The sequence below is a fragment of the Ursus americanus genome, chromosome 10, assembly GCF_024610735.1.
Source record: "Ursus americanus isolate L20-20 chromosome 10, mUrsAme1.1.p, whole genome shotgun sequence".
In the NCBI taxonomy this organism is placed as follows: Eukaryota; Metazoa; Chordata; class Mammalia; order Carnivora; family Ursidae; genus Ursus; species Ursus americanus.
This window is the reverse complement of record NC_142136.1, coordinates 68,917,927-69,062,105: the sequence shown is the minus strand read 5'-3', so window position 1 is coordinate 69,062,105 and position 144,179 is coordinate 68,917,927. Positions and strand designations below refer to the sequence as shown.

At 40.0% G+C, this 144,179-nt stretch overlaps 1 protein-coding gene across 7 annotated transcripts; it reads right to left on the bottom strand.

Annotated features, from left to right (window-relative positions):
- Positions 1 to 47,876: 47,876 nt before the first annotated feature.
- KATNAL1 (katanin catalytic subunit A1 like 1) lies at positions 47,877 to 125,536 on the bottom strand. 7 transcript variants are annotated; one of them, XM_045797020.2, is made up of 11 exons: positions 125,172 to 125,536; positions 107,102 to 107,277; positions 104,728 to 104,888; positions 85,581 to 85,749; positions 78,940 to 79,067; positions 78,243 to 78,348; positions 73,545 to 73,703; positions 72,692 to 72,818; positions 70,380 to 70,514; positions 54,656 to 54,782; positions 47,877 to 53,028 (listed from the first exon to the last, which is right to left on the bottom strand). In XM_045797020.2, the coding sequence occupies exons 2-11, from the start codon at positions 107,261 to 107,263 to the stop codon at positions 52,830 to 52,832; spliced, it is 1,473 nt and encodes a 490-aa protein (XP_045652976.1). In that variant the 5' UTR covers positions 107,264 to 107,277; positions 125,172 to 125,536; the 3' UTR covers positions 47,877 to 52,829. The 7 variants fall into 7 exon arrangements, with proteins under 7 accessions (XP_045652976.1, XP_045652977.1, XP_045652981.1 ...); XM_045797021.2 differs by lacking the exon at positions 125,172 to 125,536 and adding an exon at positions 124,801 to 124,965; XM_045797025.2 differs by lacking the exon at positions 125,172 to 125,536 and adding an exon at positions 124,535 to 124,735.
- Between the last annotated feature and the right edge of the window lie 18,643 nt (positions 125,537 to 144,179).

Below are 144,179 nucleotides of genomic sequence, written 5' to 3'. Positions count from 1 at the left end.
ATAAATAAAGGTGTAATGAGATGATAATAAGGGGTCTATCATTTCTGCCCTGGGAAAAGGGTCACAGCAACTCACACACATTTTTGGTAGGAGCGGCGCTGGCTGTCCTTGCAAAGGACCGGGCTGAGACATGCCGGCAAATCCTCTGGGATCAGTGCCAGCTCTGGGGTCCAGGACTGCTTGGATCATTGAAGAATCCCAATCTTGGCAGAGAGCTGGAGCTATGCAGGGATGCCTGGGGAGAACTTGGCATTGCATCTGGTAGGAAAACATGCAACGCGAAACCCATAGCTGGGCCCTGCTGTTTGGTGTCCTACAATCCCCAGCTCATTGGAGTAAAATAAACCCAAGTACCATCTGGTACAAGAAGGCAACGTTGGCCACATCTGTCACACCCTAAGACACACCTGACTGGTTTAACTGACTCAGGGCTGGATGGATGGAGGCTTTATTGTAATTGAGGAAAAGAACAAAACAATGGCTCTCAGTTGGAGATAGGTATAAAAAACTGCGAAGTCCTCTGCTTAGCCAAGAAATTGTCAATCTGGGATCAATCAACAATGACCATGCAATGACAGGCATGACGGACCCTCTGCTCCCCTGTCAGCACACAAAGGTCGTACCCTCCGCTGAGTTCAAAGGGAGAGAGCATGAGCGGTGGAGCCAAGACTGGGTTCAGATCCTTGTCCCTTGACCAAAACTATGTAACTCAGTCTTTCTGATCCTCAGCTTTTCCATCTGCAGAATGGGGATAAGGATACCGTTCTCGCGCCCGTGAAGAGTGAGATAATGCTGGTGAGCACTGAGTGCTCGGAATGCAGGTAGCACTTGCTTTCTCTGAGTTATGGAGTGGGCGCCTTCCGCTTGTGCCGTCACTGAACCTGCGATGCGGCACGCACAGAGTCACTTCTCCTGACACGTTGAAATTGTGATCAGGTCTGTGGAGTCTGGACGGGGCTCAAAAGAATAGAGAGACTATTTTCCCTTGGCTCGTGAAGACCAGAGGGCGGGTTTCATACAGGTTGTCAAAATGCCTAAGGTCCCCTCCAGCGATGAGGTGTGCGATTTTAATGAGGCTTGCTGAAAGCCCCCCTAACATGCCAAAATCCTGCTTGGTAACTCTGCCCTAGACGCTCAAGTCCATTGGCAAATAAACTAACGGAGGAGGCTTTGGTCAGTGAGCAAGGTTTACTGAGATCATATTCGAGAGCACCTACAGTCCCAAACCCTAATTAACAGGAAGGGAAGGTCAGCACATGGAGAGATACTCTTCTTTTAAAACAGAACTCATTCCTCCTCCATTCTAATTAAGCAACACAGAGAGTTTGTCCTAATGGGCGTTGGTGGTCTCTACATCAGAGCCCGAGATAAGGGCTGCTGAGAAGCTAATATCCCCTAATTCGTCTCCCACTGTTGTCAGGGCTAAAACGAGACAAAACCCAACATGCCTCGATATGAGCCACAAGAGATGGCTCTCACATGTCACGATCTGAGAAAGCCCCATAGGCTATCCTGCCCTCCGCTCTCTCTTCCACATTCGGTCAGGCACAGTCCCCAAGAGACTTGTGTCAGAATGTACAGAGATCACCAGGGAGAGGTGTTGGCCCACGACCACTGATTACCATGTCTCTCCTGCCAGCCCACCGTCATTAGAAGACAGCTCTACCAGAAGAATAGGGCAAAGACACTGAGGTAGGAAAGTCCAGGAAGGATGCTAGAAAATGGAGTCACCAGGTCTTGGTGGGATGCTTGACGGACCCCCAGTCTCCCCTTGGGTTCAATCACGCATTATACAGCCCTGTGGAGTCTTCCTCATTCTTAGAGTCTTTTGACCTCTTCAACATGGTAACTTCTCCCGAACTCCTCAGTCTGGCCTTTGCTCTTCTTTCAATGACAGTTCAGGCAATCCCTAAGGGTCACTTCATCTGCAGCAGCTCTGGGCCGAAGGTGAGGCTGGACGCCATTTTGCCAATACCCCTGTGCCACATGCTGGGAACACTAATCAAGGCAGATAGAATGGCTTTCATGTCTTTTTACTCCCCAAGGACTATCCAGAAGGGTGACTATTCATTTTTTAATTGTGTTAGAATGATATCCACCTTTATGCTTAATTGCAAGACTTGAATTTTTAAACTGACATGATAGTGAGTTGCAAATTTTCTATTTCACCATGTGATGTTGGGGAAAGTTATAATATCCACAGTCCATGAAGCGCCTGTGGTCTCAAGCACCATGCCTGTCCCCAGGAAAACAGATTTTAGACTCATCCACCTTCCCTCAGCCTTTACGGTTCAGGTGAGGAAATAGAAATTAAGTATAAGAAGGATGAACAGTGGATCAAAGAGAAAATGGTGAGGTGGCAAATGGAAAATGCAGATGGTGGCTCAGAGAGGACACAGACATGTGCCTCCAGGACCTAGCGCTGAGGGAAACCTGATTGCTGAGGTAAACTATAAGTCTACACAGAGCGGGTCAGGATGTAGGGAAAGTCTCCCTACAGAGAGAAAATGGCTCCTAAGGCAGGGAAACTTGATTATCACCTGAAAGAAGGTATTCGTATCTAAGGAATGAAATGTGTTAATCAGGAGTGTATATGGGTTCCCCGAGGAAGCCTTGGAAAAATAATAATCAGAGAGACAGACATGGTAACCGCAAAGGCCATGGTCCCCCAAAAGCAGGGTGTCCCTGCCCCAGTGTGTACCAGAATGACCCACTGGGTAATGAGGCAAAAAATGGAACGTCTACTTATGTCTTGTTTGTCCTTTACAATTTCTATGTTTGGGTGTGCTTTATAAGCTGCAAAGCTATTAGTCTGGCAGAATATGATTTATAAAGATTCAAGTAGGTTTATTTGGTATTCATGCTCGAGTGTTTTTTCTGGTGAAGTACATGTGATATTACGGGGGTCTGGAAACCACACTAATATCATTTGTTGGGCTGAATTGTGCCCCCAAAATTCCCGTGTTGAAGTCCTAAAGCCTAGGACCTCAGAATGTAACTGGATTTGGAGATAGGGCCTTGAAAGAGGCAATTAAGATAAAATAAGGTCGTATGGATGGGTTCTCATCCAGTATGACTGGTGTCCTTATAAGAAGAGGAAATGACCCAGAGGGATGACCATGTGAAGACACAGGAGAGAGACCTCTGAGGAACCCAACCCTGCTGACATCCTGATTTTGGACTTCGTAGCCTTCAGAAACATGAGGAAATAAATCTGTTATTTAAGACCCCCAGTCTGTAGAACTTTATTGGGGTACCCGCAGCAGACTATTACAACGACCCTCTTACTGAAATCTCTCCCATCCAAATCAGATCCTTCCCTCCTTAGAGTTCTGTGAGTTCTCAGACTCCTAGCCTCACTATTTCTAGGCTACCTCACGGTGGAGTCCTTCCTGAGCCGCAAAGACTGTATTAGGAAACGCGACTCCCCTCCCTGGTCCCAAATGAGCCCTGCCCAGCCTTCTGCTTACCCCCCTCCTCTCGTACACCTGGCTCTGGAGACCCATGTCCTAAGCCCTCCCAGGACCGAGGCTGTCAGTGACTTGTCCAATCTCACTAAGTAAGCTGGCAGCTAAGTCAAGAACCGTGTCAAAACCCATCCCTAATCATTCAATCTATAACCTTAGCAAGCGTGTGTCTCTAGTGTCTGCCAGTGACTTTAAAACATTGTCAGCCTGGGGCACCTGGCTGACTTGGTGGGTGGAGTGTGACTCTCGATCCCAGGCTTGTGAATTTGAGCCCTGCGTTGAGTGTGGAGATCACTTAGAAGTAGAATCTTAAAAAAAACAAAAACAAAAAACCATTTTTGACCAACTTCCTGTCTCCTAGAATAAGTATCCACCAGCAGCCTGAGAACAATCCAGATTTAATTGAAATGGTCAGTGGCGGGTGTGAATGTCTTTCTTTCACCTGAGACGGCTCCTGGAGTTCATTTGTCCTGCTACTGTCACCCAGATTTTATAATTGCTTGGTTGTTGCGCAATCGAAATCTTTCAAGTGGTACAAAATGTCTGCTGTCCATCGGGGTCCCCAGTTTGCAACATAAGCTGCTTAGAAGAAGTGGTGAGTCTAGCCACGCTGCGTAAACCTGTTTCTCTCGGTGTCGTTGGCCACATGCATGCGTCCCGTATTCTTCAACGTTGCCCCCCAGCGCGTTAAAATACTTTGGCAAAAATGAAGCAAGGAGATATTTTGATTCCAATTGTGGTTTCTGTACAAAATGCACAAACTCGAAGAATATGAAATTCTTCCTGGGAGCTGATCTCCCGAGGGGCAGCGGGCGCTGTGGTGAAGAACGCTCACGGGCTGGGTGTGTGGGCGGCCGGAAGCCAGAAATTTAAATCCTTTGGCCTCAGTGGCCTCTTCAATAAAACGGGACTTAAAAAGCTTCCTCACATGGTTGGTGTAAGCACTGTGTTTGATACTTAAAGCTCAGGAATGGTCAAGAAATCACTTTGGAAAGCAGCTGGAAGTTGCCCGACAGAGGGGTGTGAGCGCCTCGTCGCTGTCCTCAGCACCCGTGACACAGTGAGCCGGGGGATGGAAGGCTACCGTGGAGGCTGATTTTTCACTGAGGTGGGAAAAGTGGGTGGGCTTTGTCCACCACCCCCCCCCAATTCCAGAACTTCCTCTTTTCAGAGGAAAGAATGCGGATGATTTCAGCGAATAATAACCCAAATGTCTGAATAAAATTTGCAGAAACAATTGACCTTCCTCCCAAGGACTGGAAGTGGTGCGGGCAGTTGAGCAATAAAGGAGCAGCAGTAATTTTCTGCCCCATTTCTACAACGGCAACAAAAACATGATGGCAGGAAACAACGCCAAGTGACAATCTTCATTTCCTTCCTCGGGGATAGAAAAACACATCTGTTTATTAAGTCTTTAAAAACTGTAACCACAGATTGCAGCAACAAGACGCGGCGGAGAAGAGACGGGGTGCGTGAGCCAAGCGTATGTGGCAACCGGATGAGAAGGATGGGAAGGTGGCTCCCATGAGGAAGAGGAGGGAGAGTGGGGGGCCGGTCCCCAGGAAGTGCGGGAGGAGCAAAGAGCTTTCATTTACATTGGAAATGCTGACATGAAGTGTGTTCTCCTGGGCAGACCTGCAAGCTCCCTAGAAAGGGAAGCTTAATACAAGTGGGGAGGGTGAACTCTCTCTAGCAACCCATGTGCTCTTTCAGCCTGGGGAGAGCAAGGAGTGGTGCATGGCCCTTGGCTCTGGGTTGGGAGGACTGGAAGGAGTCGGTCCTGGTTCCTCCCGCACATTCCAGCTCTCTCCATCCTGACCAAACGTGTCGTGGAGTCTCATTCGCCCTGCGTCCCTGGGCAAGGGCCGCTCCACCTGAATTCATCTTACCAAACCTGAGGCTCGCCTGTTTAAACCTCACACATTTATTTGTGTCAAGTTTAACAGGGTTTTTTGGTGGAAATCTTCTTCAAAATTAATGTCAGACCTCCTGCCTTCTCGGCGTCTCGTGAACTTCGGTGAGTGCACCCAGAGCGCAGAGCTGTCTCACAGTGGGCACTGAGCGGGGTCCCGTGCTTGCTGCTTCATTCATTTATTGCTTTTTATAAATCAAGGTCACCAATGTGAACACTGCTGAGGGAGGGGTGCTTCGGCTCGGGCAGATGAGGTAGGCGACGAGGTTGGAGAGATACAAGGGGCTGTGCTTTCTGAGTGCATCTGGCCTCTGTCCACCTCCCTTTCACCATGGAGCTATTAATGGGCATTTTGTGGCCTCTTCTCTACACTGCCTTGCTCACCCAGGCCCGATGCTCTCCCTGAACAACAGACTGGTTCCTAAAACGGCCTACTAGAAAGCTCCACGAGGGTATTGAATAGGTCACTCAACTAAGCCCCCGAAGACACAGCACCTGCTTGAGTTCCCCAAACCTCTTCCTCCCACCTTTCCGCATCTCAGCAAGGGACATGTCATCGTCCCCGGTGGCTGCAGCTCCCAAACATGGAGTCATCCTTGACAGCTCTCTTTCCTCACTCCCACCGCCAGACCATCAGCAAATCCTGTAAGCTTAACCTTCAAGAGAAGCTGACCCCTCCTCACCTCCTCCAATGCCTCCCCCTCGTTTCAAGCTGCCACGGCCTCTCCTAAATTCCTGCAGAGCTTGCTCCCCGGCCTCCCAGTGGCTGGCCTTGTCTCTCTATTCTCAGCACATAAGCCAGGGGAATCCTTTCAGGGATGTCACTCCTCAAAGTCAGTCTGCATCCCCATTACCTCTCTGACCTTGTCTCCATATGCTCCCCCTCCTAGTTCACTTAGCTCCACCCACCCACTGGCCCCTTGCTTTTTCTCATGCAAGCCAGACACCTTCCTGCCTCAGGGTCTTTGCACCTGCTATCCCTTCTGTCCAGATGCTCTTCACTTAGGTATGCACATGCTGGGACACCTGGGTGGCTCAGTTGGTTGAGTGCCCGACTCTTGTTTTGGGTCAGATCGTGATCTCAGGGTCATGAGACTGAGTCCCCCATCGGGCTCCATGCTCAGCACAGGGTCTGCTTGGGACGCTCTCTCCCTTTCCCTCTGCCCCGCCCCTGCATGCCCCCAACCTGGTCTCTTTCAAATAAATAAATAAATAAATAAATAAATAAATAAATAAATAAATATGCACATGCTTCCCTCAGCCTCAGATCCTTACTCAAATATTACTTTCTAGCAAGGTCACTTCTCTCTCTCTCCTTCCTCTGCCTTATTTCAACATTTATTGTCATAACATAAGATACAGTTTGCTTATGTATCTTGTTTATTGTCTGACTCCCCCAACTAGAATGTAAGCTCCATGAAAACAGGGATTTTTTCCCTCTCTTTTGCACATAGCTGGTCATCAATAAATATTTGTTAAGTGAAGAATTTTTTTTTAACTGTAGTAATTGAGCCTACTTCCAGAAATATAGGGTAGTGATTATGAGCATGGATTTTAAAGTCAGATGAATGAAAGTTCAAAAACTGCTCTACCCTCCTTGTAGCTGTGTGCCCTCGGACAAGGTACTGAACTTCTCTAAATGTACTTTTATCATCTTTAAAACAGATATGATGATGTACAAAAACTATGTAAAGTACTGAGCACAGAACCTGGCAAAACATAGTCCTTCGATACATACGAGCCGTTCTGGGTGTTTTCCCACCTTCCACTGTCGTCACGTTACCCATTGACCGGGAAACCCCCAACCCCCTCCCTGACTCCAGTCGCACCCAAACCCCAACATCTTCTACACATTAGGGCCAGAGTCATCTTCCAAAGCAGAAAACTGATCGGTAAAATGGACTTCCAAAATTTTTCTCCTCCAAAAAAGGAGCAAAACTGACAATAAGTTGTCAAACTCAATTTTGGCAGAACTCGGGAATTAACCAAAGGCTTGCAGTAATCCGGGAAGCTTTTCTTCAGTGTAAGTGACTTAAGTCTTGGTAAGAACTGTGAGGTCTGTGGTACTTTAACTTGCCCTGTTCCACTCTGTCTCCAGCTCTGCTGTTGCCTTGAAAACCAAACATAGCAAAGCCAGCAGCCTGGCAGCCATCAGGCGGATGAAAGTAGGGCGGGGGCTCCCTAAAAGCCTCATTCCCAGGGACCTGCCATGATTCGGCCACCCTGGTAGTTCCCTGGAAGACCCCACTTGCAAGACCATCTTTATTTGACCTGACTTGAACTCACTCCATGCAAAAAGCCTGTTCTCCAGCGGTGTCTATCCCCCCCCCCATTAGAGGCAATTGTTTTACTTTGTGGCTGGGTGCTCTGTGGCTGCTGGAGGCACGGACTAACAGTTCGGGCACACAAGCAGCTAACCAGAAAGCTTAGAAGGAAAAGCTGAGGAATGCTTCTCTATCCGGGCTTTAAAAGCTTTGCCATGTTGCTGGGCATCTGGACGGCCCCGTGCGTGTGCAGGGCCATGTGTCTGCTCAGAGAGGACCCAAGAAGGCCCCGAGCTTTCACCCCCGGCTGCCCTGAGGCTTGGCACAAGCACGAAGTGAGAGCTAAGAAGGCACGATTGGCCGCTGTCCAGCTGAGTATCGAAGATGTGCCCCACCACGGGCACACGATGGGGACATGTATGGGTCACAGGAATTTAAGGAAGTCTCTGCCCATTCAGTAACGGACCCCGGAGCCAAATGAGCAGGGGGTTCAGTGGCGAAACATGACAAAGATTACAGACTTCACAGAAATCGTTCAGAAAGAGTATTAAACAGGGGCACCTGGGTGGCACAGTCGTTAAGCGTCTGCCTTCGGCTCAGGGCGTGATCCTGGCGTTCTGGGATCGAGCCCCACATCAGGCTCCTCCGCTATGAGCCTGCTTCTTCCTCTCCCACTCCCCCTGCTTGTGTTCCCTCTCTCGCTGGCTGTCTCTCTCTGTCAAAAAAATAAATAAAATCTTTAAAAAAAAAAAAAAAAAAGAAAGGGTATTAAACAAAACAGCCAACCCTGGTGAGAAGGATCCAGAATCTGACCTCCAGCGTTACCCACACTACATTTCGCTCTATTTCAGAGGCCGCCTGCCCTAAAGCCCGCTGGACAGAGTCCAAAGCCCTCAACAGGGCAGGAAGGCCTTCGACGTCTGGCCCCTGGCAACCCCATCTGCTTTCTCCCGCACGTTTTAGCCACCACCCCACCTCGCCTTTCCTGTCGTTTCTGTTGCCAACACCCACCCTCTCTCTGGCCTCCAGGTCCTGCTACTTGCAGCTCCTACAGCTCCGGCCTCGCTCCTCACCTCCTCCCCTTCCTCCCACTAACACCAGTGCATCAGCTGGTCCTCGATCAGATCACCCACGTTCCCCATACCATTTCCCTGGACCTCTCCTGACTGGGCTAGGTGTCCCTCCTGAGGACAGGCACAGTGCCCTGTGCTTCTGCTCCTTATGCTTTGACTCTGGGGGTAAACGTGCTCATTTATTTGTCTGCCTCTCTTCCCCATCCTGGAGGACAGCAGCTGCGATTCCAATGGCTTGCACGGTGCCTCTTCATAGCCCGGCCAGAACATTTGCTGAGTCCGTGACCTCGGGGTAAGACAAGGCACCCTTAAATTAGCACTATTTGCAGGGCTAATTTTGATCATTTTAGCCCAGTCCCAGTGAGGACTCCCCTTTAGTACAGACAGTATTAATAATAAAGTGGATCTTTCTTGAGACTTAAAAAAAAAAGTCGTTCCATTTTCATGCCTGCTTACAGGCGGAAAGGGCATGGCTTGTCCTTCCTGTCTGTGTGCATGACCTGTGTTCTGTGTCTTTGAGTCCCCTGCTCCCCTCGCCCCCAGCAGCCTGGCCGGAAGGCCGCACGGCTGTGTTGGTGCAGCAGATGCTGGGACCCGGGAGACACAGGCTCTCGTCCAGAGGGAGCTAGGTGCCCCGTGAAGAAGAATGGGGGAGGAAAATGGGAAGTGAGACCCCAATCACGGTGCTGGGATACAGGGCTGGGCTCACAGTGACAGAGGCCTCCTTGGAGGACAGAACTTTTGCCTAAAGAGAATCACGGAAAGGAAGTGCGAGCACCTCCCTGCAGGAGAATCTGGAAAACGCTGGAAGGAAGAACAATAGCAGTGTGTTGGGGATAGCAAGAGAGGAGCTGGGGAGCAGGGGAAGACACATGAGGCCCATTTGGGAGGGCTATAAACATCACGCTAACAAGTTAAATTTTTGTCCTGAAGTCAGGTGGGAGCCACGGAATACCTTTGAGCCGGGGAGAAAGTGATGAGGGTGCCAGGTGGTATATTCTGAAGATGAAGCAGGCAGGGGTGTGTGGGGCAGTCGGAGGGGTAGAGAGAGGGAGCCCATTGGCCCAGAGACACCAGGCATCTTGCCCCCATCAAGGAAGGTGTCAGCAGGAGGGGAACAAGGCAAGAGCTCGAGGCGGAGAGCGCGCGGGCGGGATGTGGGGGGGTGCGTCGCGTGTGCCAAGCGCGGAGCAAAATTCTCTCCACGTGCCAACTCGTGGAACCCTCACCCCCACCCGCTAAGGCACTATTCTTATTTTACAGGTTGTGAAAACAAGTCTCCGTAAGGTTAGGTAACCTGCTGGGGTCACGTAGCCAGGACCGGCGGGGAGGCCAGGGCCTCTGACTCTAGCCCCACAGCCACTGAACCTCGTCTTCCAGCCGCACCGGGTACCTCATAAACGCCGGTCCAACTGACAAGTCCTGTGGCCACCGGAAAGTGACCAGCGTGAAGTTACCAGATTCCACGGACTCTCATGCGTCCTCCCCATAGGTCTCCTTTTGGGGCCGCACGCCATTTGTTACCCTCCATCCTCCTGTACCTGCAGGCTCCAGGTGGCTGCTGATGGAGCCCTTGCATCCCACACAGGTAGGTGGGGCCCGAGTGGCCATGGTCAAAAATGGCTCAACTGTGAATTGTGTTGAACAACGTTTAAAAACTCCACTATGTTGTATAAGCCTACCCCTGTGGTCACACAGGTGGTTAAAAGACTTTCTCAAGCTAAGAAGTAGGATAGGATTAGAACCGTTGCATTTCATCACTTTCAGGTGGCATTCTGACCTGACTTTGGAATTAACAGACTTAAAACAGTATTTCCCAAGCAGCAGCAATTCTATTATATCCTAAATTTTAAGAGCTTTTAACTTTGTCTTTCTCCTCCTCTTGTTACGAAGAGTGTAGTTTGAGCCTGGGAATAAACTGGGGAGAGGAACAGCATTCTTTGTTTGCTAATGTGTTTTCCTTTGACTCATTATTGTGAAATGTAATTCCTTAATAGACGATGTTTAATGATCCACATTAACCTCTCTACAGGCTCTGTTGAGCATGACAAATGTGTAGATTATCACTTTTCAGTTTTCACTGAGAAGATAAAACATGAATATATTAAATTTGTATTTTAATCATGTTTTTCTACATGAGGCCCTTAATTTTTTAATGTTGTCATTGACAAAGACTAGTTACCCGTTTTCCAACCAACGCTGTCCTTCCCCTTTAGGGTGTCTGGATGCGGGGCACAGTCTGACTTCTCAGCTGTGGGCTCCCTGGGGCTGTCCCAGGTGGCAGCGTGAGTATCCCAAGCCACACTAGCGGGGCCCACTTCCACCTCTGAGAACCACAGAGCAGCGAGTGTGCTTCACGGTGCCGGGAATGAAAGGTTGCTTGCTGCTTTGGAATCGGATTCCTTGGTCTTGAATGAACTCCTCGGGACACGTCAAGGATTGCAAATTCACTTCCTGTCTCGACGACACATCATGGAAAGTTCTGAGCTGTGAAACAGCTTGTTCTTTTATCTTCAAAGCTTGAAAGCTCTTGGATCTAAGAAGGAAATAGCTTATTTGAGTTGAAAAAGACTGTTTGATTTGAGGGTGGGTAAACACAGGGTTACCAAAAAACTAAAACCAAACAACTTTTAGCCTAGTAAAAAAACCCACATCATTATAAGTCTGCTGGTAACTCATTCATGCCACCTCCAAACCAGGCATTCAACTGTCGGAAACTGCAAAACCGGGGTACGGAATAGCTGAGGGGGGACGACACCTCATGAGAGGTTCTGATAAAACGGGTGAGGAAAACATATTTTAACAGGACGGAGAACCATGAGATAATGACAACATGGTCCAAAATCATCTCACACGCACACACGTGTATGTGCAAACATGTACACGCAACCCACACACCTAGCAGTGTTTGCAAAGGTCACTTGCGACTAAGCCAACCGGCATCTTCACTAATCACCGGAGTTGAGCAGGACTCTGACTGATGAGGTTTGACCATAGTGAGTTAAGGCGCTATTATTATCCTCTGCCTATTAAATTACTAATTGTATGGCCTTAGGCAAGGTGTCCAAACTTTTTGAGCCTCGGTTTCTTAATCCATGAAATGGGTTAAATAATTCCTTTTATGCGGGATTGTTGATGAGGATTAGCGCTAACACAGGTGAGCCATCTAGCTCGGTCTGGAGCACAGAACCTAATAATACCGAGTACTAATCTCTATGGCTTTTGTTCTTATTTGTAAGAAGGTTAGGAAGATAAGGAATTTGAGGAAAATGAATGTCAGTGTTTTTTTAAAAGGCATGTCCCAGGACTACAGTAGTTTTACTTTAAAATGTTGCCCACAGGGTTCTATCCTTTTAGATTTTTAGGGCTGAGGCTCTATGTATGTGTGTATGTGTGTGTAATAAAACCCACATAAATAGCTATTTCAATATCTTTTAAAATGTGTTGAAATTGCATGTTTGGAGGCAAGGATAGGGCTTCTGGTTTCCTGTTCCAAGTGTAAGGAACTTGAAAGTTCCCATTCCCTCCTAACTACAAGTGAAAAGCTGAACAGACTGAAAAATCGGCCGTTCTTCTTGGGTCCATAGAGAGGCGAGTCGCAGGGCAGACTGCTGTCCCTGAGATTGGAGACACAGCCGGGCAGCCACCAGCTGACCAGAGCAGAGACCCAGGAGCAGGGACAGCCACAGTGGCCAGCGCCACGACTGGCTAATTGCTGGAGGCTCCGTGCACACGAGTCTGAGAGTGAAAACCTCCAGGGGAACCTGGTCACCGGGGGGGCACCCCACAATATTACTTCTGGTAAAATACCTAGGTTCCCACAGTAAATACTGGAGAAAAATTCCCTTGGGTTTCCAGGAAGTGGGAGGAGGCTCAGGAACCATTCCTAAATACCCCAGAGTGCTCGTTTTTCTTAAAAGGACCAGCCCTCAGGGGAAACCAGTTAACCCAAGCTTTCCAAGCTTATTATCCAAGCCTCACTGGTTCAGAGAAGGGGAATACCCAACTCCAGCCCACTCCTGCCACTCTGATCTACCTCAAGGGAAAGAAAAAACTGAGAAACTCTTGTGAAGCCCACAGTGCAGAGACACAGGCTCACTACGACACTGGGACCTGAGGACAGGATGACAGAACGCTCCCCCTCCCCCACACCTCACCGCCACAGCACCAGAGGCCACGTTGCAGCATTTTATACCCGGTACATCATGTTCAGCTATCAAGAAAAAAATCACGAGGCACAGCAAAAGGCAAAAAACCACAGTTTGAAGAGACAGAGCAAGCATCAGAACCAGACACGGCAGGGATGTTGAAAATATCAGACCGGGAATTTAAAACAACTATGATTAATAGGCTGAGGGGTCTAATGGATAAAGTAGACAGCATGCAGGAGCAGACTGGCGATGTAAGTAGAGAGACGGAAATCCTAAGAAAGAACCGAAAGGAAATGCTAGACATCAAAAACACTGATACAGAAATGAAGAATGCCTTTGATGGGCTTATTAGTAGACAGGACTGGTTGGGGAATGAATCTCTGAGCTGCAGTCTATGTCAATAGAATCCTTGAAAATGGAAAAGCAAAAAGAACAAAAGCTGAACAAAATAGAACAGAATATCCAAGGAGTATGGGAAATTCCAAAAGGTGGAACATATATGCAAGGGGAATGGGAATAGCAGAAGGAGAAGAGAGAAAGAAACAGAAGAAATATTTGAAATAATAATGACTGATAAATTTCCCCAAATTAATGTCAGACATTGAACAACAGATCCAGAAAGCTCAGAGAACACCAAGCAGATTAAATGCAAAAACAAAACAAACAAAAACAACAAAAAAACCTCCACCAGAACTCACTATAACATTTTCAAAGTACAGAAAGTCAAAGATAATTTTTTTAAATCCTAAAAGAAGCCAGAGGTAAAAAACAAAACAAAACACAACAAAAACAAAAACAAAAAAAACTTTACCTCCGGGATGCCTGGGTGGCTCAGTCAGTTAAGTGTCCGACTCTTGGTTTCGGCTCAGGTCATGATCTCGAGGTTGTAGCATCGAGCCCCATGTCGGGCTCTGTGCTCAGTGCGAGTCTGCTTCAGATTCTTTCTTCCTCTCACTCACTCTCTCTCAAATAAAGTCTTTTTTTAAAAATCTTACCTATAGAGGAACAAGGTTAAGAATTGCATCCAACTTCTCCTGAGAAACCAGGCAACCAAGAGAGTGGAGTGAAATATTTAAAGTGTTAAGAGAAAAAACCCACTGTAATTCTGTACCCTGAAAAAGTGTCCTTCAAAAGTGAAGGGGAAATGCAGACTTTCTCAGACAAATTAACATTTGGGCAATTTGTTGCTAGTAGACCTGCTTTATAAGAAATGTTAAGGGGCACCTGGGTGGCTCAGTCAGTTAAGCATGAGACTCTTGGTTTCAGCTCAGGTCATGATCTCAGGGTTGTGGGATTGAGCCCCGTGTTGGGCTCCACGCTGGGTCTGGAGCCTGCTTAAGATTCTCTCTCTCCCTCTCCCTCTGTCCCTCCTCCCACCTAAAAAAAAAGAAAAAGAAGAAGAAGAAGAAATGTTAAAAGAAGGAATGTTAAAAAAATGTTAAAAAGAAATGTTAAGGGGCACCTGGGTGGCACAGCGGTTACAGCGTCTGCCTTCGGCTCAGGGCGTGATCCCAGCGTTATGGGATCGAGCCCCACATCAGGCTCCTCTGCTATGAGCCTGCTTCTTCCTCTCCTGCTCCCCCTGCTTGTGTTCCCTCTCTAGCTGGCTGTCTCTATCTCTGTCGAATAAATAAATAAAATCTTAAAAAAAAAATGTCAAAAGAGAGAATGAAAATACTGTAGGTCAGAAACTCAGGTCTACATAAAGAAGGAAGAGCCTCAAAGAAAGAAAAATGAAGGTAAAATAAAAACTTTTTTTTCTATTCTTAATTGATCTAAAAGATAACTTTGTTCAAAATAATAATAGCAACAATGTATTTGATTATGTATGCTTATGTATGTATCTTGTATCTGTATATATGTATATATTCATATGTTTATGTTTGCTTATATGTAAGTGAAATGAATGACACCAATGACACAAGGGATAAGAGGAAAGAATTGGGATTATTTTGTTTTTACAAGGTACTCACACTATCTGTAAGGTGGTAGAGTGTTATTTGAAAGTGGACTTGGATTAGTTATAAATGTATTTTACAAACTCTAGGACAACCACTAAAACAAGTGTTTAAAAAGGTATAATTGATATTCTGAGAAAAGAAAGAAATAGAATCATACATAATGTTTGATTAAAACCACAGGTCAAAAAAAAAAAATGTGGAAGATAAAAATAGGAACAAAGAACCAGGGCAAAAAAATCAAAAACAGTCACAAACACTGTAGATATTAATCCAACCATAGGAATGATCATTTGAATATCAGTGGTCTAAATATGCCAATTAAAACACAGAGATTGTGAGAATGGGTCAAAAAATACAACCCAACTATATGTTGTCTACAAGAAATCCACTTTAATACAGACACATATAGATTAAAAGTAAATGGGTAGAGAAAAATATAGCACATTAACACTAGTCAAAAGAAAGCTGGAGTAGCTGTATGAATTTCAGAGCTGACTTCAAAGTAAAGAAAGTTATCAGGCATAAAGAAGGGCATTACATAATGATAAAGTGGTCAGTTCTCCAACAAGACACAAAACTTTTTAATGTCTATGTACTTAACAGAGCATCCAACTTACACGAGGCAAAAATTAATAGATCTCAAGGAGAAATAGATGAATCCACTATCATAGTTGGAGACTTGAACCCCTCTCTCTCAGAAATGCACGGATCCAGGAGACAGAAATCAGTAAGGACGTAGTTGAACTCAACAAACACCATCAACCAACAGGATATAATTCACATCTATAGACTTCTTCAGAATACACATTTTTCTCAAGCTCTAATGGAACATTCACCAAGAGAAACCACGTTCTGGGTCATAAAGCACACTTTAACAAATATAAAAGAATATAAACTATACAATATGTACTTTCGGGCTACAATGGAATTACATTAGAAATCAATAACAGAAAGATAACTGGAAAATCCTAAAATAAATAAAGATTAAACAATACACTTCTAATAATACATGGGTCAAAGAAAACATCTCAGGAGAAACTTAAAAATAAATTAAATACAAATAAAAGAAGAATAAGAGAAAAATAAGAATGAAAGCACACCTTAGGAAAATTTGGGGGATGCAGTGAACACAGTTCTTAGAGGGAAATTTATAGCACTGAATGACTATATTAAAAAGAAAAATCTTGGGGCAACTGGGTGGCTCAGTCAGTTAAGCATGAGACTCTTGGTTTCAGCTCAGGTCATGATCTCAGGGTTATGAGATAAAGACCCACATCGGGCTCTGCCGCTCAGTGCAGAGTATGCTTGAAATTCTTTCCCCCTTCCCCGCTCTGTTCCTTCCCTCCCCTCCCCTCTCTCTAAAATAAAATAAATATATAAATAAAATCTTTAAAAAAGAAGAAGAAGAAGAAAGCTCTCCAATAATCTAAATTTTCACCTTTGGAAAGTAGAAAAAAAAGAGCAAATTAAATCCAAAGTAGGCAGAAGAGAAGAAATATAACAAAGCAGAAATCAATGAAATTGAAAACAGGAAATCAATAGAAGAAACCAATGAAATTAAAGCTGGTTCTCTGAAAAGATCTAAAATTGATAAACCTCTAGCTAGACTAAGAAAAAAAGAGAGAAGACATAGATTACTAATATCAGAAATGAAAGAGGGACATCACTACAAATTCCATGGAAAGTAAAAGAATAATGAAAGAATACTGTGAACCACTCTATGCCCACAGATTTGATAACCTAGATGAAATGGACCAATTCCTTGGAAGACACAATCTGATAAAACTTAAATAAGAAGAAATAGACAATCTGAATAGGCCTCTATCTATTAAAGAAACTGAATCAAAGATTAATAACCTTCTGAAATAGAAATCACTAGCCCCACATGGGTTCACCAAACAATTAAGGAAGAAATTATGCTGATTCTTTACAATCTTTTTCAATGGATACAAATAGAGGGACTACTTCCTAATCATTCTATCAGACCAGTATTTCCCCAATACCAAAACCAGACAAAGACATTTTAAGAAAAGAAAACCACAGACCAATATCTCTCATGATCATAGATGCAAAACATTAGCAAATTGAATCCAAACAAGTAAAAAAAAGTTATATACCATGACCAAGTGGGATTTATCCCAGGTATACAAGGCTGGTTCAACATTCAAAAGTCAATTAATGTAATTTATCAAATCAAAAGGCTAAAAAAGTAAAGTCACGTGATCATATCAAATGCAGAAAAAGTATTTTACAAAATCCAATGCCCATTCATGATAAAACTCTCAGTAAACTAGGAATAGAGGGGAACTTCCTCAACTTGATAAAAACTACTTACAGGAAGCCTACAGCTAACATCATACCTAATGATGAGAAATTTGACACTTTCCTCTAAGATCAGGTAAAAGCCAAGGATGTCCCCTCTCACCACTCTTTCTAACATCCTGGAAGTCTTTGCTAATGCAATAAGGCAAGAAAAGAAAAGAGAAAGTATACAGATTGGGAAGGGAGGCATAAAACTTTCACAGATGACATGGTCATCTACAAAGAAAATCTGAAAGAATCAACAATAAAAAAGCCTCTTGGAACTAATAAATTATTATAGTAAGTTTTGAGGATACAAGGTTAATATACAAAAGTTAGTTGCTTTCCTATATACCAACAATGAAGAAGTGGAACTTGAAATTAAAACACAACAGCATTTACGTTAGCAACTAAAAAAATGAAACACTTAGGTATAAATCTAACAAAATATGTACAAGATGTATATGAGAAAAACTATAAAACTCTGATGAACAAAATCAAAGAACTAAATGGAGATGTATTTCATGGATAGGAAGATTTAACATTGTCATTATGTCAGTTTTTCCCAATATGACCTATAGATTCAATGCAACCTCAATCAAAATTTTAGGGAGTTTTTTTATGGATATCAACAAACCGAGCCTAAGTTGTATGGAGAGGCAAAAGACCCAGAATAGCCAACACAATACTGAAGTAGAAGAACCACGTTGGAGGACCGATGCTACTACCTACCTTTAAGACTTACTATAAACTTTAACAGAAATCAAAACAGTATGGTATTGGTGAAAAAGAAAATAAATAGATGACTGTAATAGAATAGAGAGTACAGAACTGATCTTTGACAAAGAAGCAAAAGCAATACAATGGAGAAAAAATAGTCTTGTTAACAAATGGTGCTGGAACAACGAAACATCTACGTGCAAAAAAAAAAAAGATCTAGACAGAGACATTAACACTCTTCACAAAAATTAACTGAAAATGGATCATAGAACTACATGTGAAACACAAAATTATAAAATTCTTAGAAGATACCATAGAATAAAACCTATATAGCCTTGGGTATGGTGATACCTTTTTAGGTGCAACACTAAAGACAGGATCTATGAAAGAAATATCTGAGCCTCATTAAAATTAAAACCTTCTACTCTGTGAAAGACAATATCAAGAAAATGAGAAGACAGGGGCGCCTGGGTGGCACAGCAGTTGAACGTCTGCCTTCAGCTCAGGGCGTGATCCCGGCATTATGGGATCGAGCCCCACATCAGGCTCCTCCACTGGGAGCCTGCTTCTTCCTCTCCCACTCGCCCTGCTTGTGTTTCCTCTCTCGCTGGCTGTCTCTATCTCTGTCGAATAAATAAATAAAAATCTTAAAAAAAAAGAAAATGAGAAGACAAGTCACAAACTGGAAAAAATATTTGCTAAAGACACTTCTGGTAAAGGACTATTATCTAAAATATACAAAGAACTCTTAAAACTCAACAATAAGACAACAAACGACCTGATTTAAAAATGGGCAAAAGAGGGGCACCTGTGTGGCTCAGTCGTTAAGCGTCTGCCTTTGGCTCAGGGCGTGGTCCCGGAGTTCTGGGATTGAGTCCTGCATCAGGCTCCTCCGCTGGGAGCCTGCTTCTTCCTCTCCCACTCCCCCTGCTTGTGTTCCCTCTCTCGCTGGCTGTCTCTCTCTGTCAAATAAATAAATAAAATCTTTTTTAAAAAATGGGCAAAAGACTTCAATAGACATCTCACTAAAGAAGATATATAGACAACAAATAAGTATATGAAAAGATGCCCCAAATCATATGTCATCAGGGAAATGCAAACTAAAACAACAAGATAGATACCACTATATACCTAGTAGAATGGCCAAAATCCAGAACACTGACAACACCAAATGCTGATGAGCATGTGGAGCAACAGGAACTCTCATTCATCACTGATGGGAATGCAAGATGATACAGCCACTTAAGAAGACAGTTTGGTGATTTCTTACAAAAGTAAACATATTCTTACTATACGATCCAGCAAACACACTCCTTGGTATTTGCCCAAGGGAACTGAAAACTCATATCCACACAAAAACCCACATACAGATGTTCATAGTTTATTTATAACTGACAAAACTTAGAATGTCCTTCAGTAGGTAAATGGATGAATAAATTGTGGTACATGAGGACAGTGGACATTACTCAGCACTAAGAAGAAATGAGCTTATAGGGGCACCTGGGTGGCTCTGTCAGTTAAGTGTCTGCCTTCAGGTCATGATCCCTGGGTTTTGGGATCGAGCCCTGCATCAGGCTCCCTACTCAGGGGGGAACTTGCTTCTCCCTCTTCTCCCTCTCCTCCCTGCTCGTGCTCACTCATACTCTCTGTCGCTATCTTTGTCTTTCTCGCTCTCTCAAATAGATATAAAGAAGAAGAAGAAGAAGAAGAAGAAGAAGAAGAAGAAGAAGAAGAAGAAGAAGAAGAAGAAGAAGAAGAAGAAGAAGAAGAAGAAGGAGAAATGAGCATACCAAGCCATGAGAAGACATGGAGGAATCTTAAATGCAAATTACTAAGTGAAAGAAACCAATCTGAAAAGGCTATATACTGTATAATTCAACTATCTGGCATTCTGAAAAGGCAAAACTATGGAGACAGTAAAAGGATCAATGGTTGCCAGGGGTAGGGGAATGAAGGGAGAGACAAATAGGCAAAGCACAAAGGATTTTTAGGACAGTGAACATACTCTGTATGATATTATAATGATGGACATATGTTGTTATGCATTTGTCCAACACGAAGAGTGAACAATAAGGTAATATGGGCTGTGGGTGAGTTTGATATATCAACGTAGGTTCATCCTTGGTAAAAACTCTACCATTCTGGTGAGCAATATTGACAATGGCGGAATATATACGTGTATGGGGAGAGGGAGTATATGTGAAATCTCTGTAACTTTCTCTCAATTTTATTACAAATCTATAACTGCTTTTTAAAAATTGTCTTTAAAATAAATAAATAAAAATAAAATTTTTAGGGGTGCCTGGGACTCAGTCAGTTTAAGTGTCTAACTCTTGATTTTGGCTCCGGTCATGATCTCAGGGTTTTGAGATCAAGCCCCGGGTGGGGCTCTGTGCTGGGCATGTAACCTGCTTAAGATTCTCTCTCCCTCCCTCTCTGCTCCCTCCTCCTCCCCCTCCAAAAATGAATAAATAAAATAAAATATTTAAAAAGGAAAGGATCCCTTTTGATAAGAGTTTATAATAAAAGCCACATCGTGAAATTATTTCTAGAGAAATGTTAACATGATATGCCACTTATTTCCATAAATAAAATGATAGTCAAAAAACATATAGGAATCCCTTTTAAAAGTTTTTCATTTGGTTGTTTTTAAAAGACTCACCACAAAGCAATGGAGACTGGAAGAGAGTTTGGTCCAAAACCCTAGGTCAACACAAGCTCTTACAACTAAAGCACAAAACTTAGCTACGAACTAAGGTAGAGCAAGACACACATGAGCTGAGCAGCTTCCATTATTTGGTAAAAGGAAGCCCATCAGTGTATAAGGACCGGAAGGAACTGATCATAGATAAGCCTTTATGTACTAGTGATCTGATATAACTTTCTTACACGGACCATCTTCAGAAGTCAAGGGTACAATGGATTTATCGTTCTTTGGTGGCATTTCTCTGGGGAACAAAAGCAATATAGCCCCAATGACATCAGCTTTCTGGTGATGGAGTTGACGTGACATGTAAGATATTTGTCAATAAGGCTGACCAAAGGAGAAGAATGTGAGGTGAGTACAAATAAATATTTTGGTAGTGTCTATTGGGTGCTAAGGATAGCCCACTGTGTTCACTGGCTTCCAGGCACAGGGCGCTCCTTGGTGTCTGACTTTGGCAATTGCTTTTAATGTTCCTTCCTGTGAATTTCTTTCACCTTCTTTCTTGACATTTTCTACTACAGCTTCTTAGCTGGTGAGTGACACTGGCCTTCAATTCCTGTAGTAGTTGGTACAAATGTGGCCCAAAGTGGAAAAAAGTTTCCAATGTTACCCACATGTTGCCCGGGCTCAGCATTTAGGAGCAGAGTTTAATTAGAGTGTTGAGAACCATCTCTGATAATCCTTGAAACATATGCCCTCACTCGTGGGGCAGGGATGAGGGATGAGCACCGTCCTTCCTTTACCTCCATCCCCCAGAAGAATGTGTAGAGCTTCACATTCTGTCGTCTCAATTTTAAAAACGAGAGGTCATTTTTCATTTTACAAAAATAAAATTATATTACAACTTTGAATATTCTTTTTCAAGCCACACCTCGTTCAGACTCCAACGTGGGGCAGGGAAAGGCACCTTCATCTCCAAAAACCACATGAGAAGAAGGGAAGGTTAGCAGGCCCTTTGGCTCTTTTTTGAAACTCACTTTATTTATTCATTTGTTTAGTCATTCAACACAGTGCAACACGTAGGTATTCTGACTAGCTTGTTTACAAGAAGGCTCAGAAGTTTTGGTGGCCATGACTGAAGGAAGCAAAGCTTCAAATTTCCCATGAAAATTACCCTTTCGTGGATGAAAGATCATCTCATCCCAGGTGGATTAGAAGAGAACCGGAAGGCAGGACTGAGTCTTTCCTCAGGAAATAGTTTCTTCCGTATGGAAGTGCACAGTTGAAACCCCACAGCTGTAAGGGTTAGCCTTACAAATAAAAGGCCTCAAAGAGTTTTAACATGATTTCTGTAAAATGTATTATCTTGGATGTCACCTGCTGTAACGCACCAAGATGAGTGGGTCATCAGATACACTCCGGGAAGTTTACCTGCTTACTGGACTTCAGTACAATCCGTCTGGATGCTGAAGAGTGTTGCCAGAACCAATAGTGTGTGGCAAAATGGCCCCTGGATCCGAACACCGAGCCCCTCTTTCCGATTATAGCTGGACTCAGGGGCTTCCTGAGAATGTTGCTGGCACAGCAGAGAACCATGCCATCATAAGTCATTTACCCTGGCAGAACTTTCGCTCATCTGAAGGTGACAGAACATTTAAAAAATGTCATCAAATCAGAAGTTTAAGAGGAGAGGACTGTAACATTGTGTTATGCCAATTAGAGTTGAAATTTGCCCTCTCATCTTGTGCCTTCAGGTAATTCTCCACACATCAGGTAATTCTTTTATAATTTTTCAAGAGGAGAATCATACACCCTTATACAGATAGTTTCTGAGGGAACTGCTACTATTGAATCAAAGATAGGTGCACTACTGGGTGTTTACCCCAAAGACACAGACATAGTGAAGAGAAGGGCCATATGCACCCCAATGTTCATAGCAGCATTGTCCACAATACCTAAATCGTGGAAGGAGCTGAGATGCCCTTCAACAGATGACTGGATTAAGAAGTTGTGGTCCATGTATACAACGGAATATTACTCAGCGATCAAAAAGAATGATTTCACAACATTTGCTGCAACATGGGCGGCACTGGAGGAGATAATGCTAAGTGAAATAAGTCAAGCAGAGAAAGACAATTATCATATGGTTTCTCTTATCTATGGAACATAAGAACTAGGAAAATCGGTAGGGGAAGAAAGGGATAAAGAAAGGGGGGGTAAACAGAAGGGGGAATGAAGCATGAGAGACTATGGACTCTGGGAAACAAACTGAGGGCCTCAGAAGGGAGGGGGGTGGGGGAATGGGGTAGGCCGGTGATGGGTAGTAAGGAGGGCATGTATTGTATGGTGCACTGGGTGTTATACGCAACTAATGAATCATCGAACTTTACATCAAAAACCAGGGATGTACTGTATGGTGACTAACAATATTATTATAAAAAAATAAAAATAAAAATAAATAAATAACAAAAAAAAAAGAATCAAAGATAGGCAGTGGACGGCATTATGTGCCTCGTCAAAATCCTTTAGCCTAAATTTAATTACGAGGAAATAATCAGACAAGTCCATACTGAGGGCCCCGCCAAAAGACAATTGATCTGGGCTCTCTAGGCGAAAGAGTGGCGACAACCCCAGGAAATCCGTGCTCTCTGACTGGCTTCTAGAGCGAAACTTCGTCACAAAGAACATTCTTGGGCCAACTGGAAGGAGCTGGATGTCATTTTATTGTATTAATGTTAAATTTCTTGCGTGTGATGGTGATATTATGGTTGTGGAGAAGGTGCTTGATCGTAGGAGGTACCTGCTAACGTATTTACGAGCCAGGAGTCCTGATGTTGGCGATGTTCACGTAGTTCGAGAAAAGTGTGTGTGTGTGTGTGTGTGTGTGTGTGTGTGTGTGTGTGGAGAGAGATGCACACATACACACACACACACAGAAAAAGCAAATGTTGCAAAACAAGTGGTGAATCTAGGCGAATGGGTTCGCTGTACTCTTCCCAGCTTTTCTGTGGGTTTGAGAGTTTTTATGATATGAAAGGTGTGGTGGGGTCGCAAGTTCACTCCACAAGAAGTGGGTTATGCTGGTTGCCTGCAGGTTAACTGGGTGGTTGGGGAAGGAGGGAAATTTTTTATTGTAGCACACACTTTTCTGTACCTTTTGAGTTTTGAACAAAAGAAAATTTATTATCTATACCAAAAAATAAATAACATTTCTATTTTAAAACTTTTAAAAAAATAGGTAGTTGATGGATAACAAGTTGCCAAAGTTGTAATGTTGCCAAAAGCCTTAAATTATTCTTAAGCTTTCTTAAATAAGTGAAACTAAGTGTAGCAATAGTTGATTTTAGAATAGTTAGGCCTTAGAGCACCTGCTTTTCCTGGCCTATATTAAACCGTGAGGCCCCGGCCTACCGTGTACGGAGAAGAGAGCTGGCGGCCATTGACAAGAGCATGAACACTCCCCCCACCTCAATTCTGGAGAACCTGCAGATGTGGGAGGGAAGCGTGCACAGACCTGAAGCACTAACAAGAAATGGTGAGAAAACCCTGGAGAGACGGAGGGCTGTTGCTAACTGTGGGCAGAGCTGGGTGTGGGGCCGGCAGCATGCTGCTGTGGGCGGTGTGGGACCGGAGCAGGGGAGGTTCTGGAAGTTTGAGGCTCAGCTGTTGCTGCTCTCCCACACTGCCTTGGCATGGTCAGAGCTCACCCACTGTCACAGAAATAGACAGCGACAGCCCCGGTCTCAAGAAAGTCTGCTCCCCAACCCTGCCGAGCTGAGGAGCACATGAAAGCAAGGCGGGGGTGGGGGGGCCCCTGACCCCAGCACTAGAGCCTTGCAACCTGGGGGCCCAGCCTTCTCCCAGGGCTGCATCTGCCTGAGGGCCTACAGATACAGCCCTGAGGAGGGGCATCGGTGGTGGGGTGGCAGCAAACAGGGAAAATCAGAAGCCACACTGGATCTGTGGTTCCTCTCTACGTGGCTCTCATTCCCTCCTCTCTGCTTAAACTCACTGGGAGCAGCACACGTGAGGGCCTGAATTTTGGCTTCTCCCTAACACACATTACCAGAGAGGGAAGCTAGTATGAGCTCCCAGGCCAAGGGAGGATGAAAGTCACATGACCCAGGAACGAGAAGTTACTGAACAGGAAGCCTGGAGCGGCCTTTGGCGCCTGACACCATCAAAGGGGGCAGGGAGCGATTGATTCCAAGGCCCAAGGAAATTCTCAGGACAGCAGTAGGAATTCGGGTCCCCTGAGCTACCTTCCCAGGGTGAGTGACAGAGATTCTGAGATGGTGTTAAATCTACCCTTCCTGACTGTTCTAAGGATGGCCTTTGCCACCCTCAACACTCACTTTAAAGAACTGGTTCTTTGCCACCCTTCTCACAATCGATAGCTACACGCCATGCCTCGCAGCACTGAGGTGGAGAACCGTGTCTACACGGGTTTGTGTTTGTCTCCAGCCTAAAAACTTTTAGTGGCTTTCTATCATCAACTGAAGGAATTCAGAATGACGTGCAAGGCTCTTGACATGCTGGTCCCAAACTACCTTCCCAACTTTGTCTCCTGACGTTCTTCTCTAAATGCCTCATAATCTGACAACACAAAAATTTTCATCCTAGGGTGGCAAATAGGCCACTTCTCAAGCGCCGTCCTGTGGATCTGTTATTACTGCCTGGAACCCTCTGGAGACGGGAACTGGGGAGAGCCTGCTGTGGGTGATTGGCTTGACTGCCATGCGCCCAGGAGGTGGGGAATGGCGTGATGTGCTGTGAATTAATGAGCCTTCCTGGGACATTCCCCATGAAGACCAAGGCTTTTTATAACTTCTTGCCTTTCGAAAAGCTGTTAGAACTGCCTAGAAGGTTCTTTCCCACTCTGCCCACCAATTAAACTCCTACTCATCCTTCAAGATTCAACTAAATAGTAATCTTTCTTAGCATCGTCTCTTTTCCCCTTCCGGTCTCCAGCCCCTTGGCAGTACGGCTGGTGCCTTCCTTCCTCCATGGCCGTTGGTTGTGATTACAGGCTCGTATCACATCGTACTGGTAGTATTTGTTTATTGATCTTTCTCTCCAGCCGTGAGCTCCTGGAGGGCAGAGACCATGTTTTGCTTTTCTTTGCATCCCCTATGGGAATGTGCAATGCCTGTCACATAAATACCATTTAATAAATGCTTAATTAATTAATTAAATGTGTCTAACTAGCTAATTAATTATCGTGGATAATTGTGTATTACTGAAAGATCTGTCCAGGGTGGTTCTTTGGAATTCCTGCCTGGAGGGAGGGTAAAATTAGTTTAGTCTGGCTTATCCTGGAGGTGGGTCAGCATGATTTAATTATAGAGCCTTGTTATGCCTCCCTCCAAACACCTGCCTGTTCTCCAGACCGAGGCTTTCCCCTGAAGGGTCCCTCAGTCTCCTTCTTGGCACAGAGGCTGCCTGCCTCGCAATGCTGGCCAGTGTCAAGCCGTAAATGAGTCAGACGCTAAAGGTATGCTTTTCAAATTTCCTCCTAAACCTAAAGGATGACCTTGTTCTGTGGAGGGAGATGTCATATTCCTCTGTAGGCAAAAAAAAAAAAAAAAAAAAAAAAAAAAAAAAAAAAAAAAAAAAAGTTGGGCTGTTGGACCTTCCAGAATGAAAGATTTCCGGTATAAAACTGAGCTTACTTGGGGTCTGGGGCTTCGTGCAGAGGCAGCCCAGGAGTCCAGACACCCTTTTCAAGCTCCGCCCTGGCTTGCACCTCCTCCAGCATGCATCCCCTACACTTCCTCACCTTCTCCCGGGGCGCTTCTTCCCCCTAGAATTCTTCATGCCACTCCCACTCACCCTGCAGCCTACTGGTGAACCCCCTTTCAAGTGAGCTCAGCTGTCCTCTTCTCCAGGACGCTCCTTTGATCCCTCCCAGCCCCCACCACTGCCAGGTCCTGAAAGCCCTCGCCCCTCCCTCTGTCTCTCACAGTCCCTAGCCCTTGATCCTGCTATTTCTGGGACTGAGTCTGCCCAGATCCCAGCTGGGAGGCCAGGACAAGTAGGGACAAAGAGCCGGGCCCTCTCATCATCACTGGCAACAGTCGTAGGCCGAAGCCAGAGACAGCAACCCCAGGGGCAGCACAGACAGGCATGTGCATGGGACACAGCAGAATTGTGAAGGGGCGCTGTGCTGGGTGCCGACCTGGTGTAGGGCCTGGCAGGCAGTGCTCTCCAAGCAGGGCGGCCACCAAATGTGGCTTTCAGGCCTCACTTGGGAGTCTGCTCTCCATGGCGATATGCAGCCTGGGAGTATTTCTTTCTTCCCTTTTCTGTACAGAAAAAACACTCACTTGGAGCACAGGAATATTGCAGAATAAATTAAGGTCCTCCTTGCAGGGAACGCAAACGTCCTTGGCAGGGTGGAGAGGCCACCTGTGGTTAAGAGAGAGGGATAGCTCGGCCCTGATCCGAGAGATCCGGAGCCCAGCGCTGTGACGGCCAGTCTGCAACACAGAAACTCCGTTCAGAAGAGCTTTTGAGCTAAGATCCTGAGTCAGCTGACTAACGGGAATAAGAACTAGAGAAAAGGGTACCAACTTTTTGTAGGCATTTCTTCCTTGGCTGTTGACTTCAAGAGGCATCCGCTTCGGGAGTTAATATTAAGTTCACATTTTTTAGAGAAGAGAACTCTTTTTTAAAAATCACAGAAAAGTGTCCCGAATTCCCTCCCCCTCCCTTAAACCTGGTTTTGATTTGAGCCTTCCCATTCAGGCTGGGTGGCCAAGGCACGCTAAGCACAACGCAATAGCCAAACTCAAAGTTACAGAAACAAGGTTTCCCAAGCTGGCTTAGCTTTTGAAGATTCACTTAGCAGAAGAGCAAGTACATAGCCCTTACGATGTGCTAGGCCCTGTTCTAAATGTGTTTGATGACTTAAGTCTTCCCAACTACCCTGTAAGGTAGCTACTCCGACGATGTCCATTCCAGCTAAGGAACCTGAGGCTGAGAAAGGTCACGGACCTGCCCCAGGTCTCACAGCCAGGAGAGACAAAGTCGGCATTTGCAGCCAGGCAGCAGCTAGGCCCCAGAACGCACACTTTCAACCACAGTGATATCCCACCCTCAGCATAAAGTCCATAGAATGAGGTGAGCAGGACACATAGGAGGGTCGCCCTATCACAGCAGGGCTACGTAGCATGGACGCGATGAATGAGGGGAAGGAATGAGAAGCTGGAGCACCCAGTGTGGGCTCTGGCCAAAGAAGCTATTGCCTAGGTGGGTGATGCCTGAGGGCTGCCAGGAACCCAGCATGGATGATCTGAGGGAATGGCAAGGGTCATAACTAGAGATCTCCAAAAGACAAGCAAAAGCTGAGATGAGCCCTAACTTTGAGGATATAAACAAGTGTAGAAGGCCAATTCGAGGCCAAGAGACCAGCATGGCTGAAGAGCAAGGAGATAAGGTCCCATGGGGACAGGCTGTGGGGTGACCCAGTTGGAGCCACCTGGCGTGTGGTTGAGGCAGCCACCTGAAGGCCACGGGGTCAGGCCGTGAGGAGGCAGCCTGGGTTTGAGAGTGCCATGATAAAATGACCACTGGCATTTGAAGTCTGGCCACCAGCAGTGAAAATGGTCCCAGAGAAAGAAGAACCAGGATTGACTCCTCAGGAGCACACAGTCAGGAAATGTCTGGGCTGGACCTCCAACTTCCGCTGGGCTGGGAGGCCATGGTTCTGGGCTTCTCCCTCAAAGGCCCCAAGGGAAAATCTCCCTTCGGCAGCCACAGTCTCACTTGCTCTGGCCTTACTTGCTGAGGGTGCTGACGACTTAGGGCAAACCTGCCACCATGTCACATCCTACAAATTCGGGGCACTAAGCAGATACTAAGCTACAAAACAAGAGCACCCGAGTCATTAGCAACATACCAGTGATCTCATAATGTTGCTATGGAGATCTGCCAAGCAAATAATTTCCTTTCCAACCACCGAATATCATAATGATACAACCAAGAAAGGTGTCTGTTTATTCCTGGCCAGTCTCCCTCAGATTTACATTCCAGTCATGAGATGGGACCTGTCACCACATTTCAGTGCATTACTTAATCAAATGGTATGCTGGTTGACCCCAGTGTGTCTTAAAGTTGGGATTATTTATGGATATGGTTTCTTGTGTAGGGTCACTGTGGGGTCTAATCTACATATGTCTCTCAGGAGAGCTGGGAAGTTATTTGCATAAGAACCCCTAGGTGTCTTGGAAGGGTCTACAAAGACAACGGTGGAGTAGCTGAAGGGCAGATGCCCCACATTTAGGACCCAACTACTCAAGGGGAGACTCTATCAAAAACCCCAAAGGGGAGCACTTTGGGAAAGCAAGTTCTCACACCACCTCAAGGCAAGAGTGAGCCAGCCAACACTTGCTCTGTTTCAGGGGGGCATTGCAGTCAGTACCATCTACCACAGTGCCACGAATAGCCATAGGCTCCTCAGTTCCTCTGAGGCCCTTCCTAGAGAAGGGGGTGTTCTTGTGAGCCAGACCGCAACTACAGTAGACTTCTACTACGTTTGGTTCAAAACATTTCTTAAGCACCTCCCGGCACAGGGGGAGGGAGGGGTGGGAAGGCAATCACACCAATAGGTGTGATTCTTGTCTTCAAAGGCCCTTATGGTGCAGTGAGGAAGAGAGAGAGGTGCCATCAAAACCAGAGCAGTGGTTTATCTTTTATCTTACTGCTTTATGCCTTCCCGGTGACTGGAGCCTTCCATCATTATGTAATTACCTTTTTGTCTCTAGTCATTTTCTTTACTTTGAAGTCTACTTTAACCAGAGGTTAATATAGCCATTCCCGTTTTTTATTGTTACTACTACTACTATTATTAATGTTTGCATGGAATCTCTGTTTCTATTCTTTTACTTTCAACCTACCTGCCAGTTATATTTGAAGTATGTTTCTTGTAAACAACATATGTTGGGCCATTTTTTTAATCTACTCCGTCAATTTTTGTCTTTTAATTGTTCTATTTAAACCACTTACGTTTTAGGTAACTGTTCATGCATTAGGGCTTAAATCAGCCACGTCATTCTGTTTGTTTCCTCTCTTTCTAATTCCACCATTTCTCTTTTCTTACCTTCCTCTGCATTACTTGAGCATGTTTTCGGATTCCACCTTGATATATTTATAACATTTTTGTGTATCTTGTCCTGCATAGTTTTCTTAGTGGTCGCTATAGATATTACAATAGCCATTCGTAACTTCTCACAGTCTACAGTATCAGCACCAACTACTTGTGAGTGATGGATAGAAACTTTATTTCTATTTTGGTCCCTCTACACTCCCCATTTTTAAAATATACTTTTTTCTTTTTTTCAGTAGGCTCCACAACCAGCAGGAGCCCCACATGGGGCTTGAACTCATGACCCCAAGACCAAGACCTGAGCTGAGATCAGACATTTAACTGACTGAGCCACCCAGGTGCCCCTAAAATTTAGAATTTTCTCCACATATATTGAACACTACATCAGATGGTGTTAGAATTTCTGCTTGAAACTTCTGATATGTTTAAGAAACTCAAGAGAAGTAGGATAGTCTATTTACCCCTATTTTTTTTTTTACCCATTCTAATGTTTTTTTTCCCTTTTCTGATCCAAGCCTTCTTCTGTTATCATTTCCTTATGTATGGGGAACTTTCATCAGTCATTCTGAAAGGGTAGGTTTCCTAGCAACAAAATCTCTTACTTTTTTGTTATCTGAGAATGTCTATTTTCCCTTCATTCTTGGAAGGTATTTTTGCTGGTTATAGAACTGATGGCTGATAGTTTTTTTCTTCCAGTTCTTGAAAAATGTTGTGTCATTTTCTTCTGGCCTTCATGGTTTCAGGTAAGAAATCTGCTGTTATTTGAGTTAGTGTTCCCCTATTCGTGATGCATTATTTCTTTCTGGCCGCTTTCAAGATTTTTTTTTTTTTTTTTGGTCTCTAGTTTGTACAAGTTTAATAATGATGTGTCTTATGGGTTTCACACCATTTGGGTTTATCCCATTTAGATTTCACTCAGATTCTTGGATCTATAGATTTATGGCTTAACCCCACTGATGCCTTCCCAGCAAAGTGGGGGACTAACTCCCACCGGCCCATTGCCTCCAAGGACCCCATAGACCCCTGGCAGTGGGGAAACTGAGGGCTCCCTCACATTCCTTTGTTGCTGCAGGACTGGGGCAGAAGCTCAGCAACTTGCCAGGCCCTGCTGACACTGGGGAAAAGGAAGAGGGGAATCAGCATGCCACCTAGCCTCCTACGTCACTCTGCCTCTCTAATACCAGTGTCAGGCTCAACTACCTACTGAACTCTACTGATATTACCCAGGGAAACGGGAGCAGGGCCTGCTTTCCCTGAGCAGAGACTAGACGATCAGCTACCCACTTGGCCCACAGACCCCTTCCTGCGGGGAATTAGGGCACCACCTGCTTCCACCAAGTCGGAGGTGGAAGATTATGAAGATCTCTGCTTAGCCCTACCGAGCAGGGGATTGGAGCGCTACTGCCTGCTTCTGTGGGGTGGGGGTTGTAGAAGATCAGCTCCCTGTTGAGCCCTGCTGAAACTCTGGGGGCAGGGTTTTCCTACTGATGTTTGGCTGGAGCAGGGCGAGTATCGCCAAAAAGGATTTCTGTTGCTAGGTGACCCCTTCTTGGTCTTTTGGCTATGGGAAGCAGGCTTTTCTTGAGATTCTCTTGGTCTGTACCTGTTGGAAATTCCAGGTTGAAAGCTTCTGTGGAGCCCTGTCCGGAATATATAGAAGGCAATAAAGAAACCCAGGGGACCCACCACTGTGCTGTTCCTCAAGTCCCGAGGGCCCTGGGAAGTCTGCCTTCTTTCTGCCTTTCAGAATCTTCTTACGCTTGTGTGTTGGGTTACGTCTGTGGTCCTTTAGCTGCGTGAGAGAGGAGCTGAAAGGAATGAGGCTACTTCATCTTGGCTGTAACGAGAAGTCGGACTATATCTGGCATGTTTAGGAGAGGTCAGAGAGGCTGCAAGAGACCTACAGTTCTCTTTTGGGTTACAGGCAATCACAAAGCTCCTTCTTGACCAAGTGGGGTGGGGAAGTAAAAGAAGCCGTGAGATTGCCAAAAGGTTGCTGTGACATGGAAGGACAAGCTTTTATTGCTTTAAACATAAAGCCTTTCCCACAAATTAAAACTAAGTAATGATCCAAGAACCCTGCACATTGAACCAGTTTCAAAACATGAACTACAGACTTTATGGAGCACAGCTCACTTTCCCAAGTTGGAAGGACACATTTGGTTACTATTATTTATTACCCAGTAGGCTACCCAAAGTACTTTAAAAAAACCACCATAAGCACCGTAAGTAAGCCAACATTTCTAGACCCTAAATTCTAACATTTCTTAACTGTGGCTTTTTAAGACATTGTCTTCAAAGGCCCTTTATGAAGCATAACGCACACAAGGCACTGTGGTTCCAGGCACGCCGGAGCAGCATGCGTTGTCAATTTAAATGGGCTTTCCGGGGAGTGTGGTGAAGAAACCAAATCAATGAGATGTCCACTGAAAAGGAAGACTTTGATATGCTGCAAGGAACAGTGACTTTCGTCCCCAATTTCTGACATCTCTTTTAACATGAAGTTTTAAAACATCTGTTTCTGAAGCAGAGCAGGAAATCTCTAAGCAGCCATAATTCTTTGGTTGTGTCACATGGCAACTACAGGCTGTCTGCATTTTTTTTTTTTTAATCCTACCAGGAAATCTTTCTTTTTCCTTTTAAACTAGTTCAAAGCAGAACATTTAATGGGCATTTATATGTAGGGAGAGTTTGAGAGGCCACTTGTACAAATGGTGTCATGAGATGAGTCATGGTCAAGGATGCGATTCTGCTTTTGGCAGGGTTATGAATGGGGCTGCTTTCTTAGCAAGCCGGGGGCAGGAGAGACCACCTGATTCTGCGTCAGTGTCACAGAAAAGGCGAATTGCAAATGTATTTGTCAGGTACCTCTCTTCTGGGCACCTCTTTGAAGCAAGAATGACTGTTCTGGCCCTTTGTCTGAATGAATGGCTTTTGGAACTGTGTTTCCAATCTCTGTGACAGTGGCTTATACCGGTTCAGCGGCCGTGCATTAGACAGAGAGGGTGTGTGGGTATGTGTGCTTGTGTTTGCCTACGCGGTAGGGGGAGGTCAAGGTAGTGGTTTTTTTTCCTTGATGAAATATATGAGGTGCCATATGGTGGAGCAACCTGAGAATACCAGGTGTGCACGCATCAGATTCTGATGTGTTGTTACCATGGAGACGTTAGCTCCCTCTGCAATGCAGGGCCTCTATTCCCACCCCCACCCCAAGGAGCTTACGTGTCTAACAGGAGCAGGTGCTTTGACATACAAAAGAAGTAAACCTTGAAGGCAAGCGTTTAGCGATTTTTGATTTCTTTTTCCTTGATTCTTCCTAGAGTTTTCTCCCTTTCTATTCATGGCTCCTGCTTGAGCCACGGCCTTGGCGAAATAGTAACAATAATAGTGACATTTATTGAGATGGTACTTTGTGTTATATGTATAGTATCTACCCTTTCAGGAGAGAAAACCAAGGCTTCAAAAAATAGGAGATTTTATACCAAAGTCATAAATCTCATAAATAAGCTGTCTAAGATAGAACGTGAACCCAGATCCATCTGACTTCACCATGTGCACTTAACTTCCTGCCAGTGATGAATTCATTACATCTGGAGTATACCTTTTTCAAAGAATCATCAAACTTTTTTGCCCTATCTGGGCTTTTCTGAGCAAATGCCCAATGTACTCAGAGATGAGACTAGACTAAGAACTGAGAAGCAAAAGAAAAAAGATGTGAAGCTCCTGAGGGTTTTAGAATAGCCAAGTAGTGCCTTACTAACAGGACATGCCACAACCACATTGAGAATGAATGGCTAAGACTTACATCTGTATGTGTCCTTCATTCTTTGATTAAATACGTATTGAGTCTTACCTTATGCCAAGCACTGTTCTGAGTCCCGTGGATGCAGCAGTGAACAAATGGACAAAAATCCCTGCCTGTGGGGACTTCCTGGGCTCCCTAGTCTGTGTCTGTGTTAGGCATTTGGCCCTGGGAACTTGGAATGGGGTAAACCATGGTCTTTACCCTGAAGTTTAAGAAGCCAAGACAGATGCACAAGAACTTAACTGTAATGTACTAAGTACGAAGAGAGGTGCAACATGCTGTGAATGGTGGATTATCGGGTGGGTATGGGCAATTCCAAGGTTTTTCTCACTAGCTTAGACAACCAAGGCCCTCAAGAGACCCCGATCCACTGACCTGCCTGGAGGTCCTCTGGGGGTCTCACGACAAACTTCTGGGAAGTTGGAGCCCCCTCAAGTAACACATACTGGCAAAGTCCTCTGTCATGTAGTGACCCTTATACCAGGCCTCCCCGTGGTGCAACACTCAATTGATTAAGTATAGGATTTTACATCTGTTTCTACCTCATTTCAACTCTTTACATTTCATTTTGCTCATTCCAGCTCTTCCTTCCACCTACTGAGCTCTTTTTAAATGGTGTTCAATAATCTTCAATATAATCTCTCCTTCCCAGCTTTGGGCTATCTAGAAATTTGATATCTTCATCCTCACCTTCTACCAAAACACTTGGGGAACAGGGTCATGTACAAGGTCCTTTGGCATGGTAGTAAGCCTTCTTTCCAGTGCAGCACAGACCGACTAATTAATACCCTTTGATACAGTCATTCTATTAGCCAAGAACCCATGTAACTATCATTCAGGTTACATCACTCTACCTTGTCCATAAGGACATGGTTGGAGATGTTGCCAAAAGTCTTGGCAAAGATCCCTCTTCCACCCTCAAAGGCATATACATACACACACATACACCCGTCTACCTTGGTAGAAAGTTGGGGAGATTGCAATTGCTTTAAAATTCCAAATGAAAGATGAGAATGCCCAACTATCTGGCTCTAGCCAGCCTAGGAAACTCAGGCCTGTTGTTCACACTTGGGTTTCATTGCAATGGTGCCAAACTGTCAGTCACATACAAATGAAATGTTACCAGACAACTGTCCCATTTTGTTTTATTAATTTTTGAGTAGACAGGCATGGTATCAGAGCAACACATAAACACAGTTCAGTGTTAGCATTAAATAAAATCTAAAACAAAGCAAATCTAATACATTTTAATGAAATGCATACCCATGATTGCCATGATTGTGCGAGTGGTAATTAAATAGGAGTGATAAGACATTTACAACAATTGAAATAACCTTCTTACACAGTAAAAAACTCCTGGGGTTAGAGGTAGGTAAAGAGAGGTCCTAAAAAAGGAAGAAGCGATAAGGGGAAGGGAATTTGGACCATCTAATAAGATCAGGTCTAAGAGTAGGTTTTGCCCTTCTTTAAATCAAGCAATTCCAAGCACTGTAGTGTTTCCAATCCCTGGAGGTGGATGAATTTACGAGCTAGGAATTTGGGCAGGGAGAAGAGAGTCTAAGAATATCTGTTTGGTTCTTCTAAAAGTAACCAAAGAATTTTAAAAATCAAAATCAACTAAAATCAACCAAAGCTGATTCTAGGAGGATTACTAAGATACTAAGGTGAAAGACAGTGCCTCCCTCAAGAATGGCAAGCAACAAGAGAAACCAGACTTCCCTATGTAAGAGTTCTTTACCAGGGAAGCAAAGAAATCGATGATTCAATTAAAATCATCCAGGAAACTTTTTAAAAATTCAGACACCTAGATCACTCCAAAGCCCGCAAAATCAGGGAGGGCGTACAGGCATGTGTATTTTTAAAAGCTCCCCAAATGGTTCTGATAATCACCCTGATTATCCAGAACCTTGATATATTCAAGGTTTATACCTAGGCGTGATTCAGAATTGCAGCCGAAGAAAGGAAAGATTGGGGAAAGCAAGCTGAGGAAGTAAATTACACGAAGTGCCACAATGTCAGGGCGCCTGGGTAGCGTAGTCGTTAAGCGTCTGCCTTTGGCTCAGGGCGCGATCCCGGTGTTGTGGGATCGAGCCCCACATCAGGCTCCTCCACCGGGAGCCTGCTTCTTCCTCTCCCATTCCCCCTGCTGTGTTCCCTCTCTTGCTGGCTGTCTCTCTGTCAAATAAATAAATAAAACCTTTAAAAAAAAAAAGTGCCACAATGTCAATACGTGTCATAAAATTTAGTCAGATTGCTTTCCTACCACCTAGCACCTAGGGAAAGGGCATTCTCACTGACACAGTGGATGGAGAGATTGTTTTGATGCAATGTGGAACAGGCTGAGTGGGATGTCAAAAGATGAGGTTCTGGAAAACACAAGAGAATTAGGCACTTGAGTCAAAGGGACAAAATGTTGTAGGAGGTGAAAAGAAGAGAAAAAAACAGAAATGGGCCTTTTCAAAATCAAATCGGATTAATCTTGCCTCCAGTCTCCACATGCCAGAGAAGTTTCCAATTAACTCCCTTTCGGTAGGTCCGTTCCTCCTCTTCCCTTTCCCTGTCATAGCCTACAGGGGAAACTGTGTGTTCGGGGAGGGGGTGCTCTTTCTACCCTATATGCCGCTTAACCTCCGCCGTGCTGAAGCTCTACAAGATACACCGGGCGCTTCGTGACCTGTGTTGTCTAACAAACACAAACACAAACACATTTGAATTGTTCTGTTCACAGTTCTAAGAGATTTTAGAACGGCTGGCCAAGATTTGTACCGTCATTCACCAATAGGTGCTGGCCTGCAAGCTTCCCCTCAGGGAAAGGAGTGCACTGTACCTGAAAGGCTCCCTGGGCCACACAAGCCATCATCCCATGTGCTCTCCTTTCGAATCTTGTCAGCCTCTTGTGAAATAAGCACTTCCGTCTCCCCCATAACCATCCCATCCCCAAAGAGTGGCAGCATCTATTTTGCCTCTTTCTGTTGTCCCTCAACTACGGTCCTCTGCCCGGGAGCTCCTCCAGTCACTTCCATCTATTTTATCACATTTTCATTGGTCATCGACCTCAGCATGTGAAATCTCTGAAGAGCAGAGGTGGGGTGCTGGGAAAGTCAGTGGCTGAAGAAAAGTCATCCACATTTCCCACCAGCAGTGCTGGGTTATTTTTATCAGTTGAGCACCACGAGGACATCAGAAGCCCAAGGAATACCCACTGCACAGCTCGCCCCCCGTTTCATGTCTCCAGCATCAGCAGTCCTCCACCTACTGTTCCCCCACACAAAGCCTGGAAGGAAACATACCGCGTACTACGTACAGGTTTAGTTTAAATCAAATAAGCACAGGGTGCAGACTATTTATAAAATAGAGACACGATCTGCCTTGGCAGGAACTGTGACTTACTATAGTACTGAACAACTCCTGGTGCTCTGTTGAGGCTACATAATAAATTTAAATAGGTTGCCTCTAACACAAATGTGGCTGGAAAGAAAATGGATAGAAAACTGAGTCAGTTTCCATTCCAAGATCGACCACTCAGGTTCTGTTGTATTTCTTGGTCTCTCAGACGGGGAATGATTTCAGGAACAATAAAGGGGTTTTCTTTTACAATTAGCAAAGCAGCGATTCCTATCTAACATTTTTCACAAGTGGGTGTTGTGAGGAGAGTACTGTAGTGAAGTCTGGCCATGTGATCTTGGGCCAATCACCTCAACAGGCCTCAGTTCCTTGACAAGAAAAAGAAGAGCACAAGACAAGGTCTCTCAGTGTCCACTCGGCCCTAAAGCTGGCGTCCCAATTCTAAAACCTTCAAATAAGAAAAAATGAGAATTAAAAACAGGAAGCCAAATTGAACTGTCCGGTCACCCAGCATGATGAGTAACTGCGAGGTGGACCATTGCATGGGTGGCTGGACGTCACTGATGGTGGAGTGTATTATTGTTCCCAATTATTCAACTTCTTCCCTGGAAGAGGATTATACATCTCCACCTACTGCCATGTGACACCTTGTGGAGAGAATAATATTTGCCAGTTTCACTGACAATGGCTTTGAGCACGTGACTTGCTTTGACCAATGAAACACAGCAGATGTAATGCATGAACCATCTGAAGTTAAGAACTTTTGAATGCTTCTGAGCCCTTTTCCTCTTTCCCTTATGTCATGAGGATAGGGGGGCTACTGAAGGCATCACAGATCACAAAATGAAGACAATGCAGGGAGCGGAATCATAGCCAAAGAAGAGCTGTCGATGATATAGCTATGTGAATAAGACATACAAGCCACCAACGTGTTGGGTTGCTTCATTATCTGTCTTACCTAGAGAAAGCTGACTGATCCACCACCCACCACTGGGCACATCTGATAAAGACTCAAAGAATGACAAGAATTGCTTGGCTATCATGGACTCTTAGAATGGAAGCTCCTGGCCACAGCCGCCTTATAATTCAGATAGCACCAGGGATGCCAGAAATATAAAACAATTCAAATATGTAACACCAGCTGCCTCCCACAGGAATTTGGGGATGGCATGACACTGTCATCTGAGCTATGCCCTCAATTCACTACATATTTAATAGGAGTCCAATGTGATGAAGAGAGACCCTGGTCTCGCCATCCAGAGGCCCCAGGATACTGCCTGATTGCTAAATTCCTTTAGGTCTACAGGAAACCTTGATCCTGGAGCCAAGTCATACAACCTTTGAAATCTCATGGTAGTTCTCCATTCAGAGAGGTCTGTGTGTATATTTTTTGTGGTTGTTCATCTAGTGAAAACACAGTATTTAAACATTTCTCAAAGAACAAATGGATTCTCCAGCTCAGTACGAGAAACACTGCACTCAGTGATCTGTAAGGTCCCTTCCAACCCTGAAATAGGTCAGTCTTAAAGCATTATCTAATCTGGACATAATTTTCCCCGCCATTTCACAGGTGAATACCATATCTATTAGTGGCACACATCAACCTGATGCAACAAATTAGGGCAGAAAAACAGGTGAATTTTCCAAATGAATTGACAGCATAATTTAGGTAAAATGAACATGGTTATAAGGCAAACCTGTCCCTACTTAACCAGACTTGGTTCAGAAAGTAATGTGTATGTTACTTTAAGAGAGGAAAAAAATCAGAACTAATTAGATTTACAATCTGTGAACATAGTCGAAATAAAGAGCTCAAATCTATTTTTTTCATTCCTATATAGCCTGAGGGCGATAGCCAAAAGAAATTACTATTAAGTGTGAGTAATGCAAAATAGATTGTGTGCGAATTTCAATCTGAAATGTGTGAATTTAATATACAACTGCAAATTAAGAAGTGCCTTTTGATTTACAAAGTAGGCTTGGTTCTTACAGGGAAAAAATCTATCCTACAGACGACTCCAAGACGGACTAAGAGACTGCACGTGAACCTGGAAAAACAAGGGGGAATTATGTAGCACCGGGAAGAGACTGTGACTGCAGAACTGTGTCATCATCCATGGCACATACGAATCAAACCACTGAGAGGAGCACTGTGGCCGTGGCCAGGACGGCCACCATCCCGGTAGAGCACGCAGGCCAAGCAGTTTATCAACAACACTATAACCAGGAATCACAATAAGGTGCCTTGAAGCGACTTGGACATAAAAGGAAATAAAATTTGTGTTTACTTAGACCATGTCCATAGACTAGATACCCAATTTTGCTCTAGGCTTTCTGCTTAGGAGCGGATTTCAAATCCAAGTCTTGCCATCATCCTGCAGTGAACACGTTTCTTCACATCAGTGTTCCTCAGAACGGTTTTGCTTACAGGGTCACAATGAGGAAAGGAGACCTTCTTGTATGATTATAGATTCTCCTCGCCCACTGGGGATGTGAGAGCCTACAACATACCAAGTACAAGAAGCAATGATTACACCGCTCCCTACCCACAAACAACAGTGTTTAAGAACTCGCTCTAATAAAAGGCAACCGTCCTCGGATACAAGTCACCAGGAAGATGACGGCTATCTCTACCTGGATTAGTGCTCCTTCCCCTGCCACCTGCCAAACTCCTCTTCATGCTTCAGAACATGGCTGACATCACGTCCTCTGCGAAGCCTTCTTTGTCCTTTTCCTCCTCCACACCGCTTCTCAATCACATGCTCACTGTTACCGATGCATAGTATTGTGAGAGGGTTTGTTTCCAGGCTTTCTCTAGCAGGACAAGTTCCTTAAAGCAGGGGTTCTATCTAGAATCTGCTGGGCATTCAGTAACTTGAGTGACTTAATAAAGGTCTAAATAGACCTACATACATAATCTTTGTATAAGATTCAAATTAGAATAGATGGAAAAAAAAAGTGTTGGCTAGATCTTCCAGACCCCCTTCCTACATAATCCCTCACGCATTGCACAGAAAACCTCCTATACACGGAAAACCTTGGAAAGCTCCACTCCATGGAACCTGAGACCCTCTGACATCATGTAACACTTTTTCCTCCTTGTGAAAAGCAAGTGGGGCTAACAAACTACAACTCCAGTGGGTGATTTTTAAGCAAGATACACAAGGATCTTGTGACCCTCCAGAAGGTGTGCATGTATTTGCAATTAGAAAAACAGCAAGTAGCTTGTAAATTCCCGATATAAAGAGCCTCTTTGTTGAGAAATCATGCTTGCTTTTCTGTTTCTATTGTAATAGGGAGAAATGTGATGGTGTGCTAACTGAGGCAAGAAGAGTTCTAATTGGGTGCTACCACTAAACTCCAGTTTTTGGATCAGGAAAGGTATTAAAAGAAGTGAGAACAGAATCCTCTCTTCCTCTTGCCCCTACCACGTTTGCTAGAAAATAGCCAAATAGTTCTCACAAATGCCTGGGAAAACACTTCTATGTATACATGTCTGCAACCACTAGGTAGGCCATGCCAATTCTGGGGTTCAGAACCTTCTGGACAATTAAAGAATCTCACTTTTAGCAAAGGGCTGAAAGCAGTGTGGGCATTGCCTAGATAGGGCTCAGGCTGTATTTGTCAGAGAATACAAGAGTAGTACAACACTTTGGTCTATTTCTGGTGTCCTCAGATTTCTACTACACTGCGATAAAAGTACTGGAGTAAAGTCTAGCTCAGAAAACAGAGTGGCCCTAATTTGGGAGGATCCCAAACAGCCATTCACCCCGAGTCACAAATGCCTCAATGCGAATCAATCTGACCCTATTCACTATGACTGGCAAGGGTTAGGAATATTATTCATCCCTGCATCTACTTATTTCAGAGGGACTGACAAAGGGCTAGACTAGGCATCCAGGGCTGCTTTACTTGCAGAGAAAAAAGAAAAAAATTCACACAAAATAAAAACAGCTAACCAGAGCTGTGCTGGTAAACTGGCTCTCTAAGGGGGTGTGCAGAGGCAGCCTCGACTTGGAGTGTTTGCTGACTTCCGTGGCATAAACACGCCCACTGAGGCCAATTCCAAGCTATCGATGGTTAGAACACTTGCAGCATTCCTTAATATTCAGCAACTGGCTCTGGGAAAGCCTGTCGTGTGCCAGCTTAGCACACATTTACCAAGGATTTCTCACAGTGCCAGAAACTAAGAAGCACTTCAAATTCACTATCTCATTTCATCTGCCCAACGGTCCTGTCTTCTTATCATCTCCATTTTCAGGCGGGATGACAAGAGGCACGGAGAGGATACAGGATACGTAACCTGTCCACAGTCACACGGTTTGGAAGTGGTAACGACTCTCGTGATCCAACCAACAGCCCCTTGTGTAAACGGCTGACCGATCTCTAGCGAGACAGCAGGAGTGAGGCTCTGTCCAGAGTACACGCAGTGAAAATAAGACCAAACATTTGTGGTTCGTGGCAGGCTTTGCTTAGTCACAGAATACATGAGGATTCCTTCCCTTTGAAAACTCCATATCCTGCTTCCTCTAGTCTCCCTTCTAGTCTGCCTCTCAGACCTTAACACTTTCCTGTTAGAAATGAAGGACCTCTGCTTGACTCTTGCTCTCCCTTTCACAGTTCCGTTCGCATTTAACTTTGAAGAGTCCTTCTCCTCCTCCAAGAGCAAGGAGAGGCCAGCCAGGAACGGCATCGCCTTAGGCGGCCGCGAGCCAATGGAAAGAGCAGGGCAACAACAGACCCATCTGCAGGGGAAGGTTTTAACAGAAGCCGCAGAAACAGTTGTGGACATCGGCACAGGGATCCCTGACAAGTGAAAAGGAAGAAATGGACGGTGACATTCACATCGTATCTACAAGTGAGGAATTACTGTAAGACTGGGAAGAGGAAAACTCACAACAGGAATTACACTTGTACCAAGGCATTCGAGGACGATCGCGACCAGACTGCGCAGAATTGGGGAAACCACCGGTGGGACTGACTGGGAACTGGAATTCCTGGGCACCTGCAGGTCAGGTACGCAGGCCGGTGGAAGACCCAGTTCCTAACCTCCTGTAGGTGTTTCTCCACTGTTCCAGGATTTCATTGCCAAAAACAGTGAGTCTCTTACTAAAAACTCTAATATCTGCAACTTAACCTTGAAATAAATTTCCTCTTTCTTTAAAAACCTTCCAAATGAAGAGGTTCACAGGTTTAGCCAAAGGTAAATGAAAACTTCTACATAATTAGTGAGCATGATCTTTAATCATTTTTAATGGAGCTCATGACTTTTAATTGCAGCCAATGATTTATTTCTTCCATTTGGATCTATACACTTTTGTGAAGTAACTTTTTCACCACAATAGTCATGAAACTAAGCACTGAAATACACTGAATCACTGTACCCACTGAGGCCATGGAGTAGATTTAATCTCATGGCTCTCAGTACAAATATTCGTCATAATTTTTAGAGGGCATTTTGTACCAATAAAATTATTTGTCAGTGTTTTCATATTTACAGTCTCTAAATTTTCTAACTTTGTGAATATGGTTATAAATTACATACAAATGCTACCATAAATTACAAATATTCTGCAAATTACCAATATAGTCAGAGTGGAAAATTCACAAATATCTTATTGATGGAGAGGCACCATCACAGCAGTTTGCAGAACACTGTTCCAGGTTACCAGTGACGATGACCAGCACAATTCTGCCCCAGGAGTCAAACGAAATGAGGCCGAGTCACGACTGACTTATAGGCCAAGGGCTTTTGGGAGCCAGAAGAGCAGGCGCTGACTTGATTTCTATAAACATTGCTTTTTAAAAACTACCTTAAAAATCTTATAAGCATATTTCCTTTGTAAAGTATAATTATCATATGGAAAAATACAAGGTAAAAGGTAAAGTATCCCCTCATACAAGAGGTTTTTCATTTTGGTTTGAATTTAAAAAAAGATTAGGTGTTAATTCTTAAAAGGAATTCATCAATCATAAAAATTTTTCCTAAAATATTAAGAGTTCATTTACAGCACTAACTAGCAAAATACATAAGCAACCAGTATGCTTTGAAAAGTACAGAAAAGATGTTTCGTTTTCATCCCACATTAAACAACTCAGGGGAAAAAATGACAGTCTCCACCAAGAACAGGAACTAAAGAGGTTATTTCTTGTGATTAGCAAATATGTATTGCACGCAATCCTCTAATGAGAGCCCAAGAAAATGGCGCCTTTCTTTTCCTGTGAGTACTTCTGAATGTGGCTGCTAGCTGCCTTGAGCACCCCGTTTCCTTTGTTGCTATGTTTCAGCAAATCTCTTCCAGAGTCACTCTGGTGTATGACATGCTGTCCAATTAGCTGGCAACGTATTTCCTTTTACCTTCACTGCAATGACCTTCCTTTTTCTAGGAAGATTTCATACAGTCACCCCGCGGAATTAAAACTACACAAAAAGCTGTGCTTGCAGAACGACTGCTAGGCAACACAAACCTGTTGAACTAAATCTCAGGTGAGAAACATTTCTGGAGAGAGATGAGAACAATTACAGTCGTTTCCCAATAAACTGTTAATTTTAATTCAGAACACAGTAATGTCTTGCTAGAGTTTGTAAGCACAGGTAAAAACAAAGAAGATAATCTATAAGAATGTAAGCATTTTATGAATGTATACATGCATATCTGAATACGTATGCATATCCATCATATACATGACGGACCCCCCAAATAGTTAATTTCATTTGATGTCTGATGGACCCACATTTGTCACCGGTGCTGTGAATTTGGGAAGGCAGTACAGAAAACGTCAGTGCACTGTGTTTTCAAGAGAGCACACTGTTATTTATTACAAGCTCTTTGCAGAGACCTGCTTTGAAGAGAAACAAATGAAGCAAGTTCTTTCAGTAAAGGCAGAATAACGTATTACACCAAATTCAGAACTAGCTTAGATTTTGAAATATGGGCTCTGCATTGTAAACCGAACTGAAATATTTCATCCACATTTATCTTTGGAGGAAAAAAGTTTAGATTGGGGAAAAGGCTTTTTAAAAAAAGGCTGATGGAATTCATGACAAGGGTTCCTAAGGCTGCTTGGAAACCAAATTGTTCTTAAAAAATAACTTTGATGAGTTAAGTGCAAATGAATCAGAAACATATGGATTAAATTTCCCTTAAAATACACAAGGGTTTAAAAATTAGAGGAAATATGCCTGGTAAAGTACATTTGAGAAATGTTACAAAACATATTTCAAAATGTTTGAAAAATAGCTTGAGGTATTTTACAAATTGCAAACGAAGCTTGATTCATCCATCTCTAATTACGTAATAATTACTAACACTATAGTTTAGGATTTATGTTCTGTAATACAGTAGTCATACCATGATTAGTTATTTGTCTAAAAAAGTTATTCAAGATGTGCTAATTGAAAGCATTTTGAACATTCAGAACTAAACTCAGCTCTGGGGCAGCGCTTCAAACACAGACAATGAACTGGGGCCAAGTACACAGAGGTGGCTCTCCTGGTACTTGACAGTGACCATACATACAGCTAATGACTCTGGAGCTGTCATCCAGTGGGCAGAGCACTGTCAGGGATCTTCTTAATAAAAATAACTGGTAGAGCCTTATGTCGCTTAAGTTGGTGGTCTAAATACAACTCATGGAAACTTTCAGAATGACTGGCTCATATAATAAAGTCTGTCCTGCAAAACAAGTAGCTGTACATTTACACTCTGACACAGCTCTGACAGTGACATTCCCCAATTCATGTTAATCCCACAACACGAGAGCCTAAAAGTCTCCTGGTAAAAAAAAAAAAAAAAAAAGCACTACAGGTGGGGCGCCTGGGTGGCTCAGTCAGTTGAGCATCTGGCTCCTGGTTTCAGCCCGGGTCATGATCTCAGGGTCCTAGGACAGAGCCCCACATCAGGCTCCATGCTCAGCAGGGAGTCTGCTTGGGGGTTCTCTCTCTCTCTCTGCCCCTCCTCCACTCTCTCTAAGTAAATAAATAAATCTTTCCCCAAAAAAAGCATTATAGTAAAGAGAAGGTAAGAATGAATTTTAATAGCCTCAGAAAAATGAGTGAATATAACATTTATTTCAAGAATTGAGTACTTTTGCATTTACACTGTTAAAAGGAATCTTGGAATACGGCAAACAAAGGAATAAGCTCTGGAACAAACTGACCTAATTCCATCCCTTCTTCCACTTCTTAGGGGCCAAATGATTAGAGCAAGTCACTCTACAAACCTCAGTTTCCTCTTCTGCAAAAAAAGAGTAATGGCATATCTTACAGCTAATTTACAGATTTAATAAAACAATACAGGCAACGTATCTAGCACATAGCAAACATTATAAATGTTAGTTCCAATCTCTGATGTCAATTTATCATCTATTTCTTATTAAGTATCACTAACTTGGGTAAATAATCGTATTGGCATCATGCTTCAGAGGCTTAAAGGTCCTTAAGGAACGTTTTTGCTGTCTGGCTTACTTTCTTTAAAGCTTATCTGCAGCATTCTTCAAGATCAAAAATAGATACAAGTCTCCTTTCCCAGTTCAAAATGTGATCTTGAAAATACATGGTAAAATTTCTCTGGGTTCGGGTCTTCACCTGTAAGATAAGAGGCCTGCACCAAGTCATTTGCTCCCAATTTCATTTGCCCTGGGTTGCTGCTGAGCGCCTCTCAAAACTTATATGAAAGGTCCAGAGAAGACCTTAGGAGAATTAAAATTAGAGAAGAGTTGGCCATCAACTTTTCCGATCATAAAGAGGATAGGAAGTAGCCACCGAACACACCAGTCCTCTCCCTTGATTCCTTTCCCACGTGTCCTGGTGTGGCAGGAGCAGCGGTGCCGAGTAAGGAACCGGACGCATCCCGGGTGAACCCCTGTGTCTGTCTGGGCCAGCTGCAGCTGCCTGAGGTCATGTCCAGTCAGGGAGGGAAGAAAGCACGCTGGCCCTAGCCTCCAGAATCCAAGCCTGAGTTGATAGCCCACGTTTGCCCTTTCTGGCTATCCATTTGCAAGGCAGCAGCTGACACTGGCCAAGCAATGCCTATACCTTCCCCCCCAGTTTCCAACTACCTCCCTGGCTTCTCTGGGCAAACACCCCAACATTCAAGTACACTCCACCATATCAGCTAGTCACCATGTCACATCACCAGGCAGCACTGGAGACCTGCACTGGAGAAAGTAGCAAGGACAGAAGTGAGTGGGAAGGCTGTGGCCACAAATGTTTCCTATTTTTTGTCCCATTTTCCTAGTTCTTTTCCTTGATAGGCTTTAACAGACCAAATCCTCAGTAATGGTCACAGCAAGACGGGTAGGGCCCTGGAATTAAATTGATGCTACGTGCTTTCCAGCTATAAATATTATAGAATGACATGACAATATAATCAAGCATAATCATCTACTTCACACTTGGGTCTACCAGGAACACTTCTGGGAACCAAAGATAAAGCTAAAAAGGCCACAGCCTAGAGAAATGACACAAAGCACCAAAGCTCAAAGACTGTGCGGCTTCCTACTCCTCCTCATCCCCAAATGGCCATACTCCTAATTTACCCACAATTCTAACAAGTGCTTTAAAGACTGTTTTACTGGGTTCACCACAGACTGGAGGTAGGAATTGGAAGAGGAATAAAGGTGGTCAGCCTGATCAACAGAAGAGTAAAAATGCTATAAGAGCAAACACCAAAACTCAAAGACCATTTAGTCACAGGCAGAAAAGCCCTGCTCCCCACCCCCCCTCCCCCACTTCCCCCACCCCTGCTAGCTGCTGAGGGTAGCGTATCTTAAAGATAACTCTGAATCACAATGAAAAGGTTAAGCTCAAGTTCTCTATTTTACAAAGTCAGAGAACAAGTATGATACATTCTAGCAAGGTTTCAATAAAAGCCAACTAAAAATAGATGAGCATATGAAAAGATGCTCAACATGTCATTACAGAACTGGAAATTAAAACAGCAATGTTATACCAGTACACACTTATTAGACTGGCAAAATCAGAACACTGACAACACCAAATGCTGGAGAGGAGGTGGGGCAACAGGAACACTCATTCATTGCTGATGGGAATGCAAAATGGTACAGCTACTGTGGAACACGGTTTGGCAGTTTCTTACAAAATGAAACACACTCTTGCCATATATTCCAGCAATCACACTCCTAGGTATTTACTCAAATGAAGTGAAAACTTAGGTCCATACAAACAACTGCACATGAACATTTACAGCAGTTTATAGCAATTTCTAAAACTTGTAAGCAACCAAGATGTCCTTCAAACAGACTTGAACATCCATGTAACAGACAAAAAGAAACGAACTATTAAGCCTCAAAAAGACATGGAGGAACCTTAAGTGCAAACTGTTAAGCAACTGTAGGATTCCAATTATATAACATTCTGGAAACAGCAAACTACAGTGTAAAAAAAAAAAAAAAATCACCGCTTGCGGGGTTCGGGGGAGGGGGAAAGATGAACAGCAGAGCCAGGAGGATTTTTAGGGCACTGGAACTACTCTGTATGATCCTGTAATGGCAGATCTACGACACTTTACTTGTATCAAAACGCACTGAACTGTACAACACAGAGTGAACCTTAATGTAAACTATGTACTTTGTAATAATGTAATAATGTACCAACAGTGATTCAAGTATCACAAGTGTACTACACTAAAGCAAGATATTAATAAAAAGGGCTTGAAGCGTTGTGGAGGGGAGAAGAGGAGGCAAGAAGAACGCTCCTCACTGTTGAATTTTTCTGTAAATCTAAATTGCTCAAAAAAATAAAGTCTATGAATTAAGAAAATAGTTTTGGGGGATTTGTAAAATAAGATACAGTCATCTGGAAAATTCACCATATGGAACATCCATTTTGCAATGGCGTTACACGAGTAAGGCAAGTATATTTATTAAACCCGTTAGAATTAATTAAAAAGCCACTCTTATCTTACCTGCATCAAACTTGAAATTATCAGTATAATGCACAGCACACACAAGAGCTCAGGTTTACAATATGTGATTTTTTAAGAATGGAAACTCTGGGAAAAGTCATTCCCTACTAGTGAGGGGTTTGTTACTCTCGCTGGTGGCAGTAAGTGGACCAGTGACAGCAGATTAAATAGGAACCACAAAGAAAACACCAACAAGTAACACTCTAGAAATTTATTACCAAATCATAACCTATGCACAAAGACACCTAAGCTCATGAGACTAGCAAAGTAGCAGCACAAAATATAAGGAAAAGTACGTTTAAGAAATACAATTTAGAAATGTCTTTTTCTTTGAATTAGGTTCAAAATACTGAGAGACAAACACTGAAACACAAATTTTAACCATACACAAACCATCTTAACATGTAATGATCCGTTGGAAACCGGACAAATGTTAACTGAAGGCAACTCCCTGTTGCCGTACCAACACATGAATAGACCTGTGCTCATTTCTGTGTGTTTTCATAGAATACGTGGGTTCTTAGAGAATGGACACAGGAACAGTTAGATTCCAAGATTTTTACTGTTATCACATTTAGTTTGCATTTATGAAGCTATGAGAAAAAAAGTGTTTGAAACTGCTCCTTGAAACGAAATACATTCAAATAATGAAGCCACACCAAAAGGAGAAAGAATCATCCAGGCATTTCATAGAAGCTTAATTTGGAATAGATGGTTTTGCAAAGGCAAATATTTTAAATAAAAATTTCAAGTTTAAAAAAAAAAGGTAGTGGGGGGGAGGGCAAGAGGAGAGAGAAGGAAGTACTTAAACAAATCAGCATAGATGATGAACAGAATTTAAATGTGGTTTCAGTTCAGTTCCTCCTAAAACTATGCCTGGTTAACTGAGGTAGACTCTGGAAAAAACAAGTGCAAAGATTCAGGTTTTCCAAAGGGCAATATTTAGTCATTTCAGAGGTTGTAAAACAAAAGCATCTTTTATGATCACAAAATCAAGTGGGAGCCCTTTTACAGGAAGAAAACCTCTACTCTAATTCCCTATTTGTTGTGCCAAACTTCCAAATGTATAAATCCTACACACTGCCGGTGACGAAGCAGCATCCTGGTTATTTATAGACATACATGAAGATATGAGAATGGTAAAATAAAAAGAATAAATGACATTACCTTATTAGTTTTCCTTTTTTTAAAATTTTTATTAAAAAGTCACTTGGAAATTTAGAAATACCACTGAGTTTAAAGAGAGGTCTGGAGCCAAAAAACCTAGTAAACATTTCAAGAATGACTGTTAATTTGTGAGTGTTTAAAAATGTATCTATTATCTTAGGGGTTTTATTTTTAAAGTACTCTACAGTTTCTGCATCAAGAAACAATATTAAAAGCAAATGTCCTTTAAAAATTAAATAAGAAAAGCCCAACCTGAAAGTATAAATAAGTAAATATAGTAATTATAACAGAGTTTTTAGCTTTTTCTGCAAAAATAATTAGTGGAGATGAGACTATAACATTTGGGGTTCAAATATTTTTATTCCCTAACAAGCCCTCCAACTGTAATTCCTATTCTCTATTGTGACAGATTTTTAGATTCACATAAATATTATGTGCATCACAGATTAAGTGATACGTAAAAAAATATATACAATCAAAACAGTTAAGGAACAAAAGACACAAAAAAATGTGTAAAAAAATGCTTCATTCAAGTTAATGTGGCCCTTTCTTGGAACAGGCCAGCAAATATCCTTAACATTCTATGCCTATCACACAGGACATAGGCTAAGGTGATTTCTCACTAAGATGAAAGAAAGAGTGGGGACCTACTACTACACAAAAAGGACTCAATAATCAAGATAATACTGAAGGAGCCAAAGCCCACACAACTGAAATACCTGCCTAAATCCTTCACTTTATCTCCAGTTAGGGTGGAGGAGAGCGAAACATAACTATGCCAACTGGCTACCATTTTACAACTCTCATCATAGATTCAACAGCATATAGTACAAAAAACTTCCAACGCAGGAGCTCACACAAACTCAAGCTGTGCAAACCCTAAAGACTATCAATAACTTCGTGTTCAACAGAGTCAGGCTACACCTAGCCAAGTGAAAGGGGGGCAATTATATTGTACATTGGGGCTGCATACACACATTTTTTTCTTGAAGTACCTGTATGTTTGTTCATAGCAGAGTCACCAGATATTTGCTTGCTCACTTTTTGAGTAATTAGTGGTTTCAGCCTATACTTTGACAGTCAAATATCACAGCATAAAAACTGCAATCTCAGGAGCTCAACTGAAGCCCCTAATTATGCAGCTAGACCACAACACATTTCCTCTTCCAAGCTGTCTTGCTTTTTCTGGAGAGAGCAGTCCAAGCCCAAAGTGTTTTGATCATGCTAGAATGTCTACACTGATACTGACTAGAAGATGAAAGTCTGTGATGCCATCGTCTATTTTCCTGCTTGGATTTCTAGTAGGTTTCAGCCTACATTTAAAAGCTATTTGTCCAGTATATTTCATCAACACTAAGTTCCTTTAAAAAAAATAAAGCGATTATAAGAGCAAAATGTTTACCATAATCATGTAACATGCGTACATGTTTAAAATGACGATGTACCATAATTATATGTGTACATGTTTACAATAAATATGAACTTTGGGAAATGGTTCATGAAAATCGCCAGATCTATAATAATTACATTGCTCAAACAAACTTATTTTTAAAGAGATTTAAAGGAGAAAAAGAGGAAAACCTGTATATATTATCTTTCCAAAGCACACACAGATTACTGTGCCTCTCCTTTTAAGATCTGGACTCGTGTCATTAGTTGGAGCCAGAAGCCACACAGTGTAATTATAGAAAGTGCCCAGTCAGAACTGCACAGCCTGGTCCAATTCTGTAAGCCACAGAGCTCCCACCTGAGGGTCTTGTACACGGTAAGCCACCAACACAAGTCCGCTAAAAGAAGGAACCGTCTCATCAGATATTTGCAAGACAGAATTGTACAACACTCAGTCCTAATCTCATTGTGTTGCAGAGCCCAAAATACTCATGTTTTCAGGCGAAGTAAAGGAACCAAATCTTCCTAATCTGATAATGCAAAACACAACAATTTTCTCACTCTGGGTAAGGCAACACACTGTCTTGCGATATAGACAGCGTACATACGATGTACAGTAAAGGCTGGAGAGAACACCTGAGCAATCTCCTCAGGATCCTTTAAGGGGGTTAAGAAATACAAAGCAGTCGCCATCCACTGACAAAGCAAAATGAGAAATGAGGGAAATAAAAAATTTAAAAAGCACACCCAATTCACCATCTTAGCCAAGATAAGCTCCTAGGAAGCTTGAGTGTCCAAATACTACTTAACTGATAATTTTTAAAAATCCCAATTACCATATTATTACCCATGAACAATTTTTAAAAGAAGTAGAAATACATGCCAACACAACAAAAAACCTAGAAAAACAGTCTAACAAGTTTTAGCAATCAAAACACACGTTTTAACAGCTGCCCCTAAGACTTCAGGGAAAAAAAATAGGTTACCGGGTGGCAACAGTTTGCAAGATTATCTTAGTGTGATCATTTATTTCTTTATTTAAAAAGTTAATGAATAAAAGTTATTTCAATTTTTAAATGAACTCATTCAATTAAAATAAAATCATGATGTCTTATGAGTTTAACTCTTATAAACAACGCCTCAGAGGAAAGGGGGGTAATTTATAGCATTATATAAAATACTGGAGTTTAGAATCAGACTTAAATTATCTGAAAATTATATAATTCTTAATAGGAAAAAAAAATCTCTTAAAGCAAGATACTAAGAGTTTTTTTGTTAAGTGTCTAAAAAGTTCTATTATTTTTAGTTTTAAACCAGTGGGTGTTCTCCAAAACTGAGAATTCAAGACAGCATCAAATACAAATTTTGAAAAGCATCACCATTAAAGCAAAGGTTGCCCGACCCAAATGGGATAAATGTAATTTAAACAAAACGAACACCAGCATATTCTACTTGTGATTAGATACACACCATCTACTTTCTCTGGCCTCTTTTTATTGTCTAATTCCTGCTGAACTCAATGTGCATGTCAGATTTCTATCCCTAATCATACTGCAGTGTACAAGTTCTCAACCTAGACAAGGAATAATTTTAAAATTTTCAAATGAACATCACTCATTATGTACAATGCTATTTTGTTAAACTAGCTGTCTGGAAAACTATAAAGATTTTGTTTTGTTTGTTTTGCATTAGCCACAAGAGAGTGGACTTCCTTAGAATACCGAAGTATTTAATTGAAAATATGAAAGTCAAGTTCAGCAAAATTCAAACGTTTATCATTAGAGCTGAGGAAAATAAAGGGCTTATCTATTTGATGTATTGAAAGAAAAGTGAAAACAAACCCAGAATTCAAGAATGAAGAAGTGCTTCTTACGCCATCATAATATTCTTCCCACCCTTCCAATATAAGTACCAGCAAAAAATACTGAAGACCAGAGAAACAACGTCACAAAACACTTCAAAGACCACAGGCATGAGGCAATCATAAAGGTGAATAAATGATTAGAGAGCTAACAGAAGAAATGGTGGGGGAACAGAGGGTAAAAATTCAACTGTGTGATAGACTGTGACACTAAGAGTTGAATTCTAAAGGTTTAACTAACAAATTCATTATTTAATTCAAAACTATCATTTTTAACAATAATGAATTTGACACAAACCCAGTTCTGATGTTAAAAGTCAACATACATGGGTCCCTCACGCTCAGAGCGAAGAACAGAAAAAAAACAAAAAAAACAACAAATGCAAGTGAGAAAGAGAGGTCCTTCTAACCCTTTAGTAAGCAAGTTTCTACGAGAGCATACTGACCGCTCTCCAGCCTCCCCGACACACCGCTTTGCGTGTGCAATATTAACGCGTGACTCCGTGGAGTCACCAGCACAAAGCCAGGTGACGGAGACTATCAGGCTCCCAAGTAAGCTTTTCTTCTTTCCCAACTACATTTATATTCTTTGTGGTTTTAGGTTTTTTGCCTTGAAGGGAACCATCTCTCCAATGAAAAGTTCTAAACCTGTTTAAAAAAAAAAAAAAACTGCAGGGAATTTCTTCACATTTTATAAATAAAAATACCAGAAATGGAAGAGCTGACAGAAATTCAAGCAGATCCAAATTCAACCATCCATTTTTCATACTTCTCCAAGTCTGCAGCAGAGACAGACTTAGCAATTTTCTTCAGAGCCAATTCAAAGTCTCCTTTGGTGACAGGCATCTGAAGTTCCTCTTTAGAAAGTGCACGGATCTCTTCCGGACCTAAGCCATTGATTCGCCGTCTCATTGCCATTAAAGAGGCATCCCTAAAAACATACAAAATCCATGAATCCACATTGAGGTAAATGTTTTAAACACTGTCAACTGTAACATAGTTAAGAGAAAACATTCAAAAGATCATTTTACGTGTTTTTATGACGCTACTCAGAATTTCCCATTTTAGAGATATCCTGAGGGTTCGGAAAAGGTTAAAACATGGGATGCAAATGACTTAAACATAAAATGTACTATTAATGAATCCTAAAAGTTGAGGTTGGGCTCAGATGGTACTGAATTTTCTTTTCACCACTTGCTCTTCAAATGCAGCCAAGAAAGTTAGGAAACAGAAGTAGAGTTTTGAAATACTGAATTGCACACTTGAAAATGAACACATGGCTAATGTTAAGATAATTCAAATCTTTTACCAGTTTGTCTACGACCTAATTAGAGGAGGTAAAGCTAGGAAACTCCTTCTCTGGAACATGAATATATCTACATAGACTGGATGTGGAATCCCCCACATCCAGCACTGGTGGGCAACTAAAGGGTTAAAACCTGGCTTCTCCAGATCCTATTTTCAGTTCCATTCTGATCAGCTGTACATAATTATGAAGGTTTGGAAGAACTGGACAATTAATGCTCACAAAAAAACTATTAGGAAGCCAACCCAGCCAAAACTTCAAATTTGTATATATTTTACTCCAGTGATACTAGAAACTATTGGGAGCTTCTTGTGTGCCACTAAACTTACATGCACGTAAGAAAAATACTAGTACAAAAAGTGAGAAACAACAGATTTTACTGTTTTAAAGAAAGGCTACTGCTGCCAATTTAAGTATAGTCAAGATGGTAAGAAAGAAAATCCTTATTGAGCATGTGAAATGTCTATAAAATACTATGTCACTAAATTGAAAGGGAAATATATGATATATTTTATACATATAAAATATCTATTTCCCAGCTTAAACTGATGCAACTTTGCTTGCTCATCTGCATGTGGTAAAATAATGCCAGCCAAAACTAATATTATTTTATGTTGATGCAACTAGGCTCCAATTTAGGGCTAAACCGACCTTAGCTTGTCAAAGCCATTATTACCAAATAAAGTACAATTTCTTAAAAATCAAAGGATAGATCACAGAAAGACAATTATCATTTGGTTTCACTCATATGTGGAATATAAGAAACAGTGCAAAAGATCATAGGGGAAGGGAGGGAAAACTGAATGGGAAGTAATAGAGAGGGAGACAAACCATGAGAGGCTCTGAACTACAGGAAACAAACGGTTGCTAGAGGGGAGGTGGGTGGGAGGATGGAGTAATTGGGGATGGGCATTAAGGAGGGCACGTGATGTGATGAGCACTGGGTGTTATATGCAACTGATGAATTGCTGAACTCTATATCTGAAACTAAGGATGTAATGTATGTTGGCTAATTGAATTTAAATTTTAAAAAAATCAAAGGAACAGAAAAGGTGACCATGTTGTTATACAATTATTCATCTAACAATGACCTATGAAGTTACGTAGAAAAGAAACAAGACAAATGAGAATCATTTCAAGGAAATGGGTCGCTGCTTTCACGTCAAGGGCTAATAACAACACTAACTTTAAGATAGATCCTCCTGCCAAACCTATACTTAATATCTAAGGTCACAGATCATTAACAAAATACCTGCAAACATTAGTTATATCAGCACCAGAATAGCCCTCAATCTTCTCTGCTATATCTTCCAGCTGAATGTCAGGATCCAGTTCAACCTCACGAAGATTGATCTTCAGCAGCTCAGTTCTTCCTTTTGCTGTAGAAGATTTTTTCTGTTACTGTTGGATGTTTTTACTTTAAAGATCATTTTGATAAGAAATCACGTATTAGCGTTCAGGAATAGAAAGAGGAATCAGTAACTTGAGTCCACCTAGTATTACCAACTCACTGCATGACTCAGAGTTACCGAATTTCCTAAGTGCCTTGGCTGCAGTAACTAAAAATTGAAGCAAAATTCAAGAGTTTTCCTTATAGATTGTGAAGATACTTGCCATGAAAACAAAGGGTCTGTGATCCTTTATGAAAAATAAAATCATTAATATTCAAATACTAAACATGCTTTTAGTAAAAAACAACATTAAGCCTACTTTTAAAAAACGAGATTACATGACGTTAACTCCTGTGAATCATTCTGCTCACCTTTTAGTGTGATATAGAAAAAGTTTCTCTAAGATACAGGAAATCAGCACTTGGCACAAAATACTTACTAATGTGTTTACTTGGAGAACCAGCCCACAGACATTTGCTCTTCCAATATGACTGAAATGTGTATTGTATTGTGTAAGCCCAAATGAATTACAGAATTATTTAAAATAACCAATCATGCCTGCCGTTTCACTATCAGTTTTAATGTCAAATTTCTATTTAATATAGCATAGTAAGATAATGCAAACTTAGGTTGCATCGGCTTTCCACTATTTCCTGATATATAAAATGTAATTTCTCCAACTTTTATTTTGAAAAATTTTAAATCTACAGGTTAAAAAAAAATCAGTGAACACCCATTTATCTCCCATCTAGACTCATCAATTGTCAGTATTTTGCCATTATCACTCCCTTCCCTTCCCCTCCCTCCTCTTTTTTGAATTGAAAGCTAACTGTAGGCACTGCAATACCTCACCTCAAATTCTTCAGTATTTACCTCCTAAGAACAAAGGTATCCGTACAATTATCACACTTATCAGCAAATTTAACCCTGTACATTAGAATCATCTAATACACAATCCAGATTAAAATGTCCCCATTTTCCCCAGGTCTTTATAACTTTCTTAAAAACCATCACACATTGCATGGTTACCATATCTCTTTAGTCTTCTTTAACCTAAAACAGTTCCCCACTGTTTGTTTTATCTTTCCTGATATTGACAATTCCCCAAATGATCATATAGAGTCAAAGCATTCCAGTAAAGATCCCAACAGGTCTGTCTGTGGATCTGAACAGGAATATATTAAAATGTTTATGGAAACGGAAAGAATCAAGGACAACCAAGACACACCGGAAAAACAACAGTAAGCTGGGAGGAACAGCTCTATCAGAATTTAAGACTTATTACAAAGCAATAGGATTCAAATCAGTGTAATACTCTTGCAGAGATAAACAAATAGATCAATGATACATAACAGGGAGCCTAGAAGCAGATCAAAGCATATACTATGGACACCTGATTTAAGACATACGTGGTTTCAAGCAGTGGCAGAAAATGCCAGAACAACTACTATCTGCAGGGTAAAAAAAATGATATTGCATCCTGCCTCAAACCATACATGAAAATCAGTGCCAGATATGTTACTAATCTAAACATAAGATGTAAAATTACAAGCATTTTAGAAGATAAAACAAGAAATATATTAATGACTTCAGAGTGAATATTCTTGAAATATATATATTTATTTATTTATTTATTTAAGAAGTTGCCCACAGAGGAAAAGACTTATAAACTGACCACATTAAAATTAGGAACTCCAATTCACCAAGACTCTGTACATAGAGTGAAAACACAAAAGCTACAGAGCTTGAGCAGATATTTACAACATACATAAGTAACAAAGTACTTATATCCAGAATATTTAAAGAACCCCTACAAATATAAAGAAAGTTCAGACCACCTAATAGAAAAATGGGCAAAAGACTTGAACAGATATTTGTTATATATCTTTTCCTTTACTAGACATTTGATTTTGTTATAATTCAAATGGCTACTAAAGGAAAAGATACTCAAATTATTTAATAAAGAAGGAAATAAAAATTAAACCACAATGAGGTAGCACTGCACACCAAGAGACTGGTATAAATTAAAAAGCCTGAAGTTCTGGAAAAATGTGAAGCAACGGGAACTCTCCTATCTTGCTGGCAGGAGTATAACGTGTAACAACCGCTTTGGCACAACCACTTGGGAAGACAAATTGGATTTATCTATTATTGTTCCAGCTATGCAACATGACCAGCGATTCACTGCAAGGATGGAACGCTCCATCTCAACCTAAAGAAACTGAGCATTTTCACCATTATACAAGTATAAAAATATTCATAGCAGTACTATTCATAATTGCCTAAAATTATAAAAACAATCATAATGTCCACCAAATAATATGATGGATAACTGTGGCATGATGACTTAATGGATGTTATAGACGGAATTGTGTCTCCCTCACCCCCTGAAGTTTTATGTTGAAGTTCTAACTTCCAATACTTCAGAATGTGACTGTATTTGAAGACAGGGCCTTTAAAAGAGGTGATTAAAGTAAAATGAGGTCATATGGGTGGGCCCTAATCCAGTCTGACTGGTATCTTTATAAGAAGAGGAGATTAGGACACACACAAGGAGGAAGACCACATAAAGACACTGGAAGAAAAATGGCTATCTATACGCCAAGGAAAGAGGCCCCTGAATGAAACAACACCTTGCTTGATCTTGGACTTCTAGACTGAGAAAATAAAGTTCCTTTGTTTCAGCCACCCAGTTCGTGGTACTCTGTAATGCAGCCCTAGCTGACTAATACGACGGAATGCTATACAGCAACAAAAATGAACAGCATCTGGATACCGTAATATGGATCAATCTTAAAAATGTACTTGAACAAAAGAAGCAAAATACAAATAAACACAATTAGTGTGACTCAATTTAAGTTTTAAAAAACATAAAACTTTGTTTGGGGATACATTATTAGGTGAGAAAATTAGAAGATAAAAATAAATTATTTCCATAAAAGGAGTAACAGTGATTACCACCAGGGGGCAGGAAGGGAGCTCTGCTAGGGAAAGAATATACTGGGAGCTTCTGAGGTCTGATAATGCTCCATTTCTTGTCCTAGAAAGTAGTTACATGGTTGTCTGCCAATTACCGGATAGACTGAACTAAATCTTAATACATGGTTCTATAATGAGTTCTATTTCTCACTCATACATACAAAGTAAGACAAAGCAAAGCAATGCAATGGGTAGCCACAGTGGAGAAGCAAGCAGGCATTATCTGGGATTGCCAGGAAAAAAGAAACAGTATGAGTCACAAATCTTTACCTCCAGAATTCCTTCATTTTGGGAGCTCCTTATCCGTGATCATCCCCAGCCAATAGGCCCACCTTACAGTTGACCATGGTATAGAGGCAGAGAAGTCCAGCACTCAGGTGGTCAGCAAGAGGAGTATGGGAAAAAAGAGGGAAGGGTAGGAAGCCCCTAGGTCTGCTGCTACAGAAAGTAGTTGTACTCCTGATGCCTCAGTAAGAACTCCGAATTTAACCTAAGTGTGATTTCATAGGGCTTCACGCGTTAACAGGTGAATGTTAGCGAACAAATATCACTTTCCTCTCTTAGTCCTCATGTTAGAGTATCACTGTATCTATAAATCAAAATGTTTTACTGCAGCCGGCCCTAAGAACTCAAATACCAAGGTCAATATAATGTATTATCCCACAGAAACCAAGTTCCAGTCAGTCACCTTAAACGAACTTCGGAGCGCAAGCCTGCTCAAAGTGAGGGCCTGGTGGCACTGAAGCCTAGTAGGAAGCAGCCTTCTCCCTAGTCACTATAATTTGGGGAAAATAACTTCTAATTCTGGTTGTATCAGTGATTTGTTAGAAGATTCCAAGTAGGATCTGTCAGCTCTATGAAATGGAATGATATTGTAGAAGAATTTAACAAGAAATTAATATGTCAATAATAAAGAACTGCGAATGCCACATAACCAAGTCAGTGTGTTCTAAATTTAAATCCACTTCGTTAAAAGGATCATACACTTCTTACACTAACAATTCTTCTTAAGCACACTTGGCAGTCCAGCACAGAAGATAGCGAGTACGTGCTCTGCGGTCAGACTGTCTGGGCTCACAGCCCTGCTCTGCCTCACTGGCTGGGATACTTAACCCCTCGATGCCTCAGTTTCCTCACATGTCAAATAGAGATAAGAACAGAATCTACTGCGTAAGACTGCTGTGAGGGTTAAATAAGTTAATACATGTAAAGCCTGGCTCACAGTCAGCACTCCCCCACCATCACCATTGGTTAGTCAACAAACAAGATTAGAGGGAGACACAGAAAACCCAGATCCCTTCTATTAAGGACCATCTGAGACACAGATAACCCAGGGAAGTAAATTCTACACAAGGAAGCTAGGCCAGGCCAAAGAAGCCTTCAAGAATTAGCATGCTTTAATGTCAACTTTGAAAAAAATCAATAAACTTTTCTTAAAAGTTTTATTCATTTAAGTAATCTCTATACCCAATGTGGGGCTCAAACTCACAACCCCAAGATCAAGAGTTGTATCCTCTTCTGACTGAGCCAGCCAGGCACCCTACTGGATTTGTTGTTCTTTTCCTTCTTTTTAAGTAAGCTCCACGCCCAACATGGGGCTCAAAGTCACAACCCCAAGATCAAGAGTCGCGTGCTCTACCGACTGAGCCAGCCAGGGCCCCAATAAAAGTTAAATAGAGGCAACGAGAGAGAACAATCTGGGAAATGGGAGTACCATAAATATTGACATAGAAGTGAGAAGAAGCATGCATATACGGGGGGGGGGGGGGGCGGTAAGTAGGAAAGTACAAAGGAGGGCTGAAAAATGCAGACAGACACAATTAAGACAGATAAGGTGTGAACCTACAGCTGGAAAAAAAAAAAAGCACTCTGCCCCTGATGTGATAGGAAATTAGACTCAGAGTCTAAGAGACTCTATGACACTTTGGTGATTTAGGGAGGTTATTCTAAAAGCAAAATATAATTAAATGAAAGGGGCTGAAAAAGGAGTTCATTAAGCTGCCCAGGTGCTTGCTGCCATAATTTAGATGCATAAAGAAAGAAGAGACTTAGTGTAAGGCCAAGCTCTAGCTGCACCCGTTATTTTGCCTTTTGGTAACTATGGCAGATTGTATTTACCAGGATGGCTGCAACAGTCTCTCTCATCCCACACGTGTTTCTACAACATGGTCCTGCCACTCTCCCACCCAGAGCTAGTCTAACTTGAAAATGGGTGGGGTTGTAAATGCTTCAACCCAGGGTACAGCAGAAGTGACACTACGTGACCTCTAAAGGCTAGGTTATAAAAAGTGATGCCCCTACCACCTTTTTCAGTGGAACATCTGGAGCCCTGAGCTACCTATGTATGAAATCTGACTATCTTGAAACCCACTATGCTTGAAGCAGCCCAGGCCGCATGGAATGGCCACAAGGTAAGAAGGAAGTGCCCCAGAAAGCCAAGCTCCAGCTGAGGCCTCAGGGGTGCCTTTCATTTTATCCATTTTCATTTTTATACTTCTTTCCTTTTCCAACTAAAAATTTATTTTTCATGGGTTGCTTTGGTTGATAAAATGTCCTTCACTTTTTTTTTAACTTTCATACAATCTTTCTTTCCATTAATTTTACCCTAGATTTCTTTTTTTTTTTTTAAGATTTTATTTATTAATTTGACAGAGACAGACAGCCAACGAGAGAGGGAACACAAGCAGGGGGAGTGGGAGAGGAAGAAGCAGACTCCTAGTGGAGGAGCCTGATGTGGGGCTCGATCCCAGTATGCTGGGATCACGCCCTGAGCCGAAGGCAGACGCTTAACGACTGCACCACCCAGGCACCCCTACCCTAGATTTCTAAATTATTCTTTCAGGTCTCTCATCTTTCCAAATGTTACTATTTTGTCTATTCCAGACCCTCCTATCCTACCAGATGCTCCAACCACAAGAGCTATCTGTCTATTCATTTTCAAGCAACCATACCTTTGTTTCTGTTTTTCTCTATGAAAATTAGTGGAAATGTAACTTCCTCCATGAAGTCTCCCAAAGCACTTTGGTCAGAATTTATTATTCCTCATTCACCACTCCAAAGTACCATGGACCGGGGCGGGGGTGGGGGTTAAATAGGTGATGGGAATTAAGGAGTGTACTTTCATGATGAGCACCAGGTGTTGTATGGACATGTTGAATCACTATGTTGTACACCTGAAACTAATTTTACACTGTACTGAATTTACACTGTACTGGAATAAACTAACTGGAATTTTAAACAAAAAACTTAAAAAGAAAAAGTGCCATGGAGAACACTAGCATCACGTTACACTGTTTTCCCTATGGTTAGGTTAAGTGTATGCCTACCTTCCAACTAACTACATCGTGAGTTCTCTAACGACAAGGCTTGTACATTGTTTATATTCCCACAGCACCTAATAAATGTCTAACAGCAAACAGCTGGATAAACACCTACTGACCTAATACAGATGAAAGAAAAAGCTAGAGAGAGTGAATTCTAATTATGACTACCTGTTTGGATACACTTTAGAGGAAAGCAATTTCTCAAGTGCTATGGTCACAAGGTATACACCTTCAGACTAATAATGAGCGAAGAGAAGCACCCAAAAGTGATTACCTATAATGGACATATGTTTTCATAAGGGAAAATAAGTTTAGAAGAAAACCCTTCAGTCAGCCAATTCTATTTTCTTCTCTAATATTTCAAAGAAAGCTAAATTCCTACCTTTGTACCACAACGCATGTCTTTCCCCCAAAACCTAAGCTCTCCTCAGCAGTTATAAAACTGCTATCATCAACTGTTTTTCCAGTTATATTTTTTTCCCTCCCTATTATGGTGAATTAAAGTTCAAAGTACCGAAGTTTAAATGATGTCTATTCAAGTAGTAAAACATTTTCCCCCATTAGTATTAATTTCTTATTTATAATCATTGTACACAGTAGTAAAATTAAAACCCATTTCATAAAAATACACTAGACAGAATACAGATATTTGATTTAGAAAACGAGAAAAAAGAGGGAAAAAGCAAAACAAAAGAAACATTAAATCGGAAGTGATAACAAGCCACTCAAATTTCAAACCTTCATGTGGCTAGTATGAGAGCAAGTCAGGCACTCAGGAGCTGCTTCTGGGAGGTGGACTATTCCAGGACAGCTTACAGCTTCTAAATTGAAACACTTACATTACTGCTTTAAATAAGTTTATTATTATTGTAAGTTCAATCAGTAATTTAAGCACTGTTTTAAGAAAAAGAACATTTTTCAAGTAATGAGATTATTAGAATTAATGGAGAGACAATACAAGACAGAATCTATGAGCTACAAATCTACCAATTAATTACTAAATACAGCCTTGAGATCTAGTCATGAAAGTAAGGAATATGTTATAAAAATTAAGTTTCGCAAATAAACAAATCAAAAAATGGGCAGAAGATATGAACAGACACTTTTCCAATGAAGACATACAAATGGCTAACAGACACATGAAAAAATGTTCAAAATAATGCATAGCCGTCAGGGAAATTCAAATCAAAACCACACTGAGATACCACCTTACGCCAGTTAGAATGGCAAAAATAGACAAGGCAAGAAACAATTGTTGGAGAGGATGTGGAGAAAGGGGATCCCTCCTACATTGTTGGTGGGAATGCAAGTTGGTACAGCCACTCTGGAAAACAGTGTGGAGGTCCCTTAAAAAGTTAAAAATTGAGCTACCCTATGATCCAGCCATTGCACTACTGGGTGTTTACCTCAAAGATACAGACATAGTGAAGAGAAGGGCCATATGCACCCCAATGTTCATAGCAGCATTGTCCACAATAGCTAAATCATGGAAGGAGCCGAGATGCCCTTCAACAGATGACTGGATTAAGAAGTTGTGGTCCATATATACAATGGAATATTACTCAGCTATCAGAAAGAACGAATTCTCAACATTTGCTGCAACATGGACGGCACTGGAGGAGATAATGCTAAGTGAAATAAGTCAAGCAGAGAAAGACAATTATATGATTTCTCTCATCTATGGAATATAAGAACTAGGATGATCGGTAGGGGAAGAAAGGGATAAAGAAAGGGGGGTAATCAGAAGGGGGAATGAAACATGAGAGACTATGGACTATGAGAAACAAACTGAGGGCCTCAGAGGGGAGGGGGGTGGGAGAATGGGATAGACTGGTGATGGGTAGTAAGGAGGGCACGTATTGCATGGTGCACTGGGTGTCAGATGCAACTAATGAATCATCAAACTTTACATCGGAAACTGGGGAGGTACTGTATGGTGACTAACATAATAAAAAATCATTTAAAAAAAATAAATAAATATTAAGCACTATTACCAGAAAAATAAATAAATAAATAAAAATTAAGTTTCGGGCGTGCCTGGATGGCTCAGTCAGTTGAGTGTCTGCCTTCAGCTCAGGTCACGATCCCAGGACCCTCAGATCAAGCCCTGCATCAGTCTCCCTGCTTAGCAGCGAGCGTGCTCCCACTCTCTCTCCCTCTGCCGCTCCCCCTGCTTGTGCTCTCTCTGTCAAATAAATAAATAAAATCTTAAAAAAAAAAAATTATAGGTGAGGCTTCCACTTCTGGCCATAATGAAAAAAGTGGTACCAGACTTGTCTTTCTATGGTAAACAAATATAAAACAAGAGATAAGAGGCAACTGTTTTCATGCATTAGCCATCAGACAGCAAATAACTGTAAAATAGCTTTTTCTTAAGTTCTGCCAATAATATGAGTGCCTGCCAGAACAAAATTCAATACCCTTCAAAGGAAAACAACATAATCCAGACGCCCTACAATGTAGAGCATACAATAAAAATTACTGGACATGTGAAGAAACAGAAAAATGTGACCCACAATTAAGAAAATTAAGAAGTAGCCAATAGCAACTGATATTCCAGATGTAAGAATCAGCTGACAAAAACTATAAAGTAGCATATCAATTATTTCTGAATAAAAAATTATACTAAAACTTACTGACTTAAAATAACAATTTATTATCTTCACAGTTACTGTGTATCAGGAATTTGGGAGAAGCTTAGCTAGAAAGCTCTCTTAGGGTCTATGATGGCTAATTTTATGTGAACTTGCTTGGGCCACAGTGCCCAGATATTTGGTCAAACATTACTCTAGATGTTTCTATGAGGATGTTTTTGTATGACATTAATATTTAAATTAGTGGACTCAGTAAAGCAGACAGCTCTCCATAAAGTGGGAGGCCTCATCCAATCAGTTGAAGGCCGAAGCAGAACGAAAGCCACACTTGCCCAGAGCAAGAGGGAATTCTGCCCAAAGAGGGCCCTCAGACTTGCACTGTGATATTAATTCTTCCCTGGGTCTCCAGCCTGCCAGCCTACCCTGCAGATTTTAGACTTGCCAGTCTCTATAATTGCATGAGCTAATTCATTAAAATAAATTTGTCCCTATATACATGTTCTATTGGTTCTGTTTCTCTGGAGAACCCTGACTAATGCAGGGTCTGTCATGAAATTTTAGTCAACGTAAAGGCCAGGCCTATAGTCCTCCAAAAGCAGATAACTCACATAACAGGTAAGCTCGTTCTGGCTGTTGGTGGGAGACTTTAGTTTCTTCCCATGTCAGCTTCGCCATAGGCTATTTTTTGGTTATGGTATGGCAGCTGGTTTCCCCAAAAGCATATAATCTGAGAGAGGGAGAGCCAGGCAGAAACTATTCTTTTCATGATTTAGCCTCGCAAGTCACTTAAACCATCATTCTCCCACATTCTATTCCTTAGAAACAAAAATCACTAAGTCCAGTACATTGTCAGAGAGAGGGGAACTAAGCTGCACCTTTTGAAGGGAAAAATCTCAAAGAATTAGCAGAAAAGACAGACAAAATGGATAAAGAGCTGGGGAATCCCAGCAAAGCAATGGAAACTATAATAAAAAACCACGTGGAAATGCTAGATTTGCAAAATAGATTTTGAAAAGAAAAATTCTCTGGATGAGATTAAAAGCAGATTAGCAATGGCAGAAGAAAGTGTCAATGAACACGAAGATAAATGAACAGAGATTATCCAACCTGAAGAATTAGAAAAAAGACTGAAAAAAAAAAATGTAATGGAGTCCCAGTGACCTGTGCAACAGTATCAAAGTCCAACATACATGAAGGATAAATAAAAGGAAAACCCCACAGAGCACATCAAAGTAAAACTGATGAAAACAAAAAGATAAACAGAATATCTTAACAACCATAAAGAGGGGTGCCTGGGTAGCTCAGTCAGTTAAGCATCCAACTCTTGATTTCAGTTTAGGTCATGATCTCAGGGTTGTGAGATTGAGTCCCGCATTGGGCTTCGCACTGGGTGTGGAGCCTGCTTAAGATTTTCTCTCTCCCTCTCCCTCTGACCCTCTCTGCCTCAAAAAACAAACAAACAAAAACAAAACAAAACCACGAGGATAACCGCTCAAGAAAATTCCAACCTGCTTTCTATAAACATATACTACCACATGACCCAGTTATTTCACTCCTAGGTATTTATCCAAGAGAACGGAAAACATAGGTTCACACAAAGAATTGAACATGAATGTTGACGGCAGCTTTATTTACAACAGTCCCAAAACAGAAATCCCCTAAATATCCATCAAAAAGAGAATGGATAAATAATCTGTAATATGGCCATATAATGAAATCCTACCCACCAGCAAAAAAATAACATTAATAAATCTCAAAATAATTATGCTGAATGAAAGAAGACAGTCCCAAAATAATTCCTACTCTATGATCCTACTTATGAAATTCAAAATAATCTATGGTGGCAAAGATCAGATTAATGGTTGCCTGAGGTAGAAGGTGTTGGGAAGAGAGAAGAATGGGCTGCAAAGGGACACAAGAAATCACTTCAGGATGAAAAGATACATCCTGCATCCTGATTGTGGTATGGTTGCATGGCTGTTATACAACTGTCAAAATTATCAAATTTTAAGTGGATAAAGTTTATTATAGATAAATCATTACTCAATAAAGTTGATTTTAAAAAACAATAGCCTTAAGGAAAAGATACAATGGTGTGAATGACAGCAGACCTCACATCAGAAACCAGTGGAGGCTGGAAGATGACAAAACAACACCTTTATAAGTAATGAAAGAAAAAACAAAACAAAAAACTCTTTCCAATCCAGAATTATTTATCAATTAAAAATATCCTTCAGAAATAAGGGTGAAAGAAAGACATTTCAGATAACAAAAACTGAACTTGATGCTGGCAGACCTTAACTAGAAGAAATATTAAAGGAAGTTTTCTAGACAAATAGGAGATGAACCTAGATGGAAATCTGGGCCTTAAAATAGAAAAGCAGAGCAGTGGGGGTGTTGAATATGTAGGCAAATAGAAAACACTACTTTTTTGTGCTCCTCTTAATTGAAGTTTAAACTGACAACTTAAATCTTATTATACTGTGGGATCTATAATGAACATAGGTATAAAATACATGACAAAATAGCACAAAGGCTGGGGGGGGGAGGCAAACAGTTCTTACATTTTACATGAAATAGTACAATATTAGCTCTAAGTCAACTGTGAAAAGTTACATGTGCATATTGTAATCCCTAGATTAACTGCTAAAAAAAAGAAAACAGGTATAGGTAAAAATCTAATAAAGGAATTAAAATGGATATTTAAAAACAGTCAATTATCAAAAGAAATTAGGAAAAGAGGGGCAGAGAAACAAACAAAAGGGAAAACAGCAAGACGGTACACTTAAACACAGCCATATCAATGATTACATTATATTTAAATGGACTAAATACTCCAATTAAAAAGCAGAAATAAACTAGCTAAATAGCCAGACCCAATTATACGAAAACTAAAGGAAGAAAGCAGATACATCATGCAAACAATTAGCAAAAGAAAGATGGTGAGGCTGTATTATTTTCAAAGTACACATCAAGTCAAAGGGTCTAAGCAGAGATAGAGACATTTCATAATGGTAGAAGGACAAAGAAGATATACCAATGATAACTGTTTATGTACCTAATGATAGAACTCTAAAATGCATAAAGCAAAAATTGACAGAATTAAAGCAAACAATAAACAAATTCACAATAACACTTGAAGAGCTTAACAACCCACTCTCAGTAACTGGTAGAAAAACCAGAGTAAAAAAAAATCAGTAAGGATCTAAAAGATTTGAACAGTATTATCACACTAACTTGATCTGACCAACAATTATAGAATACTATCATCAACAAGTACAGAATATATATTCACCAAGAAAGAGTGTGCTGAATCATAAATTCAAAAAAATTTAAAAATTGACATTCTACAGAGTAATCCCTGACTATAACGGAATTAAGTTTGAAATAAAAAAATTGAATAGTAAAGAAAATACGCTATAGCAAAACTGGTGGGATAAAGCCAAAGCAGTGCATATAGAGAAATGTACAGCTTTAGGGACACCTGGGTGGCTCAGCTGGTTAAGCAGCTGCCTTCCGCAGGTCATGATCCTAGAGTCCCGGGATCAAGTCCCATATCAGGCTCCCTGCTCAGCGGGAAGCCTGCTTCTCCCTCTGCCTGCTCCTCCCTGCTTGTGCACATTCTCTCTCTCTCTCTCTGACAAAAAATAAATGAAATCTTAAAAAAAAAAAAATTTACAGCTTTAAATGTTTATATTTAAAAAAGAAGAAAGGTTTAAAATCAATAGTGTAAGTTTCTAACTTCAGAAAAAGAAGATTAAACTCAAAGTATAATGGAGAAATAATAAAAATGAGAGGAAAAAAAGTCAATGAAATAGGCAACAGAAAAATTACAAAACAAATTAGGTTTTTGAAAAGATTAATAATATTGATAAATCTCTAGCAAGATGATCAAGAAATAGAGATAAAACACAAATGACCAATTTTACGAATGAAAACTGAGCCATTACTACAGATTCTACAGACAAGAAGAAGAAAATTAGGTGTGTAGATTTGTATTATGTCAACTTAAGCAAAGCTGTAATTTCATTTCCCAGCATTCACAATGCATTGCTCAGGTTCAGTGCAGACCACATGAGTCATTATGGGTGAAATCTGAAAGGCAGAAATGAATGAACTCAGAAAGCTGGTTCAGGGCGTGAAGTGCATGTGCAGCTCAAACACACTGTCACTTATCTTCTCGCTCACCCTGCTAGTATGGAGCAGCTCCTGCCAGATTTCCTCCTTCACCTTTTTCGACTCCTTAGCCAGGAGTATATTTAATAGTGTTACAACAGGACACCGCAATCATCAAAGCTGGAAGTCTCAGAAGCAATGAGAGCCCAACATGGGTTCCAGTCTATCCTCATGGGGTTCCAGCTCATTCCTACAGGTTATATAATTTGTCCTTGTTTCCACCACCCATCTTTTCTTCCTGACTGCCCTCATTATTGACTTCAGGCTCCAGAACCAGACATGAAATCAACAGCCTCACATAAACCCTTTAGTGTGCTTGCACACTTGTATTAGGTCAAATCCCAATTTGACAACTTAGAAGAAATGGACAAATTCTTTGAAAGACAAACTGCCAAAGCTTACTTGAGAAAAAATAGAGTGGCACCTGGGCGGTGCAGTTGGTTAAGTATCGGATCTTGGTTTTGGCTCAGGTCTTGATCTCAGGGTCCTGAAATTGAGCCAAGCCAGCAGGCTATGCACTCAGCAGGGAGTCTGCTTGGAGTTTCTCTCTCTCTCTGCCCCTCCCACCCCCTGCTCAGTCGCTCTCTCTGAAATAAATAAACAAATCTCTAAAAAAGATAAGAAAAAATAGATAATCTGACTAGATAGCCCTATACCTATTTATTTTTAAATCAATGGAACAGAACAGAGAACTGAGAAATAGAACCTACACGTATGTAGCAAAATAATTTTCAACAATGGTGTCAAAATAACTCAATGGCAAAAGAAAACTCCTTTTAACAGGTAGTGCTAGAACAATTCAATATATATATGAAAAAAAATGAAACTCAATCTCTGACACCGCATATACAAAATTACTTCAAGATGGATCCTAGATTTAACTATAGTTTCTAAAAGAATAATAGGAGAAAAACCTTGCCGTTTGGGGTTAGCAAAGATTTCCTAAGACACAAAAAGTGCTATCCATGAAAGAAAACCCTGACAGGAGAACATCGTCAAAATTAAAACTTTTGCTTATCAATAGACACTATAAAGAACACTGAAAGCCAAACCAAACTGGAGGAACATAGTCACAATGCATGTATCTGATGAAGAACTATACAGCATTAATAAAACAACAAACCAATTAAAAACTGAGCAAAGGACTTGAAAAGACACTGCACAAAAGATATACCAATGACCAGAAAGTACACAAAAAGGCACTCCACCTCATTAGTCATTAGAGAAACGCAATTTAAAGACATAATGAGATAGTATTTCAGACTTAGTAGGATGACTAAGATTAAAACACTGACCATACCAAATGTTGGCAAGGATATGAAAATACTGGAATTCTCATTCGTTGATGGTGAAAGTATAAAATGGTATGACCACTTAGGAAAACAGTTTGGGTATTATAAAGTTAAATATATACCTATCTAACCCTAGGACCCACCCATTCTATTCTTAGTTATATTACCCAAAAGAATCGAAAACATTCATCCATAAAAAGATCTGTACAAGAATATTTATAACTTCATTCATAATAGCCCCAAACCAGAAATAACTCCAATGTCCATCAAAAAAGGAATAAATTGTGGTATAATCATACCAAGAATAAACTACCAACACATGTAACCATATGGATGAATCTCAAAACACTATGATGAGTGAAAGCAACGACACACAAGAGTACACATGTTACGATTCCATTTATGTGAAGTTTAATAACAGGTAAAACCAATCTATGGTGATAAAAATCAGGGAAGGTAATACCTATTGGGGGTTTGAATTAACCAGTAGGAGGCACACAGACACTTCCTGGGGTGACAGAAATATCCTACATCTTGAGTAGGGTATTGATTAAACAGGAGTATTCATCTGTCAAAACTCACCAAATTACACACTTAAGATTTAAACATTTAATTCCATGTAAATTTTATCTCAATACAAAAAGAGAAAATCCATTTATGACAATTTCAAGTCATCAATTGGATGAAGTTACATTTTTCAAAGCAGCATATTTTTAAGAAAATCCCAAGAGAACTTTATTTTTAATCACTTAAGATTTAATGAGGACTTATGGGACACCTGGGTGGCTCAGACAGTTAAGGGGCTGCCTTTGGCTCAGGTCATGATCCTAAAGTCCTGGAATCAAGGCTCCTTGCTCAGCAGGGAGCCTGCTTCTCCCTCTGCCTGCCCCTCGCCACTCCCCCTGCTTGTGCTCACTCTCTCTCTCTTATTTAAAAAAAAAAAAAAAAGATTTAATGAAAACTTAAAATTTAGAAGTAAAACTTTAGATATTCTATCAAATTTATTAACATGAATACTGCTCTGAATGTAAGACCTGCTCTGAAATGTAAGGAACTTCAACAGAGTACTACTGTGGCCTCTCTTCCCATCTACTACAAATTGTTTTTGTGATGCTATAAACTTTAAGCAGAAGGGCAAAGGATTAAAGACTTAAAGAAATAGAAAAAGGTAAAAGGCAGTTAAAAAACATATATATATATAGTAAGAGGAAGGCATCATACCTGTTGGGAGAGGTATATATATCCTTTTTTCTAATCTCCTTCTCAAAGCTTCATCAATGTCCCATGGGAAATTAGTAGCGGCCAATACCATAACCATTTTGGAAGGATCATCATTCTCTAAAGCTCCTCCAACTCCTATACACAACAAGGGGAAAAGAAGGGTTTTTTTGGTTTTTTTTTTACGGTCCTTTATTCTCTCATTCAACTAACATTTCTAAACATCAGCCAGAGGCTTTGTCATAGGCTCAATGACGAAAATCACGCAGTCCTTCTGACCTCTGTATGGTGGCAGAACCAGACACATCAACAGATAACTATAAAACCAGGAGGTGATAGAATTTATATCATCTATTACAGGATTTTAACCCAATAAGAAAACCCTTTTTTTTTTCCTGTAAGAAAACGAGTGTATAGTTGCTCTGAAAAGAAAAGGCATGGGAGATTATGCTGTTTTATTCCTTTTTTAAATCATTAAGTCCCTCAAAAAAATGTTATTTTAGTTGTTAATCTAATTTATTTTCTCAAGAAGGAAGAACAGAAGGTTCATTTTGCTAATGTACTAGCATGCAATATGGAGGATATACTGCAATAATTTTATCCTTCAAACTTCTAAGGGGCTTGGAAAAAATAAACAAAAAATCTGAGAATGAACCTAATAATCAGTCACTACTGAAAATATCATTTCTTTTTATACCAAACCAAATATATGTACCTTGAGTCTACTTTTTCACAATTAAAGTTTTAGAATAAAAAGGTTCAGGTTACACAATGGAAACTCTAGAAAATGAGCAGTTAAAAAAAAAAAGCCATACAAACTCACAAACTTTATTGCTCAGTTTCTAGTTGTGGCGTGGCATAATGAAGTAGTGAATTTAAAGCAACCCAGTTCAATATGGTGTTTTCTTAATAAATTATTACTAAACTCCTGTTTCAATCATTATCACAAAGAATCAAGCTATCCAACTAATAATCAACAGTAGGCACAAACACCCCTTGATGAAATTCAGCTAAATTTATATTCAGTGATATTTTTAAAACATCTAATGTGTTTCTCCTCTAGATCTCTCCCCAAAAACATAACATAGTCACTTTTTCTCTCATACTTTAGCAGAAATTAGAATGATGAACTCACGGAGGGCAGGGACTCATACTACAGTTTTATGCATCCTTACAGTGCCTGGCACTGTATTTAAAACACACTGTAAGTATTCAGTGAGTATCCACACTTGCTGTAGAACCATAGCTGTTTTGAAACAACACATTCTAGATTTTTGTTAACACATTTTACATTTGCCACACAACTACCAGAGTAGTAAGCCTCTAAAGGCAGCTCTGGCCACCACTCTCTTCCTTCATTGCCATTTCTCTGTCTGAATAACTTCCACCAAAGCTTCAAAGCCCAACTCGGCTATTCCATTCCATGACTACCTTAGTCTGGGTGGTATCTCTCCTACTGGGTTTTCACCACACCCAGAGTTTAGTTCTACCACACAATTTAAAATGTATTGTTAAGTTGCCTGCTTCCCAACTAGATCAGTGGTTCTACTTTTGGGTTTCATGATTTGTTTATGCTCTTAAAAATTACTGAGCTCCCAAGAGCTTTTGTGTATATGGAATACATCTATCAATATTTACCATTAGAAATTAAAACTGAGAATTTTTTAAAATATTAATTCATTTTAAAGTAACAATAAATCTATTATTTGTTAATATAAATAACATTTTATGAAAAATAACTATGACTTTCAAAACCAAAAAAAATTTAGTAAGAAGAGTGGCATTTTCTTACATTTTTGTAAATCTCTTTAATATCTGACTTAACAGAGAACAGCTGGATTCTCCTGTCTGCTGCTGCTTTCCATCTATTATGACATCCCAAATGTCTTGTAGCCTCTGAAACACTCCACTGTATTCTCATGAGAGAATGAGAGTGAAAAAGGGCAAATAATGTCTTGATATTATCATGAAAATGGTTTAGCCTTCGCAGACCTTTTAAAGGGGTCTTAAAGACCCCTGGGGCCCTGGACCACATCTCTGGAACCTCTGCAGTCCTAGTAAAGCTCTTACCCGCCATGACCTTCCTTTTCTTTGTAACCTCAGAACCTGAAATGGCCTGTGATTCATAACACGCATGCAGTTAAATGCTATCTGAGTGCATGAACAAACTGAACACGTGGGTGGATGAACAAATGATTACAAATAAATTCAGGCTGCCTTCCAGTCCATTCACTGAGAATTTCCACAGTATGAATCTACCCAAAACTTGAAAAGGAAATATAACAGTTTGGGGACAGTAATTAAATATCAATTACCATCCATCTGAATGAGTAGTTCAGACTTGACTCTGCGACTTGCCTCATGTTCATCAGAGGTTCCTCTTCGACTACAGATAGAATCTATCTCATCGATGAAGATCGTGGTGGGCGCATAAAATCTAGCCTTCATGAAAAACATTTTAAAGAAACCATTCAATGAGCTCATAAAATAATCTGAATTTTTTTAATGCCATTTCCTCCTCCTAAAACAATTGTTAAAAAAGGAGCAAAACTTTCTCACTGCTTTATTGCCACCACTTGGCTGACAGAGATTAAATCATTTATATCAGAAAATGGAAATTTCTTAAAAATAAAAGTTAGATGGTTGGTGAAGGTGGGTGACAGATACATGGGGATTCGTAGTACTATTATTTCTACTTTTGTGTTTGAAAATTTCCATAATATAAATCTTTTTGAAGATAAATCATCAATCTCCATCTTCAAATATATATTCTTAAATAACTACTGCAAGTCCCTTACGAAAAAAGAACAAACTTTAACAACAGATCAATTTCTGATTTTTAAAATATATACTAAAATATACTCTGCTCAACCAGCTCATTAAAAATCCAGAAATATCAAACCACACACATTTCCAAAGTGTCTTCCACCCTCACTGGATAGGATACCAAAGGGCCTTCCCTTACCTCAGAGAGGAAGATACACTGAAGACATATCAACTACTCCACAAAACCCACCACCCCTTACCTTACTCATGTGTCAGGAGGAACTGTTCAACTACAACTCTATTTGCTCTTTTAAAAACAGATCCCCTAGGTGAATGGATGTAAAAGGGATATCATTTGCCTACACAAACAGTACTTTGAAATCTGAATATATCAGCACTCACCATTTCAAACAACAGACGGACTAACTTCTCAGATTCACCTCTATATTTAGATGTCAGTGTAGAAGAGGAAACATTGAAGAATGTTGTGCCACATTCAGTGGCAACAGCTTTAGCTAGCATAGTCTTACCAGTGCCTGGGGGTCCAACCATCAGTACACCCTGAAATTTCAAAAGCTGTATTAAATGTTTTATCAGATTAAAATGCATTCTTAGAAAATACCATCCGCTACTGATGTACATAAAAATTTTCCCATCAAAAGAGAAGCTCAACTGTCACAGTAAAATCACAGTGTATTTGATATAAGTATCATTTCATAGATTTAAAAAAATGACTGATTTCACAAAATGTCTCAAATCAGATGTACTTAAAGATGGGCTAACAAAAGGCCCAGACAATAAGAAATCTTCTGATACACTGAGAAAGAACCTACCCAATTTTCTTAAACCTGGAAGAAGATAAAAATGTATGGTCTTGAGCATGGCTTCAGAGAGAGTGCTCTGTTTAAACATAATGAAAAGAAGACATTTTCTACCACATCTAGAAGAATTATTTAACCCTTGCTCTCCTAAGGGACAAAACCTGTCTTCCACAAAACATAATGCACAGTTTTTAATCAAAAGTAGAGATCCACTTATTAGTTAATAAGGTAACTAAAATCCAGTGGCAATTCAAGTGTAATCAATTTAGCTAGCATTTTTTCAGCTTCATGTGCTAGACAATTAATAGTTTATATAAAATAGTGTTACTGATGAAAGAGCCACTAAATATAAACTAAAAACTAAATTTTAGTTACTTCTCACCCTTGAAAACAAACAACTCTTATGTAAAAAAAAAAAAATCAATAAGGAGTAAAAATTCTTCAAGAACACCAATCCTCTAGTGTTAAAGACTACTGGATATTCAAACACTCAGTATTTTCTTCTTCCAATGGGAGTTTAGATTCATAGTTAACACTGTATTTCTTTTGTATATTAGCTGGTGATCTTTAAAAGAATTCTGTCCCCTTTATTAATCTAGCTTAATAAGCTCTGGGGATTTAAACTTTGAAAACTACGCACACATAAAGTTTCACAAATTCAGATACTGTCCAAACCCTTTTCTAGTGTGAAAATTAATGAAAGGAAAACTCCTTTAAAATAGAGCTGTGAGGCCAGAAGGGGGAGCTCTCATGCCCTACGACTCTTAGTCCATTGCCGACCCAACTGAAAGAGACCTGCCTTTAAAGTCTATGCTACATTAGCTACTTTACCACCGCAGCAGGAAGAAGAAAGGTTTTTCTCCCCCCCTGGCAACAATGACAGAGTGTCCAAACCAATGAGAGGGTATCAAAACCCAGCCAATGAAAAACCATTATACTTTTAACCTCACACTTTACTCTAATAGACTTTTTCTTTATTACAGGCCTCCCAATTTCCCCTTTCCTCTATAAAAAGAGTGTTCTCCTTTGATCTCCAGACTTGCCTATGGTTCTGCCATAGCTTTCATGTCCCAAATTGCGATTCTCTATTTCCAAATAAACGCATTTTTTGCAGATAAAATAACTGACAGCTTTATTTTTAAGGTTAACATGAGCTACAGAATTCTGGAACCCAGAAAGAGGATTTGAAACACTACTTTTATAAAAAATTTTTTGCTTTCCAAGGAGCTTATAACTGTGCATGAGATGGCTATTTTGAAAACTGTAAAAACAACTAATGGTATAAGCACAGCTATAGCAAAATTCATTATTTCTTTAATGTCCCCTTATCTTTCATGTGGCCACCTCCACTAGGAGTTAACTTCCAACATCAGTATCTGTATATAGATAAAATCACACAGTACAGTATTTATAAATTTCAGCTCCTCATGACATTACTCTTTCAATTATCTCCTCTATTTCTTGTATCTGCTTCTCTACTGGCTCCTTCCCTCAGTATATAAACATACTTAAATCTGTCCTGTTTAAAAAAAAAAAAAATTCTTCACTTGACCCTATAAATCCTCTAGCTACAATCCACTTCCTCCCTTCTCAGCCAACCTTCTTAAAGAAATGGCTCGTGCTTACTATTTTTTATGAGCTACAATCTGACTTCTGCCTCCACTAATTCACTAAAACAACCTAATTTACTAATCCGATGGTCACTTTTCAACTTACATCTTCTTTCCTTCTCCCTGACCTCTGATGGTGCTGATACCTGATGTTCATTCCCTTCTTCCTGAAATGCGTTCTCCCCAGGTTAGTTCTAGGACGCTGTTCTTTCCTGACGCTCCTTCTACTCATGACTCTCTTTAGTGCCTTTCCTCCTCCTCTGCTCTCCACATTCTCAAAGCAATTCCAAGCTTCTTGCTCTTTTTCCTTTATAGACCTCCTTGAACAATCTCATCCACACCCATATTATTACAATTTTAATTTAAGTTCAAACTTTATCCTAAGGTCCAGACCTCTATTTCCAATTACTTGCTGAGTATTTACCTAAACATATTTTGTTTCCATTTAAACCCGCTCATCTTCTCAATTTCCAGTATCCATTCACAGTGTGCGCCCTGTATAATAAAGAATTTGGCTGGTCTTTTTCCCCAGTTCCTGGAAGGTAGACTATAAATCCTTGGAATTTTCAAAGTGACAGGAGTGTTTTTGTTGTTCAGTTGAACTGTGAAATTTTATGCTAAGGTGACTCATGGTGGGCCCCTGTATAATTTATGCTAATGAGATGATTCACGATGGTGGCTGGCCTTGCCAGAAACACCAATCCTGGGATTAGAGGGCTGGGACCTTGAGCCATATGATATCAACTAGACCTAGAGAAAGAAGGGAGACTGGAGACTTGAGACACATGGGCAATGATTCAATCAATCGTAACTATGTAATGAAACCCCAATAAAAACCCTGGAGACTGGAGCTTGAGTGAGCTTCCCTGTTGGCAATACTCTACATTGTCACACATTCGTGTGCTAGGAGGGCAAAGCATCCCGATTCTATGGGGCAGAAAACAACAGAAGCTTCACTTTCAGCATCCTTGCAGATCTTGCCCTATGCATTCTTCCTTTGGCTAGTTCTGATTTGCCTCCTTTTGCTATGATAAAACTGTAATTGTAAATACAATGCATTCTTAAGTTCTGTGAGTCATTCTAGAAAATTACCAAACCTAAGGGGGTAGTAAGAACCCCCAAATTTATAGTCAGCTGGCCAGAAGTGAGGGTGATCTGGGGATGCCCAAGTTTGCACTTGGCATGAGGATAGTCCCATGGAAAAGCGCCTTCAGGGGTGCCTGGGTGGCTGCCGTTAAGCATCTGCCTTCGGCTCAGGTCATGATCCCAGGGTCCTGGAATCAAGCCCTGCATCGGGCTCCCTGCTCGACGGGAAGCCTGCTTCTCCCTCTCACACTCCCCTTGCTTGTGTTCCCTCTCTCGCTGTCTCTCTCTGTCAAATAAATAAAACCTTTAAAAAAAAAAAAAAAAGTGCCTTCAACCTGTGAGGTTTAGCCCAATTTGGGGTTGCTGGTGTCAGAAATAATTGCACTTTCCTTCAATTCAAGCCTGGAATCTGGGAGTCATACAACTTGTCCCTCTCCCTATAAACAGTCAGAATGTTATCATTTACCTTTTAAACACCTCTCACAAATCTACCCATTTTTCACTAGCCAAATAACAAATGCCTTTGTTCAGGTCCTCCTTGTTCAGCTTGACTATTACAACAGCCTCCTCGTCAGATTCCTCATCTATATTTATCTATGCCCATCTCCAGTCCATCCGTCACACTGCTGGCCAAGGTGATCTTTCTACATGTGCAAATCACCTTCCCAGTAAAGACTTACAAGGTGCTCATGATAGATGGGCTATACCTACCATGCCTGCTGTCTTAAAACTCCCTTAAATACCTATTTTAAGACTTTTTTCTAAGTATTGTTTTAAAAGTTATAATAAAGAGGGAATGTATGGTAATGTTACCAAAATTAGGTAAATCTACACCAGTCTATTAAAGTTTTTAAGTTGTAGAAGACAATCAAAATGCCAGGAGTATCCCAAGCTATCTGTGTAAATATACAATCTCTCCTCCTCTTTACCTTCCGGCACGTCAAAAGAGGAAGAATACTGAGAATCTTCCCAGCTAATTCTGAAGGGCAAAGTAAGATCATGGTTTTATTTCACTCTACCGATCAGATTAAAGGAAACCTTTGCCTATGACTAAGACCAAAAAGCTCCAGGCAGCCATTGTTAGAAGGGTGTTTTAATATGCTAAAATAAAAACAACGGACTTGGGAACTAGTCCTGAGCAGGCTTTTTACTCTAAAGTGGAAGGCATGTCTGAGAATAATACCAAGCCCAAATGAAGTGATCAAAACAATTAATAAGTGAGAAATATACCAACTTTCAGAAAGGTATTTATTTGATCAAATACTTATTCTTTAAGACTATCTACTACTTAACTTATTTGTTAACTTATTTACAGAAACAGACAACTAGAAAATTCTTAAAGCTAATCCCTAGCCCAGCAAACCTGAGGGGAGTGATTTAACTAAAGACTAGTTTCAAGGCTCTGTTCCTCTGAGAGGCAACATACCTCAATTACAAATTCAAATCCAGGTATTTAGGGTATACACAAACCTCCTCCAACCTTTACTAACCTGGTTAATAAACGCATAAAGAAACCACAATGCTGTCCTTCATTATCATGCAAACATCATTTTTATACCTATTTTATTTTAATAAATGCTCACCTTCCATGGCCTTCTAATCCCTTTGAAAAAGTCAGGCATCCACATTGGAAGAACAACAGCTTCCCTTAGCAACTTCTTAGCTTCTTCCAGATCCGCTATGTCATCCCTTTGCAAAAGCAGCAAAGTTTCATGTTTATTCATGGATACCTTTGACTTATGGTCAATACTAATTTTTAAAATTTTTTATTTATGAAATTATTATATTAAGAATACTACTTTAATTAATACTGCATAAAATGATCAATGAAAACATACTGCCGTTATTAATTAGGACTTTTTTTTAAAAGATTTTATTTACTTATTATTTGTCAGAGAGAGAGCACAAGCAGGGAGAGCGGCAGGCAGAGCAGACAGAAGGAGAAGCAGGCTCCCCACTGAGCAAGGAGCCTGATGTGCAGCTGGATCCCAGGACCCCAGGATCATGACCTGAGCTGAACGCAGATGCTTAACTGACTGAGCCACCCAGGCATCCCTAATTAGAACATGTTATTCAATTAACAACCTTTGTCAGTTATGTCAACAACAACTTAACATGTAAAATGTCTTGGTTAGATTTGGAAAGAACTGTCCTGTCAATTCTACACATGCATTTATTACGGATGAAGTCATAGTCATGGATAATAAGAAAAGATTGACACCAGGCCAACCAATAACTTGTTTTCTCTGCTGCTTTAACTCAAGAACTTAAAAGACTTACCAATGAATGCTGGGATTCCTGGATACAATGTCTCTCTCAAGCGCTTCCACCAGATCCTTATCATACCCGGCACCATCAAATTTAGGAATTTCACCATCGCTTGCACCATCTTGCATATTCTTCCTTCCCTGGAGACAGGTATAAAAAAAGTACTGGTCAATAAAAAGATACTTTAATTAACATCACTGAGCTTTCAAAATATTATAATGTAATCATTTTAAAGTAATTTTTCATTATTTTCAGATAATGTTTTCTGATTACCCAAACGCCATCCTCCTGTGTTTATTTCATCAGAAACAGATGAATTGGCTAACTTTATTACACACTTCTGCACATTTACATCCTTGGGGGTACAGTTTCAAGTAAGTCTAAAATGATCCTTGCTAGATACTTCTGAATTTGTGGATGTGGGGAATTTCCACCACCACCAAACAATATACAGAATATTAATGCAGAGGAAGAAACAACATTAATTTACTGAGAACCTACTATATGACAATAAATCTCACATACATTATCTCACTTAATACTCACAACAAGGTATGTATCATTATCCTTATTTTTACAAATAAGGAACTGGGACTCAGGTGAAGTACCTTAATCAAGTTCATAACTATTAAATGTCAGAGTAGAGATTTTAATGCAGCTCTTCCTGACTCCCCGAACCTCTGCCCTTTGCACAACATCAGACCATCTCATGCCTGAGTTGCTTAAAGCTTAAGAGCTTTACAAACTATGAATCCTCCAAAGCGAGAAAGAGGTTGCAGATGAGGAAAGCCTTGGGACTCTGAACTGCATTTTGCATAGCCTTTTCCCTCTTACTCTAAGCACCTCCCAGGATTCAGGGTTTCTTCCCAGTAAAGTCCTTGGACCACATCACAAAGTCACTGTAATGATAATGGTAAAAGGACCTTTTTAAATAGTATTATTAAGACCACTAAAGCAATATACTTTACCCCAAATTCTTTATTTAATAATATGGTGGCTTTAAAAAAGAATTACATGCTCTGGTTTCTATGGGGTTCTGCCAAGATTTACTCAGCTTTGAAGAGCTTTAAATGAAATGCGCTCAGTTGCTTGAGATAGTTCAACCACTGGAACTACTTCAGGGGACAGAGCCAAATACCTCCCTAGAGCTTCAGCCCCACAGTTACTGTCTAATACAAAAATGAAAGGAAAGGGGCGCCTGGGTAGCGCAGTCCTTAAGCGTCTGCCTTCGGCTCAGGGCGTGATCCCGGCGTTATGGGATCGAGCCCCACATCAGGCTCCTCCGCTATGAGCCTGCTTCTTCCTCTCCCACTCCCCCTGCTTGTGTTCCCTCTCTCGCTGGCTGTCTCTCTGTCACATAAATAAATAAAATCTTTAAAAAAAAAAAAAAAGGAAAGGAAAAGTAGTCAAAAAAATGGGTGAATTTCCTAAGCTTAAATCTGAAGACAGAACAGAAGAACCTCTCCTACCACACTTCATCTGAGATTAACCATAGGCTTGATCATAAGTGCTGACAGGGGACTAAATGGCTCCCCTTGGGCAAATGCTTGAGTTCATTAAGCCACTAGGTAGATGACCAAACAGCACTCTTGGTGACCTGACCCAAAAAATGAATAATTTACTGTTTCTGGGTAGCACAGTGACAATATTAAGCTAAATTTTCAGAAAGATTCTTGTATCTCAGATGATAGATACAAATATTGACACTATGAAAAAGAGTACATTTCTGGCATACCTAACACAACAAACATAATATCTACAAATTTAAAATAAGCTCAGCCTAGAATCACACTTTATAATACAGGTAGGACAAGGCTACAAAGTCACATTCAAACAAATCACTGGAAATTCTCTGTAATCATTTTAAAAATTCTAGAAATAAATCAACTAAAGAATGCAACAGAAACCAATATATCTGGGACTTAACATGACATCCTATGGCACTGTAATTTGAGACTTACTAAAAAATTATTATTAAAAAATGTAAGTAGACATCCATTTTAATATGAATGCCAAAGTGGTGGGGAAGACATGATAAACACTGCCAAGGGAAAGAAAAAGCTATACACTTACCTCAAAGTAGTAAGAATCAGAGGATTTAAGAATAATTATGTGAGCATCTGTCTAATACATTTCATTGTGCATTAGGTTTTATCAGTGAATGGAAATACACTATCTGCCCTCATTGAGCATCTAGTCTTGTAGGGGAAACAAGTAACAAGTAAACAAAACAAAAACACACCTAATCATAAACTATGAAATGCTATGAAAAAAACTGAGTGCTCCATGTGACTAAGAGGTACTGAACAAATAAAACGGATTAGAGAGACAGGCAGAGGCCAGCTCACCTAGGACCCTATAAGCCACACGGAGGAGTTTGGATTTTATTCTAAATGCACTGGGAAATTTTTGAAATGTGTTAAATAGGGAATGACAGGATCTGATTTATATTTTTAAATGATCCTTCTGCCTACTGTGTGGATGAAGGATGGGGTAAAGGGAGAAGTAGAAATAGGGAAAGAAAAGCCTGCATTACGGTACTCAAGGTCAAGCCTTTCAATTCACAAAAAAGGAAATGTAGGTGTAAGCCAGTCAAAGGACTTGCCCTAGAATCCAAAGTTTATCAAAGGTAGAGATGAGATTTGAATACAAATTAAGTAGTCCAAAAAAGATTCTAGGAACTCTTCTAAGTCAAAATGGTGAGGTTGTTAAAAGCAAATTTAGATAAATTAAAAATAAATAATTTGGTGACATTGGGAAATCAACAAAATGGGTGACCATTATCCTTCATAACAAATACTCAGATAAACTGGAATAGGGATATTAAATATAAGTAAGTGTGGTTTCGGTTAATGACCTAGATTAACTGGAATTCCTAAAAAGAGACATCGTTTTCAAGTAATAAAGATAACCTCACCCAAGATATTATTACCTGAACAGTTTCTAATAATAATAATAATAGCTGCAATAGCACTGAAATCATCTTAGAAATCTTTGCTTAGATCTTCACATTAATTGACAAAGGTCAACATTAGCAAGAATTTGATTTTTAGCATGAAGTCTGACAGACCTTTTTCCTCATTAAAGAAAATATTTTAGCATCTTTTTACTAACATCTAAATTACCCTTATCAAGGAAAGGTTTGTTAATGATCTTTCATCAGTATTGGCTAATCATTCCATGTGAAAAAAATGAGGCTAAAATTAGTGACTAACCCAATATTATCTAAAGTCAATTAATGACACAAGTTGGCCTAAGGCACAAATAATCGTTTTTACATTTTATTACATGTCTTCTCACATTGGCAGATTAAGTGAAAGACAGTCAGTTACTAGCTCTGGGTCTTGCATTTCAAGTGACAAGTGAATTGCACCTAGAGAGGAATATCCAGGGTAACGAAGGATTCAAAAACCACATCATACAGAGGAGGGTCAGGGACACTAGAGACATTTAAGCTGAAGAAGAAAACACTAATGGAGCCACATGACCAACTTACCTATTTACTTCTATTTCCTCTATATTATTCCTAAAGAAAGAACCAGGACCAATAGAAAGTAACAAAAGATACAAATTTCAGATCAGCAAAACAATTTTCTAACAATAAGCTCTAACAAAGGGATCATTGCTCTTGTTAGGTTGTGAGCTCCCAACATCAGAATTACTAGCTAATTAGTAAAAAAAAAAAAAAAAAAAAAAAAAAAACCACTGGCCCACAGTCACAGGGATGTCCAAGCTCATCTCAACTCAGCTCAGCGACATCTTGACAGCTCGCTGGTAGCTTGAAATGGGTCACAGAAGTATTTATATCACAGAAATCAGCTGATGCCACAAAACAGGGCTTGATTTATTGTTTTGTAAATGGTCTAGACTTAAGAAAACAATGGGGAAAATGTTAATAATACAGATGAAACTTAAAAGTATGCCATTTCTGCAGCTGTTACATTGTAATAGCACAAAAATTAAGGAAATATATTTTTCCAGTATTTGAAAACTATTAACTGCTTCATCAAAGCTGCTCAAATAATTGATGAATGAGTGAAGTACCAACATGCATTTCTACTGTTTTACTTTCATCTTACTCAGTAATGGAAAAAAAATACCAACCAACACTCGTGTAAGAACTACATTTTTATTCAATTAATTTCAACCATAGGTTGGGCTACAGATGTAAGAGCCGAACAAAAGTCAGCGAAGGCATTCTGTGAGAGTCCATTGGCTCTACGGAATTTACAGTAAAGAGTACTATGTATTTAATTATTTGTAAATTATGTGCTATACATCCTTTTTATCAGTCAGACTTATAATAATGTATGAACGCGTAGACACACACTTTTTTCAGAAAACTAGTTATTGAACATTTACCAATACACAAAATAATAAATTCATTTGCAATGACTACTATATATTAATATATAATTATATGATTAAGCTTTTTATATATATTCATAGAACTAAATATTTTTCTTCAAAATAACAGTGTCCTTACTATCACTAAAGCATTCTGACTTTTCTATTCTATTCTCCTTTTTTTTTTTAAGCTGGTTGCAATGCACAAAACTAATTTTAAAAACCAACAACACTGGGGACTACTATATCTCTGAGGAGGCTTCCAATACAAGGTACTCATTTTCCAATTAGCATTCAAAGGCCGTGGGTATCTATCAGTTCCACCTAAACTTCCTCAAACCCTATCACAGCCTTCAGTGAATTTTAAGGACACTAGTATTCTAATGGGCATTTGAGTGCTCACGTTAATCATAACTCAACCAAGTACACTTTTCAAATTCTAATAAACTTTGCATGAGTTTGTTTTCCTAAATTGTTGTCCCTTTTGTGTCCAAAGTGACTCAGAAAACATCTTTTATCTTCAAACAACTGTAGAGTGTTTTTTAAATAAAGGGCTTACTTTCCAGTGACATTCTGAGTACTTACATGTCAATGAAAGAATAAGATTTAGAAAATTATTTGGAACTTTTTAAGAGACAATTTGCAATCTTCAGAAAAATTTGACATTCAACAAATGCTGCCTCATTGCTTTGTTCTCTGCTTACGAATCACATTTAAAAATCAACGTTTATTTAATTGTTCTGGGACTCCTTTCAAATCCAATCCATATTTTTAATCTAGTTTGGTAGGGATAACTACATAATACGAAAAAATCCTAAAATAAAGAAGAAAAAGATCTGTGACTTCACAAATTCCATTCCAAGCTCCATTCCTTCCTCTCTGACCTTGGACTAGGTACTTCAGCTCTCTACCTCGGTTTCTTCATTTATAAGATGACCACCTACTTCATGGGATTGCTCCCTGAATTACTGCCTAATCACTCTGAATGACGCCTAGCAGGGAAGCATCCAATAAACCATGAGCAAGATTATTCTCTTGTGGTACGGGAAATTGAGGTAAAGACTAAAAGTTCCCCACCCGGTTCTAAAAGTTTACCTAAAAATTACTAGCAGAGTGAGGGTTGAACTTCATGCCCTACTTCATGCTCTAAAATGCAAACCAAGGTTAGTTGACAAAAATGAAGAACAAGGGAAGAAACAAAGATAACACATAAGATAGAGATTTTTAAGTATCTATTCAGATGATTTTTGATAATGGTGGAAAAGCAGTTCAATTTCACCAGCAGGAATGATTAATTCATTCATTAATTAGTGCCCCCTCACGAATCCCAACAAGTATCAAAAATGGAATCACTTACTGTTTTTGGTAATAATAGCTCTGACAAATTATAAAAAATAACTAGAATCTATCTTTGAATCTATCTCATGAATAGAAACACTCAAAAAACACCAGTTTTATTTTACCACAGATTAAATATGCACAAGGCCTGGGAAGGTGGCCTATGCAGAGTCCTGATCTGACTGAAATTATACATGGTAAAAATATTCAAACATAGCATCGAATTTTAAAGGATAACAACTTGCTATTAGTGATAAGTTATATTTTCATTATAAATTCATGGCATCAACATGAGGACATACCCTGAACCTCTAGCTAGGAAAACTTAAAACTTCTTGGTGGCAATTCAATAATAGTCATCATTCATGTATGATGTTACAATGGAAACAGGAAATGCTATCACTAAAAATCTAATTTTGTCTTTTCACTGAAATTAAGGCTAAAAGATGGGCCGGATAATCCTGGCTGGCTCCCTTCTCTGTAAGATTATCTAAAATCCATTTTAAGGGCATTACAGAATTTCCACCCAGTACTATGTTCATTTACCCATCAATTTCCCAGATAAAGTAAATATACATAGTGAACCCCGACCAAGGAAAATTCTCTCATTAAGAGGAAAAAAATCTATATCTTTATAAGTCTTTTCCCTACAACGGTTTTCATTTATTGTTCATTTTAATTTAGAATACTTGTTAAAATATATTTTAAGTTTTAAAACTTTATTTTGAATATTTTTTCCAAGATCCATTTTACTAAAGATCTGTGTGTGCGTTTTTTTAAATATACTTCTGAGGTTACTAGCACTGCAGAATGGCCTTCAAAATGCAAAGAATGCTTAGGTTTTTGAATCAGATTTTTAAAAAATCTTTTCCATGTCAAAACCGGGGCAACCTGAAAAGCCAAAAAAAATTATAATATGCACCAAAAGTCATGGGCTTCAAGGGAATGAGTTATAAAGAGAGTCTTGCCTTATCATCTCTTCCTCTTGCTCTATAATCCTTGTCTCTACTTGTAGAGGGTTTTTCACTCTTGGATATAGGGTGTGCTCGGCCTACAGGTCCCCGGGCTCCTACTCCTGGCATTTCTTTCCTCAGAGGTCTTACTTCTCGATTGGGACGCCTTATCTGAGGTGGAGCTCTGACAAGAAAAAATTAAAACGAAAATTAATCAAAGGCAAAATTATTTCAAACTACTTTAGTCAATAAAACTATGAAATCAAGAAGCCCCAAATCTCAGTTGTCCCCCTTTTGCCAATTCCTGGTTACAACTATTAGGTCAATTTTTAAAAGTGCTTTCCTTTAAAAAAAAAGAAAGAAAAAGAAAAGAAAAGTGCTTTTCTGTAAAATACACCAGTTGACACAATTTTTAAACACATATAAATATGTATAACAGCAATTATTTTGTCAAAAATAACGATTAATCACCAATAGAGGGCAATACAGACTATTTCCATCTAATAATAGTGTAATGGAAAGCCAATTACTCTATTCATTACTGTCCTAAGCCAAAACTAAGTAACTTAAAAAAAAAAAAGCATTTATTAAATGTCAATTACACTTCAATTTTTACAAAACCATTAAAAGCTGAAAGGATAGGAATTCAAAATATGTCTATTTGCATAGTTTATTAATTTATTGACAATCATAATGATTTCCTGTGCTTCCATACTGGAAAATCCAACATTTCAGTCATCAAATGGTAAACGGTAGCATAAACAATGACATCTTTTTACATACAAATTAATTTATGTATGAAAATGTTATTCATGCTTTGACGATGTCAAAAAAAAATCACAGGATCATTCAAATTACATAGGCCCCCACATGTGAATTAAGAACTCTGATGACTATGTATGGTGAAGGATGTTAACTAGACTTGTGGTGGTCATTTCACAAATATATAAAAATACTGAACCATCACACTGTATACCTGAAACTAATATAATGTTGTATGCTAAATTTTAAAAAGTTTTGATAAACATATAAATGTAACAATGCACACAAAGTGGCACATTTTATTTCATGTAACAAGAAACATGTCAATAGCAAAATTCTGAGGTTTCTTAGCACAGTATTTCAGGTCTCTCTTTGGGTGTTGGGGGGACACTATCGGCTCTGTGCCTAATCTTAGTTCTTCTTCCTTGAACTATCTCTGCCTCTGTTTTTCTATCTTTTCTCTCTCTACCATTCTGCCTTTATATTTGTAGCCCTTCAGATCCCATATGCGTAGTCCTTTTTTTACCCGTATGCCATACCTATTATTATCCCTTTCCAACTTCATGCTTTTACTTGATCTAACTCATCATGGAGTCTCTCTTCCTGATACTGATCAGAAGTGACACATGTATATAACTTGGAATCCAGCAAAACAGGAAAATAAGATGAAAAGCCAGGAAGGATGCAAACTCGAGGCAACAAAGGTAAAAGACTGTTGATATACAGCAGGTCTAACAGAGCATGATCAGACTGTTGGAATTAGACCACTGCATGAAACTGCTAAGGATGAGGGAAATCGGTGAAAATTGGATGTCTATTGGGTTATTACATGCTGTCATTGGAATCCGGGGAGATCAGCCCACCTAAACAAGTATTTATGGACCACCTATTAGGAGGTATATGGCGGCCACTAGTTTGCTAGGCCCTGGGAGGAGACAAAGATGAATAAGCAATCTTGTGAAAGAAATCACAGAAAAGGAACTGGAAAATTGCATAGAGAACAATGGCTACAAGGCATTTTCAAATATAAAGATATTACTGTGGTATTAGTTCTAGTGCATGATTAATCTCTTAAGCATCTGCCAATAAAATAAAAATGTGATGAGAGTGATTAAAAAGAACTAAAAATGTTACATGCTCTATTCCTACTATTTCATTGCAACCACTGTTTTCTGACTGAACTTTTGTTCTATTTTGATGAAGGAGCAGAACGCAGTAGAGCAGAACTTGACTTTTATTTTTATAGATTTGTGCATGCATAAATGTCTTTCCTGAATCAGACCCACGGGCAAGGCCGAAGACAATAAAATGAGAGCAACAATCTCCTCCACACAGAACCCACGTCAAGTTTGCCCTTCTGTGAGCAGCTGCGCCTGCTATTCAAATAGTCCGCCATTGTTTATGGGCCTGCTTTTTAGACACACAGCCGGCCTGAAGCTTTTGCTCCCCAACAGCAAGCCCGTCCCTTCCAGCTGCATGCCAGGCTGCTCTCAGCTGCTCGGCTTGCCCGCTAGGCCTCGCTGCTTAGGGCTGAATGGTAGAGAACCCTGAAACACTTCTGCCTCCTCAGCTTGTGCTTTCCCCGCCTCGGCTTGCTGTTTAACAGTTGCTTCGGAGTCCTGCTGTAGCCCATTTTGCACATGCATCCAGCTCAGGAAAAGCTGTGCTGGGAGAAGAATTATTTCAAAGCTCTTCCACAGGCGGCATTCCAAGCGTTTGCCGCTGCTGACCTTGTCCTGCCACTCAATATTCTGATAGGCTCATAAACGGTCTGAATGAAACTGCTCAGGGAGCCAGCTGTGCCTTGTGGCAAGTCGCACATCTCACAGAAAGCGTGCCTGTGCTCTGTGAGTCTTCAGTTCCATCTCACTGCAAGTTGACACTACATTTGTAACCGACTCTGTCAACTTCCCAAAGGACATCCTTGATTCTGCTCTGCACTTCCTCCATTCGCGCGTCACTGCACAATGTCATGCTTCAATTTAAGGACTCGGCGACAGCTTCCAGGCTGGGTAAAAAATAAGTCTCAAGGCTTATTTTACTAGTCTCTTTTGAAAGAGAGACGTCAGTAGGGTTACACAGCATCATCAACCTCTGCCCTACTGGTCAAAGAGAAGACAACACTGTACTAGCTGACAGTATTCCAAATGGAGAGAACAGCTGGTAGACCCGCAGATCAAAGACTGGGTGGTCTACGCTGTGCTCAGTTCTCCTGTATTTCCCTCTAGGAATGGGAAGGAATAGGCCTTTTTCTATCATCTGCAAATAAGCCTAATTTCCTCCAAAACCCAGGATTTCCTCATTCTAAACCATACTAACTTTATTATTATTTGTAAATGTTATACGTAACATTATATGTAATATATATTACATATTATATGTACATATTATATGTAAATGTTATCAGCACTGCTTGTAAGAGCAAACACCTGAAAACAACCCAATGTCCAGTATCAGAACAGATACATAAATTATTATATATTCACATAACGGATACAATATACACGTGAACATGAATTGTAACCACGTGCAACAACAACAGATGAATCTCAGGACCCTTATGTTGACTGAAAAAGTAATTTCAAAGGACACATACAGTAAGCAACATAGGATATTGTTTGGGGACACAAATATATGTACTAAAAGTAAAGAGAGGCAAGGAAATAATAAATCCCAAGTTCAGGACAGTGTCTTACTCTGAAAGGGGAGAGGGAGGGAAATAAGATGCAAAGGAGCTCATACGGGGTCTCCAGAGTAATTGTACAGTTCTTTAACTTAAACTCCTTGGTGGGTACATAGAAGCTATTGTAATGGGACTCCTTATACCTTACATAAATTTTAATTATTCACATTATCTACTCAGTAGTTAATAAAACTTTAAATGTGATTATACTGCAACACCACTAAGTAAAAGATCTGAGCATCTAAAAAGTGAAATTATAGAGTTGCTACAAAGTTTTTGTCATGTTCCAGAAATACACATGTCCTAGTGACATGGGCTCAGAGTTCACATCCTTAGCTGACCTACTAGATTACTGCCTGGCAAACCTCCATAAAACATCAAGCAACAGAGAGAGAACTGTCTGTATTATAGCACCACTCTTTTGTGGTTCCAGAAGTCAAAGGGAAAAAGACCTCTTTCAAAGAGGCCCTTCACTCCACACCATATTAAGAAATAGGGTGTAAGACACTAACGCAAGTTTCTCCAATTGTTATACAGGCTCCTTCTTAAGATTCCTATCTATTGAGCTCTATCTCTTCTAGCATTCTGCTTAATTATTCTAATTTTTTTTGTTCATAATTGTCAGAATTCTGGTAAAGAGTAAGTAATTCAGAACAGGTCCTAGATATGCCCAAGAACATAAGCCAGATGGCTTAAAGTTAACTTCTGGAAAAGAAAGAAAAATAATCTTATTTTGCCATTATATTTATGTATAACCTATAACTCCAGAATTAAATAAACAGGGAAACATCTCTTATCTAATAAAAAGATAAGAAACATAAGTTCCAAGTAGTTCACAATGATACTTTTGCTATGAGAACTTGGAGTTAATTTATGAGACTTTTGAGTCCAAGAGAAATTAACTTGTTAAGAAATCAGGAGACAAAAAAACAAAGGTTAAATAGAAATGAGAGGACCTATGATTTGATGTTAAACATTAATGATTGAGAATTTTTTTTAAAGATTTTATTTATTTATTTATTTGATAGAGAGAGACAGGCAGCGAGAGACGGAACACAAGCAGGGGGAGTGGGAGAGGAAGAAGCAGGCTCCCAGTGGAGGAGCCCGATGCAGGGCTCGATCCCAGAACGCTGGGATCATGCCCTGGGCCGAAGGCAGATGCTTAACGACTGAGCCACCCAGGCGCCCCAATGATGGAGAATTTTAATGTCCACTCTCATCAAATACATGACTGCTATTTTTTCAAATCAGTGAAGTTCTTATTTACCTAATAAGTATAGGAACTGTGCTGGATGTTATATTGACATAAAAACACTGCAAACACTATTACTACCTTCACAGAGAAACAGCATGGCGATCTGAAGTCAGCATCAGACTTAGAATCCGAAACCCGGGTGCCTTTTTACTCCCGGGTCCAACAATCACTGATTATATAAGCCTATCACTTAACATCTATAAGCCTCACGTTCCTCCTCTGTAGGTGGAGATGATAATACTTCATAAAATTTGTGACTCTATTTTTCATTGTTATAACATATGTTCAGTAAAATGTACATATATTACACAACTCAACAAATTTTAAAGCACATAAGCACCTGTAGATGAAGACATAGAACATTTCCCAATATCCCAGAAAGCTTTTTTATGGTTTCTCTTAGTTAGTATCAACCGGTAAGGTCAGCACTATTCTGACCTTATTATCATAGATTAGGCTTGCCTATTTCAGTTTCAGAGAAATGGAATCCTACAGTCCATACTTTGCACTTGGTTTCTTTCTTTCAACATTACCTATGAAATCCATCCATGTTCCTGCATGTAGCATGAGTTTATCTTTCTTCGATGTTGTGTAGTATTCTATTGTGTAACTATAATTACAACTTTTCTATTGCTGATGAGCACTTAAGCTGTTTTCCATTTGAGGTTATTATTAAAGCTTCTATGGGGGCACCTGGGTGGCTAAGTCGTTAAGCATCTGCCTTCGGCTCAGGGTGTGATCCCAGGGTTCTGGGATCGAGCCCCACATCGGGCTCCCTGCTCTGCTGGGAGCCTGCTTCTTCCTCTCCCACTCCCCCTGCTTGTGTTCCCTCTCTCGCTGGCTGTCTCTCTGTCAAATAAATAAATAAAATCTTTAAAAAAAAATAAAAAATAAAGCTTCTATGAATATGGGGATTATGTTCATGGTAAACATAATTTCTTTGGAGTACGTACCCAGGAATAGAATTGCTGGATCATAAGGTATACGTAAGATTAGCTTTAGTAAATATAGCCAAACAGTTTTCCAAAGTGGTGATGCCATTCTACACTCGCATCTACAATGTATGAGAGTCCAGTTGCTCCATCCTAGCCATTCTGGTGGGGGTGTAATGGTATCTCATTGTGGCTTTACTTTACCTTTCCTGAATGACTATGGATGTTGGGCATCTTTTCAACAATACACTTATTGGCCACGTAAACATGGTCTTTTGCAGAGTAACTAGTTATTCCAGTCCTTAGTCCACTTTTTTTTTCAATCAGTTGTCTGTCTTTTTCTTATTGACTGTCATTCTTTATATATTCTAGATACAAGTCCTTTGTCAGATATATGCATTGCAAATATCTTCTCCCAGTATATGACTTGACTTTTCACACTCTTAATGGTGTGTCCCCTCATGAAGAGAAGTTCATAGTTTTAGAATTCTGATTTATCAGTCTTTTGTCTTTAATACTTTAGTGACAAGTTTAATAAATCTTTGCAACCCCAAGAACATGATAATATCCTTTCCTTGTTTTCTTCTGAAGCGTATTCTTACTACCTTTTGCATTTTAGGTAATGATCTATTTTAAATTAATTTTTCTATACGGTGTGAGGTAGGAGGGGTCAAGATTCCCTCCCAATAAATATTCAATTAATCCAGAAGCATTTAGTGACAAGACTTTTCTTGTCACTTTCCCTACTGAATTGCAGTGACATCTTCTGTGTAAATCAAGTGACTTCACAAAAGTTAACCTTTAATGATAAGTTCCAGTTCCAAAAAAAAACTTCAGAAATTTTAGTTGTTTGCTATCAGATTAAAAATGAATGTTTTATTATGATATATTCAGGAATCTGTTCAAAATATTAATTTTTTCAATAAATATCTGAAACCTTAATGAATGTAAGACAGTATGCTATACAATATGAAAGGCCATATTAAGTCTTCCTTCATTATCTAACAAACAAATCAATCACATCCAGAAATACATTGAATACTATATAGGTCATGCTGATATGAACTGTTTTGTATCCACAAGGGTAATTTTTGTACTCTTCAGAAGCTTACTTTGATTTTTAAAATACTCAACTTATTAAAGTTAAAAAAAAATGCAAAAATTCAGTTATTCCTTAAAGCTTTTAGATTCAGCTTATAAATCTTTTCCTATGCACAAGGGTGGCAGATTTTAGAAGTCATTTTAAAGATGCTTTTGCATGTTTTGTCCCATTTCATACCTGGTTAATTAAATGCCACCAAAATTTTTTACCTACATTTATAAATGTGATATATTTTACTTCCTTCTTAGTTCCTCAACTGCCTTACTCAATAAAGCATAATAATTTACACATAAATTATTTTTATAAACCTAGTAAATTAGACTTAAGATAAGCCTAAACCTCTCCTATTATTATATCTATTATTATTATATTTCTATTATTCCAAAATACATTTTAAGTTGGAACTGCATGCTTATCACCCTCACTAACATAACAAACATACACATATCCCTTAACAGAAAAATATTACTGCAGCTTTGATTCTCTTAGACATTTCTATTATTAATTCTATATCTTCCTAGAGTTGAAAGATGCTTAGCCACTACAGAAGACAATTATCATCCAAGTTAACCAAGGTAACATTTAACCAGAAATTTCAGCTGGTATGAGATCTGGAGCTACTGACGTTCTCACACCAAATATTACACAATCCTATTTAATACCATGGGGGTTGCCTTCTTAACATTTTTATATTATCCACAACCAGAGAGCTAGGAGGGTAATGAAATTTTGTCAGCAATTTGGATGGGATACACTAATCCTTATTTAAAGTTGCTAGCCTGTCATTCTATCTCTTCAAAGGTGGGGGAGAGGGGATGATAACATTACTGATTCATTAGCCTAATGGTAGAATTCCACCACTCTCGGGAAGGTTAATTACTTGATTGTAACTTGCTCTTCTTTATCTAAAGATACACAAGCCTGTGTTTTCCATGTAACCCTAAAGACTTTTAAACTTGAAAACCTTAAAATATTTATTTTCTGCCTAACTCTCAAGACCTTAAAACTAGAATGGACAATGGCATTCTTACAGGGTATAAAGGCTACACAACTTCTACAAATGCGAAAATAATAACAGTTGAACTTTAGATATCTCACAGTTCTTTGTCTAGTGTGCAGTCAAGTCCTAAGATTATTCTTATTCTGAAAACCTGCAGACACAAAAAACAAATGAGAAGGCCAAAAAACAAACGAGATGGCCCCTGCATCCAAGAGGCTTAAAATTTAGCTAAAAACATATCCATATTTTAAGAATTACACTGGACATCCATTTCTGTCCGCACATAAATCCTACGACTAAAGCCTTGCTGAGGAGCTCCTCACTAAACTAGAAACAAGAGTCCTCAAAGCCAACCAACTGTAGGATAAGACCTTCAAGAACTTACAATAATAGAAATATATATATTTTTTTAAAGTAGGAATTCTGGATAAAATGTAACAAATACCCTTCTATAAACATAGGGGAGCTTACTAGAGGGTAAGAGAAATGCCTAAAGGCCAAAAAATAAATAAAAGAAAGTTGATGGCATGGCAGTCCTTTAGAGTTTCCAGGCCTCACACACTTAAGGGCCTAAAGTTTAATGACCACACAGGAAGACCTGAGACAAGGCCTTAGGCCCACACCAATCAAAGAAGCTGGAACCAAGACTATCACATACAGCCAGCACTGTCAAAGGACTACAACCTCAGTGAAAGGGGTGAATTTAAAACACATATGTGGGAGAACAAGTACATCTGTTTATCTGGGCCTATGTTCCATTATTTGTGGAGTGAGGCCAATGTCTCCCCTAGAAACAGTAACTAAGGGCCTGCTGTCACGTGATCTGAGATTCAGTTTTATACTACCTTAGGCAAAGAAATGTACCTAAAAGTGGTCCTGGGCAGGTGACATCCAGGGCACCTGGCTGAAGCAAACACAGAACCTCTCAGGAATGACATCCCCTTAGCAATACCTTAGAATGACTAAACCCTTGAAGAGACACTCAACTTTACCACAAACAAGAGCCATTAGAAATTAAAAAAAAAAAAAAAAAAAGATAAAACTCCCAATAACTTCGGATAATAGAACTACCAGTTATAGAATATAAAATGAATGTTTAAGATGTTTTTTAAAAGCATGAAGAATTTGAAACAAAAGAAACGCAAGTCTGAAGTAGTATAAGTAAAAATAAATTCACACTTAGATAAGTCATCACGAAACTGTTTAACACCAAAGACAAAAACAAAATCAGGAAAACAATGGGAGAGAAAAGATAAGTTATCTATCTATAGTTAGACTGATGATATAAGCCAGAAGATAAAAATAAAACTACTATTGATGTCACTTTCAAAAGAGAGAGAATAAATAACTGCCAATCTGGTGTTCTATACTAAACTATCATTTAAAAGTGACAGGAAAATGATATTTTGAAACAAAAATTGAGGGTTTACCACTAAGAGAGATGTGTGTAAGAACTACTAAAGGATATACTCCAGCAAAGAAGAAATGGAATCTAGAAAGAGTGAAATGCAAGGAATGGTGAACAAAACACTTAGTAAACACATGAATAAACCTAAATAAGTATTTTATTCACTCATTCATTCAACAAATACTTATTGAATGCCTACACTGTGCTGAGCACTATTCTTGCTGTTGAGGGTACAGCAGTAAAAAGTCAAAGGCCCTGACCTTACTGAGCTTGCAAGGTAGTAAGGATAAACAATAAACACAGACTATAATATCAGGTAGCAGTAAGTACTATGAAGAAAAATAGAGCAGAGTAAGGGGACAGAGTGATGACAAGTGAGGGGGTAAATTATATTTTAAATTTTTGAGCACAGTTGACACATAACATTAGTTTCACACGTAACACACAGTGATTCAACATCTCTCTACATTATGCTGTGCTCACAAGTGTAGCTTCCACCTATCACCACACAAAGCTATTACAATACCACTGACTATATTCCCTATGCGCTATTACATTTCATCCTCATGACTTATTCACTATATAAATGGAAGCCTGTACCTCCAACTTCCCTTTCTCCATTTTGCCCATCCCCCTAAGGGGATAAGTATTATAAATAAGGTGGTCAGGTAAGAATTTCTAGGTGACATCTGAACAAAGACCTAAATAAGGTGAGGACATTAGTCATCTGAATGCCTAGTGGGGTTGGGGTGAGGGCTAGGGGAATGGGCGATGAAAACTACAAATATTTTTTGAGCACATCCTATGTGCCTTGCCGTTCTTTACACTTTACTTGTATTCAATCATGCGGTTCTCAAAATAAACCCACGAGATAACTGTAGCATTGATCCCCAATTTACAGAGGAGGAAAATGAGGAAAAGACTGAACAGCTTGTCTTCACAGACACTAAGTGACAAAGTTAGGATGAACCCTCAAAGTCTGGCTAATTATCAAGCTCCTGGCAAAGAAAACAGCTTTCCTAGAATCTGAGCTCCTGAAGGGGAGGAATCTTCCTCCTATTTTTTGCATCTATAGTGCCTAGTACACAGCGGGTTCTGGGTATGTTGAGCTGAACTGAATATAGAAAGAGCAAAAGCATGGGGACTAGCGAATAAGAGTCAGCGATAATGGAAAGAGAAGAGGCAACAATCAAAAAAGAAAAAGAGGAAGAAAAAAGGAATGCTGTAATGTCACAGAAGCCCTAAGAAGAAAGTTCCAAGGAAAAAGATGGTAAACATTGCCAAATGTTACATAAGTTAAATACAGTAAGTCTTGAGAATAGGCATTCCATTATTAAATTAGGAAGTAATCTTCAAGAATTCAGTCCCAATACCACAACGATGGAGATCCAGGATCTCTAGTTATTCCGGAAAGCATGGCCATGAAAGGTGATACAGGTACAGTACACATGACAGTAATTTGCCAAAGGAGCAAAGAGGGGGACTGACAGTAGCTCAAGTGCAGTGAGGCAAAGATTTTTCCCCAAATTTAAAAGTAATGTGTTAAGATTTCATTCTGACTTACCACTATCTTGTTCTCACTCCTTAGTTTATCTCTAATGAATTAAAATTTCTATCTTTCAGTTGTCTTTTCTGTAACATAAAAAAAAAAATGGTAGAAACACCAAGTTTTTAGGCACTTATTGTAATAAATATCTAGAATTCCAAAACAAAAACTTCAAATGAGTGACTGAGTTCTACAAAATAAGACAAATGCTCCCTAGAGAAAACTTACACAAAAGAAAAAAAATAATATAAAATAGCCAAAAGAAGTGACTTCTCACTCTTAGGATAATTTGATCAGAATTTAGACCCTGGAAAACATCTGCTCCCTCTATCCTCACTCTTAAATGACCTTGCTTGCTTTTCCCCCCCCTCGTTGAAATAACCAGAAGAGAACTTCTACAAATGCTCTCCTCTGTATCCACCCACTTCTCTACATCCATACCCTATGTAACAACAGGTCTTCCCTCCAGTTACTCTGAATCACCTGAACTTGTACACTAGACCCCATCTCCCCTTGTCACTCCAGCACATCGCCCCTGATGTCGTCCCCTCCATCCCTGACATCAACGGTTTTCCCCTTCCCCTGCAGTATGCTCGCCAGCCTACAAACACCCTGCCGGTTCTCTCCTCTCTAAAACAAGTCTTGACTCTGTGTCTTCCCCAACTACCACTCAATTTCTCTGCTCCCCTTGTCAGCAAGACTCACTGAAAGTACTACACATACTCATTGTTTTCAATTCCTCTCTTTCCATTCTCTGAACCCACTCCATTATTCACTACCATTCCAGAAAACTATTCATCACAACCACCAATGAACTCCACGTTGCTAAATCCAATACAATTTTCAAATCCTTATCTTACTTTACCTACATGCAGAATTAGATAAAGTTGCTTAATAGGATCATGAAACCTCAATTTCTTCTCTAAAAAAAAATAGAGATGATAATAATAGGATCTATTTTAGAGGATGGTTGTGAGAATTAAGAAATAAAGCATGTGAAGAGTTTGTTAGCACAGTACCTGATTCACAGTTAGGAACTCAATAAATGTCAGTTATCGTGATTAATTAACAATGTTAGCTGTATTCTACCCACAATCTAAAAAAGAAAGCCCACTCCATCCTCCAGAAACAGAATTTTGGAAGAGAATAGGACTCTAGAACGTTTTTTTTAAAATGAGTATATTCTCAACCTGCCAATCATATTAGACAAATAACCTATTCCACCATATAAAGACATTAAACTTTCCATCTTAAAATTCCTTACTTGCTGATGATTCCTAAATTACTAACACTAACCCCAATCTCTCCTAAGTTCTGGTTCTCATTTCCAGCTCCTATTAAACAGCTTGATCAAGAAATTTAATCATCTACTCCAATTTTTCTCTCAGTTCTCTTTATTTCATTAATCCTCTCTCTCTATTTCAAATCCTATCCATTCTGCCTCACTAATGGTTCTCACACACATTTTACAAGACCATATGCTTAAGAGGGCAAGGACTGTGTCCATTTCTGAATCCCACCATATCCCCAGCATAGTACTGGCATATATGACACAGCACTTGGCATATAATAGGTGCCAGCATCCTAGCTCAAGCTTTCCAGGATGCCTGCATTTTCTCTTACTGGTTTCTGGATGCCAAGGTCTGTGGGGGTGTCTATTACCTTTATACTTTCCACAAGGCCAAAGATCATGACTAGCATATGATGAATGTTCATAAAATATATGTTGGATATATCAATGACACAGTGCTTTTCTTCCTAAGACTTCAAAACAATTTTACAAAACAATCTCATCATAATATACATTTTACAGGGGAGACAATGAGGCAAGGAGAAGGGAACTTAACTTGGAGGACTACTCAATTAGTGGTGGAACGGTTAAAAACAAAAACACACACAGAAAACTTGCTCTCCTGCCTCTTAATCCCAGGAAAATAACAGCCAAGAGCCTGTATGAAATGCCTATAAAGATGAGATGGTAGTCTACTCTCTATCAGTACTTGACATTGGCCTTACTTGAACTTTTTCTACTGCAAATTGGGGCCTAAAATACTAACAGTAACTTAATCTATTTGGGTACCAAAGAAACAAAGCAACAACTTTATACCAAGTCAATAAAAATTTCCTCTTTGCTGAAATTCTACAGAGTAGCACAAACTGGATAAAAAACAATCTTACTATTTCTACGTACAGGGAAACACATTATGCCCTTTCCCTTGGTTCCAGATAAAAAACATTGGAAGGCCTATTAGAGTTCTATTTTACCTATACAGAAATAGCCAAATGATTACTTTCAGGCTTGTGGATCCTATTTTTACTGCCATCTGTCCCAAAAGCTGTAACTTAAAAAGACGTAACACATTAATTTTTTAAGTTGAATAAAGAATAGTTTATTGAATATATGCAATATCAAATATTGCTCCAATGCAGAAAATCTGTTCCATTTCTTCAGATCTCACTAGGAGAGACCATTTTCAAATGGTCTCCTTAAAGAGAATTCACTTGAGCATCTGCTTTAGCTGAGGTCATGATCCCAGGGTCCCAGGATCAAGTCCACATGGGGCTTCCTACTCAGCGGGAAGTCTGCTTCTTCCTCTCTCTCTGCCCCTCACCAGTGTTTGTTCTCTCTCTCTCTCTCTCTCTCTCTCAAATAAATAAAATTTAAAAAATAAAGAGAATGCACTAAGTAAACTTACATGGAAAATATTATAAGGAACTTAATCCAAAATACCCTTTAACTTAGGACACTAAGAATGATCTGGAGGCTTCATCTTTCTGGAGTTTAGTTCTAATACTGCCACTATCTCCTATCATAAACTGTAGCTCAATTTCCTCACATTTAAGACACTGAATCTAATTCATTTTCAAAGATTGTTTTGATTTATCCAAGCAGCTGCTAGTGATTTAAAACAGGATCCTGATTAAACTCAGCAGAGGCATGACATATAAGGTATAAGTTGAAATAATGTGGCAAACCACTGCTGGAGACCACAGTCTACAGATTATCTTCGTGTGCAGAAACAGGGATAGAGAAGTTTTGTGTTAAAAGTCCATTAAGTGAAAAGGACAGACCCGAAAGCAAGGTTACCAAATTAGTAGCTAATGCCAAATACATCAGATGCATCCCAGAAACATTTTATACAAAACAAGCTAAATTATATTTTCCCACTGATTCACACTGTAATTTCAGTGTGGTGTTCCCAAAGAAAAAAAATTTATATTTAAAGTACCAATACTTATTTCATTAAGTATTTTCAGCTTCCTTATTCTCTTACAACCTCTAATAAGAATTTAATCAAGTAGATAATAGATCTATATATGTATTAGGATATATAGATGTACATTGAAACCCACAGATACCACTGAATATGTGTAGGAAAGTAATGCAGTAAAGTGGATATAAATAAGTTGAGAAGATTTGGTTTTAAATCCTGATTCTGCCACTTACTTGTTCAGATGACTTTGGGAAAATAACAAACTCTGTAAGCTTAAATTTCCTCAGCTGCAAATGGGGTTCATAATAATAAGTTAGCAATAGTAATATGGGAAAACAATAATCGTAGCTATTTCATGGAATAAGAATACTACAAGAAAACTATAGATTGATATCCCTAAGGAATACAAAATTCTTTGTTTTTAAAGATTTTATTTATTTATTTGAGAGAGAGAGAGCAGATGAGCCGGGGGGGGGGGCGGTGGCATGAGGGGCAGAGGGAGAGGGAGAAGCAGACTCCCTGCTGAGCAGGGAGCCCACCCAAGCCACCCAGGCACTCCAGGAATACAAAAATTCTTAATAAAGTATTAGTAAAATATTCCCATTGAATATGAATTCAAAAATACCTTAAAAGGATTATACACCATGACCAAATGGGATTTATCCCTGGGACATCAGGGTGGTTCGACATACAGAAATCAATAAATGTGATATAACACATTAACAGAATGAAAAAAAAATCATATGAACATCTCAATAGATGCAAAAAAAATTGACAAAATACAACAGCCTTGTGTGATTTAAAAAAAAAAAAAAAAAAACCTCCACAAATTGGGTATAGAAGAAACATACCTCAACATAATAAAGGCCACACACAAGTAAGCTCACAAATAACATCATACTTAAAAGTGAAAATGGAAAGCTTCTGCTCTAAGATCAGGAATAAGACAAGGGTGCCCACTCTCAGCATTCTTACTCAACATAGTGCTGGAAGTCCTAGCTACCACACTTAGGCAAGACAAAAAAATAAAAGGCATCCAAATCAGAAATGAAGAAGCAAAAGTTGTCATCATTTGCATATGATATGATCTTATATATAAAAAGCCCTAGAGACTCAACCAAAATTCTCTTAGAACTAATCAACAAATTCAGTAAAGTTGCAGGATATAAATCAACATACAGAAGTCAGTTGTGTTTCTATACACTAACAAGGAAACATCTGAAAAGAAAGACAACGATCCCATTCACAACAGCATCAAAAACAATAAAATACTTAGGAATACATTTAGCCAAATAAGTGAAAGATCTGTACACTGAAAACACAAAACTTTAATGAGAGAAATTGAAGAAAACACAAACAAATGGAAAGATATCCCATGTTCACGGATCGGAAGATTAATACTGGTAAAATGTCTATACTACTCAAAGCCATCTACACATTCAACACAACAATCCCTATCAAAATCCCAATGGCATTTTTCATAGAAATAGAAAAAAAAAACTCTAAAATTTGTATGGAACCACAAAAGACCCCAAATAGCCAAAACAATCATAAGAACAAAGCCAGAGGCATCACACTTCCTGATTTCACACTATACTACAAAGCTTCAGTAATTAAAACAATACAGTACTGGCATAAAAACACACATGGACACCAATGGAACAGAACAGAGAATGCAGAAATAAACCCCTGTATTTATGGTCAACTAATATTTGACAAGAGAGTCAAGAATACTCAATGGGGAGAGAATAGTCTTTTCAACAAACAGCGTTGAGAAAATTAGATAACCACAAACAGAAAAATAAAATTGGACCCCTTACACCAATCACAAAAATGAACTTGAAAAGTTCAAGTTTAAGAGACTTAAACGTAAGACTTGATATCATAAAACTCTTAGAAGAAAAACATGGAAAGAAATTCCTTGGGATGCCTGGGTGGCTCAGTCGGTTAAGCATCTGCCTTCAGCTCAGGTCGTGATCTCAGGGTCCTAGGATCAAGTCCCACATCAGGCTCTTTGCTCAGGGCAGAGCCTGCTTCTCCCTCTGCCCCTCCCCCTGCTCATGCGCTCCCTCTCTCTGTCTCTCTCTGACAAATAAATAAATAAAATCTTTAAAAAAAAAAAAAGAAACTCCTTGACATTGGTCTTGGCAATGATATTTTGGGTATGACATCAAAAGCACAAGTAACAAAAGCAAGAATCAAGTGAGTCTACATCAAAATAAAAAGCTTCACATGAGAGACTATGGACTCTGAGAAACAAACTGAGGGCTTCAGAAGGGAGGAGGGTGGGGGAATGGGTTAGGCTGGTGACGGGTAGTAAGGAGGGCACGTATTGCATGGTGCACTGGGTGTTATACACAACTAATGAATCATTGAACTTTACATCAAAAACCAGGAATGTACTGTATGGTGACTAACATAATATAATAAAAAAATATTATTATAATAAAAAAATAAAAAATAAAAATAAATAAAAATAAAAAGCTTCTGCACAGCAAAAGAAACAATCAAAAAAGGAAACAACAACCTTCTGAATGGGAAAAAATATTTGCAAAACATATATCGGATAAGGAGGTTAACAGCCAAAATATATAAAGAACTCATGTGACTCAACAACAACAACGACAACAACAAAATACAATTAAAAAATGGGCAGAGGAACCAAATAGATATTTTTCCAAAGGAGACATCCAAAATGGCCCACAGGTACAGAAATTCCACAGTTGGAATGGCTATCATCATGAAGACAAGAGGACAGTGTTGGCAAGAATGTGGAAAAAAGAGAACCCTTGTTCACTGTTAGTGGGAATGCAAAGTGGTTCAGCCACTATAGAAAACAGTATGGAAGTTCATCAAAAAATTAAGAATAGAACTGTCAAATGATCCATCAATTCCACTGTTGGGTACATAGTCAAAGAAAATGAAAACATGATATGGAGGAGATACATGCACTCCCATGTTCAGTGCAGCATTATGCACAATAGCCAAAATATGAAAACAATTTAAATGTCTATCAACAGATGGATGAATAAAGAAGTGAAACATACAACATACAGTGTCTATCAACAGATGAATGAATAAAGAGGTAAAACGAATAATATCCCATCACATATACATATATATGCATATACACATTACATATTATTGTATATATACATATACATATATATTTATATGTAATGGAATATTATTCAGCAATGAGAAAGAAAGAAATTCTACCATCTTCAACAACATGGATGGACCTTGAGGGCATTATGCTAAGTGAGATAAGTCAGACAAAGACAAATACTATATGATCTCACTTACATGTAGAATCTAAAAAAAACAAAATTGTAGGGTGTTATATGCAAATAACGAATCATGGAACATTACATCAAAAACTAAGGATGTACTGTATGGTGACTAACATAATAAAAAATTGTTATTAAAAAAAACAAAACAAAACAAAAAAACAAAATTGTAACAACAGAGAGTTAAATACCAGGGGCTGAGGAGAATTGGGAAGATGTTTAAGGGTACAAAGTTGCAATTAGTAGATAAGTAAGTCCTGGAAATCTAACACACAGCATAGAGATAATATACAATAATACTGTATTATAACTTTCAAAGATGCTGAGAGACTAGATCTTAATTGTTCCCACCAGAAAAAAAAAGAAAAAAGAAATGATTACAACAAGACATGATGGAGGTGTTAGATAATGCTACCATGGTAATCAAATTGCCATAAATCTATATATATCTCCAATCAACACACTGCACACCTTAACTCACATAATGTTATATGCCAACTGTACATAAAGTTATTGTCAGCTTTTAGCTGTAAACTAGAAGTATATTTCTGAATTAATGACTTTCAGAAAAAACTAAGGTATTTTATGACACATACATCCACAAAATTTTCAAGTTCTGATAAATCAAAATGCCATTATTTCTTTTTCTCGGTATTTACTTTGGAACTTCCATGGTAACAAATCCATGACTCCTAAAACATTGCCTTTTGAGAAGATAATGGTTAGCGACCTTAATACAAAACACCTGAAAGTGGTTACATCTGTGAATTGAGCTGTATTGTTGTAGACCTTAGAAAAGAATCATCATTTAGTGTTTTTATAATGGGAATCATAAAATTATCTGTAACTCAGTGGAAAAAACCCTGAAGGAATAAATTAACCACTTTTCACAGTTCTTTAAATGCTTTTAGGAAACTTCATGAGATAAACAAGTTAAACACATGATCACAGCTATTGACCAAAGGGAACTTATTTTCTATGATGCAACACTCTGGCCACAATACCACTTCACAATCAAGGGGACTGAAAGCCAGAAAGCCCGAAACTCAGATCCTGGCCTAGCCTAACTTATAGTTCAGGGTCTCTCGGGCCTCAGTTTCCTCATTGTGAAATTAATGGAATTATTCATTCAATGTTGGTTGAATGCCTGCTATGTGCCAAACACTGTGTTAGTGATAAAAGTTTGTTATTATTTGTTTTGTTTCGAGAAAAGAAAAAGCTTTGCCCTAGCAAAGCTTCTAATTTGGTGAAGAGACCAAGAAATGCAACATGGTAACTGCTATGAACGAACTGCTATGTTTAAGCAAACTGAGAAAGGCTGAAGAGAAAAAATACAGTTGAGCTGAACAATGAATATGAGTTGCTCAGATGGGGATCATGGGACTCCCCTGTAGAAAGACTAGACCGTGCAAAAACAAAAAGGAAAGAACAGCAAGAGGTTTAATGTAGATGATGGTAGGTTGCACATCAGGGAGATAAACTTAGAGCCTCATATGCCACATGAGGGAATGTGACCTCTAACTTTTAAGGAATGATAAGGTTCCTTCTACACTATGACTCTGGAAACTGGCTGTAGGCCTGACCAGATGAGTCCAATTTGTCCCCCATTTTGTCTAAAGTTGTTAAAATATTTTAAACCAAAACGTTTTAAAGCAAAAAAGCCATCCAAGTTTTTATGCTGATGGAAAATCTAAAAGATCTCATGTAACTGATAAATTTTAGGACTAGCAGTAGATTTCTATTGTTATGATTTAAAGTAGTAAAACATTCTAAAAGATACATGACAAATGATTTACTTCTATATCAAAAACTCTGTAAACCTATCGGTGTGAAAATTGTAAAAAAGTATTAAATTTGCACACTCCCCCACATATTTTTTCATACTTCATTCAAATAAAGCTTCATTCTCTTCACACTGAGTATCAATTAACCTTAAAAGTACCTAAAGAGAATATAAAGTCCCATTTACCTGTGTTCTGCAGGTACAGGGGGTGGCCAAACAGCAGGATCTCTAAATGGTTCATCTTGACAAGACACAGGGAAATCTGGGGGCTTGTCCATTTTAAAACTTTCCAAAGTGCTGACAATACTTTTAACTTGTTCATATTCTTCCAGTAATTCCTGCCGAACCTTAAAAGAAAATAACCTTTATGCTGGAAACTGTTTAAAGTTTATATGGATGGCAAATAATAAATTGTTATAGAATGCAAGTTTTCTCAGGGTGCCTCGGTGCACCATGGGTTCAGTGTCCCACCCCTGCTTTCGGCTCACGTCCTGAGTTCAGGGTCATTGAGCCTGAGCTTCATTTCCGGAGTCGGCTTGAGATTCTCTCTCTCCTTCTCCCTCTGCCCCTCAAGCGTGCCCGCGCGCTCTCTCTCTCTCTAGAATAAATAAGTCTTAAAAAAAAAAAAAAAAAGAATGCACGTTTTCTCAATGTCGAAGTATGCAAAATGAGTCATTAAAGCATTAAAAAAAAACTAAGCTATTTAAAGTAATATAGATAGGAGGGCAGGAACTGGATTGAAAAAAATACATTATATACTTTTTTGTAGGGGAAGTAGTTATATATTTTTCAAAATGGAACTCTTATTTCTACCAATGAATGTGATGACCATTAATATAATTTAAAACAAGCAACTAAGTCAGTAACGAGTTAACCATTCCCAGAAATCTAAAACATTAATGCTAAATCCTTTTAATATATTTGTAAATAGCCTTCAGAAAATTATCAGCCAAAATTTTCACCAGCATTTCCTATTCCTAATATCACTCAGTATGAAATGCCTGTAGTGAGCATATGAAAACCTGAAGTGCTGGAATACAAAGCATTAACCATTTCCAATTTTTATTTAAATTCTCCTTCACCTAGGGGTGCCTGGGTGGCGCAGTGGTTAAGTGTCTGCCTTCAGCTCAGGGCGTGATCCCAGCGTTCTGAGATTGAGCCCCGCATCAGGTTCCTCTGCTGGGAGCCTGCTTCTTCCTCTCTTACCTCCTCCTGCTTGTGTTCCCCCTCTCTCTGGCTGTATCTCTCTATCAAATAAATAAATAAAATCTTTAAAAAAAAGAAAGAAAGAAAGAAAAAAAGAAAAGCAGAATAAAATCTTTAAAAAAAAAAAAATTCTCCTTCACCTAAGATCTGAATTCTTCTAGACTTGTTTAAATTCTTTCAAGTGTTGGATAAAGTTCATTTTGAGTTCAAAGGCAAGATTTTTCCCATATTTAAGAAACTTCACTGAGTACCTACTATGTGGAAACTCTTGTGTTTTCAAACTGTGAGACCAAACTAATTTTCAGAGGCAAACAGATAATAGATTGAAAATTACATTTATAAATTCATTTTAATAATTCTAATTTGTTTTTAACCAGAAAGCACTTTACTATAAAGCAGAGAAAAGAAAAATCTAGGTAAAATTCACCTGCTAATATATACAATTATATACTTGCAGAAATGAAATTACAGAACCTAATGGAAATAAATATAGTAGAAATATCTGAATAGAAATGGTCACTACTTAACACAATTAAGAAATTGTCAAAAATATTTCCAAGCTAATAAACCACTCTTGCCTGTGGCTAGTATGCAGATAGAAAAAACACAACTAAAAATTCAACTTGAGTTAAAGCAAGTATATTGTTCTCACTCAACATAATTTGGTAAGGCTTAAGTCGGAAAATAAGCCAAATTTACCCTGAAAACTCTGTGAAACATCAATTTCTGACATGGAAAAATTAAAAGAAACACTTGAAAGGCATTAGTACATTAAATGGAAACTTCAAAGAAATGCTTGACTTTGTACTTTTAATTTTAAAAGGATCTTAAGTTTTAAGAATAAGTGGGGAAATTCTAATTCAAGTTTTTATTAACTGTACTATTATATAACCAAGTTGTACAGTCAAGAGACACAGAAAATATATTAGTTTCATTAGATTATTGTCTCCTTTGTATTTGTAGGGAGTCTTTCAAAAGAAGAGGAAACTTTCTTAAAAGAAAAGTTTAATGAAATGGTTCAAAACTTCATGTAAAAATGAAAGGGGAAAGGGCAAGTAGAAATACCTCATATCAAAAATCACACACAACTAGGTGACTGATCATGAAAATTTTAAAAATTGAAAGGAGATTCAATTAGAATTAAATATCTTCAAAATATGTCTCATGAAACCTATGAAAAATATATAAAATACTAACTGGGCAAGACAAAATTATTCAGAGTACATTTTAAATATATTTCGGTATTTGGACAAATAAAAACTATTTACAAAACCTCCAACTAATTTGCCAACTCCAGTCTCTCAAGTATAACAAACTACAGCCCTCACTCACTCAATACTTGAATGTGTCTTACCTGTTGCCATTTGCCTTTGACAGCCGGGTCTCTGACTGACTGGCAATGTCTTTGAATCTGCTGTATCACCCCCTGGTAATATACCATTGATGAGTCATAGTTTCCAAGAAGTGCATATTCTCTTCCTTTCTTTGCATTGTCACAAATCTCAGCCAAATTCATCTTCCTCCAGAGACCTACACAGAATACATAATGTCTTATTAAGTTTTTGGCACCAACTTTAGAACATTTTTTCTTATTATTTAAAATCTCTACTTAAAACTACTTTCAAAGTCAAAATGGTTCTTTCTTTGAGGTTATCTGAATGCATCTTATAATACTGAACAAAGTTTCTAATTTGGGAAGTACAAAGGACATCATGAAAGAACACCTAAGGAGATAACACAGAGAAATTACACAGCTCTGAAATATTGGCTTATGTTAAAGGTACATAAATTGGACACTAGTTTCCCTTGCTCATTTATAATTACCATAAGCTGTAATAACAATAAGGATGAACTTGACTGTATTTAATTTATTCTTGACAATAAATAGATATGTATGAATATCACATATTTTTTCCACTGAAAAAACTGCAAAAATTAGCTCTAAAACATTTTAGCCCCCAAAATCAAAAGTCATAGTTAAGGAATACATTTTGAAGGAACAGCCTCTAGCTGTCCGTGCATCATTTATATGTATTTAATTGTCCCACAGAACTTAAGTCTAAGCAAAAACCCGTGAATTAAACTACCTGAGTGCTTTTTGCTCCTCAGCTTGTAAACTTCAATGATTTGCCATTCCATTCTATAGCTTTTTGTCTGTGCAAATAACTATCATTGATCTTTTCCCTTCCTCAGGTGCTAGGAAAAAGAGTTATCATCTGAACCTCTGGTTTCCACCAAAGCCGTCCAGCCCACTAATTCTGGCTTTTCTTCCTGGCTTCCCAAACTCATCCAAGAATCACCCAAGGCCTCTACACAAAGATACTTTCCATCCAAGACTACAAAGAGTAGGAAGTTCAGAGATACAGCAGAAAGATATCCAGGAAGAGTCCAAATTGCCCTACTCTTACTTCCCAGAACAGTAAACCAATGAAATCCACTTAGTAGAGAAAATCAAAATATTTCTCCATGCCTAATCCAGTCAAGAATGGGCAGAAGACATGAACAGACATGTCTCCAAAGAAGACATACAAATGGCCAACAGACACATGAAAAAATGCTCAACATCACCCAGTATCAGGGAAATACAAATCAAAACCACAATGAGATACCACCTCACACCCACCAAGAATGGCTAAAATTAACAAGTCAGGAAACGACAAATGTTGGTAAGGATGCAAAGACAGGGGAACCCTCTTATACTATTTGTGGGAATGCTAGCCGGTACAGCCACTCTGGATAACAGTATGGAGATTCCTCAAAAAGTTGAAAATAGAGCTACCCTCTGACCCAGCAATTGCACTACTAGGTATATACCCCAAAGATAAAAATGTAGTGATCCAAAGGGGCACCTGCACCCCAATGTTTACAGCAGCAATATCCACAATAGCCAAACTATGGAAAGAGCCCAGATGTCCATCAACAGGTGAATGGATAAAGAAGATGTGGTTTATGTACAGAATGGAATATTACTCAGCCATCAAAAAAAATGAAATCTTGCCATTTGCAACAACACTCATGGAACTAGAGGGTATTATGCTAAGCGATGTAAGTCAACCGGAGAAAGATAATTATCATAGGAGTTCACCCATATGTGGAATTTAAGAAACAAAACAGAGGAGCATACAGGAAGAGAGAGAAAAATGAAAAAAAAAAATCAGAAAGGGAGACAAACCATAAGAGGCACATGATTTAATGAGCACTGGGTGTTATATACAACTGATGAATTACCTAACTCTACCTTTGAAACTATACACTATATGTTAAGTAACTGAATTGAATTTAAATTAAAAAAACATTTCTCCGTGCATTTCTGAGGGAATTAAATTTTGGTGCTGCTTGGCCCTTTCTCTCTACCTCTTCTCTATTTCTCAGGGGTTCAAAAACTCTTCCTCAAAATTAAGCACATCTAGTTCTAGGCATTCCAAAGGACTCCAGTACATTCTTGAAAATAAACCCGTTTCCTTTATGTGTTTTGACATATTATCTGTCCCTTCGCGCAAAAGTTCTTGAAAGCAGCATCTGTGTTATTTGAGAATCGCACCACAGCAAAGAGTACACTACATTTGCACAGTTACAAACTTCAGTGTTCAGATTTACCCACACAGAAACCATGGAAAACCTCTTGTTCAAATCAGAACAGTAACACCAAGCAATAAAGTCTTATTACAGAGAATGAGCTGTAATTAATAAATCCAGTAGAAACAAAGCTGTTCCATATATTATTTTCTTTTAAAGTCACTGTGACACAAAAGCATTAATTCTGCTAATATGTGCAGGTTCACAACTATGCAGGATAAAAATATCTTGACATAAAACAGAGGTCAGCAAACTTTTTTTAAAGATTTTATTTGACACAGAGAGAGAGCACAAGCTGGGGGAGCAGCAAGCAGAGGGAGAGGGAGAAGCAGGCTCCCTGCCAGGGAGCCTGATGCAGGACTTGATTCCAGAACCCTGGGATCATGACCTGAGCCAAAGGCAGATGTTTAACCAACTGAGCTACCCAGGCACCCCAGCAACTCTTTCTGTAAAAGGTCAGATGGTAAATATTTTAGGCTTTCAGTGTCAACAGGCAAAATTAAGGATATTATATAAATACTTAAATTATGAGACAAAAATTTCCATAATTTTTATTGATAAAATTTAAAACATTATAGTAATAACCACTGAGTACACTTTTGTAAAACCCATCTCCTGGTAAGAATGAAGTTCTTTTGGGGGGCGGGGGGGAGATAATATTTCACTTAGTTGAGATTCAAAATTTGTGTTCCTTATCATCGAAGTCAATTGCAGGGGTGCCTGGGTGGCTCAGTCAGCTAAGCATCTGCCTTTGGCCCAGGTCATGATTCCAGGGTCCTGGGATTGAGCCCTGCACAGGGCTCCCTGCTCAGTGGGGAGCCTGCTTCTCCCTTTCCCTCTGCCCCTGCCAACTGGCGTGCTCTCTCTCTTGCACACTCTCGCTCTATCTCAAATAAATAAATAAAATCTTTTTTAAAAAATCAATTGCAAACATTCATATGGTAATAGTGCTTTTTAATAAGAGTTTATTTATTTCATGTTTGAAAATGTCTTTTTTACACAGAAAGGTGCCGTCACATACATATGATTTCAATTCAGCATGTCCATTGTTTGGAAGGTAACTACAGACTTTATTCTTCTCTTAATATTTGTCTTTCAGCATGTCCTTACATTGCAGATTAATCACTTCCAATTAAAGGTTAAGGTGCAAGTTAAATGGATTTTGTAATATGGTAATTTCCTTTGCATTTGCATCAAAGTCTCAGAAGGCTGCTGAAATGGAGCTCAGAAACTCTATCTACCACAAATCTGAGTGACATCACTACTTTACCTTCACTTCTGATGGCATGCAAAGCTACATAAAACGGCTTAATATTACTTGTGATTTAAACAACACTAGTTGGCATCGAAATAACTTTTAAGTTTTGCATATAACCACTGTTTTGCTTGTAATTTTAGATTGAGTACATTAAGAAACATTATCAAGTCTGCAGCAAAAGCTGATTTCCAAAGCCATTCAGTGTTCAGTAACAGTGGTTGAGAGCAGCTTCTCTCATTCAGAAAAACGTCAATTCAGCCCTAAGCCCAAAAGACTAAAATATAACTTTACCACTACTAAGCCACCGAACTGCAGTGTGATAGGGAAAGTCAGGATATTCAGCTTCTATTTCTGACAAAAATTCATGGAGCTGACAAAGACTAAGTCCACAAGAGCAACACTCTTGAGTCTTGACACGCTACTAGTTCTATATTGCATGATATATTCAAATATTCTCCGCAAAATACCTGATAAATAAAACCATAAAAAACCATAGATTTTTAACCACTTTACAATTTCAGTTTTGTCAATCTGTTCACCTCAGCCTTTTCCTGCTCTACACGTAGTTTTGCCACCGTCAGTTGTAATACATCTTAGCCAATTCCACCTCAGGTCATACACAATTAGTGTTTTCTGAACTTTTTGTAAATACTTTTGTTTGTAGTTATTCCATGAACACTGTTTTTAAAACTAATTCTTCAAAAACTTCAAACTTAGAATTGACTTCTTGAATAATGACAATTGAGCTGTACTGGGAACCTCTGTCAATCCACAAATGCCAAGGAAAACCACTCAAAATCATTTGCTTTGTTTTTTAATTGATTATTAATGTTCTCAACTCTTCCAGCAACTGTTCTCGCCAAAAGGCTAATAGATTTAAACAAGTTTATTTTCTCCAGACACATTTCTTTGGCTACTACAATCAAACACGATTTAGTTACGGCACCATCAGTAAACAACTTCCTTACTTGGCTAACAAATGAGACACTCAGAAACTTAACCTCGGTGCAGCCTGATTTTCACTGTTAATAATTTTGTGAAGAGGGGGTGGGGGATTGGGATAGGCCAGTGATGGGTATTAAGGGGGGCACATATTGCATGGAGCACTGGGTGTTATACGCAAACAATGAATCATGGAACACTACATCAAAAACTAAGGATGTACTGTATGGTGACTAACATAACATTAAAAAAATTTTTTTGTGAAGAAATTCTGCTATGGTAAGATATTCCTTTTTAAATTTTCTAATTTTTCTGACCATTATTTTCCTGTGAGTTGGGAATACTGTGATGAATGATTAGTCTGGTAATACAAGTGTATACTGTATTTCTTTGGCACAGCTATGGTATCACTACGTAATAATCAAGGCTCTGTCATCTAATTTGATAATCCATACTCTAAGGTACTTTAGAAGTATAATATGTTAAGTCCATTTTCCTCATCTTTGTTTACACATGATAGGTATGTGCTAATAAAGTAAAATGTCACAGTATAGTGATATGCAGGTTACTTAAAACAGTGATTATAGTGCACCAAGCAGCAGGGCCAAACATTGAGAATGTCACAAAATCTCTGTCCCAACTACTCAAACTCACAAAAGTAGCCATAAATAATATACAAACAAATGAGTGTGGCTGTGTTCCAGTAAACCTTTATTTACCGACACTGATAACTAAATTTCACTGAAGTTCCACATGTCACAAAATAGTATTCTTCTTTTGACTTTTTTAACCATTAAAAGAATGCAAATACCATTCTCAATTCATAAGCCATTCAAAAAAAGTGGCTGGCTAGATCTGGTCCCCGGACTGTTATGTGCTGACTCCTGCTTTCAGCTTCTATCTTAAGAACCTGGGAAGGGGCACCTAGGTGACTCAGATAGTTGAGCATCTGCCTTCCACTCAGGTCATGATCTCCAGGTCCCGGAATTGGCCCCCATCAGGCTCCCTGCTTAGCTCGTGCACGTGCTCTCTCTCTCTCTCTCAAATGAATAAATAAAATCTTTTCTTTTAATTATTTTAAAAAAGAATTTGGGAAAATACAAATTAAACCCAAAAGAAGTAGAACACAATAAATTTAGAGCAGAAATCAATAAAGTAGAAACAGAAGAACAGAAAATTTCAATGTAGCCACGCTGGTTCTTTAGAAATATTAAAATGGGGGCGCCTGGGTGGCACAGCGGTTAGGCGTCTGCCTTCGGCTCAGGGCGTGATCCCAGTGTTATGGGATCGAGCCCCACATCAGGCTCCTCCGCTATGAGCCTGCTTCTTCCTCTCCCTTCCCCAGGCTTGTGTTCCCTCTCTCGCTGGCTGTCTCTATCTCTGTCAAATAAATAAACAAAATCTTTAAAAAAAAAAAAAAGAAATCTCATTAAAATGAATATACCTTTAGTAATACTGACCAGAAAAGGGAAAGAGAAAACACAAATTAACAAAATCAGAAATGAAGGAGGGGTTGGCATTACAAACTTTAGAGATATTAAAAGGTAAAAGAGGGCTTAATGAAATGGGCAAATTCTATAAAAGTCACAAAATACCAAAGCTTCCTCAAGAAGAAATAGAGTGGTTAATCTGAATAGTCCTCTATCAATCAATAATATGCAACGTGTAATTTAAAATCTTCCCATCAAAACTAACAAACAAACAAACCCTCCAGATCCAAATGGCTTCACTAGTGAATTCTCCCAAAGCATTTAAGGAAAAAATAAAATTCTAAGCAAACTCTCAGAAAAAAAAAGAAGAGGGAGAAAAATGTCCAACTTATATTTTAAGGCCAGCATTATCCAGATAACAAAACCAGATATTATATAAAAGAAATTTACATACCAATATCTCTAAGGAACATAGATACAAAAAACTTTAAATGTTAGATAGTCAGATGCAGTAATACATAAGAAAGGATAATGCATTATGACCAAAGAGGGGTATATACCAAAAATTCAAGGTGTTTTTTTTAAGGTGGTTTCCATTTAAAAAAAAAAAATAGAATTTTAAAAGACTAGAAATGAAATATATGATCATCTCAATAGATACATAAAAAGCAGTCCAGAAATAGATCCATATATATATGGCCAATTAATTTCTCACAAAGTTGTCAAGGCAAGTGAACAAGGGCAATTTTTTTTCAAAAAAGGGTGCTGAAACAACCAGATATCCATATGCAAAAAGAACCCGAACCCCAACTCTTAACTCACATCACATACAAAAATTATCTCAAAACAAATTATTGACCAAAACATAAGTTAAAACTATAAAACTTCCAGAAGACAACCCAAGGTATGGGGTGGTAGGAGGCACCAGTTCCCCAAGCCCCAGTTCCCACAAGGCAATGCATAATGGGCCAGCTGACATCTGCATATACAGTAGGTTGCACTACAGGAGAGGAATCCTGTTTAGGGAACCCAGTGTATTATACTGAACCTATCCTTTGTTCCAAAGGAAGACGATATACTAATCACTTTCTTCCAAGGCTGTAAGCAAGCCTAAACTTTCCTCTGAAGGAAGACACTCTATCTACTTTCCAAGGTTGTTCAACTTGGTATCAACTCTCACCTCTTCTGTGTTGATTTTTTTTTTTCTATGTCCTTCTTTTTCTTGGCTTGCTACCTTACTTTTATGGAACACATTTTCCATATACAGGAGGTAGAGTTTTTGAGACTTTATTCTACCTTCATATTTTAGTGATCGTTTGATTGGCTATTGAATCCTATTTTGCAAATAATTTTCCTTCAGAATTTTAAAGGCACTGCTCTATTACCTTCTAGGTTTCAATTAAGTTGGGAAGACTGATGTCATTCAAATTCCTGACTTTATATATCACCTGTTTTTTCCCCTTTCTGAAAGTCTGTAGGATCTTCTCTTTGACATAAGCTTTCAAAAATTGTTGATGATGTATTTGAAACGGTCTACTTGGGATTCTTTCAATCTAGAAATTAATGTCTTTAATTTTTATTTCACTGATGATTTCTTTCCATTTTTCCTGTTTTCTCTTTCTGGAGCACCTCTATTAAGATGCTGGACTTCATAGGTTGGTCCTTTAATTTTCTTACCTTTTCTCTCCTATTTCCCATTGCTTTGTCCTCTGGCTCTACTTCCCTCAAGATTTTCTCAACTTTATATTCTAATCTTTCTCTAGAGTATTTTTTCCTTTTGTATTTTCGTACTTAAGTATATAACTTATATAGGACTACATAAGTCTTAAATGTACAGCTCGATGAATTTTAACACTGGTGCATCCAGGTAACACCTGCATTGCAATACAGAACATTTCCAGCACTCCAGAAGGATCCTTCATGTCCCCTCCCAGATAGTACTTCTCCTCAAGGGCAATTACTATTCTGATTTCTGTTACCATTGATGAGTTTTGCCTGCTTTTTAAATTGTTTTTAAGATTTATTTATTTCTTTGAGAGAGAGAGAGAGAGAGAGCACATGCACGAGTGGGAGGGGCAGAGGGAGAGGGAGAGAGAATCTCAAGCAGACTCCACGCTGAGCACAGACCCTGACAGAGGGCTAGATCTCACAACCCTAAGGTCACGACCTGAGCTGAAACCAAGAATCAGATCCTTAACCAACTATGTCACCCAGGTGCCCCTTACCTGCTTTTTTAAAATCAATTTTATTAAGATACAACCTTTATACAACGGAATTCATTCATTTAAATTGTATGATTTGATTTCTTTTGAAAAATATATACAGTTGCACATCCACCACGACCGTGGACACAGAGAACATTCCCCATCACCTCCGAAAATTCCTTCTTGCCACTTTGCAGTCAGTCTCTACCCCCATAATGTATTCTTCTGTTCACATATCATAGTTTTGTCTGTTCTAGAATGTGACACAAATAGAATCACTCAGTATGTATTCTGGTGTTTGGCTTCTTTCATTTAGAATAATGCTTCTGAGATTCAACCATGTTGTTGCATGTATCAGTAATTACATGCTTTTTATAGCTGAGTACTATCTCCTTGTATGGATATACTAAAATTTGTTTATTTATTCATCAGTTCTCCATAGGTGTTGGGGTTAATGTACAGCATGAAATCAGCCATAATCCCTGGCTTGCTAAAATGTAACACAGAGGCCGCTGAGGGCGGGGAAGGTTTTGGAGAAGGGCGTAGGCCTTTGGAATGCCGAGGCCTGTGTGACCACTGGGCTGCTGGAATGCCGTGGGGAGTTGCCTTCCCGAAACTTTCCTAGCCCAAACAGCAGCCCCGTGATCTAAGATGTAGGCACTGTCCCTTAGGCTATGTTTAGCAGCACTTGTAGAACATGCAAATTAGCATATCGTATCTTTTCCCGTAAGCCGATCCTCCCAGTTTCAACAGACCCCTTGTCACACATCATGTGCTTGAGAAAGTGATAAGGATTTGTGATTATCCTGAAGGAACAATAAAAGCAGGAGCGAAGAAGAGCAAAGGGTCTTCGCCTCTGACCATTCGTTGACCTTCCTGCCTTCTCACTTTCACAGCAAAGTTCGGAGTAATCTTTCATCCATCAGTACAGGGATTGCTGGCCATTCCCGGCACATAGGCACTTTACAAGAAAAAAAAAAAAGTACAGCATATATTCTTTTCCCAGTTTCCACTGCAGTTACATCTAAAACTTGAAGATACCAAAAAAATACAATCTACCATGAGAAAGTCAAATGCTACAACATATAGCAGAATTAATGTTATTATCTAAAGCATGTGATAATCTATTACTGTAAAGTATATTTAAAAGCATAGAAAAGACATTAAAAATGAACACACACATATGAAAAAGAAAACAACCTTCTAGCATTAAAAAATAATACAGTCATTGAATTAAAAGCTCAATGGACTAATAAGGAAAAAGACACAGTTGAAAGAAGAATCAAGAAACCAGAAGACAGAGCTGAAGAAATTGTCCAGAATGCAGCTTATAAAGACAGAATAAGTAAGCTAAGATAAGAAACGCAGAGAATAGAAAGAGATAGTCCATGATGTGTCCATTATGAATTCCAGAAGGAAAAAAAGGAGTCAATATTCAAGCTATAGTGGCTAAGAAATTTCCAAAATCTATGGAAGATAATAGCTCTATTTCAAAATAAAGTAAGTCCACACCTAGAGACAAAACAAGTCCACACCTACAGACAAGACTCTAGAATGTTAAAGGCAATAGAGAGGTATATTATAATATCTTCAAAGAGAAGACAGCGAACTTTTCAAAAGCAACAGTGGAAACCTGGAGTCAGTGAAATTACACCTTCCAAGTGCTAAAGGTGGGGTCGGGGTCAGGGAGTTGCAACCTAGAATGGTATACCAAACTAAACATTCAAGTGTAAAGGCAATATAAAAATTTCAAGCTAAGTATATATCCAGGCACCACAAATTTTCAGTTGTGACCTCAGGCAAATCATGTAATTTCTCTAGGCCTTAGTTCTGTATCTATACAATAGGGAAAATAATATTTATCACCATAAAGTTAAAAACTAAATGGGATAATATGTTAGCATCCTTCCTAGCAAATACACACAGACACACACACATTCACTCACTCACACAGAGCTTTCTCTCCCAACACACTTGGATTTTTATCTCATACTAATACTAAGGCATATGTTTGGGAAAACCAAAAACTAGCTTACACTGAGAACCCTAAACTGCTTAAGATGTCACAAATAATTCTTTTGTCTCCACAGTAGTGGTTTTAAAATAGGAAAGAAAACATTTTTCAAACTAATTTTTTAGGTGAGTGGTATCTAATTCAGTTATATTTGTAATACATGTGAAGCTTAAGAAAAAATTATTGCTTTAAGCTATTTTCATTCTGACACTTCCATACGTCTCTCAGAATGTTCCTTTCCCTTCTATGAGTTGCAAATTCCTGAAATATCTATTTTAAAAACACTGAAGCAGTCTCAACTATAGCAATGTGAACAATATAATACAAGTTAGAACAGTGGTAGCAAAACAACAAATCAGATTTGATTTTAAGCATTCTGTACCACATTGAATTCTACCAATGTTCTGCCTTACATATTTATTAAAAAAAAAAAAAGTTGATTGAAATCACCAAAGTCCCGTCTATTTCAGGCAATACCTGCTATAAATCCAAGTAATTAAAAAAACCACATAACCACAACTGCTCAAATTACTGCATTTTGAAGTATGTTTTAATAGCAATAAATTAACCTATGTGAGTACTAGTCACCAAAACAGTTTACTTTGAAAGCCACAATACCTCCCATCTCTTTATGATGGGTTATAGACTCAAGGACTGTAGCTTGCCATGAATAATGGAGAATAGGACTTCATCACAAACTTGGAGACAACAGGAAAATGTCTGTAGCAACAAAGTCTTTTCATTTGTTTCCTTACCTAAACTCACTTCTCAAATACTTAGGAAACAGAAAAATGACTGTCCATACAAAATAAAAGAATCTAAAGAGATCATTTTAAGAGCTTAAATGTTTCTACAAAGTAACCACTACAACAATTTCTGCCCATGTACTCAATTCTTTAAAACACTGAAGCAGCAGACAATGTTTACCATCTGCCACTCCGTGTCAAGATGGCAGCTTAAACTATAAATTTTATCTTAAATACTTAAGTACTCTTTTAACATAAAAACAATAGTAACAGTCACTGAATGTTTATTCCACATCAGGAAATGATAAAAATGGCTGTCTAGTCATTATCTCATTTAATCCTCATCACACTACTAAATAAAAATGGTTACCCCCATTTAATAGAAGAGGAGGCTGAGGCTTTAAAGAATTTAAACTTGCCCAGAGCCTGGATTTACACCCAGATGTGTCTAAACTCAAAGCGTGCACTCTTGGCTCAATACATTCTACTGCCCCAAATTCCTTCAAAATACATCAACTCCTTCAAAGTTATACAGCTAATCCAAAAATAGAAAATAAAAGGCTAACTAGTAGAGATGAAATAATGTATTTTATTCCAGTTGCCTATATAATTAAATACTACTGTCCTTAATTTCATGGTATTTGGAAAATATTACATAAAGCCTTTCAAAACCCTGTCTGCATCGTATTAGTTTATCAAGTAGTCTTTAAGCAATTAATGTTATTATCATATCCACTCACACATTCGCCATCCACTCTACACTATTTAGCAAACACCCAAATACATGTAAGACCCATATAATTATTCACTTCAAAGAATATATAATAAGGCAGAGGAAATAAGAGAATAAAAATACCTATATTCACACCAGGGAAGTATATATTAAATACCACTTTCATCCATATTCTCCCATGAGTAGATAAGAAAAACAAAACAGAACTTGCTGATTCCCTCTCATTCATTTCCTCCTACCTCCTAATCACCAAGAAAAATGGAAGAAGGGAAAATCATCAGAAAGAAAAGGATACTTAAGTATAAAGACACTCATGGGTACAGAGAAATCAAGGGAATGAAGGAACATGCTATTGAAATAAAATAAATGAAGCTGAAGTTATACAGACATGATTATAAGTTATGGAAGCATTTGCAAAAAATATCTTCATACCAAAAAAATATTAGAAAGAATAAAAATTAAAGCTCACTTGTAAAAAATAATGAAATCTTGCCATTTGAAACTACATGAAAGTATTATGCTGAGCGAAGTAAGTCAAAGACAAATACCATATGACTTCACTCACAGGTGGAATTTAAGAAATAAAAAACAAACAAGCAGAGAGGAAAGTGGGGGACAAACCAAGAAACAGACTCTTAACTATAGAGAACAAACTGAGGGCCACCAGAGGGGACCTGAATGGGAGGATGGGGGAAATAGGTGGTGGGGATTAAGGAGTTCACTTGTGATAAGCACCAGTTGTTGTATGGAAGTGTTGAATCACTATATTGTACACCTGAAACAATCATACTGTATGTTAACTAACTGAATTTTTTTAAAAGACTTTTATTTATTTGAGAGAAAGACAGCATAAGTGGGGTGAGGGGCAGAGGGAGCCTGATGAGGGGCTTGATCCCAGGACTCCAGGTTGTGACCTGAGCCAAAGGCAGACACTTAACAGATTAAGCCACCCAGGCACCCCTAATTAACTGGAATTTAAATAAAAACTTAAAAGATAAAGAAATAAAACTCACTTTTTAATAGGCTGCTTTATTAAGTTCTTATTAGAACTTTTAATCAACAATTCCTAATGGACAATTACTAATTAAGAACTACAAAGTTGGAAAGAGACTTAAAAGGTCATTTATTCCATCTCCATACCTTCAAATAGGACCATAATCAAACCATCCATAGCAAAAGAAACATAAAGACATCTAGTGGACATTAAACAACTCACCCTGGAAAACACTCCTTTTGTTTTTGTAAAAGCAAATTTTTTAACTACTCTCATAATTTATGCCTTAAATTTATCTAGCTAGTGCCTGTATATACCTAACTTCTACTAAGTATTCTAAGGCATTATTTCACTAGGCCTACCATATATAATTAAGTTATCCAGGAGAAAAAAGTGTTTGAAATAATGCTGAGTACATTAAAATATACATATTTCCATTTACAAACAGATGCTCAAAATTAGCGACATAATATAAATCAGTCCAGAAATGAGATACAGTCAGACAATGGAAGTATTTTAGAGCTACTGGGATCTCAAACCATGCAGAATTCCAAATTTCTTTGAAGATGAAACCAAGGCAAAAATGTTAGTATTATTAATGATCTATAAAGTAACATTTTACAGCATTTAAGGAAGCCTCTTTTAAAAGAGTAATTGATGAATCCTTTTACAGAAAAATCATTATTTTGTAATATACCTACTGCCTTGATCTACCTGCTTAATATGGTCAGGTAAAGTCACAGAACATGGCCTCTCGTCAAACAGAACTGACAATCCTGGCATGTTGTTGCTAAGGCAGAGAAAGGGAAGAGAAAGGCCTTCAGTCACTGGGGACTTACGGTTTACCTCCATTAAACTTTCTATTCTTCCCAAAAATCTTATAAATAGTATTAATATCTTTTTCTTAGTAAGGAGACAGGTTTGGAAACTTGCCCGTGATTACACAGAAAATAAGTTGTAGTTGCAGAATTGACAAGAGACATATCTGACCCCTTCCACTATACCATATTCAATAAACGATCCTTGGAGAAATGTTCTCTATAAAAGAATACCACTGTGCATGTTGAGAAAATAAAGTATAAGGTATTAATCCAAAGGATCCATAAGAGCTTTCTAATTTTACTGTGATACTTACACAAAATAGATAATAATTATCAGTTAAGTGGATAAATCTAAAGTTGTTGAAGAATACTCAATCATAAACTCTTGGCCTGGATTCTTTTCTCCTTAGTAACACATTAGGCTATTGGTTTCCTCAATATTTTAGGCTCTCCTATAGTAAATCAAAATTTAAGGGGGAAAAAAAAATCACACAACCTTGTGTTTTGCTGTCACTGGAAATTAATGAATTCTAATCTCAGCTCGATGAAACCATTCTTAACTTGTCCTAGCTTTCCACAGTGGCTTTATTTCAAATAAACCTAATCTCTCATCAATTGACCTTGATTCCTATCTACCTTGTAGAGAACCTGTTTGAACTCTCTAACCTTTTACCACCCAACCTATAAATATCCGTATCTATTCTCACTTTTTCTTTTTCAGGGCACCTCTCCTCCTGTCTACGTTAGCACACTGCCTAGGATCACAGCGAGCACTTAGTTGATACCTACAAAATATAACTCATTCTAGACTAATTCTTCCACCCAGCTCATCCCATCCTTTCCTACATTTTCAGAGACCTCTATCCGCTATCTCCTCTCTCATCTCCTACATCTTCAAACATTTCCTCTTTATTGGCTCTTTTCCTAATAGCTTATCAATCTTTAAGAAAAAAAAAAAAAAAAACCTACAAACAGTTTCTAGTTACTGCCTCATCTCTTTCTTTTCTTCAGAGTCAAACTTCTCTAAAGAGAAGTGTGCCTGGAAATTTCATATTAAGGAAGTACTGTCAAGTAAGTAGAATAATATTACAGGGTTTTTTGTTTTTTTTTAAGACTCCTTAATTCTTTTTTAAAGTTTATTTAAGTATCTCTACACCCAAACGTGGGGCTTGAACTCACAACCCTGAGATCCAGAGTTGCTCACTCTACGGACTGATCTAGCCAGGCACCCCAAGAACCCTTAATTTTAAAGATATATATTGAAATAATTACAGATAAAAAGATATGATATCTGAGTTTAGCTTTAAAATAATCCATTTGGAGGCAGGAGTAATAGATGAAACAAAATTGGTTATGTGTTCATTCTTCAAGGTAAGTGATGACTACATGGGGGGCTCATTATTCTATTTTCTTTTGTATATGTATTATCAAGGAAAATTTAAGCTTGTTATTCAAGTAGCCTATGCTCACATTCCTCTTCATTTTTGCAAAGAAGTTCAGAAATACTTTACAGCCACCAAATCCATTGAACGTGTTTCAATCTTTACTTCAATTGCCCTCTCCAAGACACAGGATACTCTGGACCATTCCTGCTTCTTACTTTCCTCTCCTTTGTTATTTCCTATGCATGCTTGCTCTGCTGCTTCTTCTCTGCCTCCCAACCTCTCAGTCTCATTTGTGGGCACTTCTCCCACTTCATTTCAAACATGGTCCCACTCTCCCGCCCCAACACACACACACACACACACACACACACACACACACACACACCAAAAACGCTGTTTCTTCCCAAGAGTTCCATATTCAAACTTTTCCTTTTTCATTTCTATGCATTCCTCCAATGTGAACTGATCCATTCTCTCCTGTAATTCCAATTACTTATGCACGTGCAAGCCCCCACCTCCAGCCCTGAACTCTCTCCTGAGCTCCAGATCCAAACGTATCCTTACCTGAATATCCCACAGGAACTCTGAATAAATGCTCAGAACTGAACTGACCTTTACTTTCACTCCAACAAAACCCTGTCCCTCCTCCTCTCAAGTCAATGGTTTCATTATCCTCACAGATATCCTAGCCAGAAAACCAGGAATCATTTGTCGTAGGGTTCCAAATCTTTCTAGCTCCCAACTTAAGTCATATCAATTTTATCCCTTAAATACTTCTACAATCCCTGTCTTTCCATAACTGCAACTGTTTAGTTCAGACTTTTCTTCATTTTTCTATTGTACTTTTTCCCCCTAAAACTGGTTTCCCTATACCACTCTATTCTCCCCTCTCCAAGGTCCATTCTCCACACTTCAGCTGGAGTTATCTTTCTAAAATACAAACCCAGTAACACCACTACTCCATTTGAAATTCTTCAATGGTTGCCCCCACCCCCAGAAAAACACTATGAACTCTTTATCATGGTACCAAGTACCTTAGGATCTGGCCCCTCCCTCCCCACTACACTGCAGGTACTCTGAGATTCAGGCATCAGAATGACCTAGGGTTCTCCAAACACAAAACACTGGAATCTGTCCTTCGCTTTTGTTGTGCCATTTGCCTAAATGACTTTCCTCATCTTCTCTCCCAGTGAAAGGTTACTCAATTTTCTTAACACAAGTCAAATGTCACATCATACTGGAAGCTTCACCCAATCTCCTTAAACAGAGTCAGGATCATTCTACCAATGAGTACAGAGAATGGCATCAGTGGTTGAGACCATGACTTAAATGAGTTAGACCTACCTGGGTTGAAATCCCTGGTTCAAACCTTATCAGCTATGACTCTGAACAAGATCTCTAAGTCTGTTTCCTCATCTCTAAATAACAGTAGCTAGGGATTTCTATGAGAATTAAATAATGGGTTACATGCAAAATACTGTAGAGTACCTCACTGAAATTAAGTATTCAATAAATGTCACTGTTATATTACTGTTAATTCCCACTCTGGGCTCCTATAGCAACTTGCACCTATCTCTATCATACTGTTGTGATGACATGACTGCTCGTGCACAACACAGACTATCTTCTATCACCTTTTTATTCCCACTACCAGGCATAACACCTACAATATCATAGGTTTTTAACAAATAAGCAAATAAAATATACAAATAAACAAATAAAATGCTTCCAACCCCTGTACTATATACCGTAAGGCCTCAATTTTTTTTTCTAATGGTCTTTCTAAATTTACTTTCCATCTCCTTGTACAAAATTGGTACTTTAAGTAAAATTTACAAGTCAGCCTCATTTTAATTGAGAAAAAGGGAATTTTGTAGTGGACTTCTATTGTTTTGTTTAAAACACACACACAGGGGTGCCTGGGTGGTACAGTCAGCTAAGCATCTGACTTTTGGTTTGAGCTCAGGTTGTGACCTCAAGGTGGTAAGATAAAGCCAGGAGTCATGTGCTTAAGACTCCCTCCTTCTCCCTCTCTCTCTAATAAAAAGAATAAATAGAAAAATAACACACACAAAATAAGCCCACTGTTCTATCAACAATTTTTCTACATACTATATAAAATACCAAATTTCTCGGATGGTTATCTACCTGTTGAAAAACTGTAAAGAGTAATCAAGGCAGGTTTTCTAAATCTGTGTTGGCTTCCTTACCACCAGGACCTGAGCCAACTCTAAGGACCAAGGTGTATTGCAGGGTATTTTTTTTTAAGTAGAACATGGCATTTTTCATTCTGAAAACATGCTCCTGAGAAATTCTGAAGAACACTGAAATAATCAAAGAAAATAGTTATTACTACCCACTTTAAAAAAAAAGAAAAAAGAAAAGAAACAGACAAGTCTGTGCTTTAAAAATCACTAGTAATTTAAACTAATCTTCAAAATATAATCAAAATATGTGTAGGCACTATTCAAGCTAGTGAGTGGGGGTGTGGGGGTACTCATTTTGCAATCTTGACCCTCAAAAAATGCAAAAGGCAAAACGATTTAAGAAAAAGATACTACTATATAATAGCATGATCTCTACTTCTACACTTGACCTTTAAACATTAATGCCCTTTGAGTAATTACTAATGGGTTAAAATGCAAACACCTCTGAGCTACTTCAGAATAAACATGATTAAATACCTAGAAATAAACGTATTAGTGAAAGGAGAAAGTCCTATTAAAAAAAAGTTTCTCGGGTCTCACATCAATGTGTGCCATACATACGGTTCGGCACCGAGAGGCAGCAACCTGAGAGGGTCAGAGACGCCGCAGGCCCGAGGCCCTGCAGCTGGGACTGCTGCTCATCCCTGAGACTCTGCGGGGCGGTGGCCCAGCCCAGTCGGGGTGGGGCTGAGCGCTGTTAGCCGGGGCGGGCCAAACCGCAGGGCGGGAAGCCCAAGTCTCACCTCCACTTCCCTCTCCCAGCGCAGAGCCCAGTTCCGCGACCACCCAAGAGCCCCTGCACCACAAAGACAGATTTTCTCTCGCCCGGTCCGCTCAAAGTTTATCGGTCTTTACCGGCGGTCAGGGCCGCCGGGCTTTGTAGTTCGCCGGTCCAGGCCACCCCGCCAAGGCCGCAAGCCTGTGGAGCGGCTAAACTACAATCCCCATAATGCCCCGCGAGGCTCGCGCTCCCACTGTTCTCTACCTCCCCTCACGGCGCCCCAGGACCCGCACCGCCGCGCTGCCGTGGCAGCGGGAGACCGGGTGGGGCTGTCAACCTGAACACCCCACCACCTGCCCTCCTGCTTGCGCCCGTCTCCCTCTGATTCATTACCTACGTGCCGCAGTTCGGCGGGCCGTTGGTGATGCGGGCCCGGTGGGGGTGGGGCACAAGCCGCCGCCGCCGCGGAGTCCGTTAGTTCCCGACGTGCGTGAAGAGGCGGTGGCGGCGGCGTACGGTTGCCATGGCGGCCGCAGGCCGGGCGGTGGGGGGAGCGCGGAGGCTCCGAGTCAACTCGGGGGAGGAGCCTGGGAACCCCACCCGGGTGAGGGAGAAGGGAGGCGCAAGGGTGCGTCTGGGAGAGGAAGACGATGACATTGAAGAGGACGAGTGACTAATTGAACTCGGGTACTGCCCAATGAGCCCTGCCGCGGCAGCGTCCAATCCCCTTGGCAGGACGCGTGTCCTGTGCCGCCGGCGGAGCGCGTTAGTGCCCGCTCTATTCTGAGACGAAGCTTGTGGCGTCAGAGGAAGGAGCGCCCGAGCGGCTCAGCGCCTGGCTCTTTAAAGGTCGTCCGGCCCGGCCCCTCCCCCGCCGCTTCTGCGGGCGTCCCCCGCTGGCTCTGCCGGGTGGCGTGGTGGGAACCGGAGCCACCCTTTTCTGGGCTTTTCACCACCAAAACTGAGTTTGCAATGTTTCACACCATTCTGCCACTTTCTGAGGGCTAGAAACGAATCCTTTCGTAAGGCGTAATGCTTACGGCATTTAGGATTTTTAAGGAGGTTTGAGAACGTGTCAGTGGCACTGATTTGGGCTGAATTTTTGATGTGTAATATTTCAGAGGTAATAATTTATGGACTCTTCCAAGACCCGTCTCAGAGATGCATTGCAATAGAAACAGGTTAAGTGCGTGGGCTTCTAAAACCGGCGTCTCCGTTCACGTCCTGCCCCTGCACTTGGTAGCTGATAACCAGGGGCTATTTACTCACACGCTCTGATGCTGAACGTTTTAATCTGCAAAATGGAGATGATGTCTAGCACAAAGTGCTTGTGAGAAAGGCATTGATACTGATGAAGCACTATAAAAGACTGGCATTTAACAATAACTTTTAGATCTTAGTTGCTTAATCCTTCGTGATAAGAGTCAGAAGAATGGTAGCCTAGAGGTGAGCATGGGGTGGGATTGAGAGAGAATTTTCTGTATTGATGGAAAAGCTCTATATCTTGCTTAGGGTTTGGGTTGTAGAGGTATGTGCATTTGTCAAAACTAATGGAATGGTACATGTAAAATCTGTACATTTTAAAATCTGTACATTTCACTGTAGGTAAACATAACTCAAAAAAACAAAAATAATTTAAGATCAGTCTTGGCAATTTTCGAAAATACAATACAGTGTTGTTAACTATAGTCACCAGGCTGTACATTACATCCCTAGGACTTATTTATTTTATAATAGAAAATGTGTACCCTTTGACCCCCTTCCTCACCCATTTTGCTCCACTACTCCCACCCCCCACCTCTGGCAACCACCAATCTGTTCTCTGCATCTGTGAGATTATACTTAGCTGTAGACTCTAATAGAGACCACAGAGATGTTCTCCATCCAGTCTCCAGATCTTGCAGATGAGGAAAATGAGACCTAGAGATTTAGGTAAATGGAGGAAGTGGGGGGAAATTACCCTGTCCTTTTCTACCAATAAATGTCTCTTGAGAAGTTATGATTGAAAATAGCAAGCTACTTATGTGTATGTCATCCAGTTCTCAGTCGGGGTCACCTTGTCCACAGAAATTTTGTTGAAATTGACTCAAACCAATGTTCCCTCCGAGATTGTACATTCCCCAGGGGGCAGGGGATAAAACAATCTCAGGGTCACTTCTGGCTCTGAGTGCTTGCTTTCTCTGAACACATGGACTCTCACATCTCACCTCCTGCAACTCTTTCTCTCCTGTTGACACACAGTTTGGATATCAAACCCTTTCCTTTGGTTGTTTGTATAGCAGGCTCCTCTGAAGGTTTGGAGCAACTGAGGGGTTTTAAATGAAGGATGCAAATAACCTAAAGTTAGAATTCCCTGGTCTTGGAAGGCCTTCAGTATCCCAATGGCATTGGTATCTACCAACCCCCATTCTCTTTCAGCAGAAACTGCAACTCTGCACTAACCACAATCTCCCTGGTCCCATCTCTCCCTCCCTCTTTTCTCTCTTTATACGGTACTTTGAGTTATCTCTGTCTCCTAATCTATTCCTTCAGGACCACCTCCTGTTCCTCAACTATTTTTCAAAGTACTTTCCTACACAAAGAAAGTACTTGCCCCAAGAGGAACTCTAGTGCCGGCTATTAAAGTCCTATGTTTCAACTCAGTATATATCTGCATATTCTGTTTGATTCAGCCCAAAGTATACTCAGTAAATATTAAGCTTATGCACATGAACTGTCTAGGTTACCGGCATTAGTTGGTTCAATTATGAAAACTATTCAGTATAAATGAGGAAGCAGTTGATATAGTAGCTGTAACCTAATATCCAAGAGAAAGAAAAAAAACTTAAGTCTCTGTGATCATAGCTTATATTGTGCGGAAGTAATGACAGCATTCGAGCAATAAAATCCAGAACAAAATCTGAGTTAATACTTAATAGCAACAACGACATCCTTATAGAAGCAACACCTGGACTTGTCACCTCTAGCAATTTGATCACAACTCTGCATATATAATGAGCATATACATAGAGTCTCCTTTACTCCTGGAGAAGATGATACTGATCTGCTATCAGCCGAACACATGTTTTGTAGTAGGGATGATAGGTTCACCTGATCCATCTATCCCTCATCTGATTTCCCTTGTGACCAGTCACTTGCACTTACAAGGCAGCTGGCCAGGGTTGTAGCGCAGTCTACAGCCATGAAGAAGTCTGCAAATGCAAGGCCCCAGTGTGTAACCCTCCTTGTTTTTTGAAGACAGGATCCCAGAGAAGCAGCTCAGCAGGACAAGCCACTTAAGGAGAATGATGACAGCAGTGAAAGGCAACAGCTGCCTTCAAGTAAGCTGAAGGAGGATGGTCACACACAGGGAAGACCATGAGCTACTGAAGCACGGCCTTAGAAAACCTAGCATGGCTATGGACAGCTGGGAAGGAATGAAGACTGACAGTAGTTTATTTTCCCTGGAGACTTTGGATTAGTTCAAGTGATAAACACACTGTGCAAATCTGAACGTAGTAACAGATGAATCTACACAGACAATATGGTCATGAGCCGTTGCCCTCATTAAAGAGACTTAGAACATCTAGGGGCACCTGGGTGGCTCAGTCGGTTAAGCTCAGGTCATGATCTCGGGGTCCTGGGATCGAGCCCTGCATCGGGCTTCCTGTGCAGTGGGGAGTCTGCCTCCCTCCCTCTCCCTGTACCCTTCCATCTTCCCGTCCCTCCCCACCTCTCGTGTGTACTCTCTCTCTCAAATAAAAATCTTAAAAAAAAAAAAAGAGAGAGAGAGACTTAACATATCTCGTTCAAAGTCAGATGTTTTTCCTCAGTTCCGTTTTGGCCGCTATACCATTTGACTTTGCTGGCCACCCTCCTTAGTGGTTCATGACCTTGGTTCTCCTCAAAGCATACTTCATTATGTCATTCACCAGTCTTCTACCTGCTCCTTAATTGTGGAAATAGCTCCCGACAGTCAATCAATGCACCCTCTCCATTGATAGGGTTTCATGTCTCCGCTCTGGTTGACCCTCAGATTTCCCTTAATACTTCTGCTCCCCAAGCTCCAATAGTACCCTGAGCATGCTGTGCACTTCCTTACCTTGTTCTATAGAATGTTCCTTCTCCTGGAATGCTCTCCCCTTACCCTAAATTCCACCTATTTTGCAAACACTAACTCAGGCCTCTACATGAAGCCTTTCCTGATCATTCCTGCTCACGATCATGTCATCCTGCTGTATACTCACAAAATTTCCTGCCTGTATCACCCACTTAGACAACTAACCATATGGCCTAGTGGCAGCTCGTGTGTTGTTCACTCATTGGCTTTTGTCTTTTCTCCTCACTGGATTTCAAGCTCCCCTGATGTATATTTCTGGGTATTTCCAAATACATCTTTATAATACCTTTCATATAAGGACACCATATTTTTTATTGATGGCTCCTTAACTTTTCTCCTGAGTTGAACGTCCTCCCCTGTAGCTCTCCCCCTTCTAGTGCTATAGAAGACATTTACAGCCGCCTCATATAAATATCCCCAAAGCCTATGGAAAAGTGTGGGCCCCCATATGTATCAGTGGATGGGTACCTTAGGAGGCAGTTCCTCTAAGTCACTTTTGGTACGGAAGGAGTTCAGGAGGTAAATGGCACTGAATTCCGATGCTCAAAGTCACTACTAGGTCCTAGAGCAGTTTAGTAGGTCATGAAATCCATTTCATGCATCTTATCCAGCTTTTTAATGTTTAAAATGGGATAGGCTAAGATAGAGTGGGGTAAGGTAGAATCAAACAGAAGCAATAGGAATGAAATACAGAGTGTATGCACATAGTTCTGGTCAAGAACTGGACGGCACTCAGTGGACTTCCAGCTTCAAACCTACCCTCTACTGCTTTGTGTTGGTGGAGCTGGAACTAGGCAACCCACATTTCTCCCCTGTCTGCAGGCTCCTGGGTACACTAGGGAAGAACACAAGGCTGAAAGAGGAGAAAGCCGCTTGCTCACGTCATCGCTTCCTGTTAGCTTACTGTCAATATCACCCCAGCAATGGTCTTTTAGCCTGGTAGCAGTAATTTCTGTCTCAAGCTTCCAGTGGCACTTCCAGAACCAGCCTCATGGCACCTCTTCTCCCTCCAGCCAGACTTACCCGCATGAGTCAGGTGTGCCTTTCTTCAGGGGTCTGGGTCCCATGTCCATGGTGCTTCTCCTCTGGGAGGCTGGGTTCTGAGAACCCCACCCTGCTCTCCTCTCATTGATCTCTGGCCCCAGAGACATTCGCTGCTTTGCAATCATTACTGACATGTTACTGCAGTGTCCTTTTTTAATTTTTATAGCCCTCCAATATCTACTTAATTCCCTCCGCTAAATTCTCTCTGTTGAAATACTTCATCTGGTTTCTCTCTTTTTTTAAGATTTTATTTATTTATTTGCCAGAGAGAGAGAGCACAAGTAGGGGGAGTGGAAGGCAGAGGGAGAAGCAGGCTCCCCACTGAGCAAGGATTCTGGGATCATAACCTGAGCTGAAGGCAGGTGCTTAACCGACTAAGTCACCCAGACGTCCATGTTTCCTCTGGTTTCTTTTCTCCTGACTGGTGGACCCCGACAAATATGGATTGGGAAGTAAAATATATTTCCTGCTGTGAATGTCAGCCCAAAAGGTTTAAGAAGCACTACCTTAGAGGAGTGGGAGAGTTCTTCAGTAGACAGAGGCCCTAAGTGCCAAGAGGCCAGCCCTACCCTGTCTGGGCATGTGAAGAGCAGAGACGCAGGTCTGCTACGGCGGCTGTCACTATCAGACCCCGGACCTCGCTAGCATGGCCTGTAAAAATCACTGCTGATGAGCCAACAGCTCCACGGCTGGAGCCCCGTGCTTCATCTGGAATCTGACCTCTCTCGAATATGTAGAAACTCAGCTTTTTAACTTGCTGCCCTTCTATCCTTTTTCACAAGTGGGGGAAACAAAAGTTAATGATGAAAAAAAGCAAGGAAATGGCACTGGAGACCTCATAAAGTGGGACGTGGTGAGTCGAAGAAAAGGATGAAAATGATAGATTTTCAGCTTGCATTTTTTCTCTGATGCTGCCTTTTTATCACAGGTGATATGAGGCGGTAATAGGCAAGAGAAGGAAAGGAAGAACTTATCCCTATGGTTCCACCAGATCCAGCCCAAATGAATCTTTTGCTCTATTTTATTCCTGAACTTACATACTTCTGCTTCAATGCTCGCCTTAGAAAAGAAACACTCTTTAAAGACCAGAGCTATTAGGCCGGCCTCACTTAATCACATAGTCTTAATGAAAAGAACTGCTCTACATTTTGGGAATTCAAAATATTTCTTATGTATGCCAAAATAAACACAGAACCTCTTGGCAGTCGCCTGTGGGGATTCTCCTTGCTTAGGATTTTGTACTTCTCTAGGCTAATTTAGAAATATGAACAGAAAACCCAGGACTCAAGGCTGTTAAGTGGATTTGTAACACTCTGGGGTGTTGTGGGTACGTAACTCAATGAATGAATGTATAGTCCTCTGCGATAGCTGGCATAATAGTATTTTCATTGAGCACCGCAGTCAGTCATCGCGTATACTCTGCAAGCTGCTAATACATTAGCAACACGTCTTTCACCTGTTTTAGGACTTACATTTAGTAGAGGAATACATAACCAAATGTGAATTACTCAGGCAAATGTTGGCAAGTTACTTCGTTTGTGATGCACCGAACATTTTCTAGCGAACTGGGCATGTCACCTTGTGATTTCACCACTGGAACACGTTACAATGTAGGTGGCATGTCACAGAGGAAAAGCAGCTTGTGATCAGGTTTTCTATTTGCAGAAGGCAGTGTGGTGCCAAGCAACCCCAACCACAAAACATTTTAAGTCTGAATGAAAAAAGGAGTCCTACAGCTGGGATCCCATCTCCCCTTCCAAGAAGCTACGAGCCACTCTAGAGGGCTGTACTCCTGGTCCTGGAATCCTTCTCTTGCCTGTTTTTTTTGTTTGTTTTTTGTTTTTTGTTTGTTTTTTTTTTTTTCCTGTGTCTTGTTTTAGCTCAGCCTGTAGGGAATTGAAAGTGATGGGTTTCGGAGGTAAATTCTATTTCCTCTCTTCCCTCTTGTTTTTCTCTACATTTTAGGTCTTCTTTGTGATTTATGTGCGTAAGTGATGACTTACATGAGTCATTCCTAAATGGTTAACTATTCAAGCAAACCGTTCATCATCCAGTTCTCTGTGATATCCTCACCTTATGTTCTCCAGGCTGCCTCGCTCCTTTCTCAAATCCCACCACAAATTTCACGTTTCCAAAAACCCTCACTGACAGCTACACTGAAGGTTTCTAACAGCCCTTATTCATCCTCATCTCTGTCCCTTCTCCCCAGCTCTCGGTTACCCATTCTCACTATCCGACAGTGAAGTCACAATGAAATAAAGGACAGCAATCGCGTAAGTTTTGTGCTCTTTCTTCCCTCTTGATCTGTGCCTGGATTTATGCCTTCGTGACAAATAAGCATGTTGTTGTTTTTTTAAACATTACAACATACATGAGAATTAGAGTTGTCCAGTCAAACCTCAGAGATACTGTGGGTTGGTTCCAGAATATGACAATAAAACGGATATCGCAGTAAAGCAAATCAAATGAATTTTTTGGTTCCCCAGTACATATAAAGGTTATGTGTATGCTATAATGTAATCTTTTAACTGTGTGGGAGCATTAGGTCTAAAAAACGATGTACTGGGACACCTGGCTGGCTCAGTTGACAGAGTGCTCAACTCTTGATCTCAGGGTTGTGAGTTCAAGCCCCATGTTGTGTTGTAAAGATTACTTTTTAAAAAAGTAAAATTTTTAAAAATTAAAAAAGTTAAAACGAAGTACATACCTTCATTAACAAAGATCCTTTATTGCTGAAACATGAGTTTTCACCTGGTGGAGGATCTTGCCTCACTGTTGATGGCTGCTGACTGATCAGGGTAGTGGTTGCTGAAGGTTGGGGTGGCTGTGCCGATTTCTCAAAGTAAGACAACAATGAGGTTTGTCCATGTTTATACCTGTAGAGTTGGTTCATTCACTTTAACTGCTGCAACCATATCATACAGTTCATCCATTTCCCACTGATGGGCATTTCATTTCTTTCCAACCTTCATGTCTTGGTGCGTCTGGGCTGCTGTAAGAAAAATACCATAGGCTGGATGGCTTATAAACAGAAATTTATTTCTGACATTTCTGGAGCCTGAACAGTTCAAGATCAAGTCACCAGCAGATGCGATGTCTAGTAAGAGCCAGCTTCCTAGTTCATTGACGGTGGTCTTCTTGCAGTGTCCTCATGAGGCAGAAGGGGAGAGGGAGCTCTCCAAGGTCTTTTATGAGGACACTAATCCCACTCATGAATGTTCCACCCTCATGACCTAATCACCTCCCAAAGATCCCACCTCCAAATACCATCACACTAGGGGCCAGGGTTTGAACTTAAGAATTTGGAGGGGACACAAGCATTTGCTCTGCAGCATTCTACCCTTGGACCCCCAGAATCCATGTCCTTCTCACATGTCATCAACTCTAACGTCCAAAATCTCAACTATCATCTAAATCAGTTATGGGTGAGACTTAATAGTCATCCTGAGGCAAATTCCTCTCCAGCTGTGAGCCCGTGAAACCAAAGGTGCCATATGCTTCCAAAACAAAATGGTGGGACAGCCATAGGACTAAGGGAGAAACAGGAAGAAAGAAAGGAGGGGGTCCAGATTTAAGTCCAAACCCCAAGGAGGCAAATTCTATTAGATCTTAAGACTGGAGAATAATCCTCTTTGCCTTGATGCTCTGCCCCGCAGATACACTGGGGTAGGGGTCCTACCTTCCAGACACACTGGGCTGGTGGTCCTGCCAGCTTTCTTGAGCAGAAATTGGGCCCCAAGGCTCCCAATAGTCCTGCCCCTGTGGCTTTAGGTGGTCTTACCTGCCGTGGCTCCCCCGGGCACCACTCTTACGGCTCCAGAGTCCCATCCTTTGCAATTTAAGTGAAGGCAGCCATGTCCCCAGGGATTGTACGCTCTGTAGGCAGTGAGATACCACCAGAGTTTGCTGCCTACACTGTCTCGAGGAGGCAACCACTGCGGCCTGCCCTGCCTCTGGGCCCACTAGCTCATCACGTGGGGCAGCCTAGGAGCATGGTGCGGGGGTATGTTTGTGGTCGCACGGTGTGAGGGGAGGCAGTGTCCTACAGCTCACACTGAGCTCCGGCAGGTGCCAGCAAACCCTATTTCGAAACTGCTCTTCCCTGCCCTCCCGCTCTGGGTCTCTCTGAGAGGACTCCTTGGTCATTCCTCCATTGTCTTGGAGAATAGCACCTGGCTCCTGCAGGTGTGGCTGATCCACACCGATCTCCTCATCAAATGGTCACTTAGCCACACCCTTAGTGCTCTCTCCCGAACAGGCTTTCTCCTTCCTTTCAACAGGGACAGATGGAGAATTTTCCAAATATTTAAGTTCTGATTCCTTTTTGATTAACAATTCTTTAAGTCAGTTCTCTCTTCTTGAATTTTACTGTAAGGAGTCAGAAAGAACCAGACTGCTCCTGAAGCACTTTGCTTAGAAAGTGCTTCAGCTAAATATCCAATTTCATTGCTAGTGTGAAAGGATTTCAATCTCAAATGGAACCAGAGGATAGGAAATGGAGAATCTCAAGAATGCGCCCGGGGGGGGGGGGGGGGGGAGGCGGGGGGCCTGGGTGGCTGAGTCGATTAAGTATCTGCCTTCAGCTCAAGTCATGGTCCCAGGATCCTGGAATGGAGGCCCCCTCCTTCCTCGGCTCTCTGCTCAGTGGGGAGTCTGCTTCTCCCTCTGCCCCTCCCCCTGCTCATGCTCTCTCTCTCTCTCTCTCTCTCTCTCTCAAATATACAAATAAAATCTTCAAAAAAAAAATGTGCCCTCAGGAGAATAGAACTTAAGAACCAGGAGACTAATTGCCATTAAATGCCTGATTTACACCAGACCAAGACTTATTGCCTGACCAATGAACATCCAAAAAGAATCTCTTCCCCATCCCTAAGCCAGTGAACTCACTGGAATCTGGCTCAACCTCCCCCTCCTTGCACTCCTTGCCCATAAATATTCGGCCCAGACACTGAATGGACGGGCTGGAGCTTGCACTTCCCAAGTTGTACTCCTCTGCTAGTCCCAGATAAACTCCATTTTAGGTAATTTGAGTTTCCCTTAGTTTACTGCTTTATTTACGTTGACACGTGATAGTTCTAACTTCCACAAAACACTAGAACATGAACACAGTTCAGTTGTTTGCCACTTTATAAAGGATGACCTTGCCTCCATTCTCCAATAAAATGTTCCTCATTTCCATCTGAGACCTCATCAGAATGGCCTTTACCATCCCCGTTCCACCACCGTTCTGTTCAAGATTACTTAAGAAGATTGAGACTTTCCCTACAGCTCTCCTCTTTCTGACCTCTTGCCAGAATCACCCTTAATGGTCTGTTCACAGCAATGTCAGCCTTTTCTAGCATGCACCTCAAAACTCTTCCAACCTCTATCCACTACCCAGTTCAAAAGGCACTCCACTTTTTTTTTTATTATTTGACAGTGAGAGAGAGAGCATGTGGATACAAGCAGGGGGAGCGACCGGCAGAGGGAGAGGAAAAGCAGGCTCTCCGCTGAGCAGGGAGCCCGAGGTAGCGCTGAATCCTAGGACCCTGGGATCATAACCTGAGCCGAAGGCAGGTGCTTAACTGACTGAGCCCCCCAGGCGACCCCCCCACTCCACATTTTTTTAAAGACTTTTTCTTTTTCTTTCTTTCTTTCTTTTTTTTTTTTTTTTTGAGAGGGAGGAAGAGGGAGAGGGAATCTGAAGCAAACTCCAAGCTGAATGCAGAGTCCGACACGAGGCTCAATCTCACCACTCTGAGATGATGGCCTGAGCCAAAACCAAGAGCTGGACGCTCAACCCACTGAGCCCCCCCAGGTGCCCCACCATTCCACGTTTTCAAGTATTTGTTACAGCAGCACCACACTCCTGGTCCTTCACTAATCTAAAGATTGTGCAATGAATATTCTTGGATGTTCCTTTATACGTATGTGTAAAAGGTTTAGTAGGATTTATGCCAAGAAGGAGAATGATGGACAGCAAAGCATGTTCATCTTCAGTTTTCCTAGATTTTACCAGTTATTTCCTAAACTGGTTGTATCCATTTACATTCAAAACAGCAGAACAAGAGAATTCCTGCTTCACCGTATCTTGGGATTAGCCAACATTTTAGTTTTTGCTGGTCTGACAAGTATGACGGTAGCAAGCTGTATTTGAGTTTAATATGGGTGTCACTGTACGCATATTGTCAAGTCAAGAAAATGAGGCAGAAGCCAAGGAAGCAGAGGAAGTCAGATATGAATTAGGTAGTATATTAGTTATCTATTATAACAAATTACCACAATCTTATAGGCTCAAGACAACACACTTTTCTTATCTCAGTTTCTGTGGGTCAGGAATCCAGGCCCAGGTTCAGCTGGGTTCTCTACTTCAGGGTGTCTCATGAAGCTGCAGTCAAGACCCCAAGCCAGGGCTGGGGTCTGAAAGCTTGAGTGGGAAGGACCCACTTCCAAGCTCACATGGTCATTGGCAAGATTTAACTTTTTTCAGGTAGTTGGACTGAGGGCCTTAGTTCCCCCACTTCCAAGTTCACACAGTCATTGGTGAGATGTAGCTCTTTTCAGACAGTGGGACTGAGGGCCTTGGTTCTTGCTGGCTGTCAGCCAAAGGCTGCCTTCAGTTCTCTGCTATCGGAACCTCTTCACAGAACAGCTCATAACAAGCCAACTTGCTTCATCAAAAACAGCAACGGTGAGACTTTGATAGCAAGACTTGATAGTCAGAGTCTTCAGCAATCTCCTCATGGATAATAATATTCATGGATAGTATCTGGTAATCTGTTCATCTTACGTATTCTACTGGTTAGAAGCAAGTCACAGATCCCACCCATACTGAAGGTGGATGGATTACCCAGAAGCGTGACTATTAGGAGGTAGGGATTATGATGGGCCATCTTAAAGTCCCTCTATCATAGGCAGGCATAAGAGTTAAGAATATTGGTTAGCCTATCATTGCAAACCCAAATAATGGTGGGCTCAACTAGACTAGAGATCTCTCGCTCTCTCATTTGGAAGTCTGGATAGGTAGTGCAGGGCTGATACGCCAGTTCATAATCACCAGGGACCCTTGCTCCTTCTGTCTTACTCATCTCCCATTCACAACATGTGGCTCCGACCTCATTCTATAAGATAGCTGCTCCAGCGCTTGCCACCATGCTGCCCTTCAGCCACTGAAATCCATCCTACGTGCTGCGGCCAAAATAACTGTGCTAAGATGAAAATCTAATCATGTCACTCCTCTGAGTAAATACCAATGGCACTTCCAGCCTACAGCAGGGTTTCTCAAACTTTCTTTTTTATCATAAAACCCTGTACTCAGTGCAGATACACACACACACACACACACTCAAACATAGATCTCAAACACGTACAAATTTCTGAAACAAGACTCACTCTTACTACTACTCTAATATTCCCGATTTCTTTTATATTGAATTCATGAACGACTAACAAATGTGGGGAAATACTGGCCTATGGGATACGGTTTAGAGTGTATGGTGACCTGGTTGTGCTGGTTTTGCTTCCTTTCTTTGCTCCAAATTCCTCATGCTCCCAGATCTTGGTGCCTATATACCCCCTCTTTCTGCCTATAACTACCTTCCCCAGCTCCCCTTCTCACCTCCCCAGCTCCTCCTTGCTTTTCAAAAATCAGCTCAAGCATTCCCTCTGGAACCCATCCCCTGGCCTCAGTCTCTTTCCTTGAGCCCCTTAGAACTCTGTGTCTCCCCCCATCATAGCACGTCTGACTCCAGTCATCTGCTCACATCTCTGCTTCCCCCTAAACCAGTCGCCCTGAGAATGGGGACTACGACTAAGGTGGTGTGTCCTCAGCCCTTGCAGAGTGCCTGACGTAAAGTTGAAACCTAATAAATGTTTCTTGTATGAATAAATAAATGAATGAATGTCATCGGAAAAGAAGTTCCTGACAACGTTTACTGAAAATCTATCGTATGTAGAGCATTGCGCTAGAGAGAATCATGAAAGAAAAGGCAGAACTTGACAGAGATAAATTTTTAAAAAGGCATAAATGACCTGTTTTCATAAATAAGGAGTGTCTTTGTAACTACAACTAAGTACCATCAGGTGTCTCACTGACAGTGGACTGAATGATATTAAGTGGGATTGAAAGATCTCATTTCTTGCATCCCTTCTCTTAACCGATTCCCTATTTCATCCCTGATGAGAGAGACCTCAGCCATCCCTCAGACGTCTCTCTCCTAACCTGGGTCTACTCTCCAGCAGTGAGGCCAAGTGTAGAGCAAAGGGCAGAGCTGTTCAAATGATTTTTTTTTTTGAAAGATTTTTATTTATTTATTTGACAGAGAGAGAGACAGCCAATGAGAGAGGGAACACAAGCAGGAGAAGTGGGAGAGAAAGAAGCAGGCTCCCAGCGGAGCATGGAGCCTGATGCGGGGCTCGATCCCAGGGACCTGGGATCAGGCCCTGAGCCGAAGACAGACGCTTAACGACTGAGCCCCCCCAGGCGCCCCCCCCAGTGATTTTTGATCAAGTACCCCACATGACTCATTCAGGGCCTTCCAAAACAGGCCCAGAGAGCCAAAATGAGATAATATGACATGTTACAGACTTGAAGGGTGGTTAAGGACACACGCAGCAGCTGCTGCAGATGCCATCACGAGCCAGAAAATTCAGGACTTCAGCAGGAAGGGAAGTTCGAAATGGACTCTGTGTCTCACTTTCAGACACTCCTTTGACCGTGGGAAACCCAGTCTTCTCAGGTCAATTCTGCGATCCTGGCTGGTTAATTCACGAACAAACCCAGGCCAAAAATATACGCAGACCATATTGGAAAGAATAAAATATTACAAGGCAACAACTTACACTTTGGTGTTAATTTAAAATCCCAAATGCTAGAAAACAGCATTAGAGATAACCAGTCTTCTCTCAAACTATTGCTTTCTCCGTTCAGTTCATAATAATAGCAACAGCTTATATTGATACTGAGTTTTATCATCTATAAGAAGCATTATGTCATTTGATCCCAGAGCAGCCCTGTAAGGTAGGTACAAGTATTATCCCCATTTTATGGATGAGGATACTGAGAGGCTAAGTGACTGCCTATGAGTCACACAGTAAGTAACTAGAATTGTATGGGATTCTAATTTATAATACTATTGATTTATTGCAAGGGAACAGCAATCAGAAACCTGGATTCTAACCAGGTTAGATGACTTAGCTGTGTCCTCATGGACCTGTCATTCAGCCTTTCTGAGCTACATTTCCTCGCCTATAAAAAATGCGCATAGTAATACCTTCCCTATCTGCTTCACAGGGTGCTTATGGGGACAGAACCCCAGGGTATGTGTGAAAGTCCTTTGTAACTGGAATGGTAATACACAGATGTCTGATCTTAGCAATCTTTTTCAGCAAACTAATGAGAATAATACTCGTTATCATCTTTTTCCTTTGACAGTGTCTTTCACTGCAGTCATTCAATAATTTTGCAGCACATTATTGCCTTTGTGATAACCCCCCTTGCTACCATCTCTACAGCAGGCCAGTGAGGGAGGAGGAAGCTCGCTCTTCTCGGAGCGACTTTAGAGCCGCAGATTCTCAATGTTCGAGTATGTTAGCCTCACTTGGATTACTTTAAATACACAGGTGCCTAGACCCCACTGTGACCAATTAAAATTTTAGTGGGGGTCGGTGGAGATGGGGAAGGACCCGGGCATCCATATTTTTTGATGTTCCCCAAGTGGTTCTAATGTGCAGCTTAGATTGGGGACCACCACTGTAGAGACTACAGATTTGTTCCAGAATTGGCAGGACATAAGAAGAGTATCTTTGAGGTCACTTGGGAAAGAGGTCCAGGCGTTGGACCTTGAACCACAAAGATTCTGAAGTCCTTCCTTCCCATCCGTAGCCGACCTCCACTCTGGAGCTAGTATCAGAGGAAGCACGGGCAGTATGTGTATGATGGAAAAGATGGTGAACATGGAGGAGAAGCCCAAGCAGCACAGAGCCCTGTTCCTCGTCACTGTTTGTCTACTAAGATCTGCTTCTCAACAACTCCGCAGTAAGTTCTTACGTCATCGGGATTACATGATTACTAAACTGTAGATTTCAGAAGCGTGAAATCTACAAGTGGCCAATCCTATCATTTTTCACACTGATGATAAGGACAGAATCTTCCATTTAATTCCAGTGCCCTTCCAAATAGTGCTCCATTTTTTTTCATTTTAGGGTTAACCAAATAAGCATAATTCACCTTTTCAGTGCGAAATATTTCATGTCTATCAGAAGTACTTAGGTTCCAGTAAAAACATAGGTTTAGCTATTGGCTTAAATTTCTTAAAGAAGTCATTATTGGAAAAAAATATCCAGCAAAAATCCAGAGTATAACAATTACTAGACTTTAGACTTTGCGTCATCCTAGGAAACAGTCACACTTCCTCGACTACTAACCTCTGAACTCCTTCTCATACCAGAAATGAGGAAACAAAATAAATAAAAGGACTTGATTTTTCAGGATCTCCCTTTAGGTCTGGGCACCACTAGAAAGGGACATTCCTTAACACTGGTCCCATTAGAAATTATCTCCGGATGAATTACATTGTCTCATTCAATCAGCTCACTCCCAAGACTGGAAACAATTTGGTGGGAGTAAACTCTTGTTATAAGACCTGGAGATTTTAATAATGAAGAGGTTTATCTCTCATCTGAGAAGAGTTTATAGTCCACAGCATAGCCTGGAGACAAATACCCAGCCTCTGGGACCCCACAAAGGCAGTAATTAGGCAGCATTTTATTGTGATGCAATGGGTGTGCAAAAGAGGGAGCTGGGCTACTCTCAGGGGCTTTGGAACCAAATTGGCTTCCTGGAGAGCCAACAGAAGAAAGCTGGCAACCTAAAAATATTTAAAGAGCTTAGGACCCCCAAGGGAGAATTTCCAACTATTGAAGTGGAAAAGACTAAGCATTTGCTAAGTCCAAAAAGGAAATTTTTTAATGAAAAACTCAGCAAAATGCACAGACTTTGGGTAAAGATCTTAAAAAATAATAATTAAGGTCATACCAATCATAATCAAACTGGAGACTTTCTATTTTCTTTATAATTACATAAGAAAGAGCATCTAAAAATAGGCTCTGCAGAAAATGAACTCTTGTCTCTCCCGAGTTCGTTAGGCTACAACACCTTCATTATGCAGAAGGTAGGTTCCATCTCACCATCTGTCAGGCATAAATCGTGACATGGTCTTCAAGATCTTTTTCTCTGGCCTTTAATTACAATTCTGCTACTTATTCCTCAACACAGCCTTCATCTCACATGCTCCTTATATGAATGATAAGTAGTGTGTGCTGTGGTTAAGCTCTTGGGCACCGGGCCCAGCTGCCTGACCCAAGCTGTCTGACCTTGGCTCTGACTTTGCCTCCTTGTGCCTTGGTTTCCTCAGCTGTAAAATGGGGATAACCCTAGTACCAGCCAGACCCACAGTGCCTGACACACAGTATAAACTCCAAAAATATTCGCTATTATTATCACCACACATGGCATTTCCCTTAGTGCCTATAAAAATATTTAGCATATTTTAAAAATAAGAAACAAGACACATGGTCTAACAAAGGATTGATTTTCAGATTGGTGGGTTTATTTATGTGAAAAGTCTCAACAAGCCACTGAGTTACACACTTAGAGTATTGTTTTTTATTACTTCACAATCCTTCATCCAGGAAGCTTTATTTTATTATTATTATTTTGTTCTTAAAAGTTTCATTGTTTTTTTTGAGATTTTTAAAATTTTTATTTATTTGTCAGGGAGAAGGAGCACAAGGAGGGGGAGAGGCAGATAGAGCAGGCAGAGGGAAAAGCTGGCTCTCCACTGAGTAAGGAGCCCAATGCGGGGCTCGATCCCAGGACCCTAGGATCATGACCTGAGCAGAAGGCAGCTGCTTAATCGACTGAGCCACCCAGGAGACTATACGCTCATAAAACATTAATTGCAATTCCAAAGCTTCGCGATTATGTATAAAGTAAGTAGTTCGGACCACAAGATTTTAGGGTTACAAAAACTGAGGAAATCGGGTCTTTGTTGTGTACGTAAAGTTGCTAGAGAACTGCACATAGACCATGAAATGCAGGTGAGGAGCATGAAGGAATGTTCCAGCAGGAAGGGGAGCTGGGAAGGTACCGGCAAGAAAACAGGGCCCTTCATCGGGAACAGGAGATTTGTGTTTGAAATCAGACAAGATAGATGAACAAAGCTCCTCCAGCAGGTCCAGACGACGTGGTTGAGGGCTTCTAATGCCAGGCTGAAGAGTTTCATTTCGCCCCGAGAGTCCCTGAGGTTTGGCTGTTTGGAGAGCGGCACCAATACCGACCACACAGGAGAGCTTCGTGTGGGGCCAGACCCGAAGAAAGGAGAAAAGTTGGATGGCTTTTAGTAATCATCTAGTATGAGGTGGTGAGGTCCTGGACCGAGGTGGGCATTTTGGGAACAAGTAGTGACAGGCAGGAAAGGCATGACAAAGATTTGTCCCCTTCACTCCATTCTCATAGCCAAAACACTCCCTAGACCAATCCTTTGTTGTCTGAGCACATCGGGCCCAATTCAGCATTCCTGAGGTTCGGAGGGGGTCTGGGCTCTGGGGCTTCCTCCCTCCCCCTTTCTTAGGTGCTAGAGGTCGGAGTCCCCACAGGCCTCCAGGAAGCTATTCCAATGTCCTGGTGGACTGTCTCATCCTAATTCCTGTTTGCTCCCTCTTGCCTTCTATCCTGTGTCCCGTAGATTCCAGGCAAGAAGATAAAATCGTATTTGTTTCTTGCTCCCTCCAAAGGTCATATAATATTCCCAATCGTATAGGGCTTTTTAAACTTTTTTATTTACCGTAATGAAGATTTTTAAATTAATAAGTCATTAGTAAATTAGGACATAGTTTAAAAGGTTAGAATAGTATGCTTTTTAAATGAATGAAGTTTACTATACCTAAATGATTCCTTGATAAAGTTGAAAAGGAAAAAAAAACAGGCTGATTGCAAATATGGAACAGTGACAATTACAAATTGAAGGTCAAGTAAAAAAAGCTTAACTGACCAGTTTCTTTAGTCCCACAGCATTCGCTATTGGTTTAGAAGGTTGCATCATTTATTATGTGTAGGATAAAATACCTCATATTGTATTACAGGATCGTTTCTTATGCAAAATTAACAAAATGTAAAAACCGGAACATCCAACTTCTTATTTCTGTGACTATCAGGACATGAAATTGCAAAATCATCTGCTTTTGCTTAACACCTCATTGGAGGAGACCCAGTTGCGCCCGGGATAGTAGTTGAAAGTGATGATGAGGCTCGATAATGAAATGCCTTTCAACTCAGCAAGTAACGTGTGGATTAGTGTTTTCTGTGTTGAGTTTGATGATGGAGATAGTGACGAGGAGAGCAGCCCCACTCGGAGTGATCTCCTGATGGCAGCGCCAGCACCACCAGGGCGGGGCTTGTGTTACAACTGCCCGGAAGTACAGCCGCTCAAGCCCCGCCCAACACCTTCTGAACTAGTGCGCGTGGGGTCCAGATCCAGCAATGGTGCCTTGTATCAGGAATGGAAAAGCTGTGTGTGTGTGTGTGTGTGTGTGTGTGTGTGTGTGTGTGTGAGAGCGAGCCATGGTCCACACAGCCGGTGGGAAGCAGAGACATAATGAAGAGCCACGTGGCTAAATATAAAATAAACGTAGTTGTGTCATAGGTATGTTTTTATAGTTACATAAAAATATATAGATACGTTATAGATACATGTTTTATAGTTCTGTATCTCTATAGATAGAATATTCTTCTAATTATTTTTAAATTTTAGAACTTACTATTTCCAGTCGACATTCAACAACACTTATATACCTTAAGTACTATCTTCTGGCAATTTCCAGGAAGAGAAGGAAGAAGAGAAAATGAGTGGGAAGACCTAATTATATACTGGTCCAAGCACTGAGAAACACATACCTCGCTCTTTTACTAACACTGCAATCACTTGGGGGAGTGAGAGTACGCTTCAGATTAAAAATGGTTGAAACAGACTTTACCATAAATTGGCTTTCTTATCTGCGTCTTAAAAAGCACACATCTTCCTGAAACGCTTTGCTCCTGGCATCTAATCACGGCGCATACTCTCACCTCCCACCCAGTGCGGGAGCCCTGCAGCCTCTGCTTTGGTATCTGTGGTTGGCTGGCATGCTAGCTTATGTGCAGCCCATTGTCAACCGAACCTACGGCCACCTCTCCCCGCGTTCATGCTATTAATGAGGGCTCTCCTGCCCCACGGGTGCCT

Coding starts and splice junctions, on each gene's coding strand:
- KATNAL1 (XM_045797020.2), bottom strand. CDS start 107,263: ATGAATTTGGCTGAGATTTGTGACAATGCAAAGAAAGGAAGAGAATAT. Junction 79,068..85,580: donor CAAGAGGAAGAGATGATAAG/GCAAGACTCTCT, acceptor ACCTGTCTCCAG/GGAAGGAAGAATATGCAAGA. Junction 54,783..70,379: donor ATATATACCTCTCCCAACAG/GTATGATGCCTT, acceptor AATCTTCTACAG/CAAAAGGAAGAACTGAGCTG.